Source organism: Lepidothrix coronata, unplaced genomic scaffold (assembly GCF_001604755.1).
Source record: "Lepidothrix coronata isolate B3197 unplaced genomic scaffold, Lepidothrix_coronata-1.0 Scaffold18, whole genome shotgun sequence".
In the NCBI taxonomy this organism is placed as follows: domain Eukaryota; kingdom Metazoa; phylum Chordata; class Aves; order Passeriformes; family Pipridae; genus Lepidothrix; species Lepidothrix coronata.
This window is the reverse complement of record NW_016690198.1, coordinates 5,962,161-6,106,339: the sequence shown is the minus strand read 5'-3', so window position 1 is coordinate 6,106,339 and position 144,179 is coordinate 5,962,161. Positions and strand designations below refer to the sequence as shown.

Sequence of the window (144,179 nt, the reverse complement as noted above, 5' to 3'; positions counted from 1 at the left end):
TGCTGTGGACTATTGCCCTCTGGAGTTCAGACCTAGGATGAGCGTTTTCTCAACGTGTCTTTCAGACAGAAGACTTTGCACTATTTGCCCCTTTTCCCTTCATTGAATGAGTTTACAGCTAAGAAGGAATTTTTCTGGCTTTAGCTCAACCTGGTCTACATGCATAGAGAGATCTGAAATATTTGCTCCTTGCAATTACATATTTTTCTTTAGGGCCAAGCCAGCAATTGTGCTAATCTTGGTTCATTACATCATTAATGCTTATCTTAACTTTTGAAAAATTTCAAAGTTTAGAAGTCTTTGACGTTTTTGGGCATGAGTGGTTTCTTGTTCCCACACATTGGTATTAATTATGGAAATTACTGTTCCAGCCCTAATAGCCAATCTCAGCTATCACAACAAGTGTGTGTGTGTGTGTGTGTGAAGATAAGAAACTCACTCATCCTCTTGAAGTATGTTTTTAAGAAATGGTATATGAAAATCAAATTGAAAAAAAAAAAGTAAGAACTCCTGTGGTGCTATTGTATTCTGTGGAAATTTGACTGTACGGAGCCAAACGTTTTTGTTTGTGCTCAGAACTGGACACATAACTTAACTAGCAAAAACTCTGGTTTAGAAATACAGATTCAAGAAAGAATGGAGGTTTAGTCACTTGGCTTTTCCTACACCTTATGGAATCATGCTCCACAAATATGTCAGGTTCATCTGTATAGTCCCTCATAACAGCATTTGAACACTTGATTACACAGTTATGGGAGATGCAGGGCAAGTGGTCTGAAAGACAGTTAAATACCTTAGGGTTTCATGAATACAGGTGTCAAGATAGGGCATAAAGACTATAAATAATCTGACAAAGGTGATGGATATGCCAGACACTTTCCTTCTTGAACTACTAATTAAATCAACCAGGAGGTACATACCCATAGGAAATCAGACTCCTGAAGTTCTGGTCATCCTGAAATTAGCTATTTTAAAATTAGGATTTGGTAGGAAAGTGCCACCCCTAGCCCAGGTTTAGAAATGCTTTCAGAATATTTAGAATATGCTTAACCAGACTTAGCTGCAGACTGCCCTCTAAGACCTGGAGACATGACCCCTCTCCTCAATTTCATTTTATCTAGCCGTCAGAAAGAACCTTTAATTTGCTTTGGTTTTGGTAGGGTTGTCTGGTGGTGAAATTAGGCAATGCACAGCCTCTGCCATCAGGTGTCTGTGGGAGTGTGGGCATAAGGCAGGCAAAATCTCTGATGGGATTTCCTTTGGAGCAACAATTGAGGCAGCAGCCCTGCTGCCATCACCACATACAAGCAGCTCCACTGAGTCAAATGAGACCACTCACAAACAGGCAAGTCAGCAGGACATAAATATCTAAATGGCATTGGAATATCCATTCCTTAAAATCACTGATAAGGAATACTTCACTCGAGAAGAGCAACATAATATAATCCTTGCTTTACTATGGCTTCTGAATAAAATTGCAGTTGGACAGTGTTGTTAGCATAGTTCCTAATGAAGATATACAGGGCTCTATTTTTGGAGAGTTTATAACAGGTCTTGTGACAGCCCATGGAGATTTATACTGCAGGATGTCTTCAGATATCTACTGGCTTCCCTCACACAAAGGTATTCCATGGTCCTACAGACTTCATTCTGATGCATCTCAGGAGAGAAGGCTGCTTATTAACTCGTCTAGTGTGAAATATTAACTGATGGCCTTGCACTATGTTTTGTCATGCATTAAGCTTTATACAGTCACTTAAAAAATCAAATCCATGCCCATGTATTCTGAATTCTTAATAGATATTTTAGCAATAGTAACAGGAACATTTCTTGGCTTAACACCAAAAAAATCAGATTTTAAAGAAGCTGAAATACTAATCAATGGTTCTTTAGTCTGGCTTGTTTTTGTACTACATTAAAAAAGTTCTGAAAATGCTTGAATCCCCCAAAGTCTGTTAAAAAAAATGAAATCTTCTTCTCCCAGACCACAGTTTGGTGAAATAAATTAGTATAATGATTTATGTTTACGGTTTTAGTCAATTCTGATAGAGATTATAGAGACAAAATGACAAACTGCCTTAGAGGTAAACTTAAATCATGTCAGCCAATCTTTAGTTTTTCCTTACTCTAATTGCTCCTCTTGTTCATTTATCTTCCTAGGCAATCTTTAGAAGAAATACTAGTTTAATCAGTGCATGTGCAAACCACCAGAGATAAAAAGTTTAGCCTAATTTGTCTCACTAAATTGTAATGCCTCTAGTAAACAAATGTTGGCTTGAAAGGAAACCAAGAAAATCTAAATAAACACCCTCCACAAAATGTTTCTTTACTCTTTGTTACACATAGCATTGCTGATTTTTTAAAAAACTTTTCCTTTTGATGCAAGCAAAAAAACCCATATGCATTATATGTTTTTGCTGGTTCCTAGGTAGCTCTTAAGCATAAGTAATTTCATATTATTACAGAAAAGTAATGCAAATAATTAAATGCAGAATAAAATATTATAACAATATGATCAAAAGAGATTAATTTTAATTTCTCTTTTTATGGTTTTGAGGCCAATATAATTTTTCTACTCACAGTATGCAGTATTTGTTAACTTGGTATAGCTTTATTGCTGTTAATCTTATCTTCCTCTCACTCAAGTGAACAGTTTTGCCACTCACTTTGGGAGAAGTAGGTTCCGTCCATTAAGCTCTGCTTCCACAAATGCATATCCTTTTTCAGTGGAAGTGCTTGGCATGGAAAAGCATGTAAATGTGTGAATCTTTGCAGAGTAGAGACATAAGACAATAAACAATCACTGGATCAAAAGTGTCCCTGGTATAAATTAATTCAGACCACTCATTTCATTTCTGCAAAGTTAAGATCCCTTAATGCAGACTAAACTTGCTTAAAAAATCCACAGCTCTAATTCCCCAACAATATGCAGTGGCTCAATTTTAGAGGACTATTTCAATGGCTACATTTTGGTTGTTTTTCTGAAGCAAAAGTCCTATCAATGGGAGAAATCTCATTAAAGGGAATTTTGCCCTTATAAGGCTTCCAGGATCCAGACTTTCTGGGCATCTCAGATTAGAATCTGATCTCAATAGCTAGGTTTTTTCAAAATACATGTGTGTGTCATTACTCATAAAACTAATCCCAGCAACTGAGACCATATATGTGAGAAAATGAGCATGTATTTTCAAATGGTTGCTGGGGCCCTAATAATTCTTTTATTTTTTCCTCCTAATCATCAGGATCCCATCAGATTTTATACCTAGAAATTTTTGTTATATATCACTGTATAAACCTTAATCCTGTTGCTCATGTTCTACAGGGAGGAGAGACACTTTTAAGCAAAAAAAGTATAGCAGCATCTATAATAAGGTTACTGGCTGAGATACCTTGTTATTAGACAGCATCCTTGCCAAATATTTATGCACTGGGTGGAAAATATGCTTTCTTCCTAATTAAGAAATTAGAAAGTAAAGATAAAAGTAGAGCATCTCCATTTCTGGACAACAGAGACATAACTCATGTCAGATGCTACAATTCTTATCACTTTCTCATTATGCACATTTATCATGGTCATTCATCTACTTATCAGGTCTGCATGATGCTACAAACATCAAAAAAGTACAAACAGCCAAAAGACCTCTAAAGGAGCATGACTTTGTGCCTGACCTTTGAAAATATATCAAAAACACAATGTTCTGTCTCACAGTCAGCAAATTATGTAAATTTTAAAGATTAAACACAAGCCTGCAGAATATATATGTGCGTGTGTGAATATATATATATATATATATATATATCAGACTGTATTATCAACATATTTTTAATGCTCCATGTCTCTTTTTTCATTGCTCTGTTTGGTGAGCCAGCCTCTGAAATGTTTTAAATTGCCATAGTTCCTTACTAAAGCAAGTTGCAGCTGTGCCAGTTTACACAAACTGAGGATCAAACCCACGCTCATTTCTGAGAAATAGTTGGTCTGGTCTGGTCTGGATTCTGTTGTTCCAGGGCTTGAAAAGGACCTAACTACACTCTGGGAACAGTACAACTACAACAGAGAGAAATTAGAAGCAGGTCCTCTCCACGTCGCCTCAATACTAGTAGAAGCAGAACAGCCCTTTTTTGTGTGTCTCGCAGAGTCTTTACACAGAGGCTCATAGCCTGGCTACATGGATGACCAGATAAAAGAAATGTTTCTCTCTGTTAACTTTGTCAAGTGATCAGCAGGTTCAATCAATCAGAACAATATTCTCTAAGAAAACCTAACTCCACTCCCAGAGCACATGGACAAGCTGATTTTTATAGCTCTTCTTTCTAAGGATGGCTGTCAGAAGAGCAATATATAGAGTATAATTAGGAAATACCAGTCTGAGACCTGTTGGTTGCTGTTACTGAAAACTGGTGGAAAGTGGAGAAAATGGCTCAGCTCCAGCAAGCTGGTGTCCTTTCATCCATCTCATACATCCTTTGATCAGCTCCTGGGGGAAAGAGAGGTGAGTAAGGGCATCCTGTCTCCTTACCTCGTAAGGCACAGGAAAGTAACACAGCATGGAAGAAATTACTGTAGCAGACAGCTGTCCATCCTCTCTGGATTACTCCTCACGTCTCCTCAGGATCTCATCTTGGTAGTTGTCTGCCAAGGGAGTATGCTAGGTATGGGTAGTTCAGGTGGGCACCGAGAAACTTTCTGACTGCTTCTGTGTACCTTTGTACAAGTTTATCTGAATGAGAAAGAAGAAACAAAATACAGTTCAAGCATTCCTCTTTCAATGAAATTTAACAAATATGAGCAAGACACTTGACATGCAGCTCATTTCTATTTTCAGGACAAAGTCAAACAGTGATTATGAGACCTCAGACATCATTTTAGCTTTCTAGGTGTGAATTACAGAGGATTGAACTGAGTGTTGAAAACAATCTGGCAAATGTAGCCTTTTTGTGAGATACTTAAGAATAGATCACAACTTTACAAAATAATAAATAATTTCAATTGTATGATGAATTGTTATTTTAGTTGATTTTTAAAAAAATGTGTCTGCCTGCTTACAGTTCTTGCTGTAAATGTCATATTACTTGACATGCTGTGTCACATCCTTGATGAATGGTTTCAGCATCATACTCATAGTGAGTACCTGAAAAATCATAAGGAGTTGAAGGATGATTAGACAAAAGCGAGTAAGATCTCTTTTCTTAAGCACTGCTTTAACTTCCAGGTAGCGTAGAAATACATGTACTCTGGTAGCTTAATGGTAAAGGATGTTGTGCTACAAGTTGTGCCACCTAGCTAAATGGACAGTGGTGTTTGTGGTCCTAAAAATCATAATTCCAGATGGGAATAATGTCACTGGGAGCTCCAGCTCAGACCCCTTTGATGTGGTCTCTTGAAGATGTGACACCAAACATGTAGATGTTCTCAGCAGTTCCCCAGTGAGGGTCATAAAATTATATGGGATGTCTGACCCACAATGGAGAGATGAGATTGAAACAATAAACATGAAGCAAGAAAGATGGTAAAGTGATGGTCTTGGAAATCACCAAAGAAGGGTAGAGAAATCCTTTCCTGTTGATCTGAGATTCACAGAATGTGACTTGTCAGCCTCTCCAGTTTAACAATGCTGCCCTGCAGGAACTGCCTTTATGAGAAAGGCTGTATTAACAATCTGTAGTTATTAAAATGCAGACTTTATTTTCCTGAGAGTGACACCAAAAGTCTAAATAATAGTGGTCATACTTTTGCTATAGGGATGTTTTACTGTTGCAATCAGGATGCAATTATAATGCCACATAAAACAGGCCACCAAAGACCTACTCTAGCAAAAGGCTGTCAGTGGCAAGAGAAAGCACACCACAAAAACTGTGTTTCTGTTACTGATCCCTTGAGATTGCACTGCCCATTGTTCCTGTTTTCAGTGAATTCTTGGTGGGGATCTGCAAGGATTTACAACTTTAGCACAGGATAATCAATTCAAATACTGAAGCACAGCTCTGAAACTATCCAATCAAAACCAAACTGACAGTGAAAAAGAGATAAAGCATGTGTTTGGAAGCTGCACACCACATTACAAGAACTAGACAGAACAGTGACATTGCAGCACCAGGCAGAGTCGGAATGTATGGGCAGAAGACAGACTACTAATGTGCACAGCAGAAACCGATTAAAACTGAAAGATGACAGGCTAAACACCACTGTTTTACAGAATAAAAGCTGAGCAGATGGTTAACAATGCTGATCCTTTTGCACATTTGCAAAGTGCAAATTTTGCCCATTTGCACTTTTGCACATTTCCCACATGTATATAATAAGCCTGAAGCCTAAGGAGAAAAAGGAAAACACTCCTACTTTGCTGAGATTGTAATATAACAATAAGTTTTCCACTTTGCCCATGTTTGCTAGGTTTTGATTATATTGCCAGAGCATATTACACACAATCTATTGCATTTTACAGGAAACACCGAACAGGTTAACCTAAAGGCCCAATAAATTATACACAGAATATTCTGAGGAGGTTTAATGAAGAAAAATATACTTTAAAGTTTAATTCACAGCAGATTGTTGCTGGTTTTTTGTTTGTTTGTTTGGGGTTTTTTTTGAGAGAGAGACTTACAGTCTCAAGTGCCTATAAACAGATTGTTCAAGCCCCAGTATGGAAAATGCCATGCAGTATAATTGCATAATCTGACTTCAGTGATGATATTAAGATGACCTACTGGTATTAAATATGAAATCTTTTGTGAATCTCAAACCTAATTTTGGAGAAGTCATTTACTGTTATTTTTGCACTGATATAAGATGTAGGCTGCATTTCTCAGTTTTCTACTCCTAAAATGTTTACCTTTCTGGAAGGTTAGCTCTCAGGATAAGCTAACCTGCAATTAAGGAGGTAGTCTCATAAGTAATAAATTTAAAAAGGAAGGGATTGAAAACTGTTGTCTAACAGACCTGCTTCACAGATAAGCAAAAAGGAACAATTTAAATAAACTAATAACTTCTGCAGCTTTGTACAACAATTAAACTAATAGAAGATGCACATACTGAGAGAACATTCACAATACCTCTAGCAGATCATTGACAACATTTAATCAATCAGAGCAGGATCTGTTTGAGTATGAAATTTTAAACACACGAAATTAACACCTAGAGATCACTATAGGAATATATAAAACACAGAGTTTAAAAATAAATGCTATCTTGGTCAGTGACAGAAACCCTCAGTTGTATTGCGAGCTGCAAAATGGTATAAGCAATATAGACAAAGCATGATGGGGCAATAGATCACAGTAATAACATTTGCAATAAACAATAACAGAACAAAGCAGACATCTATAAAAATCCCATGAGGAATTTGCCTTATCCATAATTTTTTTTACATTTGAGAAACTGTGTCAGGAATGGCCATTACAGCCAATGGCACCAATTAATTTCTGCAACTTTTAATGACATGTTTCTGGGTAAAAACCTCAGATAATACCCCAGGCTCATGATTGATAGAAGCCTGTGTTTGATTTGTACCAGACTGTTGATTTTTTAGCATTTTTAAAGAGTCCCAGTGCAGCCAATCAAGCAATCAACATGAAATACTCAGATCTTTGCTTGTAAAGTACAAGAAAACAGAAAGACAATGGGACTTTCTTCATGGTGTTGACAGAATATTGGTGATTTTATTTCAGTAGCTCTCCAAATGATGGATTACCCAAATTTTTATTCCAGAAGCAAATGATAACCAAAAAGAAATGTCTGATTCTCATGCCATTCTGGATATTATTTTACCTTTAGAAGGGCTGTTGAAATGCAGAGGAGATAAAAATAATTGATTTTGAGAGGTGAAACATCCAAATAAACTGATTTCATATTTGGTTTTCTGTCTTCAGCTAACCAATAGGTTCAAGGATATAAAAAAAATCCAGCCTGGGGTTCTCTCATAATAAATACATGGAGAATTTAGAAAATGCAAACACAATTCCCTATTATTTTCCAGAAGTCTTTACCAACATTTCTTTTATAGTTTGAGATCAATTGCAGAATTAAACTGCCTGAAAACAGAGGTAGATACATCTTTGCTCTCTAGTGAGCTTCTCACACCCATTGCAATAGACAGTGATGTCTCCATCTCTGTAACAGTAAGACAAATGTAACCATTGTGATATTCAAATAGATAAATAAAAGCTCTCAGTGTAAACATGGAAAATCATGTGTTTGTGGATTCGTTCTACAGGGCAGCTGTGCATGCAGGAAAAGTGTTCATACATGTAACTCTTTCTATGTGTGTGAGTGCTCGGGGGTGGTCCCTGGACACCACAGCTTTTAGCACGAACAAAAACAGCAGCAGAGAAAGTGATAGGGGCTGGTTTTCTCAGCTACCTGCTTAGCATACGAGTGCTGTAATCACCTCATGCTGGTCTCATGGATAGCCAGCCAGGCCTACAAGCAGCAAAAAGATATGGTAGACAGTCCTGTGAACTCTGGTTTATTGCACCGACGTAATCGTGTAAGCTGGCAAAGGGGCATGGGGAGAAGCAAGCCACGTAGCTACAAAACTCTTAGGCTTGTGAGAGTGTCTGTGGAAATCAGACTGCCAATGTCCAAGACTTCTGGTGGAGGCTTGGATGTGTGTCCTGCACAACTGCTCAGGCACTTTCCTGATTCTCTGTGGTGACCTGTCTGTATCTGTTGGTGCCTGCCTCCACATTCCTTCCTAATTGCTGTAAATGGGATATGTGTCCTCATGGAGCATACACCACAGGATGATTTCTCTGAGGCTTAGCTCTCAGGATAGTCTAACAAGAACTTTCCTAGTTATGATCACAAATTAATTTCTGAGATCTGGGGCTTTGACATTTGAAGACTGTTAACTGTATGTAAATATGCAGTGGGAGCAAGGATCTCATTCATTAAACAGCCTTGAAGGATTCTAATAACTCATATTTAATTGATTTATTTAAAATATTTTCTGAATACTAGAAAGGTTTGAAATACTGTGAATGAGAAGACATGTAGCATGGGCAACAAATAACAGATCTCAGTGCCACGTTGTACTTCTCACGGTAAGTACTGGTACTGGTACATCACTACTGAGCTAATAGTTACTTTATTCCCCTCTTACAGCCGATTAAGAACTCAAACTGCAGGTACAAATGGTAATAAACAGTCTAACCAAGCCCTCTCACCTGGACTGCCAGGAAAGACTGTACCAACTCATGGAAACGGGCTAATCTTACTCAATTTAGTGCATTAGTGGGGAGTTCAGAACTGTAAATTCTATGAAACAAATAGACCTCATTACTAACAAGATTTGTATGCACACTATTAGAATTACTCCTTTTTGAAAGACCCCTCTGTCACATTAAACTAATTTTATTCGCTACTCCCAAGCTCTTGAAAATGAAAATACCTCTCCCTAAAATACCTAATTTTCTTTTACTGTCCTGGTTCATATGAAAAAAAAATAAATTCTGGTCTTTCAGTCCCTCCCTACCTTAAAAGTTACAGTCCATCCACAAACAAGCAAAGACTCCCTTATTTCCTTTGGACAAAATAATTTTCCATTACAATTTTTTAATTAATGCTTCTTTCACTACAGGAAATCCTTGTTATATTATCCATTATAGGGGTCAGATGTGCTATCATTGCCTATAATATAGCTGTCCTATAACTATGAGTGCACTAGAGGTTAAAATTTGACTCTTATCATATGTATTCTGCAAGAATCTTCAAGTTCCTGTCCCAAGCATTGCCCCTCTCAATTCTTTTGAATTGATTAGTACTTTTTCTTTGAAGAATAATTATCTACCATAGAAAAATAGCGTTTGCTTTCATGTATATAAGGTATGACAAGTTCAAAGGCTACAAATATTAACAAACAATCATTTACTTTCATTGGCAGAGCTATGCAAAAGAATACCTCAATAACAGCAGTGCAGATATTAATTATTATGTAAAGATCAGGAAAGAGATTTTGGAAAAAATGCCACCAGATTTTGGAGGCAAGTACCGTGTTTTTCTTTCCTGTTGTCTTTGTGACAACTACTGGAAATACTCAAACTAAAAAGTGAAATATGTCACAGATGACTCAAGTAAACATGCGGTTTGTTTTGTAAAAAGACGGGTGTTTCATCCCAGAGCCTAATTCAGTAGATTTATCTGCTACAATTACTGTGCTTTGATCACTCCAGAATAGGTGGTGTAGTGTGGGGTGTAGCTGTCCTTTTCCAATTCACTCTCCTTATCAGGATACATGTCTGTTGATTTGTGGGAAGCTGGCTGTTTTTCGTTCCTGACAAACTCCAGTGATTAAAATGTAGTGGCTTGCTCTTGTTCCCCTGATAAAGGTGACAGCTGCAGAGTTTCCAGTGTTAGTGGATATGGTCCATGCAGATTGCTTTTTAATGAAAGCAATATATTATCTTACCTAGAGACCCTGCAGCCTTACCTTGTTAATGTATTCTAGCTTGGCACCACATTCATCTATAAATTAGTTGTATTAAACATGCTTCTTACTATTTATCCAGTCTCTAAAGAGTTGTGGTTGTTTTGGTTGGGTTTTTTTTGTTTCTTTTTTTTTTTTTTTTTTTTTTTTTTTTTTTTTTTTTTTTTTTTGTCTGCAACTTTGCTTCATACCTCCTCCAGCAACACTACGATACACACAATGAACAGTGGTGTAGAGTTTTCAGAAAAATATCTAGCATTAAATAATATAGTCACAGACACCTCTGTACTTGATGACTTGATAATCCTTCACATTTAGCCATTAAAATATGCAGTAAAGGATGAGAAATCAACTACACTTGATTATATAAGTCATAGCTGCAAAGATTTTTCCCTTTAATTTTAAAATCAAGATGACTGAAGTAATTTATAAAACAAAACAAAACACAAGTTTCATCTAAACAAATTTGTCCTTCAGTTTTGTAGTCATATCTCTTTCAAATTGTCTGAAACATAGCAGACTGAAAATTCCAGTTGCATTGTATCCTTTAAGAAAATTTTGCAGGTCTCTGGAACACTCAAATGCCAAATTCATTATCACCAAGAATAGTCTGTTCTTCAGATATAAGCACTGCATTCACTGTCAATAATTTATACTATTTCCAGCAACCTCCATCTTGAACTAAGTTTCATAAAAGGACTGGAATATCACTTAGGAACCAACTTCTTCTTCTATTAGAAGCATTTTTCTAACAAAAGATAAATATTTAAAATTAATTTGTCTCATAAAATACACATAAAATATAACAGTTGAATTACATTCCTGTTATTTATTCCTAAGTTATAATGAGAATTTAGTACACTGGTATAATATAATTAAAATGTGATCATTCCATTATCATTACAAATCTCTTGTATCTATCATAATAAAAAAATAAGAAGTGGTTCAATAATTCAGAAATATGTGAGCTGCTAACTACTGTGAGAATGTTTTACAAATCTTACAATTTAACTATGCCATGGTCAGTACAAAGACTTTTTCAGTGGTGGGTGCATTTTGTAATTGAAATATTGGAATTTAACTTCTTTAGAGTGCCTGTGTGTTTTTGCTCTGTTTGTATCTTTGCTAACAATGCATGTACAGTAAGAGAGATAAGTAAGGGATTAGTAAGGGCTTAAAGGAAAGCCTTTGGTTTATATACACTTTGAACACTGCCTTCACAGTTAATTTTTTGAATTTTTGCATTTTGTTGGAAAGATAACAAAATACTGTACCTGTTTATTTCCTCCATCTAAACCAGAACACTTATCTCCTCGTTTCCTTAAAATGCTCTTTGTCTTTCTAGATATTTTATAAAAATAAAGGTACTCTTGAATTTCTCTCAGCAGCAGCTTTGATGCTAAAGAATTATATTAATTCCTTTTCTGTCTTGCTTTTGTTTATGTTATAAATTTTAAAGTCAACCAGATCTGGTATGTTTTCTTGTTTCAAGTGAATAAATTGCCATCTTTTGGTTAAATACCTAGCATCCATTGAGGCTGTGAATGCAGAGATAAAGACAGAGAAAGAAAGCATGTAAACCTGTAATTCTGAGAAGGGCCATAAAGCCTTCTGGTCACTTAACCCGGAAATACCAGTTCGCAGCTGGGGTGGGAACTGCACTTTCTCATGCTCCCTTTTCTCTGGCAAGGTTGCTTTCTAAAAATAGTTTCACTTTTTCTCCATGACAAATATGTGAGATGTATTAAAGGTACAAGTACACCTCATGCAATATTGCAATCCTTTACGTTCCCTCCAAATCTCTTTAAAATCAACAAAAAGTCTCCAGATTCCTAAGTTACTTCAGACACATGTGTTTGCTCCTTGTCAATACAGATAATTTATTTTTTTCTTTATAAACATCTAAAGTCCTGATTATACTATGCTGACATCTGAATCATGGGTATACTAAATAACTGAGGTCATAGTCAGAGATTTAATGCTTTAACTGGTAAATTAATGTCATGGGTGAATTTGAGTCTCTAGAGAAGACAGTTTGATTTTTGCTATCATGAATTCATACAGATCCAAAACTGAACAGCACCAATTTAACACTGTTTATTACCTCTGTAGTGATCTAAAGAGCTGCTTGCATGTACTATACATCATCATTCAACTGCTTGGTACTCAAGTTGATTATCTGAAAGGGTGCCTGTCTTAGCAGAATTGGTTCTAATAAAACGGAAAACACTTTAGATAAAATTTTCTTTTAAGCACTGGTGATGCACTTGTAGATTGTTCTTTCTATTTGATGTGATAGTATTGGCATTGCTGTTACTCCATTGCCATATTTTGAGGAGAGGCCATATTTTATTTCATTTCAGCAAATTCTTGCATTTTGCTTCTCATAAATAAAGAATTCAATAAACTATCCGTGAAAGAGCTTGTAAAACTTTGTATTATGAACTGAAAAGTTTGATAATCATGTAGAAAGCAATTGAATGAACCACTGACAATCTCATCTCACTAGGAGATATTAAGGACCACAGTTAATGTATTTTTCTACATTTTGTCTTTGGCATGCATACATAGCCCCATGAACACACAGCCTTGCATGCTTAGGATATATTCCACCCCCTTTTTGTTCATCAGTTGTGACTCAAGGGCACACAGCCACCAAATCAGACAACAACATCTGTACCTCCCCATCCTTCAGCAGTAGCCTGCGTAGCTGGGAAAGGCAACAGCCAGGCCCTGTACCATTTCTGTGCCTGGTCCCAGAAACGGCTAGGAAGGGGGGGAGCAGATGTGATGCATCAAAGACAGAGAATATGACTCCACCATCAGGAAAGAAAAGGGAGAAGTACAAAGGCTCAAGAGTAAAAAAAGAGTTTTCATTTTGTCCCCATTAATCATTGAGACAACTGTACACGTCTACAAAACATACACAAGCAAACCCAGAGAGTGCTGATTGCAGCATTTGTTCTTTACATGTAGCCAACCATTGCTTTGCAAATTGGTTCCTCTGATATATTTTGCCATAAATAATCTGTTTAGAGCAAGCATTAGATACACTATATGGGTTGTTCTCCACTATCTTTTTTGTATATTGCTGTTGCACAAAGAGATTTTGATTGACAAAATAACACACTGGTATAAAACAAGCAGAAATGTCATGTCATAAATCACAACAGAAAGAAAAGAGATTATCAAACAACTAAATAATGCAACCCACAGCAAAACATACCAGTAAATCATATAAAGCAGGGTAAATTAGATAACACCGTCCATATACAATTACACTGGTTGGCTCCCACGACAGCCTTTAAATGTGACATGTTATTTGACATATATGCAATTAGGGCTTAAAATCAATTTTTTTATATTCCATTTAAAATAAAAAATGTACTATTTCGAAATCAAATACTACCTTTTTAGTCAAGACGGACAAGAAGTAGTATCAGGTAGCAGCAGCATCTCAGCAGCATAATGCAAGCTAGAAAAGGATGGTTTTCCTGAATACTGTGAAAGATCATATTTCAGATAATTATTCACGCACAGTTATTTATGCTTATTTATCGTTCCAAATTCGCCCCCCTCCGCACACAGGACTTATTGTAAAACCAGAATCCATTGAAAAGTAAAAACTCTAAAGCACAATTATATGGATGACACATTAACTATCAAAGAGGGGTTAGCTGTTTCTTGGTAGACAGAATAACAGAGTCACAACATCTCTAATGTTCAGTCCCATGGGAAAGTGACAAAAGGGACACCCTGGTACAACACTGAGCACAGAGCTGGGAGAAGGAACACGGCTATGGGATTTTTTTAAGGCTGTCAGACTCACATAACTACTCTGCCACTCTTCTTTCATCAGAATACTCAGAGCAGCAGTGCTTTGCTTCCTTACACAACTTAAGCATTAGAAAGATTGACTGGTTTCAGTGAAAGTTTGAGAATGAAAGTCATCAGGAACATGTTCAATGTTCAGCATCATTCGGTGATAGTTGCCAGTCAGAGTCCCAGCCTCCTTTGTGCTTTTTTGGCTATCCACTGGCACCTGGGTGTCAAATGCCTCCAAGGCTCTAGGCTGACAGATAGGTGACATGAAGTGGCCCAAAGGTCAGAGAGACATACCAGTGCAAGCAAACGATCTATGTTTCTGTCTTTTCCTTACTTTCACTTGTTCTCTCTCTCCAGCCCGAGGGAGAACCTTGCTATACCCAGGTTCACAGCCTGCTTACATGTCTCTTCCAAAAGGACTCCGTTCACTTCCCATTAGTTGCTCCCTCTTTCAGATCCCAGCATCTGTGGAGTTCATGTTGTAGGGCCACACATGTATATTCATGCTGTGGTGTGAGGTGTAGCCTACTCATGTGCCAGCTGATCCTAAGCTAGTTCACCTTGATGCTACCTTGTAATGCCCTCCCAGAGAGGGACTTGGTGCATAGCTCTGTAGAAGATAGGTAACTGATTTCAAATTCTTAATTTGTATTTTTCTTCATTTTTACCTGCCTACCAGTCGTCAAAAGCTAGTATCTTCCTGTGGCTTCTCACTGCTGATCCAAAGGAGATTGTGCTGAGCAAAGGACAGTTTTGATGGTTTGAGAACTCCATTTGAATCATTAGCACGAAGTCATCATTCTCTCTGTCCTCCCTGTGTTTTGGCAAAGAAAAGAAACCTTTCTGATCCCCCAAAGAGAAGATGACAAAATGAATCACATAAAAAAGTATTTTAAAAATATACGGGTATTTCCCTTCTACTTGGGAAGTTATATTCCATGAAGGTCAACTGCGCAGTAACTTTGACATTTCTTGTAAATTTTCGTGTAGAAAAAGAATACTTCAGAAATGCATGCTATACATAGCTTTTAAATGATCAGATGACTACTTCAAAAGTATGAAAAACTATATTAGCTCCTTTATATAAAACTGATACTAAAATAGGCTTATGTATACCCTGGTGCTTTTGTCTCTTTTTTCCCCTTGCAGTCTATTTGTTATACAGACAATTTTAAAAAAAGTAATAGGGAAGTACTTTACAATTTCCATAGAAATTATATTCCAGGTCATTATAAAAACTTTGAATCATTTAAGGAATCAAATATAATACACTGCACCTGAAGACAGCTCCTAAAAGTGAGGCAACTGCACTAGGTAGAAACCCAGAGAAAGGTTAAACAGCGCAAGTGAATGGGTTTTGTTGCCATTCATTGTTCCTCTCCTTTCTATTTCTGTCTTGTCTTGAATCATAAGGCTGTTGCATCAGGAATTGATTGTGCTTTATGCTAAGGTAAATAGTTCTTGCTTATTAAATACAAATGGAACAAGTATGAATGATACATAAAAACTCTTCACTCTTTTATTTCCAGAGAAACATGAAACCTTAGGAAATAGTAATTACTAAAGCAAACTGTTCTGCCATGATAGCTGTAATCATGGTTGTACTTTATGACAGGGTATTGAAATGAAGTTCTCTCTAATACTTCTGTGCACTGTCCTGTTGGCATTGATGCTGTGCTGTTGAATCAGACCCACAGATAAAATTAATTCTAGTGATGAGCGCTAAATCAATTTTTCATTACCTTTCCTTTGATTCTATGTGTGATTAAAAAATGGTGCCTTGTTGGTGAAAACGCATTCTGTATCTTTTTTAGCATTTTCATCCAATACACTTGATGAGCAAAGGGCAAATATTCTGGAGTGTCCTCATTCCAGACTCTTGGTTCATGATGATTGTAAAAGAGTGCTGTTCTAAATTACTTTCCTGGAAAAACAGACAGGATTGAGGGAATGACACCCTTTGAGGCTGGTTTTTCTGAATACAGAGAAAGCAATTAAATCTCACTGGATTTCTCTTCGAGACCTACCCATACTGAAAACATGCAAGATCAGACTGTTCCTTGATAAACGGAGCAAAAGCATCAGATGTGCTTGCACTAGTCACCAGAGAGTGATGGGGTAAAACATTTTCTCAAATTGCCTGCTGCCGGGAAGGAGGATTGAGGCGGGGAGCGGGAAAAGGACACAGCTGCCCCAGTAAGGCGTCCCCTGGGTTGCTAACTTTAATTTTAGTTTTGCAGAGGGCGCTCACGCGATCTCCCACGCCACAGGAAAGGTCCAGCACAGCCTTTAACTCAGGGACAGCACTTGGAGAATCTTATTTCGTTCCTCTGCTTCGCTCCCTCCCCACTGGGGGACAGCAAAAGCAGCCGGAGAGGGAGAAGAGTGCGGAGGCAGCGCATTCCGGCAGGCGGGCGGGCGGCTGGGTTTCCTGACCCCTCCTGCCTCTTAGAGGGCGCAGGACGCTTCCCATGAGATGGAGACATCCCCGCCCAGCCGCCTGTCCCTCTCTCACTCCGGCCCCTGAGTAGAAGGAGAGGACCGCGACGGCGCCTCCCCGCCTCTCACCGCGGGACGAGGGCCCCCTCTGCTGCCTTCCTCGAGGAAATGACCTTCCAGGGAAAACAGCGCTCCTGCACGCGACCGGCGGCGTTCTTTTGGGATGAACGCTAAAGCCTCGCGTCTCACCTGCTAGAGGGATGACGGAGGGTTTGGCATCTCTTCTTTCCCGCGTGGTGAGTGAGAAGAAAGAGGTGATTAGATCACAGAGTATTTTCTCCACCTGTGCCCTCGGCTACCTGGTCGTGCCCCAGTCTGGTGCTCTTTCGTATGAGATAAGCAGGCATTTTTCTCCCCCTTGCTGCTGCTACAAATGCCTGGATGGGAAAACATGGTAGGGCACTCTTTCTGGGTAGGCAATCCCTTATCTTAGCTATGAAAAAGTGAACAGATTTACCGTCCTTATTTATGATGTTATCCGTAAGCCAATATACCATGCAATCAATACACAATCAATTTTCGTAACTGGAGTCAGACAGAAGGGCAGAACTCAGCAGTCATCTTCCCAGCCCTACAGTGACAAATGACTGTGTGGCAGTTCTGCTTATGAAACACTCCTGGTGGATCACGTAAAAGATCAGGTCACCTACTTCATGAGCAAGAAGGGGCACTGATCTTACCACCGTAAGGTAATTCTGGGGCAGTCTGCCTCGACTGCTGTGATTGCAGCTGTATTTACTCAGCGAGTAACATAGCTTCTTATTGAAGCTCGTTACTTTGTTACTGCCCTTTGACAAGATTAACTTCTTCCAGTCTCTGCCTGGGAGTCTCATTGCTCATGGCTACAGTCAAGAAACCCAGAGAAAACCGTGTAAGAGTTTAGATAAGGTCTTACCAAGTATTGGAAATGCATCCATTTCTCACTTTTTCGTCTGTCAGCCTGATTGGCAGCTGCAGACAGCCTCTGATATAGGAAAGAGTTGATCTCAGAGACTGATGGGAATCATAAGTTCATTATTCCAAACAACAAAAGAGCAAAAGCAGAGTGAATCCAAACTTCGACAAAGTAAAAACCATCACATTACAGAATACCTTCACCTTTCTGTCTCCTAGGGTCTGCTTGAGGTGTTCTCAGGGTTTAACCAAGTGTTTAATTTAAGCTTGATGCATTCATAAAACTACAGCAAGTGTAACTGGAGTAACAGCCTCACCTGACTAAAGGTATGACAAACAAGCTTGTGAAGGCTTGCAGTCAGTGCACAAGCAGTAGCAGAGCTGAGGCCCTGTTGTGAGAGAAATTGTTACTACTCCTGTGTCTTTTTTAGGTAGCAGTGAAAGAGAAAATGTGTTTTAGACTAGATGAGCTGTAGTAAATGCTTGGGTTGTCATGTGCTAGTGTAAAAAACAGCCTTATGAATACCATGGTACTCCAAGCTGATTCCTCTGTAACAAGTGGTCATGAGCTGATTCTTCTGGCTGGCAGAAGAAATCAAACCAGGACACTGCCTTTTCCTCTACATGGTTAAAAAGGCTGCCATGCTGTCTGAGAGAGAAAAGGTCTTTTTCAAAATGTGGGGTTTTTCTTCTGTCATAGAAAAAGAAACAGCCTGCTCCTACTGAGATCCTCTGTAGCTGTCATTTTGTAACAGATTTGGTTCTATGTTTTAACGTGCTCTGATAAAGATCTGACACTTGGGTGTCATTAGTCTCTAAAAAAGACTGAAAACAGAAAAGCAAGAACATCTCCAGCAGAGGCCAGTGCATATTTCAAAATAAAACCTCCTGCCAAATGCTGTTTCAGAGATGTGTATAGGCATGTTTCTAGAAGTGCAAGTTTCTCAGCACTCACTTGCACCAGGCACAGGTATTCACATGTGGTATCACCCCTCGGTGACTTGTTCGTCATTTCACAGTCCTCTCTGCCAATTTCTTTCTTTTCCTGCAGTTCTGCTTCACACTTTCTTTTCTGACACCACGTTTTGTATTTGTCAGTGCATAAATAGAACCGGGATTGTAAAAATATTCTGTTTGGCAGCCAGGCTTGGCAGTTCCAATCAATTAGGACCATAAGTCATGATGGGATGGAGAAGGCAGCCCAGGCCCAGGGTGTATAAATGTTCTCATGGTCCAAAAATTCTCCTGGCGAACCCAGCCCCAAGCAATTCAGTCTGCTTAAATTACTGTGTTTTCCAGTGTGCCTGTGCTGTTCTAGTGTGGTTTGCTTCATACTTCTAAGGTGAGCGGTACTTCAGGAATTGTTTCTGTGATGCTGACAAAGCATCTTCTTATCTTGGGTCCTGAGGGTGAGCAGCAGGGGTAAGGGAGGTGGTTGACAGGCCTTCGGTGAACAGTCCCTGTGGATGTGTATGGGCAGCCTGAAGCACATGACAGGAGAGGAGCTGCACAAGTACCCAGCTTTCTGGACAACTTTTTGTGGTTGTGGTCAGTCTTCACAAATGTGATGAAGATGGCACTTCTAGCTCAGCTTCACCTGCAAACCTGTTCAGCTTCTAGAGTGAAGTATGGCCTATCCCAGACAAGCCATGGAGAAAAGATCAGTAAGATATACAGTAAAAGAAAGAAAATGTGGTGGCAGTCCACCCAACAGCTCACCCTTCCTCTCTGACTAATCACTGAACAATTCTTAGCACTTGATTTTAGGGGTATGTAGTGCAAGGTGTGGCAAATTAGTATTAGTTATTCCTCAGAATTGTGCTGACATCCACAACACAAGTGAATTACAATCAAGATAACTTAGCTACACGTTTACTTACGTACATGTACATATTCAGCTACAGGGATAAAAGGTGTTTCCAACAGCTACCTCTCTGTCCACAGCTGGGTACATGCATTGCAACACTGTGTTCTGTTAGTTCATCTCAGCTGTTGGGCAGAGCACTGGGAGAAGCCAGGACCAAAAATAACTCCATTACCACTGGAGCTATGGATTCGGTTGTTTCACTTGGCAGCATATGCACCTTGTGAAACATAGGTTCAACTTCTCCCATGTGGGCTGCCTGACCTAATACCAGCTCTAACTGGGTACAGCAGTGTAGTAGTGATTAAGGAAATGACAGAAGAACACAAATTCATCAGCTGGCTCAACACGGAGTTTAGTTTTGAATTTAATATGGTCTATAGTCAACAAGATAAACAAAGCATTCCTTGTCGCAACTCCACCTGTACTACAGTCAGGGGGTACCTGTGTACAGCACTGACTGTACACTGTACACACAGAGTTGTGTGTATTATATACTTGTGGTAATAGCTGCTTCTTTCTATCAGATCGTAAAATGCTAGTTTTGGAAAACCAGTCTGCTGGAAATGGTGCTCTGGTTTCAGAGCTGAATTGATGAATTGATAGTTCACACATTGTTCTTGTGGGCAGATTAGTCTCAAGTTACCAGAACAGCCAGACATGACTGCGTCCCAATCTTCTCTGCTCCCTTTCTCAATCCAGTAGTTTCAGGCAGCCATGCTCCAGTTGTCGATATATTTCCTAGAGTTTCCATGTCCAAACAAGCCCAAGATCAAAATTATAATCACAGGATCTAGGCAACAGATTCAGACAATCGCTCAGATTAACCTAAATGGAAGTTCAACCTCTTGGTTGCTAACTGCAGGCTACCTTATAACGATCTCTTGTTAAAATTCATAACAGACTTATTCACTGGACTGAGGTATTTCCCCAGTTTTGCTTCTTGCCCAAAAAAAGCACACTTGAAATGAACTTTTTTTTTCTGGCACCATAAGACCTATTAGACCTACTCTTACTTCTTTTTTCCTGTCAAGAAAGTCTACTTTGTGTCCACTCTGCTGTCCTCTACTTTTAGTCCCTGTACTGTGAGTATTTGTGTTCTCTGTTAGGCCTGGTTCAGGCTTCACTAATCCCTGGATTGCTTACTTGCTCAACAAATATACAGGTCTCATTTACCTTTTACAGTAACCCAAACTGAAATTATTGATTTTCTGTTTCCTTCAGGACATGGTGTTAAACTGCTTCACTTCCAAACTAGAGAAACTGCACACAGCAGAAAATCCCCCTGAAAATGTAAAAAGGTCAGTGGTGCATTTGATGACATGAGTGCTTATGAAGCCATATAATTCATCATTTGTTACTACAGAACTTGTTCCTAAGGGGATTAGCGTTTGCCAATAAATATACCATATGCTGGATTCTGTATGGAGATTTTTTAAGCTACCTTACTAAGTCATTAAGGATCTCCCATGACAACTATGACTAAAATGGGCCAAACCCACCAGGGTTCCCTAGACCAATGAAGCATGTAGGTTAAAGGATGAAGTCATGTCTCATTCGTGTACCAATTCTTCAGTGAGACGTTTACAATTAAATAGTTTGGTTGTGACTTGTCTTTTGGGGAGAACTATTACTCCTCTGTGAGGATGTGGACTTAACCCTTTCTTCTCTCCAGAAGAAAGGAAAAAGAACACAGATGAAAGTAAAGTAGAATTAGTGGCTAGTGAGGTTTAGATTCCAACAAGAACTGTGGATATTGAAGAAAGGTTATTAGTACTTTCCAATTAATATTACATTGTAACTTATTTTTTAAGTCAAAGGACCAAATAAAAGGAATAAAACTAGTTTTCAGAAGTTGGCCTTTCATAGGAAGGGCTTATGTGTTTCACCTTCATTTTCTCATGGTCCTTCCTTAGCAAAGTTGCATGAAACTGCAGAGAGAGAAAATGGGCTTTCCAGCAACTGCAGCAGGAAGCTCTATGAGACAGACACAAGCATGAGCTCACTCACGGTCTGTAGCTTCCTGTACCAACCAAATGAGAAAAATCTTTTTGCAGATGGTGAGAAAGGATCAAATTGCTTCTTTGGATCTCAACTATCTTCCTGACTCTTGTGCCAAAATAGTTAATATTTCCGTTGCCTCCAGTCATCCTCTCCCGTGTTACGCTCTGCCAGTAAATGAAACAATCGCTCTTTAAAACACACAACCTGCCTTTGTGCATGTTCAGACTTCAGCACTCACAAAAAAACGTGTTTGCTTTTGATATAAAAACATTATATATACACTCTCAACACTGCATGTGCTGAACTAAAACCTAAATCCCATCACTGGAGCCAAATTCTTTGAAGAACTAAGACTGACTGGGGGCAGATCCGCAGCATGTGAGAAACTCCGAGGATCTCTGGAGATGAAAGACATTACTTAATTGTAAACACTGGGAAAAATTCCCAGTATAGCTGAAAATTAATGACAAAATTCCCAAGAAACTTCATTAGAAGGAATATTTGTGACATAGAACAAATGGCTAAATTTATCATGATGGATACAGTGTAAATGATTAAATAAAGGAGGAAAAGACATGAAATAAAAACAAGAGTACTCTATATTTTCTCAAACGATCTTAAAATGGATGCTCAAAATCTACATAATGTTAGGATTTTATCTTCTTGAAAAATTTTTTGCCCTGTTTTAAGTTTCTGTTTGCATTAACAGGGAGATTTCCTGAAGCAAATCATGTTACACTAGCAGAGAAAGTTCCAGTTCACGTAATATTCAAGCGAATGCATGTCCTACCTATAGAAATATATACGGCTTATTTACTTTGCCCACTGTCTAGAATTCACATGAGAACCAACCAGCACAAATTTAGCAAATCTGAGAGGAAATAGAATAAGAGAAGAAAAGTATGTGTCTGCTTATCTGTTTAAACTTACTCTTAGATGTAAACAACTTTAAATAAAGCCAAACCCAAGCAATTAACAACCAGGTAATCCTGTTGACCTCACCAATCCAATAATCACTTTATTTCAGTGCTACAAAAGAAATGGTTCATACTGGCATATGGGACGCCTTTTCCACACTAAATTTAAAACAGCTGCAATAGCCAAAATGAACCAAGGCCAGAGCCATACACGAAGGTGCTATTTTGAACAGAACAAAATGAGCCACCTGATTAACAGAATTTTTATTTGCCTTGCCATGCTTTGGAAGTTGCTGTGTCTTTCTTTCTTCTCCAGTATACTTTAAATAATTGTTCATGTCACAGTGTTTAAACACATGAAAGCTGTATGTACCTGGTAAATTAAAATGAGTGCTGTGCAAGTGATCCATTCCTCCTGCAAGCATGAGTGGTACACAGAAGAAATGATAGATTTTCTGTGTATGTTTTGGAATACAGAGTACTTGAGAGTCCACATTATCCTGACCATTACAGAATGGTTCTGCTCCAAGACATGTCAGAGAAATGACACTGAATGGGCTTTCAGGGAAAAACTGTCTGACAGCCTGACTACTTGCAAATCATTAAGTTGCCAGTTTTTCCTTTCCTATCAATAAAATAAGATAGAAAGCAGAATGAAGTCGTTTAGCCAGATAGGCAAATACAAGTCCTTGAGAGCAGAGGATGTTGATTAGCTGTGGGACCTGTGAGAAGCCATCTCATCCAGGTAATTATGAGGCCTCTGAGACCTGCAGGTCTATTGCCTAGAGCAGTACCACGATTTTTGGCTCCTAGATTTTTTTTCCAGCAGTCATTGCTACAGCCACTGTAGACTCCTAAATCATTATTTTGGCTGATGAAACACTAAAGGCTTGAGTTCATCATCCATGGGCTGATCTCACTGCTCTGCAGGTGTCAGGCCCCGACATCCAGGTAGAGATGGTCTTTGCTGTCTTTTCAGCCATGTTTTAACACAGGTTAATTAAAAGCACTGTGGTTATAAAAGAGAATGTACTTTTCCTCCCAGTACTCTCACCACCAAAATTTATATCATTATTAAGAAGTTTTGAAACAATTAAATATCCTTGTAGACATAGCCTTTTAAGCAACAACAGGTTCTGTCAGGCTTGAGGATTGGGTCTCAAATACACTTTTAGTTCTCTCTCAAAAAGGCTGCACCCCAAAAAGCACACACGCATGTGCTTCTGTGTTGATTTGGTCAAACCATTTGTGTTTACATATTTCATTAATTTAAAAGAAATAATAATAAAAAAGATTTCTAGTGAGTCTGCCTTTATTTAGGAATAATACTCTGCTAGTATGAAGTTACTAATTTCTCTCCTGTCATGTGTATGTCCACCATAATGAAAACAGAGCAAAGCAGTGAAGTCTCATTATTAAGCATATCTGTCACCGTTTTGGAAAATTGCATAACCTTTACCCTGAGCCTTGCTTGCCACTTTCAGCGCTACCCTGAAATGTTACACGCTCTGTCTCCCTCTGGTGATCAACAAGGCCACATGGCAGTGAGCATCTCCATGATACCATGACTTGTCTGTCACTGCTTCTCTGTATGACTTGTGTTCTACATGCAGGGTACCCCTCAATTGCCACTCAAAATCCAAATGATTGTATGCAAACAATATTTGCATTCTCACCCCCATACCTTATATTTTAACAGCTTACACCCTGCAATACTGCAAACAGTTTGACGAAAAATGTTCCTGTAATACTTTAGTGACAGAAGCTAGAGACTACATTAAAGACCTGTGCTTTAAAACCTGGAGTACACTGCACTTAAAGTGGCACAAAAGAAACATCTGGAATACAGACAGTAATACTCTCAGTATAGTTGCTAATTGGATGATCATACTACTGATTTATGATTTTGCAGTTAGTGAGATTCAAATAGCATTTCAATGCACACGGTCTGAACTTATCTTCTAAAATATTTGTCTGTAAAATCCTTCCAAATTATGTTGCATTAAGTTCTAAATATGTCATTAGGAAAATTTTAGCTCCTGAAAAGGCTTTTATGTGAAATATTTCTTAAATAGCTCCCTACTGCCTTGCACATCGTACTTCCAGTGCTTTGAATAATGGTAGCTGCTGAGTTATATCTCATACCTGTTTGACATCTTAAATTCTATTGATATATATTTATACATTTACATATACATATAAAAGAATATCTGTCTATCCACATCCAAACACATATCTCAAGGACAAGGGTAGAAGTGAAAAATCAGTCTCCATTAGAAATGGTTTTCTCCTGTTTCTGGAACTCTCTACTCTCTTTACTTTCAGAATAAATTAAATCTGTTCCATACTTGACCTAAAAGTCCTAAAGATGGTGACTTCCAACAGCTTCAAAAGGTGCAGTTGCAGAAGCATGAAGTGGCCTCTTGACTGCCAAGTGCTTCTCTAAGAGACAGCAATGGAAATCTCCAGTGGCTTAGCTGTTTTGGTTTTATTTAACACCAAACTTTCTTCCCCTTACTCTCTGCTGGATATGGTCTGGTCCTTTTTTTAAAGGCTCCTCAGAACAGATAATAGAAATGTTAAACACACAGACTCTTTCTGTTGAGAAAGTCTGGAAAGGGAGGAATAAGAGCTCCCTATAGATGCCTACTTGTCATGTGGCAAATTTCTTTACTCAAAGAAACCAGAAATTCCAAAAGAGTGAGTTCACTACTTTTCCATGGACTTTCGTAAATAAAACCTCAAAATAAATTGGAACATCCAAATGCATTTAACATCCAGATGCAATAAGGTTATGTTATGTTTGTTGTAAAAGTGTAATAAAAAGCAAACTAGGAGAATGCCTGTTGTTTGGGTTTTTTTAATTGCTACAGCATAAAAAGGATTTCTCCTTGTTTCTTTTACTGCGCTTTCTGTTTCAGCATTTGTTTAGCTTGTTCCTATGAAGACAGCAAAAGCTTTCAGTGTGGAATGGGATTTCTTTATGAATAATCTTAGTTCATAATTTCTTTTAATGCTTTGAAGCATACTTTAAAGCATTTACCTTCAGGACCATCAGGTTTATGAAGACACAGCACAACTCTACTGAAAACAGTCAAAAATTATCTCCAGTCCTGACACTGGATGTCACTGAATGGCAATTTTCCACCACAGAATTAGAGTAGTTGTGGATATGGTTGACTTTTTTTCAACTACTATAGAGGGAAAACAGCTTCAGAAAAACAACTTAGGAGAGTAAGCCCAGGAACATATCAGGCAAACACATTTAAGACAGTGAGACATCCAAGTGACTTTTAGGTGAGAACAGTCAGCACTTTGCACACAGCAGTGCTTTTTTTTTTTTTTAAAGCAATGCATTTAAAATGATCTCTTGCAAATGCATTCCCAGGGGATCAAGAAATTATAGGCAACAGATTTTGAGGATATTTCTTTCTCCTGTTAGGATTTTATGAGGTCAAAGTATAATTTTGATCTGTAACATCATCTGTAAGGAGTGCTCAAAGGGTTTTCAAGTGTCTCAGAAATGCATGGTTTTGGGATGTAACTCTTCATGCCAAAGAACTCAGCCTTTATCACTGGAATGGCAAAGGTAACTTCTTCCTGTGCTGTTAGGAGAAGCCACATTTATCTTGTTGATATCTCTAAGATGCTTTTTTATGCCTGTCTCCAGCAAGGGAAAGACAGAATTCACATTTGAGCAACAAGAAAGGGAACTGAATGCTAAGTACAGCACAGGATCACTCCTAGGATTGCCACTGGGCAGTGGCAGCTTCTCTTCACCAAAATGGGCACCTTTAATTCCTTTTAATTAAAGCTGGACTGTTCAACTGTCCTTAGTGAGTAATCACAGAATTACAGAATCAGGCAATGTTTGTTTAAGGCTGGAAGGAATCACTGAAGGTCACCTAGTCCAACATCCCTGCTCAAGTAGGGATCCTTAGAGCACGTTACTGAGGATTGTGTCCAGGTGTGTTTTGAATATATCCATGGAGGAGACTCCACAGCCTCTCTGGGCAGTCTGTTCAGTGCTCAGTCACCGTCACAGTAGATATTCCACATCATTCCAATGGAACTTCCTGTGTTCCAGTTTCTACCTGTTGCCTCTTATCCTATTGCTTGGCACCACCGAGAAGAGCCTGGCTCCATCCTCCTGATACCCTTCCTTCAGATACTTATAGACATTGATAAGAATCCCTCTCAGTCATGTCACCAGCTCCCTCAGCCTCTCCTCATAAGAGGAGAGCTTCAGTTCCCCTTTGTAGCTCTCCACTAGACTTGTCCCAGGAGCTCCATGTCTCTTGTACAAAGGAGCCCAGAACTGGACACAGCACTCCAGGTGAGGCCTCACCAGAGTAGAGCAGTGGTAGGACCAACTCCTTCAACCTACTAGCAACGCTTCTCCTGATGCAGCCCAGGATGCCACTGGCCTCCTCAGCTACAAAGGCACTCACTCTGCTGGCTCTCTTCTCCTGTACTGCATGTATAGTGAAGCCTGAGGATCCTGTAAACAAACCTTTGCTTATAGCTCTGATACCTTGTGGCTACTGAAAAATAACATTGCACGGAGCAAAAAGATTTTATCTGGTTTCTTAAAAGACCAGAAGTATATTTTAGAAGCTGTCACAATTCGGGTAGACATTTTCAAGGAAGCCTGAAGTTAAGCCACCTATTTGATTCCTTAGCAAACCTGTACATGGATATTATTTGATCAGTGTTCTCAGCTAATAAATGCCATATCATGAACCTCTGGCAGAATTGTTGGTTGACTTGACAGTGCTATAAAAGCCACAATGTCTTAAGACCTCACAGTTTTCCCTCTTAAGCTGATTCTGTCACAACTGAGTCACAGATCCATTAAAAGAGAATTGCCTGAAAGGGATCTCAGGAGGTCATCCAAGTCCAACTGCCTGCTCCGTGGCATTTCTGATGGTTGCTGCTGGCATGTAATTTCTGACAGCTGTTTCGCCAACCTGTTCTTAAAATCCTCCAATTATGGCTCTCTCACATCTTCCCCCAGCTATTGTTTCCAGTGTTACCATTACTTGTGGAAAATTCTGCTAACACATAACCTCCATCCCCTTTGCTACAGCTCTATATTTACTGCCTCTTGTTCTATCCATAGTAGGCAATGTGCAGAGCAAAAAGGGGAGGCATTTATTCCTGTCCTCCTTTTTATCTGTGTACTGGAAGACAGTTGTCTTACCTTTAACATCTGCATGCATACACAGACACATAGGTATAGGACCAAGACACAGCTTTCTAAACTGCAAAACCCCTGAATTGGTCCTATACTGCAGTTTTCCTGGATTTTACACATATCTGTACACCATCTACATGCAAGTTTATGTTCATGTCTACACAGGAAAGAGGGCAAACTTCCAGACCCACATGATTTTTTCTCTTAGAGCAGTATTTCTAACTGGCAAAAGAGATAAGAAGCTAGCTCTCTGTTCTAACAGTGTCAGGATTTCTTATCAGTTTTCCAAATATACCCTGAATAATTATTTTCCTTCCTCCTGTACACTCTTTGCCAGTAAGCACACTGGCAAAACACCTAGCAGCTTGAGTAGGAAAGGAAGTGACTCTGCAGATGTCAAAAAGTAACATGTTCTTCAGGAAACAGATGGCTTGAGCTATTATTTATAGGTGACCATATATGTTAAAAAAAGCAGTCCATGTTAAAAAATCTGGAGTATCTGGAAAATTAGTGATGCATTATTAAATGTGTGCAAGAGGATGGGTGGATTATGCTGTGTATGTAGCCCCTTTATTTGGAAGAGGTTGTGTGGCACACTAATAAACTACCTGATTTGTCCTGGCTGAATTCTCTGATACTTGGGTCAAAGTTACATGTCGAGTGGTCAGTATAATGAAGAAAAGATGGGTACAAATAGTGTGTAGTATGTCTGGTGTATGCAAGAAGGTGACAGGGCAGTGACAATGTGGAAAGAGAGAGGATGAACTGCAGGTTATGCAGTGCTTGGACTTTTACATTTGGGCAACTTAAATTCGGCGTAGTTCAGTGTCTGAAAGACATTTTGGTTACAGGGCATGTGCTGGACTTCTCCTGCACAATGATGTACTTACTTGCAACCTCAATATGCATTTATAAACAGAGAAACAAGGTTATACGAGAAGCTAATTATGTAACAGGCTATACTTGGGTACAGCTGATGTACAGTTGGGAAGACATTTCTGAATAGGAAATGCAATATAATTTGAGAAATCATTCCTATTAGGTCATTGAAAACCATTTCATGACAGATAATTAAGCTTTGCAGTTTGATGCTACAAATACAGGGACTGTATTTTTCACAAATATTTCTGTTGATTTTTCACCAAGTGGGTTTTTAAAAGGCTAAGAAATATTTCAAGGGTGTGACGAGGTGAATCTTAGTCTACGTGCAGACAAAAGTTGTCTTATCAAGAAATCTGTTCACTAATCCTTTACTTCATACCTAGGATGTGATGTGCTGACATTTTTACTTTAAACTGTGTTGCGTGACCCTATTCTGACATTGCTTGTGATGGTAGGTGATGAAACATGCAATAAATCAGCTCTCAGAGAACGTGTTTCTGAGACAGTTACCATTTTGTTATAAATAAGTGGATGTTAGAGTGTTTTTTTACTGTTTTGATGTGAATCATATTTTGTTATGCCATTGATCTTATGTCAGCTTGATGTTACAAAAAGGTTTCTGAATGACAGTTACAATGAAATGAATATTAAATCTGTTTGTCTAACTTGTCTCTTTCCTCTCCTTCACACATCAACTACGCTGACTGTAGTTATTTTATTAATTAGTAACTTAGTAAATCGATGTATTCACTCTCTAATATGGAGACTGAAAGGCAAATAAATGAAATATTACTAAAATGCTGCTCTACTAATGCAGGACAAAGCATAGCCCACCATTTTGATGATGAAATAAAGCACCATTCTTGCAGTTTTGATGCTTGCTGCTTATCTCAAGTACCAGAAACAAATGAATTGGCGAGTCATGAAAAAAACCAAGGCTCTTAGCAAATTATTTTCATTCTTCAAAAAGGAGAGTCAGAGATTACCTGAACTTGGGAATTCACTACTGCTCTCTGGCATCATGTTTATTACAGAACTGCAGGACAAACACAGAAAAGTCTTATTCTGACATTTTTGTGCAGTAACAGAACATGAATGGTTATTCATTTTACCTGTGGTGTCCACAGATACAACTTTATTAGGACACACATTGGTTCACTAGTAAATCACTGCCTTCTTTGATCAAAAATTTTTAAGTGGACAGAGGAGGACCTTTTCTGCAAGAGCTGTAATAATAAGGGATTTGTGTTCCTGTTAAAAACTTTGGTTAACTGATATTTCTGAAGACATTTGCTGGAAATTCCCTGATCATCTCTCCTGCCTCTGGGAAATGCTTATGCTTTGCTGACAGAAGCCTGATTTAGCCTCATGCCAGTAGAGATATGCCTGGAGGATTACAAACTAAACAGAAAGAGTTACGGCACCTGGATTCTGTACCTACTAAGGACACAAATATGCAGAGCACACACGCATCTGCCAGCTGAAGATCACAGAATCAGCATTTCTCTAATAGGCATGACATCAGAATGTACCATGTGCAGGCTTTGGGGTAGGAAAGAAACTACAAATTAGGAATAATAAAATCAGCAGTTTATACAACATGAGCTCACCTTAAACCTTCCAGACACTACTTGTCATGCTTAGATCTAATTGGCCTCTCTTCTGCACTAGCTACCCAAAAATAGCTTTCTGTCACAATGTGTTCAGGAGCCACGGATATCTCTGACCACAGACTCCAAACATTCTCTGGTAATCCCAATCCTATCTTCTGCAGTAATCTCTATTGCCCTAGGATACTTGCATAATTTGATTTTTTATGTGTTGTACAAGAATATACTCTAGAAATTGCTACATTGCAGAAAGCAGGTAACTTTTAAATCCTCAGTCTCCAGAACAGGCCATTTTTTTCTTCCAGGACTTGACAATACTTACATCCTGATCTGCTTCAAATCTCTTCACTGAAATTCAGTTTTATCTCCTGCTTCAGATAGATACTATAGATAGCTGTGGCAGACTTTACACATCTCCGGTCTGTCAGGATCACTCAGCAGGATTGCTTCTTCTGCCATTCACATGACCACAGCCAACTCTCTTCACACTCTCAAAAATGCAAACTGCCTGTTTGTTTTAGGCCCATCTACCAGACACAGAATCTCTCCTTTTCAGCTCTCTTTCAGCACTCTGGCAATTGCAGCACACGTGTCTCTTCTCATTTTGCATTCAGGTTTTTCATATGCACAAAGACGACAGGAGGCCCAGTCAGAGGTATTGCTTTTCCTGGCTCACAGATATTTTTAGAGGTTTGGTTGTTTCTTTAAACAACACAGCGCAGGTCAGCTGGAGTGCTAGGTTTATCACTTTAGCTCAAAAAACAGAGTGTTGCCAAGTGATAGATAAGAACTGTGGAAAGAATTTCTGAACTTCATTTCTGTAAGTACATTAATTTTATTTCTATTTGTGTGGGTTGTTTTTGTTTTAGGTGGGTTTTTTGTTGAGTTTTTGTTTGGTTTTTTTTTGGTTGGTTGCTTGCTTTTTTTGGTGTGTGTAGGCATTTTTTAATTTTCTTTTTTGTTTTTCTGATGTCTCAACTGGCCCCATTTTATCCAGTAGTACTCTGCACTTATCCAAAGCCTATAACCAGGGTGCCTGGGGCATTCAGTCATCTTGGTCCATGGCAGCTGTATGGCCAAATGTGACATCACTCTGAAGACTGACACAAAGAAAGACATTTATCTCACTTAGCTAAAGGCATTCAAATACTATAACTCTTCCAAGAGCTTTACTATCTCACTTCCCTGTAGTAAGTAGGAAGGGACTAGCTGGTACTCCTGGTTAACAAGATATCTCTAATAGGTAGAATGAATCCCATTCAGGAAGTTTCTCTCTCCTCACTGACCAGAAACAAAGCCCAATGGTCAAGATAGACACAGCAAAAGAAGAGGCACGAGAAACTGCATAGAAAGCAATTCCATTGTATTTAATTAAAATCCTCACCTGTCCACATTTTTTAGTTACTCGTTCTGCAACTGCAGGAATTTAATTTTTATAATATCATAACTTTTTATGTCCCTGCCCACTGCAGGGATGTTGGAACTCAATGGTCTCTAAAGTTCCCTTCCAACCCAAACCACCACTTCATGATTCTATGACTGTCTTTTTGACAAATACAAAATTTCTTTGGCAAACTTCTTTTGACTTCCCTATGTTCTATTAGAACAGTTAGTAAAATAAATCCCCATGTATTTGGATCTTTCTCAGCAAACCGTAGCAGTCTTCAAATGGAAATAAATCAATATAATCAAAATAAAGCAAACATATATACACATATTTGATATAAATAAATGTGACAAGTAGAGATTGCCTAGTATAGTACTCTGCTTTGGATGCTGTGCCATATGACACATTTGAAGAATCTACTTATAGTTTACTAGAAACAAAATGAAATCATTCATTTTCTCTGAAAAGTTCAAAGAACAGTCAATAAAAGGATCATGACAGCTTTGAGAGAATGTGGACTAGAGTTTCATCCGATTATTCACTCATTTGAACAAAGCTGAGCACACTGCTGGTGTTTTGCAAGTAACAGTACTTGGTAACTTAAAACTGCATTTATACTTTCTTTTTATTTCGACACATTTTAAAGCTGATAAATGACCACTAAAGCAATTCTTGGCTCGATTGACTGAACTGAAATACAGGTACTGGACATTCTCTAATTATCAAATGAACACCAAAAAGAACAATAAAAAACCTAAAGCTCAAAAGAGGAAATGAAGTATGAGAGGTATCTGCACTCATTGTGTCCTATTAGCACCATCTTTATTTCCTTTTTACAAAAAAATAGAAATAACAACAGACAAATATACTCGGGAAAAAAAAATCAATGCTTTTGCCTTGGTCTCACTGAGGAGCTGCACAGGCAGAGTCCTGGCTGAAACTTTGACAGTATATGCCACTGACAAAGGGGAATAAAGGTATATGCAATATATCCATGCAAGACACAAAGTACAAAATGTGTTCTGTGGCCCAACAAACATTTTGGAGGTTGCCTGTGTCATAACAATTTTCAAAGTACTGTTGCTCACCCATGCCTTTACATAGCACAGCTTACAAACAAGTTACATATACACATATATCATAAAAAAGATTTGTTTATGATCTAACTGCTACAGATTAAGGCATCCTAACAGCTGCTGTTTTGCTGGTGAGGGGTATGTCTCACATTAGTGTTTTAAAAGGCTATATTTCAGGAATTTCAAATGAAGTAAGACATCATCACGTGGTTTAGAGGAAGAATTCCTGCAGCTCTGGCTCTTCAGTACTCTTTTGACTGACAGATTTCTGGCTGTTACAGTTTATGTCATCATGCCTGGAAAACAAAGAAAATTATTAATGGTAACACTAACAATATAGAGGTATTTGCACTGTGCTTATTTATCCTGTTTTATTCCATTTGCATGTACTGAAGTCTGAATTAATCTTTCTCTCTGAGCTTATTTTTCTAGACATGTACTACACAAAATACTTTTTAATACTGTGTATTTCTACTGAGTTGTAGCTTTCATTCTGAAATCAAACCTGGAAACCATTGGGATGATGAGGAGCTTTTTCAGTCATGGCATTAATTAGCCTGTTGTTGTAATGTCGTGGTAATAATGAACAGAACACCAAAAAATTTCTTGCCCTTTAGTGAAAAGTATCACAGTGACAAACAGATCCACTACAATAAACATTAGGCATATCCTATTGGTTTCTGACTCTGCCTGTAATGGAATCATCTTGTCCCCATTACTAATCATCAGAGAGAAATGAACACTTTCAGAAGATGATTCACGGTATTTATTCTATGTGTCTGCTTTAGGTAGAAGACGGAGGCAAACACCATAGCAAAAATGGAAAGCAGTAATTATCTTTCTGACATGGGCCTGTATCTGTTTTAGCATTGTAATTTCTGTAAAAACTCAATTCTAGTCATTAGGATTTTATTAGATGCACAGTTGAGGATAATTTCTCCATAGCGTGTTTTCATTTCCCCACTAGGTAAACTTAAATTAAAAAATAATTTAAAAATCTGTCTATCGTGTATGAGATTCGAATGATAGCTTGCCAATTAGGGTGAAAAAATTAATAACTACATATTTGTAACACTAGTTTTCTTCATTTCCTTTGATATGTCCTTGTTCTGAATTGCCAGCATCTACCCCCTCTCTTCAATTAACCTTCCAACTAATTAAAGTCCACAGCAACTTCCAAATCAGTTAAAAATCTCACTTTTAGTTATACTACTGAACAGCAAAGCAGCAAAACTCCTACAATACAATAATGACTACCTGGTTTGCTGCTGCAAAGGACAGATACTACAGTGAAGGCAAGAGTATATGTACAAAAAAGTTTGTCTTAAACTCACATATTTGTGAGGCTGATTCTTATAAACTGGAATCAATTTATTTCATTCTGCAATCATCACAAAGAACCAAATATCCCCAATAACCTTGTGGTTACTTCAGGATTTAACAGATGTTGACCTTCTCATGGATCACAGTTGTGGGTCTTAATAAGAGGTAAGAGGGCATCAGGGATCATTTTATTTTAAAATCTCCTTCATTCATCTAAATTACTATTGTCACATACCCAAAGCAAGAGCAAAAGGCACAAAACTGAGGCAGACTTTGTAGGAATGGGATTGAGGTAAAAGAGGATCATTTACCTTTTTGCTATATCTCCTTTTTGGCACTTAACATGCATTGCTGTTATCAACAATATGTTTAACGTTACTCACATAGCTTTATTAAAGGCTGCTTTCTGAGGCTAAGATAATGAACTACTGCATGAGCTTAGACTTGCAGTGCTGAAAGCCCCTGTTGGTGAATCCCCCATGTAGAGTCTCACTAGGCACTCTAAAGAGCCCAGTTTGTAGCTCTACAGTTGCAATGTGACCTCAAAGAGCATCATTTTTAGCTAATGCAGATGTCTCTAGGTGACAATACTGTGACCTGGAGAAAACGTATTACCGATTCTACTAATCAGTAACCAAATTCCTAATTAATTTTCTCACATCTTCTGGTGCCTGTATAGCCCCAGAAATACTAAAAATCCCCTCATGCAGCAAGCAGTGATGCATGATCATAGCAGTTCACAACAGAACAAATGTAAATTTTCTGAGGAGAGGTTTAAATTACTTTCATATTGATGTTATACTGTACTAGCTTGAATTGCTACTATTTCATGAGACATACAGATAAGCGTTCTTTTTCTGGAGTATATATTTGAAGTTTTAATTTATCTAGCACTAGGTCTGGCAGTGGGATTAGGTTAGATCCACTTAACCATTTTAGAAATATGCCCAGTTTACTATCTGACAGAAATCTGACAGTGGATTCTGCTGACTGCCCCAATGTATGAAGCAATTTTTGCTGTTGATAGTTGCAGCAAATACAGGAGTTTCTATTGATATGGTGAGTTAGTGCTTACTTTAATGTAATGCAGGTCTCAGATAATTTAAAGTATGGGAAAGAGCTGTTCATTGGCATACATGTAAGATGGAAAAAACCTACAGCTATTTGTTTGGAGTTGTAATTTGCCAAAAACTAGCTAATCCTTCCAAAAGGGGAAAAATCATCCCAAACCATCCTGTACATCTGAAATTTCCTTCAAGGCTTTCAGAAAAATAGGGTGTATCAAACTTAAAAAGGCCACTAAAAATTCTAGCATTCTAGCAATTCTAGTCCTCTGCTATTAAGCTGTGACCAATTTGAAAAAACAAACCACAGAGCCTTGATGTATTTGGGTATTTTGAATGAAAATTAAACAAACAAACAAACAAACAAAAAAGACCAAAAAAAAATTAAATAAAGAGAAGCTGAAGAAAAAGAAAACAGGAAACTGGTGGACAGGAATTTCATCTCTCTGAACGCAGATTTTGCATAATGACTTCATATTTCAGAAGATGATAATAAAATCCCTTATATAAGGCTCTAGAGTTAAAATGGGTTTGCAACTGTGTCCAGTAATGTAATTCCCCAATATAACAATCTTCAAAGGTTTAAAACACCAAAGATTATACTCTTTTCCAGAAAGTTGTTTTTTTCAAAATAGTTCTGAAACAGTATTACATAGTCTCCCCAGGCCACCCAAGGGAAATTCAGATAATGTCCAGGGGCTTGTAGTCCACATAATGGTGATGTTCTATTATTTAAATTTCACAGCTACTGGGCATCATGCAGTGGACCAACAACAGGCACCCATTTTTCCCATTCAAAAATCACAGGAGATACTAAAAGGCATCACAAGGCTGGTTTAGAAGCTCTGACAGCCTTTGGGTCTGTGTTCTCATTTCTGAAAAGCACAACAGAACTTCCATTCTTATGTGATTTTTGGAGATCTCATGCCACAGACTCTAGCACACAATTTGCCCATTTCTGTCCTAATTTGTGGGTACCATAACAGTCTCCTCAAACTGTGCCCCTCAGGCACTCTGCTCCTTGTTTCCTGCTCTCTGGTTCTACATGTGTCCACTGCCATGGGGGCAACTTCAGGACATGGTGCCTGGACCATTAGTGTCTGGAGGTGTAATCAGGAGCTCAGGCCCAGCCATCACCCTCCCAGCAGGGGACTTCACATCTCTGCAGTGGCAGCCAGACCTTCCCTATCTCTCACTGTTTCTGGGAAATACCATGTTGTAAGGGATTTCTCACACAAGAGCAGTTACACAAGGCAATGCCAAATTACAACAAATGGCTACATTTGGGAGACAGCTCCAACATAAGGATGAGCTTAATAGTTTTGTATTCCTCTATGGCCTGGACAGGCAGCTGGATGTTTTGACTGGAGGCTGACCACTGATGCTTCCTCAAACTACTGCTGTGAAGTTTTGTGCACAGGATTTTCCCCTCTTTGTTTTCTGGAGAGAATGAAACCTCTTGGAAATCTTACAGTTCTGTTTCTGGTTTCACATATGCTGTGCCAATGACTTCAGAACAAAACTCCCATTTCCATTACAGAAATTCAGTTTTCAAGTATGGGAAGGTCCTGGCACTAGCAAATTAGTGAACAAAAAACCAAATGTATTAGATATAGAAAATACTAATCTGAAAGTAATTTAGGCTCCTGAACTGCAGAATGACTAACGTCAGACTAACTTTACATCTGAGTTTAACAGACAAAGAAAAAGGAATTTGTGAGTGTTAAGAGTTGAGTAAAAATGGCAGGCAATTTTTAGAACGCATTTGCTTACAAAAAAAACATTGGTCATCGAGTCCAACTCCTGGCCCTGCACAGGACTATCCCCAAGAGTCACACCATGTGCCCGAGAGCACTGTCCAAATACTTTTTGAACTCTGTCAGCCTGTTCCAGTGCCCAACCACCCTCCAACCTAAACCTCCCCCGACACAACTTCAGGCCATTCCCTTGGGTGTTGTCACTGGTCACCACAGAGAAGAGATCAGTCCCTGCCCCTCCTCTTCCCCTCACAAGGAAGTTGTAGACTGCAGTGAGGTCTCCCTTCAATCTGCTCCAGGCTGAACAGACCTCAGCAGCTCCTCATACGGCTTCCCCTCAAGGCCCTTCATCCTTTTCACTGCCCTCATTTAGACACTCTCTAATGGCTTAAATGTTCTTTTCCCAACATGTCTTTATGGACACTGGGGGACTGATCTTTATCTGCCCCAAATTAAGGAGTTTGAACACAGTCATGGCTAATCAGATTTTTACAAAACAGATTTAAGTTCAAAACCTAAGGGAGAGTAAGAAAAATGCAAAAATAAAAGACCACTACTTGAAGCACTACTACTTAAAGTAGAGCACTCTGCCTCATGTTCTCTGTACTCTATTTAGAGATGAACTGTGGTCTTTTTTGCTGTCCTCATGAGAGGAAATTTAATTTCCATTCTCATCTGGTTCTTGACTTTCATTCAACGGAGGCAGAATACTCAGCCAAAGTCTTCTATACACCCTGGTGGATTTATGAGTATGAATACTTTCTGTACTTGCTTGGAACTGAATCCTGTAGCCAGTTCAATGGTGACATCAGCAGAAATCCATCATAAATTTCTGCTTTTCTAGGAATTTAGATGTTCATCTACTTCCCTTTTTGTGAGTCAATAGATTCCAGTGTTTCAGTTACAAATAACGTTAGCAAACACAATTTGAGAAAACAAAGCAACAGAGATGCTAAACATTAGCATGCATAAGCACATACCAAGCATAGTTACACAGAAGTTCTTCATTCAACGTGCTAGAGGAAAGACTGGTGTAGCTGAAGAAAGGATCCTAAGGAAGTACAACATCATATCAGTTAAAAGCATGCACTGTGCTCACCACATGCATAACATGGAAATCTACCAAAACATGCAGTCAGACAGCCACAGTAATGTTTCAACAGATTTCTTTTTATGCCTGAATCTGTTACCTCTTTGAGATGTGTGCTGTGGTCCTTTGGGTTGGTATGAAAATTTATTCTTTCCACAGTTTTGATGTTGACAAGAGTGACATGCAAACATGGCCTTTTCACAGACAATAAGTGTTTTACAGTGCAAGCATCAATCCTGTTAGAATTACCTCACACAATTCTTCAAATTTCTTAGGGAACTAGGAAAACTGCTCATGACCTTACAATCTATCAGAACATCTTTGAAGACAGACTGTCTTCATTTGTCACTATGAAATCTGAATCACTCACTTGAAAAAAGAAGCATTGTGTTATATAAATACTTCCATACTAAACTGGCTGTTCAAGTAGATGGTTCAGATCTTCAAAGACTCAGACCAGTAGTTCATATTGTGATTCTCAGTAAACTTTAAGAAATGCAGTCCCACTTCAATTTAGCCTGCTTCCTCTCCTTTGAATTTTTAATTTAATTTAATTTCATTTCATTTCATTTCATTTCATTTTACAGTATGCTATACACGACCGTTCTAGCAGCACCCACTAACATGGACTGCTCACTGTTTCCAAATTCTCTCTTTCCACTGTTTCTTTTCCATACCCATTTTGCCTCCTCTTTGCCTAAGATTTTCCTGTATTTTTCTCCCATTACCTTGTCATACTTTTAACAGTATATAATTCACCAATTCTTCTCCTCCTGCTATTGGCCCACTTTAAGTTTTTTTTTTCATCTCGAATTTATTTTTCCACCTCATGTCTTTCCATCCACCCCTTCCCTCCCAGTGTGACTTCCACAGAGAACAAAATCATCTACCATTCCCTCTCAATTGTATTTTATCTCCAGATGCTCACACTTCTCTCCACTCTACAAACACACTGCGCCCACAGTATTTCCTCCCTCTGTCTCTTTCATTCAATACCTCTTTCTCTTTAAAGATACATTTGTTCAAAGTATTTTCTCCTTCCTTTAAACAAGAGGGACACTCCTCTTTCTGTTGGGATCCCAGAAAGGACATTGTGTTGACTGCAAAGGGGGGATGATCTGGATCCAGTACATTTTGCTACAGACCAACCATATGTTCTGGTACAAGAAGACTCTGTTATGAGGAGAAGGTGGGCAAATAACACTATAACTCACACAGAAGCCAGAAGGACCATTTCTGAAATTTTTCCTGGTTGTATTTCTCATCAAGTCTTGGCTATAGGACAGGCCAGGGCGAATCCTTCAGTAATTTACTCCTCAGATATCCCATGGTTTCAAGAGTGACATTCTCATTGTAAGTTTTGTCACTCGGTGCAATATCAAACATCATTTCCGTGTGAATCACATTTCAGTAGAAAGCTTTAAACACAGAATATGTGAACCACATGCTCTAAGAGCACAGACTGTACAGTCTTGTACAGACAAGCAACACCTGCCACTCCTCAGAAAAGCCTTCCAAAATTAAAAGGGATTTATACAGGTCAAATACAATAAAGTATTTGTGTGCATCCTTTTGCTATAGAAAGGCAAGAGGAAGAAGCTGTCAAATTTATTCATTACTTAAAGAGACTAGAAAAAAAAAAGGCCCTTCCTTCTTTCAGTGCACTCACTGGCTTGTTTCTTCCTTTTGAGAGAACTGCTGGATTTCCCTTGCTGTCTGTTGTCTTCCTTCCTGATGAGGTAAAAGGCAGCGTCGATGAGGTTTTGACCTGGTTTGCTGTTTGACAGTTGTTATTGTTATTTTGGTTGCCACTCAGTGTCTCCATTATGGACCGAAAGGTTCCAAAAGGCCTTTTCAGCTGATCCCCTATATGCTCCCCAGAGCTGGGTGGAGCCCGCATGAGTCCTTTGCTCTGGTCTTTATCCTTTTCCTCATTTAGTTCTGACTCTGCTAGCTCCACCTGCACCACAGGCTCCTCAAAAGTTACACGAAGTTTCAAATTTTGAGACGTTCTGCGCTTTGAAGATGGAGACTTAAGAGCACTCTTAGGGCTTGTAGCAACCTTTTGAGCAGTGGCACTATCCGAGCTGGACGGAGAGTTGTCTCCACAAAACTGGTTCTGAGGTACCATACCAGACTGATATGGGGCTTCGTTATCGGGATCACTGCTCTCTGAAGTAGGGGAAGGACTGTGACCATCCACAGACTTAGAGACCCTGATACCAAAGGGGAAGCGGCGTCCTGCTGCAGAAGTGTGTTTCTTAAGCATCAGGTTCAAACTCTCTGTGCTCTCAACACTCTCCACTATAGGCTGAGGTCTTGGTTTGTCACTTCTTTTCACAGGAGTGTTCTTGTGGTCCTCAAAATTAGGTGAATCTGTATCAGACTCGCTGAGAGACCGCTGCATCAGTTGCCTCAGTCGTGCTAACTTCAACTCCCTTTTCTCTGGCAAAATCTTCTTCACGTTCTTGGAGGATGCATGAGCATCCTGAAATTCCAAAGTCAGCTTTTCCTGCATACAGACATTTTCAGATATTTCCTTCCCCAACAACTGACGCAAGATTTTATCTGAGTCCTCATCTTTTATCTTGGCTCGAGTGCGACTAGAAGTTCCCAAGCTGCCAAGAATCTGAATCCCATCTTGGGTGTTCAATTTACTTTTTGGTGGAGACAATTCATCTGCTTCAGATGGTTTCCACTGGGGTTTGCCAGAAGCAGGAGATGATGGCAAGCTTAAAGAAAAAAAGAAGAAACACCACAGTGAAATTAATGCATATTTAAAATATGAAATTGCCATTTCCCGTGTATTTGTCTGTCTCAGCTTCTTGTTACGTATCCTCTTCATTGCTACTCACATGGAATTTATTACTATGATGATACAGCAAAGATTACATAAAGAAGGATGTAACCCTGTTTCCACTCCTATTCAGGATCTGAGGACCTTCACTTTCTCTCACAAAGAAAACTCCTTATAATCAAAACTTGAAATTTAAATTTAAACACCAAATATGACTTTATGAGGAAAACTCTAGAGAAACTACTGTTTCCTATTTATGGGAATTGTTTCATATTTTGTCATGTTTTAAAAGGCAAAGAAACTTGCACAAGGTCAAATGCCTCCTATCCAAGTCACATCATAATACAAAAGTAGCTTATTCTAAGTACTGTGAAAGGACTAGCTCTCCACATTGCAATGATTTCATATATCTACACTTCATCTGGTACTAATAGCCGTATAAGACCTCATAAAAAGTCAGGGCCATTTGCACTCAAAACTTTTTCAGATATGAAATACTGAAAAGCAAGAGAAAGGTGACAAGAATGTATTTCAACACTATTAGAATAATAAATTAAATTTAGAACTCCAAATGTTTTATAGCAAGGAAACAGCAATTTGACATAAGCCCAGTTTGCAAAGAATGTAAATTACAGAGACCTTTTCTTTCCCTCTGATATATGCTAGAGCTCATAATACTTATATACATTCTTATTTTAAACCAATTTTCCACTGTGCAAGGACAAGATGACAAAATTAAAGTTAGTGTGAGGCAGGCAAGCAGCTTCTGCTCTGCTGAGTCCATATTCTCACAGTGTAAAAAATTCACGTGCCTGTACTACCCACTTCATTTTCAATTCCCTTTGTGCTTTTTTTCCTATGCTAACCAAAACAGACACTAAAGAATACGTATTTATCTATAGTAGACATTCCCAGCAAAAGGGATAGGTTCTTTTAGATCTGCTACTGACTCCTTGGATGATGATGATGATATCCACAAGTGAGTTCTACCCAGAAGGAAAAATAGTAGCCAACCATGAAATAAAATAAACAGAGTACAATTTTCAGACTTGCTCACTTAACTAAAATAATATTGAAACCTACCCTTTTACAGAAACAGTGAATGCTGAGAGGTCTGCTCTCACCTTATCTTACCTGACATTGAAAGTAAAACAGTCCTGGTGTTCAGCAGTACTCAGATGTGAGACCACCTGGAAAGACCAGCCAGCAAAAATCACAGAAACCAAATGAGCTGGAAGACAACATTTGGTCCCATTGTACCTACTAAGCTGGCAGACAGGGAAGACAAAAATTCCTAAAAAAAAGACAAAAAACCCCTCTTTCCAGTGTGGTTTTCTACTTCAGCAGGAGTTCGGAGTTTACAGTCCTTTCCTAGCTGAAGTTCCTTTACACAAATGCATCTGCAATCCCAATGTCTTCGTTATCTACTATTGTAACTATCTGCACTTGCCTGAAACTATGACACATGAAATCCAGGGACGTGGAGCATTTGTACAGAAAAATGTTTGAGATTCTGTGAGAATCAAAAGAAAGCAGTCACTCATCCTCTGAGTTCATACTTGATAACCCAAAGCCGTGATCATCAATGCCTGCAGAAGCTTTTATTCTGGCTACTTAAACACAGATGTAGCTTCCTAACAACTCCGAAACTCTGTATGGCTTCCAGAGAGGAAAATGTATTAGAAGGTAATGATAAACTGAGTTCTCTTTGCATGTGAGTTACTTCTTTTCAAAGTAATCTTCAGATTGCTGTGAGTGACAAGCTGGGCTTGCTTGACTTCCATGCATCACACTGTCAGAGATTCAGTCCTCAGTCTTCACCTTCCTCTTCTTTAATGTTTGAAACGTCATTTGAGTTTCTTTCTCCAACTTCTGACATGATACATAAGCAATACATAAAATTTCTAGAGTTTTCACTTTTTATTCAAGCTACTGCAGGTAAAAGATTTAATGAGTGTAAAGAGCCTTATTAATCTGAAAGCAGGATTTGTTGGTAACTGGCTTTATAACTTACTGCTAGCAGTAATGTACAGTGGATCAACACGAGGTCAAACTTTACAACTTTCCTACAGATTTCTAGGATCCTCTGCTGTTCATCTAATTCAAAATATAGTATATTTCACTGTAAAACTGGTTTTCACTCTGTTGGGAAACAGGGACTATTTAGTTCATACTCAAAAATTCCAATATTTATCAACATTACACACTGCTAAATTCCAGAAGCTCACCTTTGAGCCTACAAGGTAAAACCCCCACATTTTCTTTACAGAACACATTTACTAAGCCACATCACAGCTTCTCCTGATAACTGATATACCAGGAAAATGTGCAAATCCAGACTGCAGCACAATTCCCCCACCTCACCTTGGGGATGTGGGCAGTGACTTGCCCTCCAACCGCTGGGCTTCTAAAAGCTGCTGGAGTTGGTTCTGTAATGTCACACGTTCCACCGTCTGCCTGCAAGAAAATTTAAGACTGTTTACCTCAAATTGTAAACTGTCTGCATTAGTAATCTGCAGGGTAACAGATACTATCCTTTCAACTTTGTATTAAAGGAAGAAGTCCTCTTCATCTGTACTTTATGTAGTAAGTAAATAGAGAACTCATAAATAAGAAAATACAGAGTTTGTACTTTTTTCTGAATCTCTGTTGGCATTTCATAATCACTGCACAAGAACAGCTGAGAGAATCTCACTTGTCAGATTATTTATTATACTTCATATAAGAAAAAGTGTGTGATCATAAGCAGCAGAGAATTGGAACTGAGTGACTCACAGATACAAAGATCTGGCAGAGCAAACTTAGGGCCCTTTAGTTCTTACTTGTTTGTAGAAAGGAATAGAAAATGGACACATTTAACAGTCACTTCTGATGTTTGGTGGTTGACTTTTATTCAGCTAAGCAACAGCTGAGACAACTGTTCTCTCCTCTTCTATCTGCAAATGAACTCAGAGAGGAGCCTTTGCCCACTGGAAAGGACTGGTCCCATCTTCAGCTGCAGGATGGAGTTAGGTATGACCTCTGTGCCACATCTGCTTGCTGCCCAACCTTACTGAAGGTCTCTGCATCCATCTTATAGCACCCAGTAGTGCTATACCTAATGCCGTTTATCACTTTCAGTGTGGTATTGTGATTGTTTTGTAAATAGCTTTAGAAACCAACACTCAAAAATGGTAATAGTACCTAAAAATTGTTAGTAATATGAGAGTGATATCCATTCTAGAAACAACATTTAACATTTATCGTGTGCAATCACTATATCTCTTGTCCTGCAATATACTTATTTCCATAGGAAGGACTCAGTTGAACAATATAACCTACAAACCCTCAAGTAGCTTTACAAGAATGATAGAATAGAACAATTTGGCACAAAAAGGTCTTCTCCCAATTCAGACTTTCCATTCTAACATCAAAACACTCCTTCAGCTTGTTGACCACCACAGACAACATTCAATCTTGTTTAGCGACCTGTAATTTCCAGTGCTTCTAAACACTGCACAGACAGAATTACTGGGAACTACTGGAAAACAAGAGACTTAGAGCTTTTTATTACTGTACATATGCTATCAAACAGAATTGGTATATTGTGTTTTTTTCCCTGGTCCTGATGAAATGACCATGGGAAAATGACTTTTTATCTGCTTCTCCCAGGCTTTGCTTCTGTTGCTGTATAAGTAATATGTTTTTAGGACTTTTATTCTTGTTGGATCTGCAGAACTAAGACAGTTCTCAAACAGTGAGCTGGACACTTTCCTAGCTTGCATGCCATGAGCAGAAGATTTAGTGGAGTTCCAAATGAAGCCTTTATAACTGGCAATGTCAAAGCCAGAAAGAATCCAGATGACTTTTTAAACTAAAGGTTGTACTTGCAGGGCTGGCAGAAAACAAATGTTTTACTTTTAATATATCAAAGTGGATTTGAAAAGTGCTACAGAAATAAAGGTGTGACCTTGACATACTGCCTTGCCACCACATTTTACAACACAGCCATGCTTTATGCAAATCCTTTCTTCCTTTAATTTTCCATCTTCCTTCTTCTAGCCTACACACTTCCTTAGACTATTTTAAGATTACTCCTATTATCTGTCAACATTGGCTTATATTGCAGATCCCGAGATACTCTCTTTTAAGAACCAGGGAAATTTTCATTCGAAATTAGGTTGTGATGCAATTTCACTGGTTTTTTTTGTCTTTTATCCTTCTTTTAATTTCTTTTTTAAAATACCTAAATAATGCAGCTAACAGTTTTTAATGTGTTTAATGTTTTTAGCTTTAGTGGAAATTTCTGATATGTCTTCTTCTGAGATAATATTCTCATTCCACTTAAACATTTCAATTTTAAAAGAATTGAAGTCTCCTCCATTTTCACAGTTCTAGTTAGTGTATAACTCACATAAACTAACACATCTTGCCAGCACTATCCCTAAAGATATATAACATACACATATATACCTAAGATAATATTGGAAACAAGGCGTCACAGCTTCTTGGAATAGCAACACTGCAAAGTATTAAAACCAGACTGATTTAGGAGATAAGATCACGGTAGCTTCTGGGCTAAGAGAGTCTACTTACTTTATTATACTTAATGGACAAATTCTGGGTCTTACCTCAGACAATGTTCCCATTGAGTAATATGTAAGGACTCTTCTGTGTCTACTTAGACAGCTGTGGACCCCAACTACCTCCTAATGAAATCAGGGAGCTCAGTAACTCAGCAGGGAATAGGCTGAGGCACTGGGCGTTACTGAAGTGTCTTTCATAATATGTTTTCTTATTTATCCATTTTTTTCAAATAAAACAAGAATGGCCACTATACAAAGCAGAAAATAGAATTACTTAACTAAGTAAGAAAAAGATGAACATTGTAAAGTTTACATTGAGTTTCTTACCATGCGTCTATATAATACACAATACCACAAAAAACTCCCCATACCAACCAAAAACCCAGCAACTTGCACACATTTTACCATAGCACTACGTAAAAAAAAAAAAAAAAAAAAGCTATTTTTACAGCTATTCCTGTGAGGTTCCAGGAAAATCATGGATTTCTTTTACAGAACATAGAAAAGTGATAGCAACAGAAGATATTAAATTATTTTCTGTCCTAGTTAGGACAGCTGAGACCAGTTCATCATGGTATGGGTGTAACCCAAAACTGTGTATTCTATAGCCTTCCATGCCATTTCCCAGAAACTGTTGTCAATAGACTATTAGCACCTCTGCCCATAGAGCCTGACTCCTCAGGCTATAAACTAGGTGTTAAGAGGCCTGTGAGATAGGAGGATGCTCTTGTCCTCACACCCTTTGTGGAACTCCCCGCCCTGAGGGAAGCACTGAGCATTCCTGACTGAACTGGAGGATATATAATCTTGGAGTCTTGGAACATTTTCAACCACTCGTGGGATCCAGAGGAAGACTGCAGCTCATCGCTCTCAACCAGACTTAGACACCACCCTCAGCTGGACTGCAATCACCACTTCTGACCAGACTGCAACAGCTCTCCCACCAGCAGGTTTTTCCCCTCTCCCTTTACTTTGGACTCAAGTGGGGCCCAAGGAACACCACTTTGTTCATGCCCCGGGGTACTGGGTTATACATTTGGGTTTTGTGGGTTAAGACCAATTGTTTGTTTGTATGATTGTACTTACTGTATTATTTTAATAAATTGTTATTCTGACTTATAATCTCTCCTTTGAGTTGAGTTCATTTCCCCTGCTGGTTAACTCTTAAACCAGCACATTTTCTCAACTTCATTTTTTGACTCCTGGTTTGTTTTGATCTTTGCCTTGCCAGAGATTTTGTCTTGAAAGTGTATCAAAAGAATCTGTAAATGTCTCTGTTAAACAGAGACAGGTCCAGAGACACATTCAGGTCCATAACTGTGGGACAGTGAAACCATTTCAGAATGCAGGTCCATCAGCAAGTAGCATTGTAAAATAAGTCTATGGAAGCATTCATTTTATGTCATTAATTTTGACATGGTCTCTTCAGACCAGGAAAGCCCAAACAATAAAAGTCATACTGTAGGCAGGAATTTTCCACACTTGCAACTAAGGATTTTTTAGGTAGATAAAATCAGTGAAGGAGTAAGTAAGATTGTAAGACCTATGGAGAGCTCAGGAAGTAAAACAAAAGCAGACTGCATGCTGCATGCATGAGTAGAAGAAACCTGCTGCCTTGGAAGATACTCCTATTGTTCAGAGACTGGAAGGGATCTGTCCTTCTTTCCCTCCTGGACTTTTATTTGGAGGGGAGAAGAGATCTGATCATTGTAAATACTATATGTCATGGTAGAGATATTGTGATCGTGTGTATAATGTATTGTAGTATTTATTGTACAGTCATTGTAATATATTCCCTTTCCCCATTCTGAGTCTGGTGTGTTTTGTCTGGAAAAACCCATCTCACATTAGGTTGAGATGTGGGAGGGGGCTTAGACTAGGGGATTGGATTTTGGGGCTATCTCAAACCATGACACTTCAAATAGTGTGACGGATTGGAATAACTTGTCTCCAGAACTGCTCTGTGTTGCCTTCATGATTGGAAAAGCTCATAAAAAGAGAATGAAAGATGGTACATCCTTCTTTGGGTTAAGACCTTTGAAGATAGGTGCTTGTTTAAGTTTCTTTGCTGCCTTTCTTCTTGCACAATATCAACCATTCCAGTCTTCCTGTGGTTGGAGACATTGTGTTATCTGAGAGAGACTCTTATGCCTTATTAATGACCCACTCAGAATCATGAAATCACAGAATCACAGAATATACCATGTTGAAAGGGACCCACAAGGATCATCGAGTCCAATTCCTAGACCTGCACAGGACCATCCCCAAGAGTCACACCATGTGCCCAAGAGTATCATCTAAACGCTTTTTGAACTATGTCAGACTTGGTGCTGTGACCACTTCCCTGGGGAGCCTGTTCCAGTGCCCAACCATCCTCTGGGTGGGAAACCTCTTTTTAATATCCAACCCAAACCTATCCTGGTACAACTTTATGCAGTTCCCTCGGGTCCTGTCACTGGTCACCACAGAGAAGAGATCAGTGCCTGTCCCTCCTGTCCCCTCACAAGGAAGTGGTAAACTGCAATGGGGTCTCCCCTCAGTCTCCTCCAGGCTGAACAGACCAAGTGACCTCAGCAGCTCCTCCTACAGCTTCCCCTCAAGGTCCTTCAGCATCTTGCATGATCAGCTCATGTTTACAGCAGCCCAGGAAAGGCTAGAAAGCACATAAGGGCTTTCAGTGTTGATACTGATTGCTCAGGTAATCCATCATGATACAACCATACCTCTTTTGTCTCTAGAACAGTGTTCATTGACACTTGCAAAAGTATTGGAGAAAATACAAGAAAGCTAGTTCAGCTGCCCAAGTTGGAGCTATTCCTACATAATAGCCATTTGAACTGACTTAGACTGTAAACTGGACTTCTATCTGTTGCTATCTGATGTTTTCAGGATCTTCAGAGTGCTGCAGCCAGTGGATTCTCATGCTATGCTAAAGGTCCCTTTGAGAAGCTGCTGCAGACAGGTACTTCATACATCCTTGGATTTTTAAGAAGGATGAGCATTGCAAACAGGGCAAGAGCCTTTTTCCATCATCCTCTCTGCCTCCTGAGCATGAGCCTCTGAACATGGTCCATTGCTTCTATCAAAACCACTCACAGCCTGGGGCCTGCAGCCCAAATAGCCATGCAGAAGTTGCTCTTTCAAGCAGAAAACAGAATATTTCACTGCCTCAGTAAACTGCAACAGGGTTGCACAAGAGACTTACATCTCTCTGTAGAAGAGGAAGAAAAGGCTGCTGCTGCACTTACTGGAACTAATCTGAATCCTGAAAAATAGACTGATGAAGGGAAGCAGATTTAATTCCAGCTGAAACAAGCAACGAAACCCATCAGGGACCAGATAAGAATAATTTAAATTACTTCCTATGGATACAATCTATGAGATGACAGTGGGGAGACTTGGAAAAGCGTTAATACTTTTGTCATGAAAGTCACAACTAGACTATTTCTGTGGGGGTGAGCAGCCTGCTGACTGACATAAGAAGTCTCTCTCTTTTATAAGAGAAGTAACACTTACATCAAGTACTGGGTGAGGACTGAAGAGAACTGAAACATGGAGACTCTGTGGTTGCCATTTCTACCTCCTGGTGTGTGTTTCCTTTTTTTTTTTCTACTGAGCAATGGGGAAAATAAATTTCATTATATATTGTGTCAGATGCTAATGCAGCCTACTTAGGAAATGCCCTAGATTCTATTTTTTTTTCCTTTATGTCAGCTGATTTTATTTTTCAGCAAATGAACCAAGGGAACAGTGTCAGACTGTGAAATTACGAAAATTGAAAATTATAATAATTCTCAGTTTACTGTTTGTATTTTTGACAGTATCAATGTTAAAGAAGAATGAAGATATCACAGAGAGAAAACATCAATGTAAAGACAGGGAGATCATTTACCAGCTACTGTCATGGGCAAAAGAGACTTGACTTGGGAAATTTAACTTAATTCATTGTCAATTAGCATAAATATTTCATTATTGCTTCAGGTTTGCAGAAATAAAAAAGGACAGATGTTTAAAACATCTATCCTCCCCTTTTGCAAGCTCAAATTTATCTGCATTGCTAGATCCAACTCTCCCCAGTTCTCAGGCTTTACTCCAGACACCTCTCTTCCCCTCTTGTCACTGCTGCAGGTTACACCCAGTCTCTTCAGTGAGCCAACATGCAGCACAGGTCAGGTTTCATGTGTAGCAGTTTTTCACTGCTGCTCCCTTTTTCTCCACTTTCTCCCGTGCTCTAGTGTGGGTCCTTGACAGGCTGCAGTCCATTCAGGAAATCACCAGTGTGGACTTACCCGTGGGCTGTAGTCCTTTCGAGGTATGTCCCTGTTCTACCGTGGTACTCTATGGGCCACAGTCCCTTTGGGGATGTGCCTTCTCCAACATAGTGTGCCTCCAGCTCCTCTGACCTTGCTGTCCCCTCTGTTTGTCATTCTTCTGTTCTCTTCTCTTCTCTCTGGCATTTTCTGCCCTTTCTTAAATATATTTTCACAGAGGTGCTTCAAGATTGATCTACAGTCGTAGCTGTGTCCTGAAGTGGACCTGTTGCAGAAAGTTGTGTCCAGCAAAGAGTAGCCTCTCATCTGTTCTCACTGAGGCTGCTCTACAGCTTCCCTACTAGCAGAGTATTATAATTTATACCCAGTAAAATTAGCTACATGCTGCTTGCATAAAATGATATGGTCTTCTCTAAACATGGGATTATCAGAAGTCAGTTTCATGGACTGTGATAGCTGACAAGGTCTTGATCACATATTTAAATTGGAACAATGTTACATCAGTGTTGATGGTTTCTAAGAGTCTTATGAGCCTACTGACATGGTAAGTCACAGTAACTGCACCTACAACTAAAGAAAGCAATTGCAAAAATTTGTGTTTCGAAATAACAGGTTCTTTAAAGAATGTTTAATAAAAATCATACTAAAATATTAAAACCAGTTCATATGAAGGACAAACAGAACAGAAGATATTTCCCCAGTAGCCATTGTGGGCTTTGGTGACCTTCCAAGTCCGAAAAAACCCCTCCAACTACTATTTCTACTATTCCTCCCAACATCAACACCCAGCACTGTAAGTGGGAAGAACCACTCACTGTATACAAAAGCATGCTATGTGAACAGAAACCATGACCAGTAATGATGTGATCCCAAGGTATGCAAAGGGAAAGAAACTGGATTGCTTCATATATACCTTTTTCATTTCCTGCTCCTTTCACCTATGTTCATAGCAAACTGCCACAAAGAAAACAGCTGAAAAATTGAGCTGCTAAAGATGAAAGGGCAAATACTTGAGAGTAGGAAAGAGCAGAGAAATAAAGTAGAAATATGACTTGAAAATGTCATATATATGAAGCAGAAAACAGACACTGCAAATAAATTGAATATGAAGTAGGGTATTGTTTTAAGATCAATCACTCTGCTAACAATGAAACACTTACTCCTTCAGCTGCTTAGTTAGCTTGACAACCTGAGAGGCCAATGACATACACGTCTCCACAACTACTAAGTAGCGGGAACACATGGTATGCCCCTGTCGCTCAGCACTTTGTGAGGGTTTCTCTCCCACGTGGTTTTGCATGGTGACATTTGCTCCATATTCAACCAATGTCTGTAAAAACATAAAAGGGAACAGTGACATCTCTAAGTATAAGTCTCTGCTGTGACTTCTAATCATCACAAGAATGGTTGGATGTAAAACACTCCTGAATAAAATGCCTGAAAATGTTAGTCTGAGCCAGTAATTTTTAAAATTCAGTCACTGACAAGCCTGTATGCAGCTTGAACTCAAACCACATACCACTAAAATCTACCCCTTAGTGCAACAATAACATAGAAAAGTGAGCTGTGGTTCAGAAGAGCTATAAAAATATTATATTATTTCTTCCTCTCCCCTTGCACTTCTACTCAATTAATTTTTCTGCTCATTTGTTTACGCAGCATAGTACCACTTGAAGCATTCATAAAGTGAGTGAGATCATCAAATGAAAACAGAGGACTTTCATTAGGTCACCTATTAATTCTCTCCTGCACCACAGTAATAATGCATTACAGAAAATGGTGATAACTTTACACATAGCAGACCTAGAAAAGAAGACACAGGCAAGTGCAATTCAAAGGACATAAGTTCTAGATAACATCAGGGTCCAGAGCAGCGTGCCAGTCAGTTTATAGTGGATGGTGATGAGTGTAATGGCTTACCAGGTCTAGTAGCTGCTCTTGGGATCTCCACACCCTTAGAATCTTTTGGGAATGTCACTGCTACAGTATTTGCTGACTCCTTTTGTGGTTTACCTCTCAGTTTCTTACCACAGCAGAATCCCTACATTTAAAACACTCAGTAGAGCTGTCTCAGTGTCCTGGTTCCTTAGCTAAGTGATGTTTGGATATGAAAGACAAGGCACATACTTTAGGTCAGACAGGCACAAATTTCTTATTGCAGAAAAAGATCTGCACAATGATTTTATCAATCTGGTGGGAGTTTTGGTTTCTTAATGATGAAAGAAGTCTCACTGCTTTGCACTTGCTTGGCTAATCCCTATTTTCTCTTGAAGACATACTGAAATATGGGTCAGCTTTTAGTCCGTAAGAAAAATTATGCCTTATATTCTGATGTATATCCCCATGTTACTCACAGTACTATCAGAGAAGATTAGGTTGTTGCTGGAGAACCATCTGGGTTGTGAGCATGACATTTGAGTTACTTTGAGACTTGAATACAGAGCATTCTAAGAGCATAAGAAGTTCTGTCAGGCTGACTCAAGACACACAATAACTGAAGCAAGAATTGAGGCCAAGTCTTCACTCTTTATAATCTGTTTGTGATAATCAGTGTTACATAGTATTTGGATTACTGAAGAACACAGAATAGGACCTAAATGTTCTCAGCAATGCTCTGACACACATTGATCATAGAACTCAGGAAAATTTCTGAGCAACATCATAATACACCCAAAAACTACAGCTTATTAACATTATACATACACATGCAGAAGAGCTGAGCTCTTGCTTGAGTTATCTAAGCAGAGCTGGTAAGCCACTGATGATTAGAGTGACCTTCTGACCACAAACAGCAGGCACAGCGATCTGAGAAAGAAGAATGCTGGTCTGCCTGGTCTGCTAAAACCACACAGAAAGGAAAGTTATGAACACTCATGTATCTCATGGGTTTAATTTATCAAGAAAGAAAATAAGGGAGGGAGAGTTATGACCTTGCAGAAAGTAATCTTATAGTTAGGAACATGATAGCAGTGACATTTGCTCATAAACACGGTGAATGAGAGCTCCAGGGAATCACTGAAAGACTGTGACTCTCCATTTTTATGCTGCTGCTTATAATTTCCTTGTCTCCTCATTGACTTTTTTCTTCTTACTAGATTATTCACTGTACATTGTTTTAAATTAGAGTATAAGATTATTGAGCAGAGGGCTTATTTTGTTTCACAGCACAACAAAATATCAACTACACTTAAGACTGCGAGGTGTTAGTGAAGCGACATAACTAACATTGCGTATTTTTATCATCATTAATTTTTTCATGATTTATTTCTCATGGTTACAACACAAAGCACTTGCTGATTTGTATATTTATCTAAAATATAATAATCCTAAGAATTCTAAGGCATTTATTAAGGTTCATTCCTCACAGGAAAAAAAGGGTTAGTCCATTTTTGGTTTATTTTTATTCATGAGAACAGCCTGTAGATGTCACCACTCTGTTCAAAATCATCTACACTCACTTCTTTTTCAAATGCATTGTACATCTCAGTGAGGCACTGTTGAGATAGCAACCCTAAACACACATTGTATAGCAACCCTAAGTATACCCTCTACCACAATGGTGCTCCCTGATAGTAAATCATAAACATTTCTTCTATCCATTTTTTCCCATCTGACCATAGTCATTGTCTACAGTACAATAATAAAACCACTAGATGCAGAATGGATGTGATGATTTGTTTACGTTATTCTCATACAAGTTTCTACAATGTCTATTCCTCTAATCTTAAAAAAGAAAAAAAGACACACCCCCTTAATGAGAAAATGCAGAGATGGTCATGTCCTCCAAATCTATTTCATTGTCTTCTTTTCAAGTCTATTCATTCAGCTCAGCTATGACCTGTTTTTCTTTTTTATTATGTGAAACTCTCAAACTGGCTTTTATGGAGTTATGTCTTCTCTGTGTCTAGATCTATAAATAGATTGCTATATTAATAATAATAATAATAACAATCATAATCACAATCATAATCATAATCATAATCATAATCATAATCATAATCATAATCATAATCAGCAGCTCTGAAGCTTATTACAGACTAGCGGTATTTCTTTTAGGGTTGGACTAATACAAATCTTCTGTGCTTGCAGTGGCCTAAAAGGTTATGTGGATCAGTTCATATGTGGTAACAGGACTAGTATGTTTACTGATATATATGAGTCTTTTGACTCTGAGAATTACTGCTCCTTTTTAGACATGTCTTCCTCCCTAATGTGGGAGAGAACTTTAATTTTTATTTTTTGCCTTTCTGCCAAGTGGTTATTTACTGTTTTATCTGTTCTTCTCCAGTGAGTAATTTGTTTATCAAATACCTTTCTGCAATTTCCTGGAATAATTTTATTAATATTTCTTCTCCAAATAGTTTTCACTCAAAGTGGCCACAACACAAATATGGAAATGTACTCCTGTGACTAGTGGCTCTAGCAAATTTGATGGACAGGGAGTATGTCTGCAATTGAACACAAAGTTAAGTTGCTTCAGTTTCAACCATTTACCAGCAGTCCTGATCAGCAAGGGAGGTCCCTATGACTGGAAGTTGCCAAATGTGGCACCCATCTATAAGAAGGGTGGGAAACAGGATCCAGGGAACCATAGGCCTGTCAGCACAACCTCAGTGCCAAGGAAGTTCATGGAGTAGATTGTCTTGACTGTCACCATGCAACAAGTACGGGACAACCAGGGGATCTTGCCCAGTCAATATGAGTTTATGAAAGCAGGTCCTACTTGACAGACCTGATCTTCTGCGACAAAGGGATGAGTAAAAGGTTGTGCATGACATCTACCCAGACTTTAGTAAAACATTTGACACTGTTTTCCAGAGCATTCTCCTGGAGAAACTGGCTTCCCATGGTATGAGTGGGTGTACTGTTCATGGGGTGAAAAACTGGCTGGATGGCAGAGCCCTGAGCACGGTGGTGAATGGAGTTACCACCAGTTACCAGTTGGTGGCTGGTTACTAGTGGGGCTCCTCAGGGCTCAGTATTGGGGCCAGTCCTGTTTCATATAACTGACAACATGGACAAGGAGATCGAGTGCACCTTCAGTAAGGTCACAGATGACACCAGGTTGGGTGGGAGTGTTGATCTTCTTGAGGGCAGGAAGGCTCTGCAGAGGAATCTGGACAAGTTGGATTGAAGGGATGAGGCCAGTTGTATGAGATTCAACAAGGCCAAATATCAGGTCCTGCACTTGGGCCCCAACAACCCCATGCAGTGTGACAGGATTGGAGTGGAGTATCTGGAAAACTGCCTAGGGTGCTGGTTGACAGCCGTCTGAACATCAGCCAGCAGTGTGCCCAGGTGGCCAAGAAGGCCAATGGTATTCTGGCTTGTATGAGCAATACTGTGGCCAGCAGGACTGGGGAACTGGGGAACTGACGGTCCCTTTGTACTGGGCACTGGTGAGGCTGCACCTTAAATCCTGTGTTCAGTTTTGGGCTCTTCACTAAAAGAAAGACATTGAGGTGCTGGAGTGAGTCCAGAGAAGGGGAACAGAGCTGTGGAAGTCTCATGAGGAGCATCTGAGGGAGCTGAGATTGTTTAGCCTGGAGAAAAGGAGACTGAGGAGAGACCTATCACTCTTCACAACTACCTGAAAGGCGGCTGTTGTGAGATGGGGGTTGGCCTCTTCTCCCAGGTAACAAGTAACAGGACAAGAGGAAATTGCTGCAAGTTGCACCAGGGGAGGTTTAGATTAGATACTAGGGGGAAAAAATCACAAAAAGGGTTGTTAAGTATTGGAACAGACTGCCCAGGGAAGTGGCGAAGCCACCATCCCTAGAAGTGTTCCAAAACTGTGTGGATATGGCACTTGAACACATGGTTTAACGGTGAACATGGTGGTGGTGCCAGTTTGAAGGTTGGACTTGAGGATCTCAAAGGTCTTTTCCAATCTTAATGATTTTCTGGTTCTATGATTCTATGACCTAGCCATCCAGCTTAACCCTATGACTTTTTTTGGTATGTCTGCATTGAACATCGGTACTGGACAGAGGTATCCAAACTGGTTTATTCAGATCTGACTCCCAGAAGTATCGTAGATGTGTAAGCCTTTTCAGCCAGATAAACTACCATTTTAAGCACCTCTATAAAACAGAACTATATTGCTTTCAGTGGCCAAGATGATTCCCTGATAATTAGTTAGAAATTAGCATCACTTTACATTGTTTAGCATAGATTCATTCAAAGATGACAAATTTGAAAAGGATGGCTTACTCAAGGTGTAAATCCTTCAACAAACTTATCTGTTACACTTCTCCTAAGCTGGAGAGCTACAACTACTCAGTGAGAAAAGAAACAGAAGGAAAATATCAGAACAGTAAGAAGAGTATACATACCTGCATTCTCTGCCCTTTTGTAACACAAAAACATAACACACTAGATGCTTACGCATAAATAATATAATCATGCTTTCATCTTGCAATACAACATTTATTTTAGAGTTGCAACAGCATAATTGAGAATAGAATAAAAAACTTGGAGCATTTCAGTATTCCAGGCTGACTCCTACTGGTCTAAAATTCATCCTTCTAGTATATTTTAACATACCAATAATTATTCCCAGTTAGATCTCCCATAATAAGTTTTGGTTGCTGTCATTCAAGCTTGATGTTTAGAGGTGTCTGATATAACTATCACTCTACCTGTATGCATCCTAGATAGCCATGTTGAGCAGCTATGTGAACAGCAGTATTTCCATCCTGGTCAACTTCATCCAGTGAAATCCCTTGTTCTTGCATAAACTGAAGAAGCCACAGAAGGATTTTCTCCTAGGGGAAGGGGGAAAGAAATGTCACAAAAGATAAGAAATAACAGAAAGCTATATTATATACTAGAGGAATACTGGTATTGCCATCTGTTACTATTACTATCCATTAATTCCTTGTTTTCAGTGTCTCTTAACTTTGTAGGACTTAGCGCATCATGGGTCTCTAGTTTGGTTTTTTTTTGTTAGTGGGTTCTTTTCCCCAAAGGAAATAAGCTGAAATACTTTATTTTATAAAAAGATATAATAGGAAAAATATGAGTGCTGTAACACATTCTGAGAAATTGTACGCAAAGAGCATGCCTGCCTCTGTTTTGGTGATGAAATATGGGGCAGAACAACCCATATATCAATTTGAAAATCAGCTTGTGAAATTTGGTCAAAGTTCACAAGCCTCTTTGGAAAATTAAAACAGCAGTATGCTTAGATCACAGAGCTGAGCAGCTGGATTCTTCAAATCTCTAGCCGCTTCCCAGCTCTGAGTGGCTGTGCTAGAGGAGAAGCAACACAACTAAACACAGGAAATTTTGCTAGCCTAAGATCTCAGTGTATTGACTAATGGGTCATTTGTATGTCCTGCATGTTGGGAAGGATGGGGAGACTTGGACTCCAAAAATTTTCAAGTGAAAGTCTGGAAGTCAAAACTGAGGTACGAACTTAATTTTGTACAAACGTCATTTTTTCTGTGTGTGTATACAGTTGTAATACACATTTATCTGGATATCCTTTTCTAACAATGGATAGCTTATAAAAGTGCACGAAGTTTATTTCATATCTTATTTTCTCCAGCAAGTTTATTTGGAAAAAATTTCTTCTCTCTAGGAACTTTCCATGCCTCTCCAGATTAAATTTCGTTTTGCCTTATTGAATATGAATCATATTGAAAATCTAGAATAAATCTATAGATTACATAGAAAAGTGAGATCCATTAAAGGATAGCTGACTACAGCTTTATTCCCAGTTTTTGCCCCTGAATAGCTGAAAGAACAAATTACCTCTTAGCTTAAAATTCTTTTCTGTAAACATGTATTTTTTAGTATATTCCATTTATATCAATCATGTAATACTGACACAAGCTGTAGATCAAAAGGGCTGTGTGGATTCTAGTGTTGTTGAGGCAAGCGCAGACTTAACCTGCAGCACCTCAGTAGCTTCAGTGACGCAGAAGTACGTAACACCCACAGTTACGTAAAAGCAAAGGTCTCTAAAAGCAAAGTGTATCTAAATAAAACAGTATTGGAAGCATGTAGAGGACTCTGAGTAGGAAAGAGGTAAAAAAGAAAAAGAATAAAAATGAGGAAAGAATATTCTAGAAAGGCTGGGTATAAAACAATTTTTTTTGTATAAAACTACCACAGATATTTTAATCTCAATGAAAAGGGGAGGAATTGCCAGACTCTTCCAGGGCTATTCCAAATGATTCTGCCCATTCAAGCACCTGGATTTCTGCTTACTATTTTGGAGGGCTAGTCTGTCTGACAAGTATCTTCCTCATATCTTCATTTTAACAGCAATTTTGTTTTTATTACAGGGTGAAGGCATAGGTGTTTTTACTTCTCCTTGACTGAATGCCCAATACAGTTGACAGACAGCATGGAGAGATGACTTCAGATCACGTATCCCTTTAAAAATATTCTTGAGCAGTTTCTCAATATGCCGGTGATGTTGGCCAGAAATTAAGAAGGATTATACTACTCCTGTGAATTGCCTTTATGTTTTAATAATTAAAAGAAAAATATTTTAGCAAAACTCCTCTGCAGAACTGGAAGACAACTACAGCTTTGAAATCATATATTTCTTTGGAATGTAACAGGGACCAGAACGTCAAGCATGTTCTGTAATTTTACAATCACAATCAGCATGGAGAAAATGATGCTTTCTATTAATTTATCTTGTCAATGTGGAAATCAAGTGCCTGGAAGGCTATAATCAATCATCTGTACTTACGACTATCTGTGCACCAAGAGATCACAGGCACAAAGTCATAGTCCTACTCAAACTCTTTGTGTTTCTGTCAAATGAGTACATTTCTTAGCAAATTTATCCTTGACCAAAAAAACCCCAAGAAAACAAATATTTTTTTCACATACAACTAGGGAAAATGAAAACATCATACATCAAAATATACCACATATCACTATACTAACACTCAGGTTGCAAGAAAAGTGTTCCCCAGAGAAGGTTCACAGTCATCAATGCAATTTATTCAGACAAAATGAAGGATAATAAGAAAATTGTTGAGATGAAGACAATGGAAAATAATAACTTTTTTGTTATTTCACAACAGCAATTGACAAATACTAATAAATTATTCAATATACCTGGTATTTTTAATTCCTACTATGATCTTATGTTGTAGCAGTCACTAACATCCCTCTGGCATATTCTAGACCTACAATAATTCAAACATGCCTATAAAAAGATTCTGGGAAAATCTGGGACAGGTTGCAGACTTTGGTTTCATCAGCTGGCTTTTGGAGAAGAAAGTACAACTAACAAAGACCATTTAAATCATTACATGGTCAACAAAGGTAAGGATTAGCGTGGTGAAGAGAACTGACTCTACAGCTACCCTAGCTCCATCATTTGATATTAATTAAATAAGCTGTCCTTCCAGTATCCGTTCACAGCAGAAGAGTGGGAGTCAGTGAAAACAACATATTACCCTTGGAAAAATGACATCAGACAGGCAGGCAAACATCCTGAGATGCAAAATAAGGTATTTTTTTAGGCATTGGTGTATCTGAATGTCATATACTGCTTTCCACTGTGCTCTCCAGCATTGTATTAGCATCAACTTGTGCATCGGATCCCTTCTAGGTCCTCAATCATGCTTTAGGCTGTTTCCCCAATGTCCTCCTAGATTCTCTGGAGCTCAGAAACCACAAAACTCTGGCATTTCCCACCCTCCACCTCTTACCTTTGCAGTCCATACTACCACAACACCCCTGTTGGAAAGAAACTGGAGCCCTGTGAAACTCTTAATCAGAACTAGGACAATAGGTACCTAGGACTGCACCACCATCTTCCTGTGACATGGTGATTGTGCCAGGCACATCGTATGCTGTGTACCCATGACTTATGCCCAGCATGAAGAGGCCTGTCAACAAGCATGGTTTCTTCTTGCATAATCTCATGCTTAAAGAAACCCTTGCTAAGAGGTGTGCTGACTAGGCTACACGTCGACTTTAAGCGTTTGTGCTCTTCCGTCAGATTGACTTATGTAGTCCTTCTCTCACTGGAAAAATATAAGACTGCTGACATGTCTTTGGAGTCAGGCCATGACACCAAAACCATATGGTTTGATGACCTTTAACATAGGAGCTTTGCTATGAACTCCGCTTTGCTGCCCATTCTAAATCATAATTGTTGAAGAAAACATGGTGCTCCTAAAATGCCTGGGGAAACAATGGAGGGACTGACTCTTTTACAAAATGATTCAATAGCAGGTCTTCCTTGTAAAAATATTATTCTTGTAACTCTGCCAAGACCAGTGTTTACACGGATTATCTCCTGTGTAAGTAATGGTAAAATAAATTAAAGCTTCAAGGATAGTGCCAACTAAGCATTTAAATTTCTCAAAGTTTTTTTCTTCTTAACACAGTTGGGTAACATAGTCTGGCATTCCTTCAGCCCCAACATTCCCTCATGTTTGCAGATTGTTTATGGAATATGAAAAAAAGATAACTGACATTACATGTGAACTTTTTTTGGCATTCAGGTAACTAAAAATTTGGCAGCAATTTATGTATCACCTTTTCAAATTTCATTGGTGGCTGACTGTAGCTGGTGTTTCTCAACCAGCAGAGCTTCCGTTCTGCTTTGAAAGGAATCTAGATAAAGTGTGTCAGATCTGTTTCTGGCAGTAGACAGCATAGCTCACTGAAAAAACCCAAAGCTTCAATGGATTTAGTTTATATAAATATCTTTAGAGATGAAGATAAAATTAGGCTAATCAAGTGAAGATATGAATTTAAGTTCACATGCAACTTTCTCTCTCAAACTTTTTCTTCCCAGTAGCAAGCACGCCTTTCTTGAATCAGTTCTGATCTGGCTCACAGCTTCCCTATACTCAGTGCTGTGTTTACAGGCCAAACTTGGAAAGCAGGACACCATCAATCTGGATATCTGGCAGGGTCCTAACTTGCACCAGTAACATCTGCATAGTAGGCGAGTGGAGAAAAGGCAAAGGAAGTCTTTGCACAGCATGAAAACAAGGGAGTCTGTGTGCTTATGGAAACAGCAGGAGAAAGGGTAGACTTCCAGCTCCATAGCCTTACAAACCTGCTTCTTTCTTTCCCCTACAGTAAATTCGTGCTTGGAGAGTAGCAGTTAACAGCAGAAATAGCCGCAATAATTGTATGGCATTGAATGAGACACTTGCACAGGAAAGAATTATTTTCTTAGCAGTTATATTTTGCTTGTTCTCTCTCAATAAGATTAAAACGCATTAGCACAAAACCAGTGGGATTTGGTGTCCCTGCCCATGGCAGGAGTGTTGGAACCAGATGATTTTTAAGGTCCCCACCATTCCATGATTCTATGATTTATCTTTAATGTTTGTTGAAGAAAGTCTGGGACAAAGTTGTCCATCTGTCAAAGACATTAAAGAAGAATAATCAATCATTATTCCTTGCACAGTAGATCCTGGAGAAGGTCCTTCGAAGAGGGGTTATTGCATTGTCTACTTAGGAAAAAACAGACTTTGTGGGAAGAGAATGTAGTATAATTAAGTGGCATATATGTTCCTCCAGACATTAGCAAAGCACTAGAATGCTGTACTTCAGCAGTTTCTTTTTATTATATTTATAGATAAGTTAGGTGTGAAACAAGATTGATTTACAACATATTTATGTATGTAGTGCTCAATAAAAGTGGCTAGAGCCAGACAGATGATGTTCAAGTTTCACCACACTTCACTTCCAATATGCTGAATTCTTAAATTACCACAATTTGCAAATTTTTTTTGAGAACAGTCTCTCCAGAAAAGATAATATGAACTATCCCAATATATTTGTTGCTTAGCTAATCTTCCTAGATGTTCTTGGTTGGCCTAATATGCCAGTTAATCTTCTCCTAGCCATCAGTCAAAGTTAAAACAAACAAACAAAAAACTTAAGAGAGAAAACACTGAAAAAAATTACACAGATTAAGTAAGGAAAGATTTTGCTATATTTGATCTAATTCAGAACACCTGCAATTAAAAGCCACAGAATGATACACATGCTTTAAATTAAAATTATTATATGAGCATCTAAATAATCTCTTTGAAAAAGTAAATGAAAGTCATACCTGGCCATAGCAACCTGCATAATGAATAAGGCTTGGGTGGTCTTTTGAGCAACTGAGTTCTGCAATAGCTTCTGTTTCACTCACCATCCATCGAACACACTCCAGTTGACCATTCTAAACAAGTAAAAAAAAATTCAATTCCAGCTGTTTCCCCCCTAAACACATCTACTAAACAGGGAAAAGCTTATCAAAATTATTAAAAAGTTATGAATTTCCCGTTCGCTTAAAAACATGTTCTTTTGTCTGCTTTTACGTTACGCATTTTGATCTGGCTGTCCTGGACCAAGTACAGTTTGGAAATTGATTATAGTGAAAGGGGCAATGTGAAAGTGTCAGTCTAATAGGATTGTGGTACCACAATAGATACCACAATCTGGTACCTACTCTCAGATTGTTCAGAGAGAAACCATAGTTCTGTTTCCATCACTTGTACAGCAAGGTTCAGTGACAAAATGAGATTATTTGCTGGAGTAGAATGAAGAATCTACCTAGAAACCCAAGTTTTCATTGAACACCAATTAAATGCATGCCTCTTAAATTATTCTTACATATGTAGTAGCTGAATGCCTAAACCTCATGGATTAGGACCTCTGCCCAACAGGTACTCTACAAACACAAATTAAGGAGATGGTTCTTCACCTGAACACCTTTTACAGCCTTGTCTCAAGATTCTCAAGCTGCTATGCACACTCCTAGTAGTTTGCAAGTTACTATGAAGTAGGATGTAGATACTGTGGCCACATTAACATTTTCTTCACAGCATGCTCGCAGGCCAGTGTAAAGGCAAGAATTTTGTCAGCTCCTCTTCCTGCAGCCCCTTTTCAGCAATAGTATGTTGGTAAATGCAGTTTGGCATGACCTATGTTGTGGCCTGCTCTTACCGACGTTTTTCAACTCATACGTTCATAAAGGTTTATATTCTAAAGGACAGCTGGGACAAGAATTTCAGTTGCTCAGTCAAAACCTCACAAAGGTCAACATACATAATAGAAAAAAGTGGCTTGTGTGCATAAGATAGATAAAGCATTAAACAGAAAGAAATAAATATTCATTTCAAGTTTCAATTTTATTTTATAAAAGCACAGAAAAGAATGTAGCGCATGTTCACCTATATAAAATTATGGGAAAAATAAATGCTGAAATAAAATTAATTTTATATCTCTTATTCCTTCCATATGTAATGTATGCACACAAATACAAAAATACACACTATTTTACTTTACTTACTTTGTCTCAATTTCAGCAATGAAGTAAAACTATGAAGCTACTTGTATTCTTTTTATCACACTAGAAAAATCCTCCTCCTCATATCTGGGTTCAAATATTAGTAAGTATGAATAACTAATAATTTTTTTATTTTGTTTTCCTTTGTATAACAACTGAATAAAATATTTTTGTATTTTTAAAATTAAAGAATTAATAAAATTAAGTACCTGCTAAAGTAAGATAATTTTGCTAATGTGGAAAGGATTTCTCCAGAGATAGTTAAAATAAACTACCAGTATCAAACTTGACATCCGCAAGTCCACGGGCCCTGATGGGATGTACCCACAAGTGCTGAGAGAGCTAGCAGACACCATAGTGATAATCCAAAAACTGGGGAGATCAGGAGAGGTGCCCGAGGACTGTGAAACCAAATGTCATCCAGTCATCAAAAACAGCAAAAAGGAAGACCTAGGGTACTACAGTCCAGCTGGCCTCACCTCAATCCCTGGAAAGGTGATGGAATGACTCATACTGGAGGCCATCTCTAGGCATGTGAAAGACAAAAATTTGAACAGATGTAGTCCGTATGGATTCACTAAAGGCAAATCATTCTTGACCAACCTGATTGCCTTCTACAATGGGACAACTGGATGGACAGATGAAGGGAGGGCAGTGGATGTTGTCTACCTCAACTTCAGCAAGACTTTTGACACTGTCTCTCACAACATCCTCACAGGCAAACTCAGAAAGCACAGGCTGGATGAGTGGATGGTGAGGTGGATTAAGAACTGGCTCACAGTGGGTCTCAGAGGGTTCTGATGTAACTACCAGTGTTCCTATGGAGCCCAGTATTGTTTAACATATCCCTCAATGACCTGAAGGAGTGGCCGATACCCCAGAAGGCTGTGCAGCCCTTCAGGAGGACCTGGATAGGTTAGAGATGTGGGCAGTGCAGAACCTTCTGAAATGCAGTGAAGGCAAATGCAGTGAAGGTCCTGCACCTGGGGAAGAATAACCCCACCATGTAGGCTGGGAGCCGATCTCTAGGAAAGCAACTCTGTGGAGAAGTACCTGGGGGTCCTGGTGGACAACAAGCTGTCCATGAGCCAGCAGTGTGTCCTCATGGCCAAGAAGGCCAATACTATCCTGGGATGCAATAGGAAGGGCAATGCCAGCAGATGGAGGGAGGTGATCCTGCCCCTCTACTCAGTCCTAGTGAGGCCATGTCTGGAGTACTGTGTCCAGTTCTGGGCTCCTCAGTACAAGAGAGAATGGAGCTCCTGGAGTGGGTCCAGCAGAGAGCTATGATGATTATTAGGTGGTGATTAGGGGACTGGAGCCCCTCTCATAGGAGGAGAGGGTGAGGGAGCAGGGCCTGTTTAGCCAGAAGAAAAAAGAACTGAGAGGGGGCTTCATAAATGTCTCTAAGTATCTGCAGGGAGGGTGCCGACAGGATGAAGCCAGGCTCTTCTCAGTGGTGTCAAGCAATAGGATGAGAGGTAACGGGCAAAAACTGGAACACAGGAAGTTTCACCTGAAAAATGTGGAATATCTTTGCTGTGAGGGTGACTGAGCACTGGAAAAGGCTGCCCAGAGAGAGGTTATGGAGTCTCCTCTGTGGATATATTCAAAACACAGGAGCAGGGAAGTTGGATTACGTGATCTCCAGTGGTCCCTTGTAACCTTAAACATGCTCTGATACAGTGATTCTGTAATATAACAGTGTGATTGGCCACAACATTCCACTCCATTTTCTGTCTCTAGCTCATAGTTAGAGGTCAGAAAGAGGTCTTGAAGCAAAATAATTAGTTTTCATTAATTCATTCCTTATTGGGATATGTTATCATCAGTAAGTTGTTGAAATTCTCTTCCATGGAAGTTTATGTTTTCTTCCACTCTGATAGTCATCACTCCTGTGGAAAACCGGCGTACACCCCACATAGTATAACATTATGGGAGTTACAACGGCAAGAAGAATAAATCCCATTTTATCAGTGTTGAAAACCACTCTGCAAGAAAGGATCAAGAGCTATAAAGTTTAGTTATGCCAGATTACTTAAAGGCTCTTACAAAACTTTGTGATGACTCAGGACAAGCCCAGTCATGCAGGACACCATTAGAAATACTTGGGCCTGAGCAGTAGAAATACTTGGTTCCTCACTTAAGTGAAGAACTCCATCACATTTACACAATTTTCTGTGAATGTCAAAGTATGCTCAAGTATTATTGAAAGTAAAGGAACCAATTATTCAATAAGCCAACCTTTCTGGAGAAACAGACAAAAGGTTTTATTGGCTTATAAACACACTATATACCTACTATATGCCTAGCTTGAAAAAAAACAAGAAAGAAAACAATTTTCAGCTAAAAATTTGGACTTTAGATTGGCAGACTGTAACTATTCAGTTTGACATGGGCCAAGATATAACAGCATCTCATTAGCACAACTACACATCAGTTTAATTTTCTATTCATATGGCTTGATCCATAAAAATAAAAAAACCCAACCCTGAAACCTGCACCAGATCATTGAAATGCCACCTCAAATATGCAAAACTGCAGGTAGGAATCCACCAGTCCTTCCTCAGTTTCCAAATTTTTCCCAAGAAGCAAATAATAATAAAACCCCCAAAGAAACAGATACTCTTGTATTATATTTCACTCCTTTCCTGCTTTATTCTCAAGGCTACACGGAATGACATTCAACCATTCAGTCTCACTTACTAAAGAACCAGAAGTACTATGGTTAAATCATCAGTCGTCCTGTACACGACTGTGTTTTATTTTAGTATAGTAACAGCATGAATTTTCATATTTTTCTATATAACAGGTTTTCCTGTAAACTTTGACATCACTTTTTGCAGATTTTAACAGATCATTCTCTAACATGTACATTTTAACTTTGATGCAATTGTTCTAGACAGCCAAGAATTGTCATCTCCAAATGTTTTTATGCTTTGTAAACATGTTTTCACACTTGTTTTATAGGATTGTACCAGTATTTTTAAAAAATCAAGAAACTGCTATGCTCCCGAAAGAAACAACCGAATCTGAGTTAAATGAAAGCTGCTTAAAATGTGACAAATATTCTTTAAAGTCAGTTGACTTACTTAAATATTAATGTATATGCGTTGACAACAACATATAAATTTTCAATGTTAGACATTGGATATTGCATCCTGTATAGTAACCCATTTTAATTTGCTTATGCAGTACCAGTCAATGGCTTTTTTTGTTCTCACTTAAAATGCTTGAAAAATAACATCCTGCTGGATGCCTTTCCTACTGCCATCACAGGAGGAAACTAAATGACCTTTATGTCTCATTACAGTAGAGAAAGAGACTGTTACCTTTATTGCTAATCCAGCTGGAGTTAGCTGTTCAATGTTTCGCTCGTTCAAACAGTCTTCACCCATCAAAGAAGTGAGATGCTGCAGGCATTCTGCATGTCCCTTTGATGCTGCTACATGCAACAGATTGTTGTCACATTCATCATGGATCTTATCCAGATTATCTGCTGCTAAATGAGGCTGTTAAAAAAAGTAGTATGTTAGTTACAACTAAGGATAAAACGATACATTTAGCCTCACAGCCCTAGACAGAAGTAAAATACAAAGAGGTTTCCCTATAGGCAAGTTCTTTTTTAAGTCAAAATCCAGAGGTTTTCATTTCACTATAAAGAACTTGGCTACTATTAGCAACAGGAGAGAGGTGGGACTCTCACTGGCTTGACTGACTGTGTAGTTTCTCTCTTTCTCATGCAATTGTCATACAACGGTGTAAGATCTTAAATGGCTTTAAGTCTTTGCACTAGTTTGGTCAATGAGGTAGTTGAAAAAATACCCACATTTTCATAATTTCTGGGTTTTTTTTAATAGCACTATATTGATGAGTAATTAAACAGAAAACACCCATGATTTCTGAAAAAAGTAGTAGCTTGTGTTAAGGACAATGTAAAATGTAGTTAAAACGTGTGACAGAAGATTTTCATGTAATAGCTTCTTTCCATGAAAAAAAGAGTTGGAATATTTACTCGAAGTTCTACACAACCATGACGTAAGACATTATTTCAACTAATTTTAATTAGTTGAAAACATTTGGATTGAGAAACTCCAAAAGCAAAACAAAGGATGGAAGACATAGTTAAGGAGTAGCAATAACTAAGTTCCTAGAGTTGTGCAGACTTGCCAGAGTATTGTTCAATGAGTCTACTTCATTCAGAGGTTTTGACCTGTTCGGAAAAAATATATATTTTCTTTCCATCTACTTATTTAGGATAACCTCTTTTTTTTTCCCCCACCCTATTTCAGGGTGAATTTAACTTGCTTTTATTTCTTAATGAGCAATCTAATAGTCTCTTCTGCCTCCATCTAGTTTTGAATATCTTCCTTTGTTCTTGCTTCTTTGTTAAAAGCATGCCTTTCTGCTTGAGCTAGACTGGTAAACAGAGAAGCTAAACAAAAATCTAACAAAAACAGTTCTCACACATACACTGTTCCTCCACCAGCTGTTCTGTGTGGAGATCACATGCTCTGCACCATTGTGCTAGCTTGTAACTAGTTACTTTGGAAACCACCATTGACAGTGCCTGATCACAGCACTAGAATTTACTAAAAAAAATTCATATGGGTCAGAGGCCAACAAAGCTTTAGAGAAAGCTCCTGCGTGAGAATGCTGCTGCAACAAGACAGCGTAAACACTCCTGAATAATAATCAGTACAATAGAAGCCCCTCCGTTCCCATCATCAACCTCTAAATAACAACCAAGGTAAATCAGCAATAATTGAGCAAAGTGACCCACAAATGTTGTGAAGGCAAAACTCAAGTAGGATTTCAATTTGATATTTTAGTGATCTCACTAGTTAAAATGTCGGCCTTCTATATGATTTCAGTGTACTGCATAAAATAGCAATCTTGAGTATGTTTACATAAAATTAGTATTTTGGTTTTGCTATATATTTTATTTAAATATTAAGACTTTCCATTTGGAAGACTATATGCTCTATTTCGAAGGAGTGTACAAGATAAAAAGGGCAGTGGTTCAAAATATTCACTTCATCAGCTTAGCTGGCTTAATAAACCAGATCACAGATCCCTTTTATTCTACATTTTTTATGAAAAAGATGATACTTACCAGTAAAGATATTTGGCCTTCCTTTACAATGTTTAAGATGCTCTTAATTTTTTTCACTTCTTCGCTCCTCTCTTCTGGGGCCCCCGCATTGTTCCAGTTCATACTCAGTTCCTCCAGCTGCTTGCTTTCTGCCATTGCCGTCTGCAGGTGGAAAGTCCTCCGGTGGCAGTTTGGCATGGTCTTCTCAGTTTTGTGAGCATGAGGATCAACACATGTCCTGCTGAGGAAGCCCTTGCCTTGGCCTTCAGAGTCATGGACCGAGCTACACTTAACTAAAGGCTGGGAAAGCTCTAATTCTTCTGCTGAATGTTTGTGCTGATCAAGGGCAGTGGGCTGTGTTTTTCTCAGCTGAGAGCCTTTCACAGGAGACAGCACACAGAACTGCGTCCCGCCAGCAGGCGAGCTCTCTGTGTTCCCTGCAGAGCAAGTCTTGCCACTAAGACCATTCACTGTTGAACACACACCCAAAAGTTTTTTCTCGGGAGCTATTTTTGTAAAAGGAACATGTTGTTGGCTTGATTTAATATAAGGCACATCCAAAATTTCATCCATGTCCAGGTCATAGTGCTCCAGCTCTCCAAGCAGAACAGCAGGCTCAATGGTTTTGCTTTTAAGGCACTCTCCTTCTCCAGGACTCTGGTCATCATTTGGAGGTGCAGACTGAGAATCATTGCCTTTCTGGTATTCTCCCTTCTGGTTCTTCTGGTCATCACTTTCATTGTTCTCAGAGCTTTCTGGCTGGTGCTTTAATGGGGAAACTCTCTTCACAGGTCTGAATTTATTGCACACATCTGCAATTCCTGTTGGTTTCTGTGCATTTCCGAGAAGAGTTGACACTCCACAATTCCAGCTGCTGCTGGAAACTTTAGAAACAGAGGAATTTGATTTAGAAGTGACTGCTATCATGTGGCATGATATAAAGATACATGCATGCTGTGCACATATAAAGCTGTGCACGCTTTAAAGATATACCTGGCCAAACACTGGAAACAAGAATTATATGATAACATGCCACATTCATATCTAAGCAGACTTAATGGTATCTTTATCAAAATAGCTGAAGAATTTAACACTCCAGAAAAGAAACTTTCTTCAATACATTGTAATAATTACATACATTGTAATAATTACAAAAAAAGTAGTTCTTATCAAGTAATGGAGGACCACAATCACAAATTGTCCATGAGCCAGCAATGTGAGCCTGTGGCCAAAAGGGACAATGGTATCCCGGGGTGCAGTAGGAAAAGCATTGCCAGCAGGTCGACAGAGGTGATCCTGCCCCTCTACTCAGCCCTAGTGAGGCCATATCTGGAGTGCTGTGTCCAGTTCTGGGCTACTCTGTACAAGAGAGACATAGAGCTCCTGAAGCAGGTCCAGTGGAGGCTGACAAAGATTATTAAAGTACTGGAGCATCCCTCCTAGAAGGAAAGGCTGAGAGAGTTGGAACCGTTCAGCCTCAAGAAGAGATGACTGAGAGGGAACTTTATAAATGTATATAAGTATCTGAAGGGAGGGTGTCAGGAAGATGGAGTCAGGCTCTTCTCAGTGGTGTCAAGCAATAGGGCAAGAGACGGGCAGAAACTGATGCACAGGAAGTTCCACCTGAACATGAGGAAGAACTGCTTTACTGTGAGGGTGACTGAGCACTGGAACAGATTGCCCAGAGAGGTTGTGGAGTCTCTCTCACTGGAGTTATTCAAGAATCATCTGGACACAATTTTGCTCTAGGATGGCCCTGCTTGAGCCGGGAGGTTGGACCAGATGACTCACTGTGGTCCCTTCCAAATTTAACATATTCTGTGAATAATAGCCTAGCGGCATTTACAACAGTCCTGTCCAACTATGCTAGTTCTCATTGTACCCTGCATGAAGATGCATCATAAGAGTAGGATGATTTTTTGGGAGGGCAACAACAGAGTTAGTAAAAAAATTTTATTGGATTTGTTTTAAGAACAGTAACAACAATTCAATTTCTAAGGCCTGTTTTCTCTGGAAGATGTATTTTTCACATAAGAACTGGAAATTCATATGAACAGCAACTCTGAGCTGGGACTGTTCAGCTTGGGGAAGAAAAGGGTCAGGAGGAATGTCATCATTAAGAAGCATGAGCAAGGCCTTTCTCCATGGTGCCTACTGGTAGGACAAGAGGCAATATAAAACACATGAAAAGTAAAACACATGAAATTCTATCTGAACACAAGAAGACACTTTTTATTGTGAGGCTAGTCAAATGCTGGCACAGTTTCCCAGAGACTTTGTGAAGTCTACATCCTTGGAGATACTGAAAATTCAACTGGACACAATCCGGGGTTTCCTGGGTTTAACTTGCTCTAGCTGGCCCTGCTTAAGCATTGGACTAGATGATCTCAAGTGGACACTGCCAACCTAAACAATTTTGGGATTCTCTGATCTAAAAGTTAAGCCTACTTATTTATGATGTTTCCTTTTCCACTTCTCCTCTCTATGCTGGGCTTCTCTGTCAAACTTTCCATCCCTTATATGTACAACCTGTATACACACACATACCCCCCCATAGCTCTGGACCTTCCAGACAATTATTTCAGTGCACTGCAGGATATAGAGTTTGACCAGTGAATCTGACTTATGAGAAGGAAGGGAGCTCAAGTCAACTGAACTCTTAATCCTACTGAACTTGAACTGAATCCTACTGAATTTACACTCTTTCACACAGTCCCAGCTGGTGATATTTATGATCTTCATAATCAGTGGAACTCTGGCAAAGAGTTTTCTTTCTTTTTTTATTTTCAGTTGAGGGACAGCAGTAAAACCTCTAAAGCCTTTAGACAGTTATTATGACCCTTTCAATGTACACTAAGAGTTAATGCATTCTGAAAGTCAGGAATAGTGTTTAAACAAAGTAGATTTATAACATGTGCTAACTGCATATCAGTGGGATCTAATCTGTGGTCAAAACACACAATTTGCCATGAACACCTTCCTAAGGAAACAGATATATACACTTTCAGTGCAACATTAATATCTGAAGTGAAAGATTAGTATGTCTTAGTAGTTACGGATGTCTGAAAATTACATTAATACTTTTGGAAGTTCTTAAGAAAACATTTCCGAAGAAGAAATAAAAATAATAATAATCAAAAGGCATGTAACTTAGTGGGCCAATACAAAGAATGCACTGTACTGGCTTATTTATGTATTGTATAAGATTCTAGGTTCAAAGGCCTACACTTTTATGTTGGTTTTATTTACATGAGAAATTTTTTCCAAGTGATACAGGGAAATGGATACCATATGTTTCCCAGCTGTTTTGTTCTGACAGGAACTATTAAGCACTCAGTATGGAAATGAATTCTGTCTGAGTTTTATGAAAACACTGCTTTCAACACAGGGGTCTAGACAGAGGAAAAGGCATCAACATTTTGTTTGTCGTCACTTTATGTAAGCTTACATTTATTTTGTTGCTTCACTTTCTCCACTTTTTAACTTTAATAACTTGCATTTACATAAACCACTGATGACAAAATTGTAAAATCAGACACTGCAAAGAAGCAATGACCTTTGTTACAGATTTGTCTCGGCTCATTGTGAAGTCATGTATTTCTCTTTCATCAGCGTTAGAGTAGAGTAAGGTTCTTCCAGTTTTCATTGTTTTTCTTTCCAACATCTCTTTACAAACACTGTTTTTCCAGAAAACAAACTGGAACACCAAGAACAGTTAACAATACTTTTACTGTCTTAAAAACATACTCTTCACTTAACTAAGATGATGGATTTACACTGCTTTTAATAAAGGATTAGTATACAGCATTTAAACATAGAGCAGTAGGGAACAAAGAAAGCCAGACTGGTTGGCACAGTATTTCTCTGTGCTATTTACTACTTGGGCGCTGTAAAGGCTGCACCAGTCCTCAGGCAGTTACAGCACAGCTTCCCTCTACACCCCACGAGGTCAGAGTGGACCAGGGCATGGCTTGAATCTCTTTCATTCTGCTTTCAGATGACTGTTCCCTGAAGAAGCAAAAGCAAGCGTTGCCTATGGCCTCAGAAGCACCAGCACAGCAGGAATTTTGTGAACAGTCTTAAACAGCTGCTCCAGAGGAAAAACCTCTTGCTCATCTTTCCATACTTATGAACTCAGGTAGGGGCCATTAAAAGTCTGGGTCAAATAAATACTGTTTAATTCTTTTTTAAACAACAGTAAAAGATTGAGCTTAAGGCAGGAGAATGTGGAGCAGCTAGCTTGATTCCAGAATCTGATAAATATTTCTGGTATACTCCTAAAAGGTGACAACAACAATTTTTTTTCCCAACTATGTTGTCAAAATTATTTCCTTAACTTTTATTCATTAATATAAGAGATTTGGATAATCCCATTGTTGTGTTGCTGAAGCAGAAAGAGAGAGGAACACAAAAATTGCAGATTTCATTCGCATCAGTGAAAAAGTGTCGTGCTACCTGATAGACCTGAGGTGTCAAAGCACTGCCTTGGCACAAAAGAAAGCTCTATCTGATGAAAACCTGCAAAGGTCAAATTTGCAGTATTTCTTCATCATATATTGTGCTCTGTGTTCTTATTGAGTAGAGAAAATGCAAAATGTGAATCAAGAGGCCTGTAGGTTTATTTATAGTTTTATTTACTTATTTACTTACTTATAGATGTCCTAGAACTACTGGGGACAAGTAATCAGAAAAGGGGGCATGTATAGAACATGGGGAGGTGAGAGGGGGAGTTTTATCTGGTATACAAGCGTCTGCAGCATTACAGGGTAACTCTTTGGGTTTTCTCCAACTGTCACGACTACCTCATGCACAGATGAAACTTTACCCTGTTGTGTTACAGGCAGTTTCTGTGATACTTACAATCTAGTGCCAAACATGAGAATACCTTTAAATTGTCCTGAGTATAATGAAAATAACACTGGCAAGTTTTTCATTAAGAAAATATGGGAATAGCATTGACAACTGCCCACATTTTTTTAAATGCAGTATTTTAACATTTTGCTCATGTAATATTGGGAGGGGGCCTGCAACAAATCTATACAAAGTTTTGTGTTTGGAGTTTTACTGTCATCTGAAAGAAATGCCTGAGCTTCTTCCTTGTGATATGACTTCAGCAGAGACTCTTGAATCAATTAAGACTTGTATTAATTCCAGGTCCATTTAAAGCACTGTGATTCTGACTTTGAATACAGATGCTGAGGTGTTGACTATACTAGGGAAACTTTCAGAAAACTCCTCGTTGTTAACACAAATGTTTCTCTCACACTAGCAGCAGTACTTGGGCTCCAAGTGATAGAGGAAGAGATGTCCCAAGTCAATGGATAATCAAAAGCAGTTCTGAATATCTATTTACTGTTTTATTAATATAACTGAATTCATATTTAACAATTTTAACTGAAGGTGGCACTGTTTTATAGTTTTAATATATCAATAACTTGTACAAGAAGTTCTTTAGAGGTCTTTACTGTAAGCTGTACATCATGAGAACCTGAAATAAAGAACAATTCTGCACAGGTAAGAACAAAGAGGGTTTGTTTCCATTAAGTGGAATTTGAAGTCACTCTAAAGAAGAAAGAAAGAGTATACAGGGTAAATAATAATTAATGCTTTTAAATAACAATGTATCTTTTCCAGGTAATTCAAACACAGTTACGAGCCTCAGGGAATGAATAATTTTTCTTATCTTGGCTTAAAGAAGAACAGTACCAAAGCTGTCATTATAAAGTAGAGAATATAGGAGATGCAAAGAAAATTTTGAAATTAATAAATCGGATTTACCCTTGTTCAGATTGATCTATGGATGTAAAAGGAAGGTAGAAGAGGTCATTTTGGCACAAAACAGGAAGAGGGAGGATGTGAAAATGAGTTAGAAAAAGACTTTATATGCAGCTAGCACAAGTATTGCTTTATTGTAAGAGAAAATTCTTCTTTATTCTACCAAAGAATGATCCAAACAATATTGTATTGTTTCAGGTATATTTACCCGGGAGATATCTGGAGCACAACAGGCTGTCAAATTGATGCCATGTAACACTGCTTCCAAATTAAATTTCACTTTACTTTCTCATACAATTCAAAAACTATCAGGAGCTTGAGACATAAATTGTCTGCACTTTTATGTTCATTGATTTATTTCTTTTTCTCAAATAGAAAACTAATCTTTTGAATAATTTTGTGAATGGTAGTTACTCTGGGAATGAAGTATTGCAGAACAATACCTGCTGAACATGAAAGGTGAATTTGTTTTTATCATTCTGTGAATAAAGATCTAGAGTAGTATATTGCCTTCATTTGAAACATTCATTTAATGGCAACCAAAAGTCGTCATAGATGACAGAATTTACTTCAACAATGACATGGCTCAGTGAAGCTTGTTGAACACAGATGTCTTGAGCCATTTGCTCAAATGGCCTTAGAAAATTTGTCCAGAAAGAACGTAACCAATTCCATGCTTAATAAGAAAAGCATAAAGGACTGATTTCTGTTTCAGTTCATCATTCTACATTAAACAATGCTGGAAATCATTGGGCACACTGGTTAACACTTCATTTCAGAAAAAATGAGCTAACTAGATCCATTTTTAAACTACATTTTTCAATTTTATATCTTTGGAGATGAACAATCACAGAATATTCTGAATTAGAAGGGACCTCAAGAACCACTGAGTCCAACTTTTAAGGGAATGGCCTGTACAGGCCACAGTTATTAGCACTTTGCTCTAACCAAGGGAACTAATGTCCATCCTAGTGGTTATTATGCTAGCTACAAAGATCATTCTCTTGAAGCATGATGGCAGAGAAAACAATTACCCTTAATCGTGCTTTACTGCAGATAAACTGTGATTTGCCCTGCATTTTTTTGCCAATTTCATATATCTTTCACCGTGTAATCTGGGGGTACTGGCACACATATTTTGGCTCCAAGGATCCCTTGGAATTTTTCTGAGTCAGAATTCCCTAAATCCAAGAAGGACACTGAGGCGTCACAAATGACTTGGATGCAGGACTTGAAGGGATACTAAGTAAGTTTGCAGCTGATAGAAAATTCGGAGGAGTTGTTGACTCCCTTGAAGACAGACAGCCCTGGAGAGAGACCTTGACAAATTAGACGACTGGGAAATCACTAACTATAAGAAGTTCAACTAGGGGAAGTGCCAGATTCTTCACGTGGAACAGGGCAACACTGGTTGTGTGTATAGACAAGGGAAAAAGAGCTTGGAGAGCAGCGCCATGGAAAGTGACCTGGGGGTCCTGGTCGATGGCAAGTTGAATATGAGTCAGCAGTGCCCTGGCAGCCAGGAGGGGCAACTGTGTCCTGGGGGGCATCAGGCAAAGCATCACCAGCCAGTTGATGGAGGGGATTGTCCCGCTCTGCTCTGCACTGCGGCTGCCTCACCTTGAATATTGTGGCAATTTTGGGCACTGTAATATAGGAAAGACATTAACCTATTAGAGAGCATCCAAAGGAGGGCAATGAGGATGGTGAAGGGCTTTGAGGGGAAGCCATACGAGGAGTGGCTGAGGTCACTTGGTCTGTTCAGCCTGGAGAAGAGGAGACTGAGGGGAGACCTCATTGCAGTCTGCAACCTCCTCATGAGGGGAAGAGGAGGGAGAGACATTGATCTTTTTTCTCTGGTGACCAGTGACAGAACACAAGCGAATGGCAGGAAGCTCTGTTTGGAGAGGTTTAGGCTGGATATTAGGAAAAGGTTCTTCACCCAGAGGACTGCTGGGCAGTGAAACACGCTCCCCAGGGAAGTGGTCACAGCACCAATTCTGTCAGAATCCAAGAAGCATTTGGACAATATTCTCAGACGTGGTGTGATACTTGGGATTGTCCTGGGAAGGGCCAGAAGTTGGACTTTAAAGACCCTTGTGGGTATCTTCCAACTCAAAATATTCTGTGATTCTGAGTGAGGACTGAGACTGCTCTGACTGCATGGCTTCCATGCACATCTGGCAAAAGGGTGAAGAAGGAACCACAGGACTTTCTCACCATTACATGTCACTGGCCAGTGATGTCCAATAAGGGGAAGTGACGGTGGGAGTTCAAGGAGGAAAAACTACACAATGAGAAAACCTTTCTCAGACTTTCTAATACCTCCTTTTTCAAAAGAACAAGTAATTTTGAGAAAACGTTACAGACAGGCAGAAATAGTTAGAATAAAATCAGAAATCTATGTGAAATGCTTGATAAAGTACACTGAGTCATAAACACTGATATTTGTCTAGGATTAAAAGTATTTAGAGTAATTCAAAAACAATGTAATCAAACACTTTCATATGTTACTAACTTATTATTCAACGTTTACAAGAAATAGGGAAACAAAAAGGGATTAAGAGGCTATTCACCACATTTATCAACAAACAATGAATAATAAGACTTCCATATCATTAGCCATAAAAGTAAAAAATGTAATTTCACAGTGAGAAACTGTCTAGTTCAAATCTGTTCTAATCATCCTGCCGGTGAAAATGGCTGCCACAGATAAAGTTGAATCTTATTTTCTCTATAATTTTGTCTTAACTATCTTAGTGAACTAAATATTTTTCTGAGACAAAGCTGACATTGTTTTTTAGACCATGATAATCCTGCCATATCTAATCTGTGGTCAATTTATGCTTAACTTTAAATTCTTCTAAAAAAATAACTCTTGGACAGTTCTGCTTCCAAAGTCCTTTGTTTTAAAGAAGAAATGTAACCCCTAGCTAAGCAGAGTCAGTATGAGGTAGACAGCTGGAGCAGCTCTTTGTAAAACCTTGTGTTTTTCTAAGGTGTAACTACTTGAATTGACAATGGAGTACAGATACAAAATAGCATGAATGCCATACATACTAAATATTTATGATACAGTGTATCTTCATCAAAAATAGCAGGTACCAACAATAATTTGGCAATATTATTTTAATGGTCTACCATATGAGGAAGGCAAGAAACTGCATCAAAAGCAACTATGAAAAGTCAGCATATGAGGCCTTACACAATGTCGACTGATGTCAAGAGCAAGGCAGCTCTTGATGTTGACATTTCAAGATGCTTCAGATACTGAAGTCTGTATAGAAATGTAAAGTGATATCCTCCTTTCCAGAACTACATGATTACTCAGTAACCAAGCAAAGTAAAAACAAAAGGATTTTAGTACAATTTCGTATTCACCAAAGCTCATAACTGATAAGTGGAGAGAAAAAACAGAATTTAGTAGTTTCCACTTTGCCAATACTACTATCAGTGCTAAAGACCCCTTTTTTACTCAAGGCTTTTAACCAAGTTGTGAACTAACTTCCACTGGCAGACTACTGTAGTAGCAGCCAGAGCTATACTGTCTTCCAGCAATGACTCTATTTGCTTCTGTCAACCCTTTTTCAAGGAAATAGAAGAATGCAGATGTAATTAAAATCATAATTAAAAAATGTCCAACTGCAGAAGCAACCATAGAACAACAGAGCTACACAATAAGTGTCAGCATTCCCCAATCTAAAGGAAGGGCTCATAGCCCATACTTCATCTTTGCTATTGGTCCACATTTTACTTTGTGACTACTATCTGAATTTTAGAAAGAATATACTTTTCTTTCTGTGCCTAAGCAGTCCCCACTCACTGCAATTTGTCTTAGGGGCTATTCTTGCTCTCCTTCTCTGGTTCACCCTTCTCTTGGAGCAGCTGAGTGAATGAGTAGCTTTAATTCTCTTGTATGACAAGATTAGATAAAGCTCCTCTGCTACATGATCAGCTGCATATACTGATAGGCAGAGGAGGAGTGGGAATGTCAGTAGTGAGAAAGTAGAGAGGAGGGAGACATGGAAGAGATGAGGGAGATACTGGGTGGGGAATGAAGGGGGATAACAATGAGGGGCATTAAATAATGGGGAGGAGAACAGTGAGAAGAATTGGGTAAAGAAAGGTCTAGGAGAATGGTGGGAAGAATATTGGAAAATACTTGGGGGGATGACTGAAGGGAAAAACAGAGGAAAGACTAGTGGGGAAGAATGGTGGGAAAAACTGGGGGGGGAAGAATGTGGGGGAAGTAAAATTAAGATCTGGGGAAATGGGAGGAAGATAGCAGGGTGAACACTAGAAAGAAGGGGAGTGAAGAATGGTGGGGATGAACGATAAGGAGAACAGATGGGAAAACAGGGGGGAGAATGGTGGGGAGAATGGGGAAAGAAGAATGGGAGGAGGAATGAGGGGAGAATGGTGGGAGCAATGTAGGGAGGAATGAGGGGATGAATGCTAGGGAGAATGGCAGGGAAGAATGAGGAGCAGAAGAGGGAAGAGTGGGTGAGAAAGAAGATAGGAGGAGAAAAAGCAGGAGGAATGAGAGAAGAATGGAGGGAGAATAGTGTGGAGAAATTGTGTAAGAATAGGAGAATGGGAAGACAGTGGGGAAAATGGAGGTAAGAACGGGCAAGAAGAAGGGAAGGACAGGTGAAGAAGATGGAAGGAGAAGGGATAAAAGGGGACAGGAGGATGCAAGGGATGAAGAAGGGGGGAAGAACTAGTAAGAAGGCAGGAAGAAGAGAGAAAAAAAGAGATGGGGTGAGGCAGGGGAAGGAGAGAAAGGTGCAATGGCAGATGATGTGAAGAATGAGTGGAATATGGAGGGGAGGATGGAGGAGGATGCTGGGAGATTGGGGTAGAGTGAGATAGGGCAAATTGAGGGCGGTGAATAAGAGGTCTTCTCCCTTTACATTTCTTCCCTGCTTTTACTTGCAACAAGTAATGTGTGTGCAATCACTGCTGTGCCCTGTATGGGCAATAACATGGCAAGCAAGTGTGGTAAGGAGACCTTTGCTTTTCTTTATTGCCATGAACAGTGGCATGTGATGACCTGGCCTTTAATGACTCTGGCAGAAGAAGTAGCTATCAGAAAATTTTGACTTAGTTACATATATTAGAAATTTAAAACAGTCTGTAAGGAAATATATAAACAAAAGTTGTCCAAGTATAGCACAGTTCTGAAAGCCTTCTATCATCCCATGAATTCCAGGTCTCCCATTTCTTTTATAAAAGTACTTGATGAAACAACATTCACAAAGTTCAATTAAAATGCCAGAAAGCACAATAAACTTTTCATAGCTCAACAAAAATGCTCCTCTCACCAATTCATTTATCCTCCATCAGGAAGAGAAAAATAAAAGCGGATTAATCTGATTTACAGAGTGAAAAACAACACTGAATACACTTTTTGTCAGGGAGGCAGGGAGAAGGTCTCCAGCTGGTTCTCATCTATATGCCATGATTCTTCATTTAGTTTACACTATTAAACTAAAAAACTCAGCTTTAATCTTAACTGTTACAGTATGCCTCAGAGCAGATTCTATCATGTAGCATCCTTGATACAGTTTCAGACTCTGGCAAAACATCATCCCTCAAACTGGTCGTGACCATATGGGTAATAAATATATCCAACATTTTTTCATTGGCGCCTACATTATTACGTCTTGTCACCAATGGTTTCTCGGGTTTTCAAGTAAATTGTTGCATATACTGCGGTTTGGAGCTGCTGAGATGAAGCCCTACATTTATCTGTATACAGCCAATCCTTTTTTGGAACTTTTTTCCCTTCTAATGAACTAACATCTGTTGAAAAAAAAACAAAGAAAGTCATGTTTCCAGAAAGCCGTACAGAAATGAGAGAAAATAAAACAACAGGACACTGCCAAGAAGCTATTATTGCCAAGTTGTACATGACTAAAAAAAAAAAAAGGCCTAGGAAATGATGGGTGGACAGAAGCGGGCATCATACCTGATCTGTCTTCATTTTGTGAATCACACCTTCTACATAATTCTGGGATGGTCTTGAGAGAAGTTACAGAATACTGTAAAAAAGGAAAAAAAATGTATGGAAGTAATAATTTAAAAAGATAAAAAGTAGGACTTTCAAGAGGTCCAAATTTCATGGACACTAACTAAATCTACCAGCCAAGGGTACTTCTGGCAGTCTGATGGTCTTCTCACGAGAAAAGTAGATAGTACCTGCTTGCTTTTGTGATCCACCTTGAGGTATATGAAAAAGACATTCAAAGCAACAGCAAAGCATCTCCCTACCTCAGATTTCTCCTTCCTGCATATCACCATTATTTAAGTCAAAAACAGAATGCAACAAAATGCAAGATACATCAAAGGACAGAATACATCTGGGCTTCACAGTAAACATCAAGGGTCTCACTTTGCCCACCTGTGCATCTGTTATGGTGACTGCACTGCAACATATGTCATGCTTAAAAATTAGAATTCAAGCTTTCACAAACCAGTATGTAAAAGTGAATGTTTGCACTGTACAGATCTGATTTCAGAGATGGATATGTGTAACATATACATATGAGACGACAGGCTCATTTCTCTAACCTAGGCTTTATTAAAGTAAACTTGCATTATTATTTTGATGTGACAAATACATCTGATATTAATCAATAAGTTATTTTCTGAATTCAGCATTAGAAAAGGAAATATAACAGGGATGACGTACTTATTTTACTAAATACAATTTTTTTCCTTATAAACTTGTGGAATACCCTTGGAAAGACATATGATCCAGTATTATAAATCCATACATTCTGATATACAGTTACTTAATAGCAAGTCTTCCTTAATCAAATGCCTAAATGTTACAGGAATCTTCACTTAAACAAATGAAAATCATTATGTCTGTGAGAGAAAGATCAATGACTTTGCTTATACAAAAAAACCCAAACAATAAAAACCAGTATTTTCGAAACTAAAACAGAAAAAAGCATTTAGGATTAGCGCAACTGAAATTTTTTAAAGAATACATAAACACCATATGCTTTCAAAGAAACAGATATTTTAGCTGGTGTGCTGTTGACCAATGAAGCAAAACAACTCCACATAAAACCACATGAACTTTCTACACAAAAAAGAAACAGTCATACATTGTCTTGGTTTTTGCTGACAGTTTGTCATTCAATGTTTGACATGTTTCTAATGTACAGCTGGCAATCTACTTCAAAATAGTCTAAAGTCAAGCTCATAAGACCAAATGCAAGAGTAATTTGCTTTTCTGGTGCAAGTTTAAGACTGTTATTCAAACGACTGTAGTTACTTTATTAAGTCTTGAAAACCTCCCATGCTTTACTTTTTCTCTTGTTGACCTGATTCACGGACGTACTGAGAAACCTCAACCACAAGAAGAAGTTCTTACAAGTATTTCCAGGATCAAGACTGAACTTATCAATCAAAGTGTGTAGCAGTACTCCACAGAACTACCCAGTGATTCCAACCCCCATCAAACAAGGGGTTTTCTATAAGGCTGTGAGTGCTCCAGGATGTGACAGCCTAAAGCAACAAAGAACAGAAGAGAGACGGGGAAAAAGATGCTACTAAATACAAATTAAAACAAGTTAAACACTGACATGGACAAACACTATGTGCTGTGCTTCACTTTAGTTGTTGTTTAATAAAGCCTGAGTTGTTAAGCTATACATCTTGCTATTTCAGCACAAAGACTCAAAATGCGATGCTGAACTGGTCCAGTAAGATTATTAAGAGAATCCAAGGAACATGTCTCCAAGGAACATGGTAGCTTCACAAGACCAGCTGGTGCAGTTTAAACTATTACACAGTTTGTAATTGAATTAGAAAGAGGCCTTTGGTATTCCATTGCTTCCATTCCATTCCATTCCATTGTTTTTTCAGGCAACCTCAAAAACAGAAAGCCACCTTTTTTTTGTCTTTTTCCTGTTGTTTCCTGGAAAAACAGATATTTTTCTGTTTCTACATTGCACTGGAATGTATTCAGTTACCTCATCCTACCACCAAAAATCTATTCAATGTTATAAATTTGATTATACATTTTAATCATATTGGTTTGATTTCATTAACAGATTTCCTCCCACTCACCTCTGTCCTCAAAACAATTTCTGCACATTTACATTTCTGCCTTCTGTATTTTGTGGGTAAAATGTGAAGAATCAGCTTTTGATCCAGGAAGCTACTAAAGTTACACTCTAAAGTGGACTTTTCCCAATCATAAAAACAATCCATTCCCAGCTCTTCCCACCAGAACTACTTTTCCCTAATACTCTAGCTACAGTTTTAATCATCAGTAATGTTTTTTAGCTTTTCTTCAACTGTAAATTTCCATGTTGCACAGAGGGACAGCAAAAGACGTTGAGACTGCAACCCTTGCTTAGAACAGAATTTTAGACTTAATGCTTATTCAACATCATTTGAAATAAATTATTTCCAACTCTTTGATAATTTCAATTTTTTTGCATACAAAATTAAACACCACTTCTCACATTTCACCATTAGAGTGAGACAGATTTGAGGGCCATGCCCAAATGCATGACTGACAATATAAGAACTAAGCACATCACGTCACTTTGTTAATCACTGCTTAGTCTGATCTTTAGTATTTAACTAAAGTCTGTTGTTGTGAGGGTGAAATTCAGTAACAAAACTAAGGGCTTATTCCCAATATAATGCACATAATGGAATTTTTGATTACTGTTTTAAGTCTGAGTTCTTTTTCTGCATTTAGTCAAACCCTTAAGAACTCTATAAGATGGAAGAACAGTGTCAAGAGCAAACAAGAGATAAGAAGTAGCAAGTATTCCATATTCCCAACTTTCTCCAACAGACACTGCTAATTCAGGGGAAAATGGAACCTCCCTTATAATGCAAAACATTTATTCATTCTGCACTAGAGAATCTAAATTAATGCAAATGTTAACCTTTTAAATTTCATATGGTTCTCAGCTTTTAATGCACTGAATTCTAAACCCAACACATGAAAAAAAAACTTTAATATGGCTATTCTGTGTTTTGCCACTTGTCTACCACTTGCAGACTCACTTGCATCCAAGAAGTGTTAGAAAAAAGAAATAACTGATCTTGTGTAAAGCAGAGAAATGTATATATAAAAAATAGTAAAAAAAATGCAAATTAAGAAGCAAAAGTTACTTTGCAAATTCTGTTGTGGAGAATACTTTCAATATTTCCTAAATTGGAGTTAAAGTGCAAAGTTGGATGCACTGTGACTTTCAGACCATGTTATCATAACCACTACACCCTCAAAACATGAAGGACCGTGTCCAACTCCAACTGCAGTATCAAAACTCAAATAATTTACCTCCACTTGATCAAGACACCAGTGACTCTGTCCTGCTCTTAAATGCATAGCTCTTTGTTTCCATTTAGATACTGAAAACAGGAACCTTCCTTCATTACAGCTATTTTTTTCAGGTGTTATTATTACTGTAAACTATTTAACAGTCTACTTTCAGTTTATTTGCTACAGTGGAAAACTGTCTCATTAATATTAAAATTCCATTAAAATGAATAACTTTATAATATATTTTCTTAATCATTTATAACTGCGCAACACCACCCTTTTCCCTAGTCATTTATTTGGGAGTAGCAAGCTACACTGAGAAAAAGTAAATCAACAACACTTGGCCTGATGTTGCAGGAAGATTTTTCTCAACAGTAGTGTCAATTTAAGCAGCTTCAGAACAACAAAAAGGGGAGGAAAGAGATTAGGCTGGCACAGTGCTGGGTGATCCAGCTCTTCCTATGGCAAAGGAAGGGTGACAGCAGGCTCAGGAGGTGCCTTGTGTTGAATAAATGGGAGGCGAGTAGATTGGGCACACTACTGACTATACATATTCTACGTCTTCACTGCCAGGTGAGGATTCACATGAAGTTTTTCAAGTTGTTTCAAAATCCCTGACAATTCAACAGCTGTTTAATTATATTTGAATTTGATCACTGCACTTGCATTTCACAAACCTTTAAATTAGGCCCAGTCCCACACTGGCACCACTGAGCCATGGGTTTTATTAATTCAGAGCTATTTGAGTGATCAGATCAATAATCTAGACAGTCAATCCTTAAGTGTTTACAAATATCTTAGCATCAAGAGCTCTGGTTATGATGACGCTATCCCGTATTATTTCTGTAAACAAAGAAATAAAATAGTTTCAATTTGCACAATTTCCCAGTGCAATAGAAATCCTGCATTTCAATCAAAGGATTAGGAAACCTCCAGGTAGGCATACCAGCAGCATAAAACATACAAGCAGGAATAAATCAGGAGAAATGGGAAAAAAGCAGAAGCTTAAAACATACATTTCATAATGTATCTATGATTTAATGCAACTTAGAGATCCTTTTTTTTCTTACTTTCTGGGAATAGTTATTAATGACGAAATAAATGAAAATATTCAGGTAGGTTGCTTAATGTCACTGCAGACAGAATATTATTTTTGTTTATTGTAAACAAGAGCCCCAGAAACTTATTCTGCTGTCTAAACTACAGTCAAATATACTATACTATTTGGATCTGGAATGGAACCATCTTAGTTTGTAAAATAAGCATCATATATGGACTCCAGAGCTCTCACAGACTTGGTAGATGTAGCTGTTAAGCCACTCTCAATCCTATTTTAAAAGTCATAGCAGTCAGTCTCCGGTGACTGGATAAAAGTGAATAGCACATTAATTTTTAACACGGATAAAAAGAAGGGCCCTGGGAACTACAAACAGGTCAGTCATACCTCAGCACCCAGTAAGACCATGAAACAGATCCTCCTGGAAGTTGTGCTGAAATGTGTGGATGACAGAGGCAATCAGAGACAGCCAGCACAGTTTCAAAAAGGGCAAACTCTGTCTGACTAATATAGCGGCCTTCTAGAATGGAGTGACAAGAGCTACAGATGTCATCTACCCGAACCTGAACTGTAAGGTCTTTGGCACACTACCTCCAAACACAACATCCTTGCTGCTACTTTGGACAAAAAATGGGCCACATCCAACAAGTTACAATCAACGGCTCAATATCCAAGTGAAAATCAATAATGAGTGGTGTCCCCCAAGGATGCACACTGCAACCAATACCAGTTAATATCTTTATCAATGACATAGATGAAGGGATGGAGTGCATGCTTAGGAATTCTTCACAGGACACCAAGCTGAGTGGTGTGTTTGATTTGCTGGAGAGAAGGAAACCATACAGAGGGACCTTGGGAAGGCTTGAGGGTCCATGTGAACCTCATGAGGTTCAACAAGGTCAAGATCCTGCACGTGTGTCAAGGCAACCCCCAGCATCCATACAGACTTGGGTATTGACAGCAGTCCTACAGAGAAGGACCTGGATATATTGACGGATGAAAAATTTGACTTAAACTGGCAGTGTTCACTTGCAGACCAGAAAGCCAATCATATCCTGGGCTGCACAAAAAGTATGGCCAGCACAGTGAGAGAGGTAATCTTTCCCCTTGACTTCATTCTTGGCAGAGTCCATCTGAAGTACTGCCTCAGGTTCAGGGACCCCCGGGACAAAAAAGACATGGACCTCTTTGGTGGGTCAAGAAGGTGACCTTGAAAAGAGCCAGAGGCCTGGGACACCTCTGTTGTGAAGCAAAGCTGAGAGAGTTGGGGTTCTTCATCCTGGAGAACGGAAGGCTGCAGGGAGACCTTCTTATGGCCTTTCAATATATAAAGGAGCCTTATAAGAAAAATAGAGAAAGACTGTTTGCCAGGGCCTGTAGTGAGAGGACAAGGGGCAAATGAAAGAACATCAATTTAAATTGGATATATCAAAAGACACTTTTTACAATTAGGGTAGTGAGACACTGCAACAGGTTGCCCAGAGAAGTTGTAGATGCCCATTATTCATGATTGTGTTTGGTTTCTGTGGCAAACTAACAGGAGGACCTGCCCCCATGTAGGTCAGAAGCAACTGGCTCCATTATGGACTGGCTGCTGGCAAAGGCTGATCCCATCACAGATGTTGGTAGCTGCTCTGGGATAACAGATTTATGAAAGGGTGAAAAACACTGCAAAATAGCAGCTGGGAGAGAGGAGTAAGAAAATCTGAGAGAAACAGCTCTGCAGACACCAAGGTCAGTGAAGAAGAAGTGCTCCGGGTGCTGGAGCAGAGATTCTCCTACAGTCCAGAGAGAAGATTATGGTGGAGCAGATACTTAGTCTGCAGCACGTAGAGGACCTCACACTGAAGCAGGTGGATGTGCCCTGAAGAAACCTGCATCCTGTGGGGAGACAGTGCTGGAACAGGCTCCTGGCAGGAACTAAGGCCCGTGGAGAGGAGACCATAGAGGAGCAGGTTTTCTGGCAGGAACTGTGACTCTCTGTGAGACCCACACTGGAGCAATCTGTTCCTGAAGGCCTGTACCTCATAGAAAGGATGCGCATTGGTGCAGTTCGTAAAGAACTGTGGCCTCTGGGAAGGACTCACACTGGAGAAGTTCATAGAGGACTGTCTTCAGTGGGTAGGACTCCATGCTGCTGCAGGCAAAGGGCATGAGAAGGAAGGAATGGCAGAGACACTATGTGATGAATCAAATGCAAACCTCATCCCCCCTTATCCCCCTGCACTTGTTGAGGTGGCAACACAGAGCACTCAGGAGTGAAGCTGAGACTGCGAAGAAGGGAAGGGTGGGGAAAAGGTGTTTTTAGATTTACCGTTGTTTCTCATTATCCTATGCTATTTGATTAGCAATAAATTAAATTAATATCCCCAAGATGAGCCTTTTTTGCCCACAACGGTAATTGGTGAGTGATGTCCCCCTCCTTGAAGCACAGGGTTTTTGTCACATTTTTGTCCCCATCTTTTTAATGAAGGGGGGGTGATAGAGTGGCTTGGTGGGCCCCTGGTGACCAGTCAAGGTCAACCTATCACAATGAGGCTTTGAGCAACCTGATTTAGAGGAAGGTGCCCCTTCCTATTACAGGGGGAGTGGAAATGAATGACCTTTGAAGGTCCCTTCTAACCAAAACCATTTTATGATTCTGTGATCTTGGAAAAAAAGTAGTTTCCTTTTTTTTCATGTACAAAAGCAACATAAAAAACCCAAAACAAAGTAAATCAAACCAAACCAAACCAATCAACCAACCAACCAAACTCCAAATCAACTTATATATCTATTTGCCTTTTAAAACAAATTCCTGTCTTCCTATCTAATTTTTTTTGTCTATTTAATTTTGATCGTTTTTGATGAAATGGACTACAAAGGTCTGGACTATACACAGTAGCTTTCTAACTCAGGTACATTTGTAAGAGCATCATTTTAACAGACTTTTTGCTGCCATTATTTTTAGTCACTCCTCTGCACTGGATTAGAACCAGAGGGCTAACAGGAACAATATAATTGGCTAACACTGATGCTGTTCAGCTGCTCTCACCAGAACAGGCTAATGATAAAATGTGAGGGTTAGGCATCTCTAAGTAGTATACAGTAAGACGTGAGTAGAGCACTGCAATAACTATGAATGCTCTTCTTAATCTGGATTCTGAAAACAAATCCTTTGTCCTCTTAATTGCTAAAGCAGGGAGTAAAACTGCTACCTCAATAATTTGTGCTGGTTTTTTATTTAATGTTCAGCATCCAATGAAAGAACAGGCTATTAAAGCAGGCAGCCTGAGCTGTTCAGCAGAAAAGTGAGTAACCTAACCCACCAGTATGCAGCAACAGCCACAATGGGAGAGGCACGGAGAGGTTACATCTATTATGTTTTACAGTTTTACAAAACGGAGTATAGAAACAGATACCAGGACATAATCTAGCACATAACAGCAGTAAAAAGAATGTTGCCCATAATAAGGTATTCACTCAAGATTGGTTCATTGTCTTGTAATATTTTGGGCATTTGCCATATTCTGCTTTAATAAAAATTTAATAGTACAATAGGTACAAAAAAAAAAATCCTCTTCAAAAGGAATCTATCTGTGAATAAAGCATCTGGAATGTTTTAAAATGAATCAAGAGTCCCAAATGCTAAAGGGAAAACCAGGCCCTTTGTAAAAAAAAAAAATAAAAAATTAAACAATAAAACTATGAAACGTGGAAGGAGACAGTGGTACACTTTCCTCTGAAAATTGTATTAATAAACTTTCTTATAGGAGACTTGATTTATGTACTCAAGTCCACTGTTTATCAGACATTAAACATAGAACAATTCTATTGCACAAAAAGCAGAAACACTGGCAGTAGGAGTAGTGTTATGAGTAATAGACAACTATACTGTATCAGTGCTTCCTGCAAGAACACTAGCAATGTACATGAACAATACTTTTGCTTGCCACTATGCCTGCAGTTGTTTTAGTTGTGACTCTAAGGATGCGTGCTGCCTACAAATCCCTGGAAGTCTTTCTATGTCTTCCTGTACTCTACCAACTCCCAGGTAACTACAACACACCAACTGATAAAATCCTGATGTGTTTGGAGACAGCTACTGGTGGAAAGGGCAGAAGTGAGAGAAGCAGAAGTTTTTTGACAACTGAAATACATTTAATTAAAAAAGGTAAACTTACAATTTTCATGTCTAAGGCTAGCACTACAGCACACAAATCATTCAGGACAAAAATGGAGACAAGCAACCCAGAAATAAAACTAATTTATTAATATGATTTGCAAGTAGTTTTTACTACCTGAAGGAGAAGAATCAAGTTTTCCTTCCCAGCTTATCAGAGATTTCCTTTACAAAACATCTTATTTTATTCTAGATTCAACCTATTTAAACGTTCCTATATATGCAGTAAAAAGTGTGGCTTCTAACAAGTCTTGTTTGTTATACCAGGACTAAGACATCTAAGATTGTCTCAACATGAACAAATAAAATAGAATTTGTACTTACCGATATATCATCACTAAAATCTATTTCATCCAAGTCAAGGTATTCAGGAGCTTCCATTATTCTTCTATGGACATTTTGGGTGAGTCAGCACATAAGTAAAGACCTAATTAAGACAAAAGAAATTGATTGTCTTTAAATAAAGAGTCAAAACCACATAGAAATGGTTCATACAGTTGGTATACATAGCAGTATGCTATACTTGCTATCAGCAGATTACTGAAAACATTTAACTTGAATACTAAACTCTATCATAACTTAATCCTAAAAGCTAAACATGATTTGCCACATCTATTCCACATATCATGAAGCAGATATTTCAATCTTTAGGATGAATAGCTAAGCAGTACTTAAAATGGAAATCAAAAATGCTTGATTCAGCATCATTCAGTCCCTCCAGAAGCTCAATACAGGTGTAAAGATCTAAGCTGTTGAACACCCTCGTAACCTTGCAATCATTCCTGTGTTAAAGACGTACCTTCTCTTAAGGATGCAACTTCTGTTACTACAATTTTCCTCTCCCCAAGATGGCAGAAAAGAAGAGAGAATCGTGTTGCGCATAGAAAACAAAATCCTATCACACTTTTTCTCTGCTTACAAGCAGAGTAACACCTAGCCCAGCCAGTGCTTTACAGATGAATGGTGTACCACCACTCAGCCTGCGAGTGCATATATCACAAAACAGTAACGAAGGCAAAACCAGAACTATATCAGTGTGTACATATTATCAGGGGCCTTAACCAGTTTCTCACAGCAAGAGAAAAAGAAGAGCAAATTCTCTTGCAAAGCAAGAAATTTGGCTGCAAAAGTCATTATGTAGATTTGAATAAATTGTAGCTCAAACAATCAGAAGATCAAAAACAATAACCCCTCATTCTTAATTCTAACTAGAATGAAGGTGTGTGTTATCACTACACACAAGTGCAACAGAAGTAAAAGTAGAAAAGGAAGGTATTTTAAAGGAAGCTGAACCAGGAAAATGTAATGCATTTTTAAATACTATGAGCGTTAAGTATTATTAGGAAAGAAAATAAAACCCTTCTAGTACTTGTAGACAACAAAAGGAAATGCCTGAAGGAAAAATATAACACAAGCCCAGTTTATTCATATGACAACTGCCAAGAAATATGTCAATGAATAATGAAGTCAGCTGTGTAGGTCTAAAGAAAATCACTGTGTGAAACATTCATATGCATTTAAGAATTTCCTAAGATCAAGGGTCTGAAAAAAATGCTTTTTTGCAGGTGTCATTGGCAAACAAACCTGTCATCAATCTCCCTAATAACAGACTATCCAAGCACAAAGCTGGCCTTAAGACACCTGTTCTTGAGAAGTTATTAGAAAGCGAACCAAGAGGCATCTACAGCTTTAAGCTGAAATAGATGGAAAAGCAAATTTTTGTTTCTCACCAAGTTACTGAAGATAAAGCACTATCAGCATCATTTTCTCATTAAATGAATTTACTGGTTCTGGCTGGGATGCAGTTAATCTTCTTCACAGTAGCTAGTATGGGACTGGGTTTTGGATTTGTGCTGAAAACATTATTGATAATTCAGGGGTGCTTTCATTACTGCTGAGCAGGGCTTATGCAGAAACAAGGCCTTTTCTGCTCCTCACCCCACCCCACCCGTGAGCAGGCTCGATGTGCACAAGGAGTTGGGACAGCTGAGACAGGTGACTCCAACTGACCCAGTGGGATATTCCAGACCACATGGCATCGTGCTCACCACATAAAGCTGGAGGGAAGAAGGAGGAAGGGGGAGATGTTTGGAGTGATGGTGTTTGTCTTCCCAAGTCAGCATTAAGCATGATGGGGCCCAGCTCTCCTGGAGATGGCCATACACCTGCCTGCTGATGGGAATTGTGAATTAATTCCTTGTTTTGCTTTGCTTGCATGCACAGCTTTTGCTTTCCCTACTAAATTGTCTTGATCCAATCCATGAGTTTTCTCACTTTTACTCTTCCAAGGGTGAGTGAGCAAGTGGCTGTATGGTGCTTACTTGCTGGTTGGAGTCAAACCACAACTATGAGAAAGAATTAAAAGAAAAAAAAAAACAGATTTAGGAAGGGGAAAAAGTTACTGTGCAATAGCAGCCTGGAGAGAGGAGTGACAATACAGGAAGAGCAACAGCTCTGCAGAAACCAAGGTCAGTGAAGGAGTGGGAGGAGATGCTCTGCTCTGCTGGAGCAGAGACTCCCTTGCAGCCTGTGGTGAAGACCATGGTGAGGCAGGATGTTCCCCTGCAGACCATGGAGGTCCATGGTGGAGCAGAGATCCATCTGCAGCCCATGGAGGACCCTAAGTCAGAGCACTTGGATGCCCATAGGAGGCTACGGCCGTGTGGAAAGTTCATGTTGGAGTAGGCTCATGGCAGCACCTGTGAACTTGTGGAGAATGGAGCCTATGTAGGAGCAGTTTGCAGGCAGGGCTTGTGACGCCTCTCCACAGAGGTAGAGACTAGCTGTCAGTTTATCACTGTGACTACTGATACCAGCTCAAACCAAATTATTAAGTCAGTTTCACCAAGACAAATGTTGACTGTATATGTCAAATGTATTTTACAACACTGACTATATATGCCAACAATCAGAGGGTGGCTGGGCACTGGAACAGACTCCCCAGGGAGCCCGACTGAGTTCAAGAAGTATTTGGACAATGCCCTCAGGCACATGGTGATTTCACAGATTTCAGAGAATACTCTGAGTCAGAAGGGGCCCACAAGGATCATCAAGTCCAGCTCTTAAGTGAATGGCACATACAGGGACCAAACTCACGACCTTAGCGTTATTAGCACCATGCTCTAACCAACTGTCCTGTGCAGGGGCAGGACTTGGATTCGATGATCCTTGTAGGACCTTTCCAAATTAGAATATTCCATGATTTTATGACTCTATATGTACTGTCCTACACAAATTAAAAAATTCTATCATTAGGTAAAGTGATAAATGTATGAAGTAAGAATGAACATTAAAATATAAAAGTTTAAAGGTTAAAAACATCTATGGACCACATAAAATACAAATAGTCTGAAAACAAACTAACCCTTCAATAAGTTTCAGTTTTTCACTGGAATTAAATGGATTACAAAAACACCCATCCACTATATATAAAAATCAATGGAAGAGATAAATAAAGCTGCTCTAAACATGCCATGCAAGCAATAATCAAGAAGTGACACAGTACTTTTGTTTTTCAATTAAAACTGATTTATTCAGTTAATAAAAACTCCAGTAAAAAAAACTTCATAGCTTTAGTAAAAGGATTACTGTTCCCAATTACCACATATCTCAAGATTTTACAACAAAAAATTCTTAACCCTTCAAGAAGCTATTGAAGCAAAAAAAATTGCTGTATCCATGTACAGCTGACAAAAGGACTGCATTTTACCTAGTGATGTACACAACCCATGAAGTCAATCCACCGTCTTGTATAATTACTTCTCCAAAATGTTATGTTCTGTCTTTTTAAAAAGATAAAGACTATGAAACACACAAAGGCCGAAGAGAAAGTTGGTAACCAAAACAAACACATTTTCTCTACAGAAAACTTTCTGAAGATAGCGTTCAGTTATACGAAAAGAAAGGGCAAGAAATTAATGTATTCTGTTCGCTACAAGATTTAAATTTTTTTTGTGATAAGGTACAACAGGACAGCAGCTAAGTCACATACTACAACTAATAATATTTCCCATGACTATACTTGGAGTTTTAGTCAAAAGATGTACTTTTTTGATACAATTTAACGCAGTAGAACTACAATATGTATAATGCAAACCATATGGTAAGGATAGTCACAGAGTTGTGACTATTTTGAAAGCTTTGCAATGGCTGAATCCAGCACATTACCAGAAGCATAAACAATCTGAATAGCATTCACAAGATCATAAGCACAACTGGTCAAATTCAAGGTAAAAATAATTGCCACCAAAATTGCAACTGCCCGTAATGGAGGACATGAGATGAATAATGTCTTTCCAGTACCAACATCAAAGCAACACAGATGACTGTCTCTGGCCTGTCAGCGGAAATGTTTGACATTTAACCTAAAAATTTTCCTAACTGTGTTTTGGAAGCTAGTAATTTAATATTCCACAAAATTTTAACCCAAAAAAGGGCATTTCCTTTTCTGGCAATTTGACTTGCAGACAGACACATGCATACACATGTATGTTTTTTATATGTAAAAGAAATCTGGTCTGCTTTCAGAATTCACATCTAAAAGAAGAAAATCACACAAACATCACTCATATGTACTCAAGAAAAATTGGCTTTTTATAGTTTTGTGAAGCAGTTCACTGGGAGAAATCATCAAGCTAACAATTACCACACAAAAACATAGTAATAATAGTATCAGTACAGTAACACATTGCATATGTTGCATTGCAACAGATAATAAACAGAATCCAAAACCAAATTCATCCTTCTCCTTTTCCAACACAAGCAACACAGATTTCCTCTGCTGCTGTCCTTCTCAGCTAGAACCAGATATCTGAGTTCAAATCCTGTTGCTAACAAACATGCAACAAAATCAGGTCAATGAGGAAAAAAGGGACCAAAAAAACATTTCCAGTATAATACTAATATTATACATTTCCAGAATAATACTAATATTACTAATAGCAGCAGTGAAGTATTAGATGCAGGGAACCAAATCATCAAGCTCTGCAAACACTAACACTTCACTCTGGATTCATTACCTGCATATGAAACACTTAAAATTGTTCACAGATTTAATTTTTACGGTGGATCAAGCCTTGGATTTTTCTATCCACTGTGTCTCAAACAAACAGTTACACCATCAGCAATCCCTAGGGGCCGATGTGCCTTTTGAGGATGAAGAATGTGGGAACAGCAGGAATGTTTTAAAAGTCAGTTCAACTGCCATGAGCTAGCCCATACTAGCGCACATCAGGCAAGAACAAGGCCATTACAGGTGAGCATTTGCTGTCTGGCAATTAACTGAGTGAATGAAGACACCGATATGATGGGCAGGATATAAGCAAATATCATGTTCAGTTTCTTGTTCTGATTGCTAAATGCAAAACTGTGAAACAAAAAAGCATAACTGATCTTCAGTGACTCTTTTGCAGAAAGGCTGTAGTGAATTCAGTAGCCTCAAAAGGAAATTGATCCAGGACCTCAGACAAAAGCAGTCTCAGTGCAGCATGTGAAAGACTAAATCAAAGAGGGAGCACAGGGAAAATGTCCTTTATTGAGCCAAAACAAAACAAGTAATTGAGAAAGCATAACTTTAATTATTTACGGATACATAAATAACAAGAACAAGTAACAATAAAAGATCTGCTGTCAATTAAATGTTTATTTCAGTTGTAACTCAAAGAAATCCTGCTAAACGTCACATGGGATTTTATTTGCCACATCTCAGAATTACTATAACAATATATTTGGGGATTTACTTAAAGTTTTAATCAAATATAAAGTGAATCAGATGTAAAATACTTCTAAGTATTTGCAGAAAAAGGCTGTTTTCTTACAAACAGTTAATATTAAAGATTTAGGCTTTAAATGCCAGCATGCCAAGACTGTTGCTTTTTAATGAGGGGATAAAGTTACAATTTTCAATTATAGGTCTAAGACAACAAAATAAATACACGGCTCTTTCCTAAGCATCAGGAGCTATAGTAGCTCAAGATGAACAAGACTGTGGGCAGAAAGGAAAGACTTTACATCTTTAATTTAAGCACACAGTATGTGTTTCAACTAATGCTTGAAATCTGGTAAGCATTTGAATTTTATTCCCTAACATTATGAAATACCAAGATCATAAGCCCAAATTTCTTCACTTTCAAACAAATAGAAGAATCTAATGTTACATTATGTTAAATCTATCTAGCATGCAATGAAAAGCCCAGCACCCAACTAAAATCTACAGCCCAGGAAGGCACATCATCTTGTCAGCACTAGGAAATATCTAAAACTGAACTCAGTTCCTCCATCCTCAAATTCTGCTGTAACAGTGAAGTTCTACCAAAAGTTAATTTAGTCTTTCAACCTTATTTAATACACAGTCTGAGGAAAGCACTACAGTATGTTCAGGAGGTCTGCCATAATTTGGGGATGTGAGAATGGGACTGCTGAACGAAAGCAAGTAGGTTCCTAACAGAGTTAGTCTGGGCTAGCACTACCATCTCTGTAGCTATCATATCTCTTACTGCTTCTTATGCTTCCTGGTGCCTAGCTGTGTGTTGTCTCATACTAAAGACTACGTGTTCTTTTAGACAGGTATTGTGTGGTCACTCTACATTTGTCTGGCTTTTCATATAGCTGGTGTCCTTGTTTATTGACAGAGCTTTGTGGTGCAAGAGTGATTCAATTAAACAACAAACATGACACAAATACGCTGCAGTGGGCTCTGGAAGAGGTCACATTTGAAGCTTTGTAGCAGATCCCCAGGACAACTGAAAATCTTTATTTGCTAAATACAAATGGTGCCTTTGCAGGTGATAAATGCAGAAGTCAAGGAGAAAGCATCAAAAACATAGAAAGCATGCAGTTCCATTAGAACAGAACAGTTCAGTTGAAAGACACCTACAGTGGTCATCTAGTTATGAGTAATACATTAAATTTAACACTATACATACATGCACTCTTAGAAGACCCCAGCTTCTCATTAATATTTGTATTATTTTTATTATTTCTAAAGGGGATATAATCCATAAATTTTCGAGCACATGACTTTGAGACTACAAAGAGCAACAATGAAGTTCAAATGGAGGTTTATTTGCTTTTCAAGCCTAGCACTTTAACTTCACATGTTCAAATAAAATGGCAACATAACACGGTTAGACTATGTTGACATTTTTAAGGCATATATGGGTTTGTGATAAGATAATGCACTCTGAAGTGCATTGCGCAACCACCTTTTGTTACTTCTAGGGCTCCCAAAGTGTTTTTTTCTGGTTACATGATATAATTTTTTTCTTTACTTATCCTTAAAATTACCTACCCAGTCAAATTTCAAATATAAAAATAAAAAAGGAAGGCTCAATAGGAGCAGTAGGAGATATTAAAGAGTTAAGATGAATTTTAAATAACAATTTATTGTAAAAAAAAAGTTACAGTGAGGCTGAAAAATTAAGTGATTTATTTCAGTGAAGGAATGAATTCTGTGACCAAGATTACCTAATCCCTTATCGCACTTATTCAGCAATATTCCCAAGTTTAAAAGTTCACAACAGCAATTTATAATAGTATGATACCTCTAAAGAAAGTAAAAATAAAAGCACTGCTTTTATTCACCACTCAAGAACCATCAATGCACAAGCTACACTGACAGGACAAGAAGAGAGAATTCAGCAAAGCACAAGATAAGAACAAATGTATTTGCTCCTGGCCAAGCACAATCGACCTTCTCCTAGTCGTATACCTGGACTCCAAGAACACATATTCATCCATATCACTTGCATATAAAGGAGGTGATTGTCCCACTCTACTCTGCACTGGTGGAGCCTCGCCTCAAGTCCTCTGTACAGTTTTGGGTGCCACAGGATAAGAAGGATCTAAAGGTATTAGAGAGTGCCCAAAGGAGGGCAACGAAGATGATGAAGGACCTTGAGGGGAAGCCATATGAGAGTAGCTGAGGTCACTTGGTCTGTTCAGCCTTCAGAAGAGGAGACTGAGGGGAGATCTCATTGCAGTCTACAATTTTCTTGTGAGGGGAAGAGGAGGGGCAGGCACTGATCTCTTCTCTGTAGTGACCAGTGACAGGCCCCAAGGGAATTGCATAAAGCTGTGCCAGGGTAGGTTTAGGTTGGATACTAGAAAAAGATTCTTTTGGTGGTTGGGAATTGGAACAGGCTCCCCAGGGAAGTGGTCATGGCACCAAGCCTGGCAGAGCTACAGAAGCGCTTGGGCAACACTCTCAGACATGTGGTGTGATTCTTGGGGCTGTCCTGTGCAAGGCTACGAGTTGGACTTCAATGATTCTTGTGTTTCCCTTCCAACTCAGGATATTCTATGATTCTATGATTCCTACAGAGTCTTAGGGGAGATGCACAGATAATGTGTGCTCACAGCCCAGAAAGCCAGTCATATCCTGGGCTGCATCAAAAGCAGTGTGGTCAGCAGGGTGAGGGAAACAATTCTGCCCCTCTGCTCCCCTCTGATGAGGCCCCACCTGTACTACTGTGTCCAGCTCTGGAGTCCTCAGCACAGGAAGGACATGGACCTGTCAGAGTGGGTCTGCGGGAGGGTCACAAAAACAATCAGAGGGATGGAACACCTCTCTTGTAAGGAAAGGTTGAGTGAGTCAGAGATGTTCAGACTGCAGAAGAAAAGGGTCCAAGGAGACCTTATTGCAGCTTTTCAATACGTCAGAGGGGGCTTACAAGAAAGATGGGACAGACTTTCTAGTAGGTCCTGTAGTGGTAGAACAAGGGTTAGTAGTTATAAACTTAAAGAGCATAGTTTAGGCTAGATACAAGAATAAATTTTTTACAGTGTGGGTGGTAAAACACTGGAACAAGTTGATGAAGAGGTGGTAGATGCCCTATCCCTCGAAACATTCAAGATCAGGTTGGACCGCGCTCTGAGCAATCTGATCTAGTTGTTGTCCCTGCTCATTGCATGGGAGTTGAACTAGCTGACCTCTAAAGGTGCCTTCAAACACAAACCACTCTATGATTCTATGATTTCCAACAAGTCATATGGAAGCAGGTAACAGTATATGGTTCACCTACTCTATCTTCTACTTCCATGAATTTAATGGAAAATTCATCACAACAAAGACTGATACTATGTAAGTAAAATGTATGTCAGCAGGCACAGCGTGAAGATAGAGTGTGCTTATTAAGACAGTTCCTTGTAGTTAGGTTTGTTGTGGTTTTTTAGCACACATATCTTATGGCAAGTATTACCCTGAGGATGACATCTGTAACTAACGCACAAGCAACTTTGCCATTAATATCTGCGTGACTAAGATGTTAGCCACCTTAAGGCAAGGAGTGTCTATCTGGCAATTAGGAAGCATCTCCTTCTTGCTTTTCTAAATACTAGTCCATTTAGTTGTCACATGAATAACGATTACATTTTACATTAAAAGACAGTGATTCTACTCCTTCATTTCCAAAAGAACACAGCAACATAACAAAATGAAACTAATATTCAGGCTACTGAGTAGTCTGACTAACTGAAGAGTCGTTCTTACTGTTTTTACTGTTTTTACCGTAACACAACCTGAAAGACATCTCCTCACTGCAAACTACCTCAGATTTCTTATAATAAAACCATCATTTCCACCCTCTAGTTTTATATTTCCTTCAACATTCAACATTCACACATTAAAAAAAACTGGACTCCAAGCATTCAGCCAGAAATACAGACTTGAGCATTTTGGAATAAGGCCTAGAAAAATAAAGTTGTTTGTTTCAATTAGCCTTGAAGGAGAAACCTTTCGAGTTGGAAATTAATAGCTGTTATTTCAAAACTGAAACAGCACACATGATTCAAGCACTGTACAAAAGCTGATGCACTGCCTGCTTAACTTTAATGACAGGATCAAAACAAATAAGAGGTCAACTGATGTGCTGAAAAAATTTCTCTGGCTTTGATTAATCTATAATTTTATTCCCTTTGAACTACTACAAGGTTATTTGTTCTTAATATGAAATATCCACAGTCATGCAAAATTAATATGCTTACTTCACAGCAATCTAACTTATATGGCAACTGTTCCAGTTCTTTCATTACAGCTAAATCTTTCTGTATGCTTGAGGACTCCTCAACATGCAGATCAAAACCAGATCAAACAACCTCCCTTTGTAAATGACATACGTACATATATGTATAAAAGGAGGGGAAAACCAGGCAGAAACCTCACTAGAACACAGAGCAAGAATACGCACTGCTCCATTGTCATAACTTATTTCTATAATGCCACTGTCTGTAGTGATCTGTTGTCAACAGAGGCCAGACTAGGACAGCAGCCTTACTGGACACTCAGTCTGCATTTGGAGTAAACACAGAGCTGCTGCCTTGGATGCAATCCACAGACAAGCTGTAAGAAAAGCAGGTGGTGGGATTTACTAACATCTTAGCTTTCGCACGGAAGTGGAATCTTGTCTGGCTTTGCCACTTACCCAGTTGTCAACTCATGCTAGTAGGAAAAGCAGTGCTTTAACCACGCACAGAGGTACAGCTTCTCCTGAGTGCACTGCAGCACTCCTCTCCTCTTCACTTGAACATGCTGCTGTATGCGCACACAGGCTCCACAGAGTAACTATAACCATTAACGTCTATAAGCTCATTCCTTATTTAGTAATTTTATGTATAAAAAAAAGAGATTCTACCTGTGAGGGGAGATTAAATGAAACAATGCACTCTTCATTCTTAGCTATTTTTTGTTAAAGGCCATTAAACTAGTCAAGCACAGAAAATATTCTGTAGTTCTACTTATTTCCACTGCTGCTTTCATGCCACTTACCTAAACTGTAGTGTACTACTTCCTGCCAGCCACTGACCTTATTTGGGCATGAGGACTGCTCCTTCCACTTGTTTAAAAAGGGTCTTTAAATGGTAATGAACTTCTGCTTCTTCCTTTAAACTGCTCTATGAATATGTGTCTAATATCATGATTAAGCTTGGTTACCATTTGTCCCAAAATCAATTTTTTCAGTCTTCCCACTAAATACGTTTGTGACATCATGACTCTAAAATAACAAAGTGTTTCTCCTCAATGTAGAGAATATTAGTTCTCACATCTCTGTTAGAAGAAAAATAGTAATGTCCATTTGAAATTACCTTTTGTGAATTTAAAAACCAGCCACCTAGAGGCATAAGAAACAGTCACAAAATAAAGTAAGCTACTTAAAGTGTGAAGTTCTTATCATTCATGAATGAAATGGTCATTTCTCATAAAAAAGATCGCCATCATCCCCATGAAATATAATTTATTTTCTCAAATGAAATGTTCCAATGGTTTCAAAAAGGATACTTCAGGCAAACAGGGCACTTACAAGCAGAAATTTTAACAGCAAAGACTGAATTAAAAAAAATTATTTTCCATCAATGAAAATAAATTTTCAGAAAAGTAAAATCCATTTCCTCAATGGAAAAAGTGAGAAAGTGAGCAAAGATATTTTTAACAGCTTTCTACATACTTAGAAATAACTCATCAATTGATCAACATTATCCCCCAAAACAGCAGAGAGATGCTGAGGTTAAAGCCCAGAATGTCATAGGTTGGAAGGGTCCACCTCAGATCATTTAGTTCAAACCCTCTGCTCACACAGGGTCAGATAGTGCAGGTTAAATTCAGGACTGCTTCCAGCTGGTTTCTGCATATGTCCAAAATGTCTCTGGGCAACTGTGCCAGCGTTTGACTAGCCTCACAGCAAAAAAAGTGTTTTCTTGTGTTCACAGAATTTCATGTGTTTCGCTTTGTGCGCATTGCCTCTTGTTCTGTCAGCGGACTCCACAGAGAAGAGCTTCAGTCCCTCTTCATTCTTTCTCATCAGGTATTTATACACATTGATAAGATTCTCCTGAACCTTCTATTCTCCTGGCTCAACAGCCCCAGCTCTTTCAGCCTCTGTTTATATTAAAGAGACTCCTCTGCCTTAATCATCTTTGTGTATCTGTGCTGGACTTGCTCCAGTAGGTCCATATCTGTCTTGTACTGAGGAGCCCAGAACTGGACCCAGTGCTCCAAGTGTGGAGTCATCAGGGCCACCCCTCTTGATTTGCTGGCAACACTCCAGAAGGCTGTTGGTGTGGGAAAAGAAAGGGCTTAGGGATGACCTTATTGCAGCCTTCCAGTTCCCGAAGGGAGCCTACAAGAAAGATGGAGAGGGACTATTTACAATTTAGAGACCGGACAAGAAGCAATGAGTTCCAACTGCAAAAGAGTAGGTTTAGATTAGATATTAGGAAGAAATTCTTTACTGTGAGGTTGGTGAAGCACTGGAAAGGGTTAGACTAAGAAATGGTAGATGACCCAACCCTTGAATGTTCAAAGTCAGCTTGGATGGGACTCTGAGGAATCTGGTCTAGTGAAAGGCATCCCTGCCTATACCTAGATCATAGAATCGTCAATGTTGGAAGAGACCTTTAAGATCATCAAGTCCAACCATCAACCCAGCACTGTCACTGTAACCCCTGAAACACTAAACCACATCACCCAGCACCAGATCCAGACACCTCTTAAGCACCTCCAAGGATGGTGACTCCACCACCTCCCTCAGCAACCTATTCCAAAGCCTGACCACTCTAGCAGCACAAAACTTTTTCTAATATCTGACCTGAATCTCCTCTGTCTCAGCTTAGGGCCATTTCCCTTAGTCCTCTCACTGTAGGCACAGTAGAAGACACCGGCCCCCACCTCACCACAACCTCCTTTCAGGTCCTTGTAGAGAGCGCTGAGGTCTTCCCTGAGCCTCCTCTTCTCCAGGCTAAACAAATCCAGCTCTCTCAGCTGTTCCTCACAAGACAAGTTTTCTACACCTCTCGTGAGCCTTGCTGTCCTTTGCTGGACACACTCCAGCTCCTCAATGTTCTTTCTAAAGTGAGGGGTCCAGAACTGAATGCAAACTCCAGGTGTGGCCTCACCAGTGCCGAGTACAGGGTGGAGGATCACTGCCCTGGTCCTGCTGGCTACACTACTCTTCATACAGGCCAAGAGCCCAGTGGCCTTCTTGGCCACCTGGGCACACTGCTGATTCATATCCAGCTGGCTGTCAATCAGCACCCCCAAGGCCCTTTCTGATGAGCAGCTCTCAAGCCACTCCTCCCCAAGCCTGCAGTGCTGCATGGGGTTGCTGCGACCCAAGTGCAGGACCGAGCACTTCACCTCCTTGAACCTCATGCAGTTGGGCTTAGCCCATTGATCCGGTTCTCTCTGTAGAACCTTCCTGCCCTCAAGCAGATCAACACTCCCACCCAATTAGTGTCATCTGCAAATTTACTGAGGGTGCACTCAATCCCCACGTCCAGATCATCAATAAAGATGTTAAGCAGGACCGTCCCCAAAACTGAGCCCTGGGGAATGCTGCTAGTGACCGGCCACCAACTGGATTTAGCTCCATTCTCCACAACTCTCTGGACCCAGTCATTCAGTCAGTTTTTTACCCATCAAAGAGTCCACCCATCCAAGCCACGAGCAGCCAGTTTTTCTAGGATGCTGTGGGAGACGGTGTCAAATGCTTTACTGAAGTCTAGACAGGCTATATCCACAGCCTTTCCCTCACCTACTAAGTGTGTTACTTTGTCATAGAAGGAGATCAGGTTGGTTAAGCAGGACCTTCCTTTTGTAAATCCATGTTGGTTGGGCTTGATCCATGTTGGTTGGGCTTGATCCCCTGGTTGTCCTGCATGTACCATGTAATGGCACTCAGGATGATCTCTTCCATAACCTTGCCCAGAACCAAGGTCAGACTGACAAGCCTGTAGTTGCTCGGATCATCCTTCCAACTCTTCTTGTACATGGGCATTACATTTATTAATTCCCAGTAAACCAGGACTGCTGGTAGATAATTGAGAGTGGTTTGGCAAGTGTTTTTGCCAGTTCCCTCATTACTCTGGGGTGGATTCCATCAGGACCCATGATCCTTAAGGTCCCTTCCAACCCAAGCTATTATATAATCCTATGATCAATAAGTGTTTGCAGACTCTTCTTTCCAGGGCTGTAACACATGGTATTCTTTCAAGCAGACCTCTGAAAAGATTTATTGACTATTATTTATGGTGGCTATCACATTAACAATGAATTCTTCCTTTAAGCATTTATTATTTATTATTTTGCTAGTTTGTAAATGTGTGTGATAAGGGAAAATTTCAAACATATAATGTAAGATACCCAATTTTGAAAACTAAACCCAAGGTAGAGATGAAGACTAATTTTGCATTTTATATGAATTTTTTCAAAAGTTGGCATGGTTTCAATTCTTTTTCATTTTAGTATCCTTTTTATATATTGAAGAATTTAACACAGATAAGAAAAAAAAAAGAGAAAATCCTGTTTAAAGGCTTCTTAGGGTATGTAGAAACAGAAATACCTATCAAAATAATTGCATAATCATGACATAAACAAGCTGCGATTAGGCTGTACTTATCATTTCATTATGCTGCTCATTATGACCAAGATATCCTGTTTGTTCTGCCTGTTCAAACAGAAAAAAAACAACCCTCTTCATGAAAGCAATTCTTTAACAGTGTTTCAAAAGGAAGCTGGAGCTGGTAAACACATGTTCTTATGGGAAATTGCCATAATCCTGACTATATCCCAGTAGGCTTTGAAAAATATTTCTCACAAACTCTCTTATATAAAATCTAGAACATATGTATGACAGACGATGCTTCACATCCTTTTAAGGAACTTGCTAGATTAATGAAGAGGACTTTACTCTTGCTTTTCCTTTCAAATGTCTACCTTTTGCTACAGGTATTCTGCAGTATTTGTTTTCCCTCCTATTTTAATGATTTCTGCAGTTTCATGAATCTGCAAAAGAGACTATGGAAGTTTACATCTAGACCCCCTACTGACAGCATCTTACTGCAGGTTTCTAAAGAAGTACACCCAACACAGTCTACTGATAAATGCATTTCATTATGTTTGTACCACTATGCTCCTACCATTCTGCCAGGGCAATTATCAGAGAAATCAATACAGTTGTTATTTTTTATGTGGTTGCTAAGAGGATTTGAAACTGATCTGACTTTTTTTTTTTTTATTACTATCGACTGATATGCCAAAAAGAACACAAACAGATCAACACAGCTCCCTTACTCATTGTCATTCAGCTGAATATCTATAAGCCATTAGGGACATATAAAAGTCACAAATTTCTGGATGGGGAACACTAACATTGATGAAAATTTTAAAAAACTTCACCACTTGGAAAACATAGATTACTCTTTAGATTCTAAAATGGACAGTATGGTTTCCTCAGCTATGTTTGCTTCACTTCTTCTTAACTGAGTTTTTGCCTTCTTGCATCAAATAAGGCAATTCAGTTAAAGGAAACCAGACCATATCAGACATGGAAACATTCTGAATGCAGAGAAAAATCCAAGAAATATCTTGAACTTTTTATTCCAAATATAGTTCTTTGATACTCCAAATCAGAAACCTAGCAATTAGTCTTTCTGAAGAGCTCTGTGATCCAATACCACCTACTGTAATTATCTATTTTTACCAAAACCAGAATCAGTAGCAATCAGAACTCTGCCAGGACTACTGTGCATGCTGTCTCATGCATCATCTTCTTTCTCAATTGTTATTTTTTCCAGAATCGTTTTCCAGACAGATGAACAGCAATGCCTCATTGTCTTCTACTCATTGGAACAATCCTGACCTTTACGATTTGTGCAACTTGAAATTATGTATTTAAAAGACAGCATAGATTAGAAAAGACAACACTTCTGCCCTGTGTAATTTACTAAATTTTTAAAAAGTGGATTTAGAACTCCTCTATTCTGATTTACCAGCATTTTGCTCACACATATCCTGCATTTGTAGAAATAGGTGCAGAAAATACAGGAGAGAAAAAGAAAAAAATCAGACCTTTAGTGAATATACAGAAATTTATAACTGATGCCCTCCATGTTGAAATATCACAGATGGTAAGATTAATTTTTAAATGAGTGTTCCTTCTTTACCACATGCAAAAATATTGCAGTAGTATTTTTAACTTTTTGGATGTCAGTTGGCCACAATGACTTGCTACTACAGTTGGAAACCAGACCACAAATGTTCTACCACTAAAGTTTAAATCTATCTCTTGGTTTTGACTCCATGCTATAAATTACTAAAACAAACAGAAAAACTTTTCATTTGAATTTCTGTTACTTTCTATCCAGGAGTCTACTCTCCAGACAACTATTCAGACTTCCCTGCTCTGTTACATGTGACTCTCTTAAAGCCCAATATTTTCAGTGTTCTGCCTAGAGGATTCAAGCTACTTCTGTGGGTGTCATTGTTAATTAAGGACACATGGAAAGGAAATGAAGGAGCCAAAAAGCAGCCTTGTTGTCTGGAAAAACACCAGAATACATGGACATGGGTGACAACAGTAGTAAAAATCAGAGCTGGATAACAGGAAATGTTTGCAGCTGACAGAAACAGTTTAGTTAGTGCCTCTTTTTCAAGCATATGAAGAAGCTGAATGAAGAAAAAATCAGCCTCGAATGAAGGAAAAACTGGGGCAATGACCTCAAAACTTCAAATGTAACTAAAAAAACCACAGAAAAGATAACAAGGATGAGCCTATCCCAACAGATAAAACATATTTTATTTTCTTTTTATATATTCTACTCAAACTTCACTAAACATGTACTCATTCATAACTCTATCCAGATTATGTAGTTAGCAAGACAGAGAGAACCCTGGTGATAAATCAGTAGGTAACAAAAGAGATACACTTAGTTATTGACTAATTTCAAATTAAGCTTTTTACTCTGTTGTAGCTTCATTTTTGCTACACCAACTACATTTCTGTTTGTGATGACAGAAAAGCATGCCAAAAACAGATAATTCCAATCTCTGGTAACTATTAACTAACACCCAATTCTCATTTCTAGAAGCTACCCTTCACAAGTGAAATGATACAATCATATCACTTAGGATGACCACTGAGAAGGACTGTAATTTAAGATATATGAACTGCACGCCTGAGCCTCTTATCGTACAAAGAGAAGAACCTAACTCTCTCCACTGAGCTATCATCATCATTTCTAGACTCCCTAACTCCTCTACCTCTGTTGAGATAGTCTGAACTCCACACATAAACTCTTCTCTAGTGATGACTCTCGGGCCCATCAGGAACAGCTGTTACATTTAGTACAACATGTTGACAGGGATTTGAAAGAATGTATGGCCAAATGTATGACCACAGTCCCTTATTTTTTCACTAAAAATTATACCAACCAACATTTCTACTTCTAGTTCTGGAAGGGTATAAAAGAATAAAATTAGAAACTCAGAATAGACCTATTTACTGAAGGGGAAAAAATCAACAACAACTGAAGCTGAGAACATTTGGCAGACAGCAGCTTAGCATCACAAGCAAGTATGTAGTTGTCCACAACTGACAAGTAAGCAGAAACGGTGATTGGCTAGATTTGGTTTAAAATCTACACAAGCAATTTAGTATCAATGCTATAATGTTTAGTTTTTAAGTAAACAATATTGTCGTAGGAAAGCTTGTGCTTATGGATAGTAGCACTATAATTTGTAGTTTTATTAACATAATTTTCTGTATCTATAAAGCAAATCATCAGTCTTGGCATGTGACCAAGGTACAAGGGTAGTCACTTCACTGGGAATAAATGCAGTTGGCTAGGCAGTGTTGTAAGACTGTTATTCCATTTTTCCAACAAAGGAGTATTTCTTTTACTGCCTCTTTTTTACATACACTGAAACACGCAACAACACTCCAGTTAGGGTCTGTCCCAGTTTTAGGAAAAAAAGACAGCTTTAATCCTACTCAGAACAAATCAGCACCAGTTGCAACTGTTCAAGAGATTATTCCTTTTAAACCAGATCCAACCTTTTCCATTCACTTGTTACAAGGTAAAGGGGCAATACGTCTGCTGAGCAAGGAGGAACAAGGATTTCCTGGTTTGTATATCCCACTACACAGCAAAAAGCGTAGTCAATCTCAGAAGTTGAATTTTGGAATGCTGTCAAAATTGTGAACCTTATGTGGCTCAGGATGTTCATGTGGTATTTCAATTATAGATGATTCCCTGATATTTATCACAGCCATATAGCCTGAAAAAAAACTCTGGACTGCTATGTCAGTTCACCACTCAGCTGCTGCTGCATACAACCTTAAGTTGCTTGTTATCCAGCAAATCTGTCTTTCAAAAAGTATGTTCTTGCTACTCAAAAATCAGTTGTAACTCTCAAAAATGCTCTTAGGAGATGACATATGTCTTACAATTCCAAGGAGAACCCTGTCTGGGCAAAGAAAAGAGTGTACTGTCTGCAGCTGTCAGAGTTCTCTGTGAGCTGGTGATTGAGGCTCATGTAAAATATGAACGTCCCTTATGTCATCACCATCAGTTCTTTTTTGCGAATAGTTGGGATATCATACTAAAACCTTACATAAACTATAGTACAGATACTGTCCTGAATAGGCATTTATTCAGACACACAAATTTTGCAACTTAAACCCGATACTGAGTTTAGAGAAGGCAGAATAACTAAGGCAAGTGAACCCTGAATTTGTCTGAAATCCTGGATCCAACAGTCTCCAGCCCTCATAGCCAAGTTTTCAAAGATCTGACCAGTAATGAAGAATTTCAGCCACTTCAGCTTTTCAAACACTCACAGATGCAGCACCGGCACAAGCGCTGATGAGCTACTGAATTTTGTAGCAGTACTGTTCTTTGAGGATTTGCAGAAATACATGCAGAGCCATAAAGTGCTGGAGAGTCACACAAAGAAATTAAGCAGCTTATGGAAGAGCTTCTGACAAGAGATTAAGCATATCTGTAGAACTGTAAGTGGTAAAGACACTAATCTCTCCTTCAACTCACAGATTCAAAGAGCCCATCACCAAAATACTTACGAAGCCACATTCTTCCCTGCAAGATGACTCAGCTTCCCATTTGCCTTCAAGTTAGCTAATGCTTTTACAAATTCTATAAAAATCTAGCAGGACATTTTAAGTATGGAATGCTTAATCCTTTAATGCCAAGGAAAGTGGATCTTTCCTTAAGGAAAGTCAGATCTAAGGAAGATCTTTCAGAATCAGCTGGAAGTCTCAATAGGACAGAAAATACTGTTGCATGCTTGTATGTATACAGAAACCAGGACTGAACATAATAAGCAATTCTACAGAACATCCCACTCCACCCAATCTACAACAAAACCTTAAATTCAGATTTACACTGAACAGGATTTATTGCTAATGTAACTGAGATTCACCTACCCTTCTGAAATCCAGGGTTACTACTTCAGCTAGTCTCCCAAAGTGAACTCAGGTGAAGCTACTTTAACCCCGAGAAGTTGTGACATACGTGTACCTTTCAATTCAGATATCTGAAAAGCTTCCTTTAAGTCTAGAAAAGAGTAAATATTGATTATTGTCCCACTTTCACCCATGAATGTAATAGTACTCCACAGAGTTTAACTAAGGGATGCAACAAATTATTACTATCTCTTTTTTAATGTACACTAAATTTAGTTTCCAAAGCAAGAAAGCGAATGACTTCTTTCACTCTGCAGAATTATGTAAATACCAGCATTAGCGACTTTTTCACTTTCTTAATTTTATGGAAGCAATTTCCTTTAAAGCAGGTTATTTATTACATTGTCATCCTGAAGGCTCAAGTCTAGAAAAATTGTAATCTGCAAATATTTTAAAAAGATTTTCCAAGTGCTACAATTTTTCAAGCATCCTGATTGGTTTAAACCACTCCACTTATGGGAAAAGAATATTCGTTTCTCTTGGTCCTGGTGAAACTCGTATTTTTCGTGTTGCAGTTGGAAATCTAAAATACACTTATGGAACACTGCTACACTATATCTGTAGTTAAAACATGGTTTTCGCTTTCTCCCCCACCACAGCCATCAGTCTTAGCATGTTTCAAAAAATTAATAAAGAAAGAAAAAAAAAGTCTTTTTTTTTTTTTTTATTTGGATTCCGAACTGTTTCAAGAACCAAAATTACAGCACTGGATTCATACTGTAACATTTTCTTATGGAGATTCTAGTAAGACTGAATTTATAATTAATCATGCTGCACTATATCTATAATCAACACAATCTTGAAATTGCAACATTTCAGCGACATGTAAAAAGTGGTTCTGTTAAGAAGGTCTACGGAAGGGCTTTTTCCCTTGCTTACTGAATGGCGAAAAAACATAAAGGATATAATATCAATGAATGGACTAAACAAAAATAAAACCAACTGAACCAATGGGGAAAAAAATACATATCCTACCAAGATATGAATAACATTTAATTAGACCAGAAGCACAACCTGGAACAATCTGTAACAAAACAAAACATGCACAACAGTGGGAAACCTGCCATTGATATACTCTCTGAATGTACAAAGGCTCAACTTTAAACTGTGCAGCTAGTAACCAGCTCACTGTACTTCCTCTGAGCTTTAAAAATATTTTCTTAAGCAGAACTAGCCAAAGATGTCTTCAAATACATTTGTTTTGAGTACTGGTAATTCAATGCTAACACCAAACCCAGGTTAAAATAATACATTCACATATAGATCAGGAGATTGCATATGACATAATTTTCCATGGAAAGTTATGGTTGAGCAGAAACATCAGGAATTAACAATTCTGTTTTTCAATCATTTTAGAAGTGTGAAATCTAACCAGAAAAGCTTTCCTAACTATGCTTAAAAGATACTCATCTTTTTTCTCTAGTTCCTGCAAAATTTTAGGAAAAAAAGATGCTGCTACTCCCAAGTGTGACTCCCTGGAGAAAATGTACATACAATGTTTGCAATTACTAGGAAAAGTCCACTGCAAATTGAATTTATTACTTTACTAGTGAAAATACAGCAGCTGAACTAACAAAATCAGGTTGAGTGTTGATTTTTTTAATAACTACCTTTTATATCAGCAAATTCTATGGCAGAAATAGATTTTATTTCATGTTACCTATCTGTTCTACTTTTAATACCAATGGCAATGCAGGAAGTCCATAAATGTGAATCCTCAGGAGGCTTACACACATCACTGAGAACAGTAAAATGAATGGTTACACATCTGCAGTCTGAACTTTGAGATGAATACAAGTAGATTGCAAATGTGCATTTTTCAAATGATTGCACCCATTATTTTCCACTGACTCATGATTGTTGGCAGAAATGAATAATACATTTTAATATAGTATAGAGATTCAACAATCATAAATACAGAGAGTATGTATGAATATATCCATCTTCTCTGCATATATAATACTAAAGCTATAGGTTTTCATCTGTTTTTAATACTAAAACATCAAATAATTTACAATGCAGAACTGTAATGTATATATAGAACACTGTATCAATCATATACAAGTACAAGTGCCATTCAACATGTCTATAAATCCTCCATTAAACCTAGAGTTGAGACTGAACCAAAGACTTACATGGATCAAGTCATGGTCACTTGGAACACTGAGAGACATAAAATGCTGTATTATTTCATGTCAAGATTATTTGCAGCTCACTTCATTATTTCTAAGAATATCAGTGACTGAAATACAGTGCATTCTAAAACAAAACCAGTGCTTATTTCCTCTAATTCAGGAGGCAATTACTAAATGACGATTGCAAGATCAGCTGACCAGACTTCTGAGGTATTTTTCACAACCAGTACATTGCTAATGAAAGGAAAGAAAATAGAGCCTTGTGTAGCTATTCAGTAACACTGTCAGAGGAAAGAATTAACTATTGAATACCAAGAATACCTTGCTTTGGATTTCTACATCCCTCTTGTAACATACCATAAGTCATTTGTCAAGACAACAACCACTACTCATCCTGTACAGAAAATGCACAGAAAAAAGAAAATTCAACCGCTATATCCTAAATGGAGCCTAAAAGTGTTAAGCCCATGTGTCATCTGAACAGCACTCCAAAGTAACATAAAACTTTACCAACATAAAGAAACACTACAGGAAAAAGAGTGTGTAAGTGTACACGCTGCTCTTGTACTTACTTAAGCAAGACTTGGAGATGTGCTTTTTTAGGAGAATTAAGCAGAATGTGCAGGAAACCAATGATTGCACACAATTCATAATCAACCTGAGAAGAAAGTGATACATAAAAATATTCATGATAGTTTGATTTAACAACAGTTTACTCCAGGTATAATTTGAAAAGTACTGTGCCATAAAAGCATTCACAACTTCTCGTCTTTTGGCAAGGGTAATGAATATTGAACATCTGCAGGGCTGTTGTGAGTTCATGAACTACAGAAATAAAAAATTGCCTTCTTTTGGTAGCCTAGTTCTTATGTAAAAATCCAAAAATAATACACTCTAGTAACAGCATCCACAAGGAATCAGATACTTGGCCTCAAAGTAAGACAGAGCAGCACAGGGCTTATGGCAACTACCGCTGCTAATGTAGGCTCCAATGCTTATGTTAGGATGAAATCAAGCATAGCAAGCTCAGCCTTTCCAAATCATGCATTGGTTTGGGGGGAGAGGAGGAATTCTATGTCAATGTCTTTAATAAAGCAGATGTGACTCATTGCACTCTCATTTAAAATCATTAACTGAGGTTTCTCTTTTTCCTGCTGAATCAACAGCAGCAGCACTGGGGGTAGTACCACTGGGGCAGTGATCCTTCCTAACTTTCTGCTCTCAGTACAGTCACTTAAATAAAATCATATTATTTGATACAGCAGTTTTGTGACACAAAACCTGGCTTTGGTTTCTCCTTAACACCTTGCAACACTCTTATTCACCCTACTTCCACAGTGGCACTGATCATAGAAGAATATGGAATTAATTTAATCAGTATATCATCCCAATAAATCTTTCAAAAGTACTTTTTTATTAATTGAAGAACACATTTCATTTATATGTGTTATTTCAATAAACCAAGTAATCTAAAATATTTTTGCTTAACAAATTTTTAATGCTGAAAGCATCTGTTAGGTCATGTTGGGGTTTGAGGGGTCTTTTTAATTATTATTTTTAGAATGAGAAAAAGGCATTTTCCAAACACTTTCCTGTATCTTTCCTTTTCTCATTTAAATTACCTAACCCAAATTCAATATTGCCAAGTAGAATTTCAACACCTTGTAGTCCCATTGTGGCCAGTTCAATTATTTCTAGAAATATCCTGGAAAAGAACTAATGCCAAACAGTACTCTCAAGTTTGCAACATCCAAATGCTGTATTTGAAGTCAGAAATTTAGAACTTGCCTCATTTACATTTCTTTGCCAAAATATATATCCTGCATTCAGTCCCACGATGATTTCTTGCTTCATGTGAGCTTTAATTATAGATTCAAGGGAAAACTTCTATATAAGTAACATTTCCTGCAAGAGTCACAATATATCAAGTGTATCCACCATCTGTGTGAAGTCTATGCACCATCTTGCTCTCTGGTCCAAGGCCTGTTTCTCTGCAACAAGGATCAAACCACCTTCCTATTCTGTCTTCCAACTGCACCCTTTTTTATTCTCTCTCTCTTTTAATATATATGGGCGATCAATTCCACTGTCCCATCCTTTGTGCACTGAAATTCACTAGTATATCCAAAGGCTAAACTCTAACAAAATGTGATACTTCAAATTTCAAACTTATTCAAAGTACATTCTACTCACAGTCTGGATCTGAGGCACCAGTGTGTGACCAGTAATACACTTCAGTTTGATATGTGAGTCAGCCTTATGTACAGTACATCACAGATGAATGTATCTGTGCATATGGTGGCCATGGGCCAAAAAAACCGAAATGTTGAACTCAAAAACTCACTCACAAGAACTCACTCTCCTTGTCAGTCTGACCAACCCACTTTCGAGATTACTTGATGAATCACATCAATTTGATAAATACTGTATGAATATATTACAGGTATTTATTTTTCAAGTAAAGAAATATTGTTAAAAAAACTTTTAGTAAACTTTTAACTTTTACTGCAAACATGAACTTCCCTTAGAATCAGCAATGACCACTAACATCTATGAAAATATCTTCAGTTTGATAAAATTAAATGAACACAGGAGAGAAGTTTCACTGTTTTTCATACTTTATTCCCAGACACAGCCTGTGAAGTCGTTCGCAAAAATTCTTAAAAGTTAGCAGTGTAAACTACTGTAAATTTAAGCACTGTCAAAAAAGAATCTTTTCTTTCAGTTAAAGTTTGGTGGAAACTGGAAAATTCAGTGAAAAACAGCTAAATTATTCTTCAGAGATCAGAATACTGTCCTTCAGAAACTGTCATTATTTTTTCATTTGAGTAATGAGAAATAGACTGCAACTGTACTGCTGCAGCTATACAATGCTATTATACATAGAGTATTGCTATCCAATATTAGTTGCTTAAAATATTTAAATATTAAAATATTATGAAGATAAGACCAACACCAGTGCTCAGTTGTACAGCTATTAGTGCTCCAACAGCAGTGTGGGATGAGGTGGCAGAAGTTCCAACTTTAGAAGTAGTAATATTATTTTAAGCTGTAATTTTGTAGTGTCTTCTTTCAGAGATTCCTAAAACACTTTACCAAGGGAAAAAAAATTACATTTTTGAAACTATGTTAAGGAAATGAACCTCACTTGATACAGAGATTAACTGAAGGATTATACTTTTATGTTTTGCAAAAGGATACCTACTTTATGCAAAGCACAGCCAAACTACTCAGAAAAATCAGGTGGATATTTTAATTTCTTGTATTTCTCATCCAGCATTTAACTAGAATACATCTTACTAATTTTAGACTCTGTAAGCTCCACAGTGAGTGGGAGATCAGCTTTTTCAAGGATGCTCATCAGTACTGTCCAAGTGTTTCACAGACATTCCTTAATTCATTCACAGTCTCCATTACAGGATGAGAAAGTATTATTATCCCTACCTAGAAATTTGAAAGACAAAGGTGCTTACAGGAAGCCACAGAATAACAGCAAACAGGCCAGGATGAGAAACATGGGAGCACATGGGATTTCCTGTGTATTTGTCCACATCTCCAGACTGTACTGATCACTGTCAGAAGTGGGAGACAGCTCTCACTGCAGTTCATTTCATGTATGTGTCCAACACCACAAGGCTCAGTGTAGACAACCTAAATATGAAAGCATATGGCTTTCATGGCTATCAGCCATATAATGATTTGGGTTTCATGCTTAGCAACACACAAGGCTACCACCACAGAGGCAGAGACACAGGCTATTCACTGTTGCCTTGTCTCTTCTTTTCACAGTGTTTCATAGAATCACAAAACAGTTGAGACTGGAAAGGAGCTCTGGAGGTCATCCGGTCCAAACCCCTGCTCAAGCACCATCAGCTAGAGCCAGTTGCCCAGGACTGCATCTAGATGGCTTTCATGTATCCCCAAGGACGGAGACTCTACAACCACTCTGTGCAACCTGTGCCAGTGCTTGCTCACTCTGACAGTGAAAAAATGTTTCCTGATATTCAGAAGGGACCTCCTGTGTATCAGTTTGTCTGTCACCCCTTTTTCTCTCTCTGGACACAACTAGGAAGAGCTTGGCTCAGTTCTCCTTGTACCCTACCAGTGGGTATTTTTATATATTGACAAGATTTCTGCCTTGGGTTTCCTTCTCCAAGCTGAACAGTCCCAGACCGCTCACCTTTTCCTCACATGAAATGCTTCAATCGCTTATTCATTTTTATGGCCCTTTATTGGACTCTCTCCAGTCTCATGTCACTCATACTGGGAAGTCCAGCACTGGACACAGCACTGCATCTGTTGCCTCTCTTTTCACTCTGCTGAATAGAGGGGATGGCTCAGCTTCCTTGACCTGCTGGACATACCCTGTCCAGTGCTGACCAGAATACCATTCACCACCTTTGCCAAAAGGGCACACTGCCACTCATGTTCAACCTGTTCAACAAATATTGTTAAAAAAACTTTTAGCAATTTTACTGCAAACATTAACTTTACTGAAAGTTAGTACCAGGGTCTTTTCTGCCAAGCTGCTTATCAGCTGGGTGGCCTCCAACATATACTGGTGCATGGGGTTGTTCCTCCCCTGATGCAGGGCTTTGCTCTTCAGTGCAGTAACATGAGGTTACTGTCTGTCTGCTTCTCCAGCCCTTACAGGTCCCTCCAACTGGCAGCACAACACTCTGGCCTATGTGCCACTGCTGATGTGCTGAGGGTGCACTGTGCCCCAACATCCAGATCGTTAATGGTGATGTTAAAGAATATTTGACCCCTGGGATACATTGCTAACAAGCCTCTGGATTAGGCCGTACAGCCCATTTTCAAGCCACCTCACTGCCTGCTTTTCCAGTCTGTATACAGACAGCTTCTCTGTGAGGATCTTCTGTAAGACAGTGTCAAAGGCCTCACTAAAGTCTGGGTAGACACCATTCACCGCTCTTCCCTCATCTACCACGCTAGACATTTCATCATAAAAGTTTATTGAGTTGATCAAGCATAACTTCCTCACCATGCTGATGGCTGATGATTTTCTTGTTTTTCATGTGTCTGGAAATGGTTTCCAGCATTAGCTTCTCCAGCCTCTTCTCAGGGATTGAGGTGAGGCTGTCTGGCCTGTAGTTCACTGGGTCCTCCTTCCTGTGTTTCTTGAAGATAGAAATATATTTGCTTTCCTCCAGTCTTCAAGTACTTCTCCCAGTTACCATAATTTATCAAGGGCTATTGAAAGTGCCCTCACAATGACATCTGACAGCTCCCTCAGAACTCACGGATTCATCCCATCAGGGTCTGTGGATTTACTTATGACCAGTTTGCTGAAGTATTCCTTGTCGTGATCCTCTTCTACCAACGGTATATCTTCCTTGCTCCAACCTTTCTACCCTGAAGGCCAGGCTTGCTAGTAAAGACTGAGGCAAAAAATGCATTCAGTACTTCCACCATACCCGTGTTCTGTGTAACCAGGTCCTCCGTATTGTAGTTGCCAAGCCACCCTCCATGATATTTGAAAGTCATGGCAGTCAGCTGAAGTCCCAGGTGACTGGAAAAGGGAAACATTGTACCCATCTTTAAAATCGGTAGAAAGGAGGACCCTGGGAGCTACTGACCTGTCAGCGTCACCTCTGTGCCTGGGAAGATCATGGAACAGATCCCCCTAGAAGCTTTACTATGGTATGTGGAAGACATGGGGAAGTGATTCCAGATGGCCAGCACAGCTTCACCAAGGGCAAGTCCTGCCTGACCAACCGAGTGGCTTTTACGATGGAGTGATTCCATCAGTGGACAAGGAAAGAACTGAGGATGTAATTTATCTGGACCTCATGGTCCCCCACAACATCCTTTTCTCTAAACTGGAGAGATAGGGATGGACTGTCTGGTGAATTGGTCAGATAATCAAATCCAAAGAGTGGTGGTCAACGGCTTAGCGTCCGGATGGATGCCGGTGACAAGTGGTGCCCTCAGTGGTCTGTATTGGGACCAATGTTATTTAATATCTTCATTAATGACATACATAAAGGGATCTAGTATACCCTCAGCAAGGTTGCAGATGACACCAAGCTGACCGGTGCTTTTGACACACCTGAAAGTCGGGATGCCATCCAGAGGGACCTGGACAAGCTCAAGTGGGTCCATGGGACCTTCATGAGGTTCAAAGAGGCCAAGTGCAAGATGCTGCACCTGAGCTGGGGCAACCCCTGGTACCAACACAGGCTGAGGGATGGAGGGATTGCGAGCAGCACCAAGAAGAAGGACTTGGGATTGCTGGTGGATGAGACACTGGATGTGACCCTGCAGTGTGCACCCGATAGCCCAGAAAGCCAATTGCATCCTGGGCTGCATCAAAAGAAGAGTGGGCAGAAGGTCGAGGGACGTGATTCTGCCCCTCTATTCCAGCCTTGTGAGACCCCACCTGAGCTGCTGCATCCAGCTCTGGGGTCCTCAAAACAGAAAAGAAGACATGGACCTGTAGGATCAAATCCATAAGAAGGCTACAAAGACGACTGGAGGGATGGAGCATGTCTTGTAAAAAGAATTGGGATTGTTCAGTTTGCAGAGGAGAAGGCTCCAGGGAGACCTCACTGTGGCCTTCCAGTACCTGAAGGCCTACAAGAAAGCTGGAGAGGGATTTTAAAGAAGGGCTTATAGAGATAAAACAAGCAACAAGAGTTTTAAACTAAAGGACAGCAGGTTTAGATTGGATACTAGGAAGAATTCTTCCCTGTGAGGGTGGTGAGGCACTGAAACAGGTTGCCTAGTGCATTAGTGGATGTCCCATCCCTGGAAGTGTTCAAGGCCAGGTTGGATGGGGCTTTAAGCAACCTGGTCTAGTGGAAGGTGTCCCTGTCCATGGCAGAGGGGCTGGAACTAGATGGTATTTAAGGTTCCTTCCAACACTTACCACTTTATGATGATTGTTTCTTTACCCTGTTGTCTATGTGTATTCCAGCTCCATTAGTAAATGAGCCAAGGATGTCTACTAAACATTCTTGACCACCATGTAACTTGCCAAAAAGGGGAAGAGCAAGGACATCATGAAGCAGTTCTCACATTTTTTACCTTATAAGCACCTGACTTTGTAACCATTGCAAATCTGCTAACTATTCATGTAATTTCCAATTATGGTTTGGTTTTGGGTTTTTTTCCAAGGAGGTTTAACCAGAAGACACAGTTTTTTGCTTCCAGCACACAATGTGTGTAGAGAACAGTCCTGTGGGACTACATAATGCCCCCAGCATTCTGCAGGATTATGGAGGGGTCTGAGAAAGACTAAGTACACCATGGGAAATACACTGAGTCTCATAGTTTGCTGATGCTGGAGCTGTTCAACACGAACAATGAATCTTTCTCAAAACAAAAAACTGTTAGATCTCCATAGTACAAAAAGATGTTGCTATTGACAATTTGTGGTTCCCTATTATATTTTCTTCCAATTTTATAGGTGAAAAGACTTGTGCCATTTATTCAAGACATGTGGTGCTAGAACCAGGCTTAGCTTGCATTCTTGCACAGCATCCAGTGAACTAACACCATTCTTTTTCCTCAGAAAGGTGTCAAGGACAGGCCTAAGAAGTACTTCTTTTAAAGAAGTGTTTAATAAAAGATAAGAGAAGATTTTATTTATTTCAGTTTAAGCACTTATCTAGAAACAACATATTTTCTTGGCAGACAAGTAAGCAGCAGCATTCCACCAGGCTAAAAAGCTCAGCTTCATGCTACTCCTCTAAAGCATGCCTCATGTCACATAACACATGCTTTATTAGAGTCTATTTTGTATTCCACTCTGTTTGACAGTATTCACTCTTATGTGAAATATTTTTGTGCCATGAAAAAAATTTGCATGAATTAATCCTTTTATATCCTAACTTCACTTTTCAAACTATGTTTTCTCCCTTGTCTTTGTTAAATAGTATGAAAATTGTCCAGTAAAAGAACTGGATACTCAATGGGTATCTTCAGAATATATCCTTAGATATAGATCAATTTTGCAGTTCTCTGCAGGGTTTTTTTCGTTGGTTGGTTGGTTCTTAAGAAGGAAAGGAGAGTCTATTTCTGAATTAAAAAATACTAAAATCTGATACACAAGTATACTTGTCGTCAAACTTTACTCATACAACGTGCTACCTTAATTGGAAGCACACTTCATTGACAAGCATGTGGCGTAATTTAACAACTAATCTGACTGTCAAATCAAAAATAATGCTTACTACATAAATTAAAAAAGCAAAAACTGAAAATGCCCCACCAATGAAACAAACAAACCAATAAAAGAACCCCACAAACCAAAACAACAAGAAACTCTTGGTATTGCTGTGATTTTCTTTGAAATGTTCAAAACTCATACACATTACTTCTCTTAAAAGCACATTCAAAGCCTTTTTAACAGAGTTGGATTGTGTTTTATATATTATAGTGATCTTACTGTTATTGCTGACATTTTTCATATAATTTCACTTCTTTTTTTCCCTGTGGTCTAGATTCAGTGCTTTGATAAAGGACATTTTAAAATGCTCACTTTCTAACACTACTTCTTCAACCTGGTCTCTCATCTGGATTTTAACTCTTGCAAAAATGTGTGGCCTGGATCTGAAGGTTATTTAAGGTTGAGCTTAACAATCAAATTTAGAGTAAGGACTCTAAAATTAATTTTTGGAGAGCAAAATTGCCAGAAGTCTCTCCTACACTCCACTGCCCGTTCTATAATTCCTTACAGAGAGGAATTATATAGAGAAATAGCCAATTAAACTCAGTGGAAAAGAAATGAAGACTGTGTCAGTACAAAGAAAAAGAAACACAAGTCCAGATGCAGAGCATCCACTAACAAGGTTGAGGCAAAGCAGTGGGCATGCAGTTGTCAATTATGTCACCGTGTGTAGGAGTATCCACGATAGTGCAAATCGAGAGAGCACAGTTAAAAATAGCAGTGGAGACAGATGAAAGTAGACTTCAGCATGGTTTAACAATCTGTCCAGAAGGCTTGCAAAGCCCTCTCTTAAGTCTAGGCTGGCATGTCTTCATATCACATATAGATCAAAGCTATTACAGAGCTGTCTGCATGTCCTGCAATCACACTACTCGATTGCAGTGTAGACACATCCAAAAATAGAGCTACTGTAGATATGTTCATCTAAAAACTGCATTTGCAAAATGAAAAGTCTGAAAGTCTACTGTAAAGCGTATGAGACCTGATGAGGAACACATGCTAGAGAGAGTGTCCATTTTGTTAAATTCTATTAGCTGTGCTAATTCTGTCCTCTGCAGAACCTCCTTCCCTTGTACTCCTGGAGTACACTGTAACACATGTTGGTTGGCCTTTCCTGTGGGGATTTGCAAAGTCAGGACAGGTTGACCTGAACCTTCACATTCAGCAACTCACTGAGCTTTACCTCTGAGGAAGAGACACTATTACACTCTACAGGCAGATGGAGACAATCGCGTTACCTGTAAACAGCACTCATTCCTATTCATATATTACTAACGCTGGATTCTGAAGTCCTAACTGAAGCAGGCATATTAGTTACACAATCACAGAATATGCCTAGTTGGAAGGGACCCACAAGGATCATCAAGTCCAACTTCCGGCCCTGCACAGGACCATTCCCAAGAGTCACACCATGCGCCTGAGAGTATTGTCCAAATGCTTCTTGAAACTGCCAAGCTTGATGCTGTGACCACATCCCTGGGGAGCCTGTTCCAGCGTCCAACTACCCTCTGGGTGAAGAACCTTTTCCTAATATCCATCCTAAACCTCCCTTAACACAACTTCAGGCCATTCCATCAGGTTCTGTCACTGGTTACCACAGAGAAGAGATCCCTGCCTGCATGCTTCTTCCTCTCACAAGGAAGTTGTACACTGCAATGAGGTCTCCCCTCAGTTATCTACTGGTTCAAGGCCAGTGATTTCAGAAGAACACCAAGATACCAACAACACCTTTACCAGGGGCAGAACTTACTGTGAGGCAAAAAGCCAGGAGCTGATAAAGTCCTATGAATTCAGGACCTCCTCTCCCCAAACACTGGTTTGCTGCACAGCTGCACCACTACATCCTCTACTAGCTACAGACACTGCATTCTCTCAAGAATGGCTTACTACCATTTGTCCAGCAAGTGACCAAAGGGATCTACATATGTTCTTAAACTGACGGTGTAATAAATGATTCACTCTGGGGAGATTTTGTGTGCATTTTGCTAAATGACAACCAGAAGACAAGTTAGGAAGGAATGGAGTTATTCAGCACACTTAGCTGCCTCACCAGGAGAGTATAAAGACCCATAAGCTAGTGTTGACTCAGACAATTAAAGCTCTGGTAAGAATCCGATTGCAGCAGCAGGGATTACTCATGGGTTAATTTACCATGGGAAGAAGCAAGTTAGCAAAATACAGAAAGTTCTAGGTGCAGGGATAAAAATCCTTTGTTGCTGCCTGTCTCTCTGGAAACTGTAAGCACATGCAAAGTTGTGCTTCAGTTAGCTGTCTGGACTTGGGCACCTCAGCACTTAATCATAGCGAAATTTCCAGTCACCAAGCAGTGCTGTCCTGGCAATTTCCACCAAACTGGGAGAAGCTGCTGACTCCTTTGAAAGGACACCCCAACAAATTAGAGGGCTGGGCAATCACCAACCAGATGAAATTTAACAAGGGCAAGTGTCCGATTCTGCACCTGAGACAGGGCAACACCAGATGTAGGGACAGACTGGGGAACAAGTGGCTGGAGAAGGAATGAGAGGCACTGTGGAACAGGACCTGAGGGTTCTGCTTAATGGCAACTTCACTATGAGTCAGCAATGTGTCCTGGCAGTCAAAAAAGGATCAATTATATCCTGGGGTGCAACAAGCACAGGGAAGCATTCCTCTACCTTAAAAATGTCAATTTAATACCTACATGAGCACTACTCTCAGTTCTTACCATCGAAAGAACAATACCCAGTGTCCTGAGGTACATCAACTGCAGCATCGCCAGCCAGCCAAGGGTGGTGATTTTCCCACTCTGCTCTGTGCTGGTGAAGCCTCACCTTGAGTACTGTGCAGTTTTGGGCGCCACAAAAGCTATTAAAGGGTGTCCAAAGAAGGGCTAGAAAGCTGGTGAAGGGCCTCGAGGGGAAGCCGTAGGAGGAGCAGCTGAGGTCACTTGGTCTGTTCAGCCTGCAGAAGAGGAGACTGAGGGGAGATCTCATTGCAGTCTACAACTTCCTCACAAGGGGAAGAGGAGAGACAGGCACTGATCTCTTCTCTGTGGTGACCAGTGACAGGACCCAAGAGAACTGCATAGAGCTGTGTCAGGGAAGCTTTCTTTAGACTGGATATCAGAAAAAGGTTCTTCAACCAGAGGGTGAAGGTTCTTCAACCAGAGGGTGAAGGTTCTTCAACCAGAGGGTGAAGGTTCTTCACCCAGGAAGTGGTCACAGCACCAAGCCTGTCAGAATTTCAACGTTAATGAAAAGCAAGTAATTAACGACGTAAGTATAATTCCATTTCCTGGTAATTCCATTCTGCAACTCAAGGTAAGTTTTTGCCCATGTCCTAGCAACAAGCATAAATATAGTGCTTTATCCAGTATTCAACATATGAGTTTGCAAAGTGATAATATCTCAGAAATTAACATAATTCAAACAGATACCTTAAGACTCTTTGCATGTACAAAGAGGAAAAACGAGTACACTTAGACTTAGAACAACAGAAGTGTGGGTCAGGGAATGTGACACAGCTCATTTACCCTACTACCTCATTTACCCTACTCTTCTGCTTCTGTGTACACTATTTCCCAAATATATTCTGCTTCATTTTGTTTGGTGCTTTTTGTTTGCTTTTAAAAACATCTTGGAGATAGCTTTAACAAATATTCAATAAGTGTCTTCAATATTTAGAATCTTGAGCCAATTCAAAAGCAACTTGGGCTCTTCATATATTTACTGCTGGGACTCAACTGGAACTGACAATATAGCATATAAAAGGCAGGATATTTAGAGCTGTATTTTAGTAAACGAGAACACGAGGTAGGTACATGCACATATAAGCATGGCAACAGTTATATATTGTTAGTCTGGACAGTTAAAAGCATTTCCTAATTCTTAAAAAAAAAAAAAAAGCCAGTCAGTGTGGCCAGATCCTGCAAAAGAACTAAATGGATGGATAACCAGCAGAGCAGTGTAGCTTCAAATCACAATCATGTGCATGCCCCTGCTATGCGCATCACAGAATCACAGAATAGCTGAGGACCTTTGGAGATCATCAAATCCAATCCCCCTAATAAAGCAAGTTCACCCAGAGCAGATTGCACAGGATCATGTCCAGGCTGGTTTTGAATATTCCCAGGAAGGAGACTTCACAACCTCTTTGGGCAGCCTGTTCCAAGAAAGCTATGTAGCACAGCTTGATTTTTACTCAAAGATGTAAACAAGTTGGCTAAAATGGGGGGGGTTGAAGGGAAGTGCTAAGTTCCTGATTAGAATTACATTTTAAATGGAATGTTCCAGACTGATACAGTAACAATAAAGCAGAAGGGGAAAGGGAGGGAGGATTTATATATAAGGAGAGGTCATATAATACACTGTATTGAGTTTAAAAGATAAGTAAAACAATGCTTTTTTCTCTGGTATAAACAAAAATAATGCCAGCAGTTTGACTGCAAACAAGAACTGAGGAAGAAACAGAACTGAAAAGGAAATGCTTACAGCAAACCTTACAAACCTAATGCTATGCTTTAATGAGGAAAAACGCATTTTCAAGCATCGCTCAATAATTCTTTAAAAAGTGCAAATCAACCCCATTCACGTTCAAAGTAAGCTTTTGCAAACACCCCTTAACATACAACAAAATATACATAATGGAGGATTGCCCTGACTGCCAAACTATGGTGGCTCAATTGTACTTTGATAACACTAAGATCTTCAGACCCCTGAATCACTTAGAGCTTTATCTTAGAGGATGAAATCACAGTTCCACCTTAGACAGGGAAGTGGCAGATGACATTTCTACCAAAATAATTAATTATTTTCCCCACTCACTTTAAAGCTCTCTTAGGATCTTAAATCAATAAAGTATCTGATGCATATGTTCTATTTTCTTGTTTCCAATGGTTCCATAGTGCATATAAATCTATTGTAGAACCATATTTGCATTTAAAGAGAAATTCTCTTGTGTTTTCTCTGCACCTGCTCCATGTAAGCCTATCTTCTCTGCCTCCTTTGAGAAAAAGAGATCTGCCAGAAAAAGAGGGAGCACAGACACAATGCTACTCCAAGTCCTCTTGCCAATAATCCAAGCACTATTTCCTTTAGTTTAGTTTAGTTATGGCCCTATTCTGACAACAGTCGAGAAGAACTATTTGCCTCTCCAAAATCCAACACTTCTCAACTTTTTCTAACATATTTTTAATCTTGACAAGGAACATATATATTTCAACTCTACAAAATTACTGTATTTTCTAAGCAATGCACAGTAAAGCACTGGCAAGTGGATTCCTTACAAAGACTTTCACCTGAAAAATACAAACTTTTGTTTATTTTACTTGGCATTAACTATAATTATCATGGCTGCATAAGGAAGGATAAGCATATTCTTTTCCTGACATTTTACTTTCAACTGTAGCCTGAAAGAGATGTAGGTTTATCCTAATAAAACTGAAACAAAAAGGGTAATTGCTCCCTTCTTTGCTCATGATTCATGGGTTGCTTCTGGAGCTTCATGCAGGTAATCAGAGACAGGCAAGGCCAGAAATAAAGCTGTGCTGCACATCTCATCTAGTCCGCTGAAACATTTAAAAGCCAGATGAGGGAAATAACTTGCTGCATTCCACAAAGGCTGCTGGAACTACTGGTCTTTGTGCTCATGAGATGCGGCATCACCACTCCATGCATACATGACACCGAAGGACGTCACAACTACTGCCAATGTAAATTTTGTGCTGCTGGCCATGACAGCTGAATAACCCCCATCAGCCTGCCTCTGGCTGTGTGCTCCTCCTTTCTTGCTGGCATCTTGTCACACATGGAGGTAACGCTACATGCACGTCTCCACTTCAGAGCACAAACCTATAGTGGCCTCAGCAGGGCCGTCCCACTTGCCCCTTCCTGTTTCTAATCAGACAAGTGTCCAAGAACAGAGCTGCTGTGGGTGTAGATACAATAGGGGTCTGGGACATCCTGGAAGGAGACTCTGTGAGGAAGAGAGCTGCACCAGTGTGGGTGGTATCCCTTCTCATACGTGTGTGGGATGAAGACTTCTTGCACCTATGGAGTCTGCATGGGAACAAGTATTGGCTCCCAGGAATATTGAACAATTGGGAAGCAGAGGAGCACTTCCTAGTTTTTCAAGTTCTGCTGATGTCTGGACAAAAAGTGGTTATAAAATACATAATATTTGGGATCACAGTTTCTCATTCACGAAAAAAAAAATTACCTATCACTTATTCACAGTACTTCACGAAGGGACAGAATCTCCCAAAGTATTGCATAGTCACCTTTGTCCAAGAAGTCTACTTTTTTTTACATGCAGCACTTTTTAAACTCAGAAGCTGGCCCCAAAGAACTCATGTCATACTTACTTGCCATGTTGCTGTCACTAGAGAAAAAAACATTAAGAAGAGGAGCAGCTTCTATTTAATATGATTTACTATCTTCTATACAACTTTTACTATCTTCTATAGAACTTCTATAGAACCTGAAACACTGTCCATCTCCTTATCCCAAAATGCCACTTAAAGCATTTTGAGTAGCCCACACTGGACTGCTCACTTCAGAAAAAGGAGGGTTTTTTTAATAGGCTCCTCGGATTTGGAGTAACTCTTCACTGGGCCAGTCCTCCGATGTAATTCTGTTTTACCCATTTTTTCAACAAGCTACAAGCCACATATGCTTTCTGCAGCACGCTGAATCAATGACACAGACCAGAAACCACAAAGACCTGAAAAATCACTGAATTGCCAGTTTAAGACAGTGTCAGTGCCTGTGATAAGCGGAACAGTCAGCTTGCGTAAGCTGGTCTTGACACACGAAAACATGCAGAAATTAGACATACCACACCTTACAAAGGGAGCCTTTTCACACCAGGCATGGGCAGTGTATGTCTCTGTGCTAACTAATGGAACACCAAAAGGAAAAGTTACAATTTTCCAATTGTAACTATAGCGATGAGGCAAATGTCTTCTTGACAACTGCGCAGGTCAAATTCTAACTGTTTTATATACATGAAAAGTGCTTCTTACTGTTTAACATCTCACTGTGTCTTGAGCAACTCCCCAAGCCTGCTCTCGAAAACAGGTTTCCAGCTTACCTGCAAGATCTTCGAGCTATGGCTCCAGTATCACACCAGGCACACTTGCAGGCTTAGCAGTACAAAGAGAGAAGTGGCTTACCAAGTTCAACAGGCATGAGCTCACCCATGAGCTAGTTGCAGAGGATTTTAGGCTGAAGAAGCTCATGTTTATGGGTAGTAGTTAGGCAAAAGGTCATGCTTTTTATGGCTCATTGGAAGTACATGCAGTACATATAACTCCTAAATTCAGTAAGGGCAGGACACCATGAAAGTCTGCTACAGCATGCTGCACAAGGCTAAAATACACGCACATCATTCTACGTAACTTCTTGCTGCGGGACCAGTGATATTTGCACAAGACATAAAGTGATTTTGATTTTCCAATACTATGATTGTATAACTTTCTTCAGCCATTTAAATAACACAAAAGGGTCCAACAGTCAAGTGATTTGCTTAAGCATAATTTTTTAAAACTTCTTTTCAGTTACCTTTTGCTGTTGGATTGCTGAGCTGTAAAACGAGGCTATGCTTCCAATATTTTCCATGGAAGCACAGGCACTAGCAGTTCTTTGGTGGGTTTTCGGTTGGGGGGACTTTTTGAAAAGCAGTTGTGACTGATTAATATCTCTGTAAGAGTTGTGGCTTTAAGCCAATCATTGAAAGTGCCGTCAGGTGATGACACTGACAATGAAGACAGACTGTCTGGGAGCTGGTTTTTATCCAGTACCATCAGACCTGATCCTCGAGCTCTTCTTCAGATAAACTGAATTTGCTCACACAAAAATACGAGCATGAAAAAGGTTTGATCTCTGGTGCTGCAAAAAACACGATCTAGGGCTCACCCAAGAATAAGCCTTGGCACAGCTTTTCTACCCGACAACTTGGCATTTATTTCCCCCCAGTTACAAACATGCAACTCCTACTTGATTTTCTTCCAGATTTCGGCTTGCCCGGCGGGATAGGAGGGTGCTGACAGCCGGGTCCCCGCCCGGGCGCCCGGCTCCGAGCAGAGCAGCAGTGGATCTGGGTCGGCTCCGAGTGTCAGCGCCTTACACCGCGCTTCAAGGGCTTCGCGGCGGCACATCGCGGGGCTGACATCACGTATGCGCTCAGCCCCAGCAAAACCCCCCGCGTTCAGCCCTGATTTCATGCGGAAAGCACTTCCCCGGGGCGGGCTGGCAGGGGCCGGGGCTCGGCCCCCGCTCGCCGCTCCCGCCCCCCGGCCGCGTCCCCCGCCGCCCGGGCAGCGCCGCTCCCGCGACCCTGGGGGACGGAAATACCCGCACCCCGCGGGACAGCCCGGGCTCGGCTCCGCGCCCCCCTCCCGCCGCCCCGAGGGACAGCGCTGTCGGCGGCAACAAAGCCCCTCGTCCGAACGGCTCCGCTGCCCTCGCCTCACCTCAGCCCTGCGCTCCGCTCGGCCGCGGCCGCTCCACGGCAGCCGCGGGGTGATGGAGACAGGGAAGGACCCAGGTGACGCCTCTCGGCTGCCGCCCCACCGCCACTCTACGCCGGTGCAGGCAGCGCTCCGCCAGCGGCCCGGCTCCCCCGCCCCGCCCTCCGCCTCTGTCCTGCCACCGGCCAGCGGCCGGGAAAAGGAGGAGGAGGGAAGGAGGAGAAGAAGAAGAAGGAGGGAAGGGGGGGGGGCGGCCCCGCCCGGCCCCGCTGCGTCACAATGCGGGGGGCGCTGCCACGTGACCGGGGGGCGGGGGCTGTGCGGGACCCCCGCGCTCTCGGGGCGGCCCCGGCGGAGGTGCTGGGAAGTGGGAACAGCGTTCCCGTCCCGCCGGGAGCCGCTCCCGCCCGCCCCGCGGGTCCTGCGCGCGTGTGAAGCGATGCCCGCGGTATCCGAAATCGCTGCGCCGTCGTGACAAATCGTCCGCGCGTGGCACCGTGCTGCGCTCAAAAACCACGAAAATGCAGAGCTCGAACCTGAACATGCCGAGTTCATTCCGCTCACATCTGTTTGAAATAAAATTTAATGGGTTTGGGGGGGGCAGTTTTGTTGTTTGTTTGTTTGTTTTATTTTGATCTGCTGTAAAACCTGGAAAGTCTCTCTGCTTCCCTCTGGCTCGTGAGGATGGAGGCGGTGGCGCGCTCGAACACCTTTCCATCGAGCTAATCCCACCTTCCTTGGCGAGGAACCTGCGTTTTCTCCCACAGTGCTGAGAGCACCCGGAGCTGCCGAGGGTGCTCCTGCACCCAGCCGCTGCAGGTGCCCACTGAGCCGGGCAGAAACGCGCCGGCTGTCCCTCAGGCGCTGCAGGGACTGCACGAAGAAAGGAGGCCTCCAAACAGAGTAACACCCTGCCACATGGGCACCTGATGGCAGCAGGAGAAGAGCATAAAAATGAACCTTTGGCTGTTTTTCCTCTTTATGATTTAGTCTGTTTTGTTGAGGGTTTTTTCCCCCTTACTTTTCATAGGCATATTTTCCATCCTGTCTCTCAAGTGTATCCCTTTACATGCCTTTCCACTTCCCCTCACTTTTATGCACTTTTACCTTTCAAACAGTACATCCTATATTTCATTTTCTCTGATGAGAAAGCACTGAAAAAAGCCCGAGAGATGCATATAGGAAAAATAAGTGAATTTATGCTAGTTTGGCATTTTGGAAAATTATTGCCTGGAGAACACATAGAGCATACTCAGCAGTACCACAAGTACCACATTAGACAGCATGTAGCACTGCTCTGGACAAGTATCTCTGGAAATGGGGAAAACAGTTTAGGCTCCAACTCAGTGGGTCTCTGTTCTTCCTACAGAGATTTCTAGTTAAAGTGCTAATCAAAGTGTGGCTAATGGGCATAAAAAGAAATAACTTATTCTGCTTAATCCTGACACAGAGTCATCAAACACTACCAACCTTGAGACGCTTGTCATCTGAACCCTGTGACTTGGAGATGAAAGGAAACACAGTCCTCCATAATATGTTACTTGAGCTATCTCAGTGCTGCAGCGTCATGCATTTTCAAATAATTTGCAGCTTATTTAACACTCTTGCCCAGAAGTGGAAAGCTGTTATATTCCTTTCTTATTAAATTACACTTTTAAGACATGTAAAAAAGAAGCTTGAATATGAATTACAGTAATGGATTCTAATGTATATGTGCAACACCAGCTAAGTGAAGCAATACTATCTTAACCACCTTAAAAATGTCTGTGGGTATTGAAGGGGGGGGAAGGTATACTTCGGACAGGTCTTCTGCTTTTATGTCATTTGGTTTTATGAAAGAGCATATTTAGACACTGCATGTTTCACACTTCTACATATATGGAGATTAAGTAACCATTTGGGGTATTTGTAATGCATTTGATTAGGTGGTTTTATACAGGAATGTTGGTCAGCTGTGTGTGATTAAATGGTTTGAAAGGAATGCAGGTCAGCTCCAGAACACAATGTCATATAGGAGTATGGCCTACTTGACAAATAGCGTTGATGAAAAACCAAAACCAAAAAAATCTTATTTTAATTTAGAGTCTATAAATACCATTCATATGCAAATATAGTTTGTAAGATAAAAGCTTGCCAAGTGTCTTTGTATGTGTTATATATGATAGTATCTCAATTAGAACTGATAACCCTGTTTACGTATCTACTTCTGAACTTATTACTGGAAGTATTGTTTAAATAAGAAGTGCTGATTATGTTACATGACTGTAAAAAACCCCTAAATTATGATATACAACTTCAGTTCTTGCAAGAATTCCAGTATGGATTTTTACTGCCAGCTATATGGCCCATCATTATTTTTTGTCTAAAACAAAATCATAGAATTAGCTCTCTTCTTGCTGAGTGTGCAGATAGGAACGTTTGCTGAAGTATGAAAAAACATCTCATTGATAATCCTATTCCCAGTGGAATAAAGTAATTAAAAAATGTGTTGCCCACTGCTTTTCCTAGCACATCTCTCCAAGATCATTTAGTGGCTTGTTGAACCTCAGTATTCCTACTTGCTGAAGCTGAGGCTGGTATTCGTGTCAGAACTGCACAGTGTATGGTTGGATGCACATGAGACAAGACTGATCTGTGGCCTAGCAGTCCTTGGAAAACTGAATTCCATGGCCCACATCAAGTACCCATGGCAGTCAGTGGCAATCACGGCATTCATTCATCAGTGATCACATCTATTGATTTTAATGAACACGAGAGAAAACCCTCCATTACCTTTGAAATTCCTCTAAGAGATGAACTTGAGACAGATTTAAAAGTGTGGTGCTTGCTAGTACTGCTCATGAAGACATGACCACATTTTACTTACTGCTCAAAGCCCATGGAGACATGTCCAGCAGGAGATTTTCTATTCCTATGGAGGACCAACTCTGGTGCCCTTACACTTGTTCCCGGAAATGTGCAGCAGTCTTGTGATGGAAAAGGTAGACAGGAACAGAAAGGAGGCAGCAGAAGCCTAGAAGACATGAGTCCAGCAATATATAGTGTGTTGCCATTTTTTTCAGAGCATCAAGGTTGGGAATCAGTGTTGTTCAGGTAACTCAAACAGTTGGTAACACTGTAGGGATTTGAAGTAATTAACATATAAAAGAAGCCTGTGAACTTCCTGATGGTAACCTAGGACTGCTGACATATATCTCCACAAAGGGACATCACCAACAGTATCATATTAAGTAAAACCTAGCAATTGCAGTGTAAGTGTATCTCCTGAAATAACAGAGAACAAGCTTTAGCTCGGTCAAATGATGAACCGTGATGACTCATAGTCATTCAAGGCAGTCATCAGGGCACTTAGATGTTCTGTTTTAAAAAGAGTAAATTAAAAAGATTGAAAACATTTAGCTTTGAGGATCAGTAAGAACAACTACCATTTTTTGAGCATGACATAATTTATGTACTCATTTCAAAAGAGGGAGTCCAAACCAAGACAAACCTGTTCCTATCTTCACCTTCAGATTCTGAGATAAACAGGACACAGATCAAGTCAGTCTGGCATCTAACTTTCAAAAACCATTGTTCCTAATTTTTCCCACCTTCAGTTTGCCCTTCAATATATCAAATATTTTGCTCAAGTTGGAAAAACATTTTAACTCTTAAAAGCATGTATAAATGTAACAAATACTGTCATGGGCATAATTCTGTTAGGCTGAGAGAATGATGACAGCATTGCAGAGATTGTTAGAAGTAATGACTTACTGTTTTGCCTTGGTTACAACAAACGGTGCCACAGACATTCTGATGAGTCAGTCTATCTTAAATTCATGGAACTGCTACATCTGAAAGAGTCTTTAGAGTACATACCTGGGACTGCAGTAAAACAATTGTTTTTCTGCTCTGTTTTTGCGTTCTTTTCAGTGTTTGTAATGTTAGACCACAGTAGGCCAATCTGCCATCAATATAACTCAGAAAGCAAGAGGTTGCCTTGAAAAGAATGTAGATCAGGTCCTCATCCACAAAAAGAGAGGCAGTTACAAAAATCTGAATAATTAGTTCAAAATCATCTTTCAGTACATATAGCTTTGTTTCTGGGATTGGGCAGAATGGTATTTTCTGCAATCTTAAGAGGCCATTTACTTGGCAGCATCATGGGGGGAGAGGAAACTCAAGCCTGGGTTTTATTAAATGTTTATTTATTTGACCTATTCTGCTGGATAAATCACACAGAGAATTTCACAATGTGACATCCAAGGTCCTGCTCACATGTTCAGCACAGCTGTGCAGAAGGACAGAACATAGTATGTACCGTTGGAAAACTAGTACATGGCATTACTGCATCAAAAGGTCAGGGACAATTACCATAATCGGCTATTCTGACTTCTGGCATAAAGACCCACAATTCCTGGTTGAACTAGGGAATGTTTTTCAGAAAGTGATCTAATCCTGATCACTACCCTCCAAACAACACTGATGTAGTAGATAATTAGCTTCACTATTAAATTACCCGTGCTTGGTCCATCTTCTCATTCAGCTATTTGAAGTTTGAAATTCTGACCCTAGCTTTAGTTTTGCCTTTGCTTGCTGTAAATAAGACGCTGTCCATGCTTATGGATTTTCTTACCATCCCTGTATTTCCAGTATATTTTCAAGCCTCCTTTCAAAAGTTTTTTGGATAGATTATAAAAGATTTCTTTGAATTGCCTGGGATTTTGACAACAATACATCCCCACAACTTCGAATTTGTGAATATTTGACATCACAGATCTTCATTCTGAAAATTAATGTTGGCAAATTGGAAAGCTTCTAAGTGTGACCCTCAAAACAAATTACAGAGGGTATTAGATGGTTTGGGCTTTTTTTTCATATCTGTTATTCCTCTGCTTTATGTACAAATACCACCTTTGGACAGGTGGTGTATGAATATGGCAACATAAGCAAGTTGCCACAAGGTAAGACAGACTCTGAAGCAGTGGCTTACATTCTCTGCTCCATAACTATGCTGGTATAGCTCCTTCTGCCTCTCATGCTGAAGTCAGATCACTTGCTAAGGGAGTGCTCCTGTTTAGGGGCATGTGAACTTGCACTCTTCATAGGGTGACACCATGCACAGAAGCAGATCCCACTAGGCAGCTGAACCCAACCGGTTTTTGCATTATCTTACAGCACTAGAGCATGCTTTTGGGATTACTTGGCTACTGTTTTATACTGGGAATACACATGTAGTTGGCTGTCCAGAGTTACACTCCACTTTTCTCCCATCTTGTATATGTGACCTGCATTCTCTGATGTGATCTCATTAAACAAGAAGAACAAGGAAAAAATGTATTGTTGGGGTTTTTTTGTGTGATTGGAATATATATGCTGCCAATTCAGAGATAAGATAAAAAGACAAAAGGCTTGGAGTTTAAGTTCAATGTCGATTTACACATATCCTTTTCAATTCATTAGGAGTATGAATGAGTCATTAGAGGAAATCCTGACTGGGGAACACATTAAATTGGATTAAGACCAAATATTATATTTCACTTGAGCCTCAAGCAAAATCTGTACCACCATAAACTTACTGGAAGAGCTAGAAGTGAATTCTGATCACAGGAACCCTGTGAATTAATAAAAGACTTTACAGCTATAACCAGAACACCACTACTGATTTGACTGTTTTGAAGGTGCTCCAATTAATAACATTATTTTGAGAAAGTTTAAATCCCTGCTTACTGTCAATCCTTTGGCAGAAGACTCCATTTCCTGAATTAGGTCCAAGCAAGACATTTCAAACAATCTCTAAGTAATTGCTAAAATAATGATATAATAAAACCCCCAACAAACAGTCTAGAGCCTGTAAATGAGCTGACTTTGTAATAAAGGCCTAAAAGTAAAGCAAACTCCCATAAAAAAGTTAGAGCAGAAAAGCTTCAGCTTTGGGAGTTGACAAGCGTATTGGGGCCTGTTACTTCTCTGCTGAAATGAAGAGTTCTGCAATAATTCTCAGTGGAGGTAACTTGGGGAACACAGAGACAAGACAAGGTGTTTCTAAGCAGTTAAAGTGGTGGCTGTTTCCGGTTTTCTTGTCTTCCTGGATCTTAGACAACACATGCAGACCTGCAGCTGCACACAGACACAGACATCTATCTCCATATCTATCTATATGAAAAGAACTTGACCGAATGATGGCTAAAACTAGCTCTGAAATCATTCCTTGAAAGTAAACTCCAGCTCTTTATCCATCTTAATTCTCTGTGAATCACTTAAAAGACAGCATTCATTTGCAGGGTTAGCTCAGTGAATTGAAGTAAACTGAGCTTTCTTCTTATAAAAGTAAGGGTGCTAACGGTGACCACACTACAGCACGACATGATACCTTCTCGTATCATGATACCTTCTTGAACAACCTCTCAAAAGAATCCTGTCGTGATCAATGGCACTATTTTGGGTAAAAAAAATAACAGAGTTTCAATAAATAGAGTCAGATGATAGCAAAGAACATGGCATTTGCATAGAACTTGAGAACACGTAGGTTCTGGTGGAGCGTCAACAGGAGGCTACAGCCACATTCAGTAAAGCTGCTGCTATGTCCTGGAAAACAAGCCAGTTCGGGTGTAGCATCAGAGAAAAGGGAGTCTCATTTCTGTGATCAGATGTGGAGGGTTTTCACCTCCTCAGTGACTGGCAAGATGCTTCTGAACATTAATGTTCACATTAAGAAAAAAAATTCCCATTCATGTGACTCCTTATTTAGCAAATCCATGTTTACCATACCTTACTAAAACCACCTGCCTGCCTGAACATCCATGTGTAAAATCAGAAATAGTGCTGTGAACAAAGAAAAGCACAGGAGAATTGTGCTTTCTTTTACCATAATAAACATTTAAAGATTTTTACCTGTTATTATACATTCCTAGTGGGAAAAGAGAATTGTTTTGTGAATCTTCAAATTGACTTAGCCTGACTGCTTTCAGGTTAAGAAATCAGGTTTCAGACTGATTTCTATTGAATCATACAATCATACAATGGCCTGGGTTGGAAGGGACCTTGAAGATCATTTAGTTCCTCCACTGGTATGGACACCTTCCACTATACCAGATTCAGGGCCCTGTCCAGACTGGCCTTGAATACTTCCTGGGATGGGGCACCCACAGCTTCTCCGGGAACCTATTCTAGTGCCTCACCACCCTCACAGTAAAGAATTTCTTCGTAATATCTAATCTGAACCTATTATCTTTCAGTCTGAAGCCATTCACCCTTGTCTTGTCACTACATGCACTTGTAAAAAGTCCCCCTCCATCTCTCTTGTAGGCTCCCTTAAGGTAAGGGAAGGATATAATTAGATCACCCTGAAGCGGTCTCTTTTCAGGCTGTACAAACACAATTCTCTCAGCCTTTCCTCATAGGAGAGGTGCTGCATCCCTTGTCCCTCCTCTGGTCTTGCTCCAGCAGGTCCGTGTCCTTCCTGTGTTGGAGACCCTGGAGCTGGATGCAGCACTCCAGGTGAGGTCTCACCAGAGTGGAGCAGAGGGGCAGAATCACTGGAAAGCCTGCTTTTCTTACCCTTGTATAGATGCACTTACAAACAAGCTTATTTCAGACAGCCTTTCCTGTGGCTCTGCTATGTTGTATTTCACTGTTGTTTTCTTTCACTGTTGTGATCTATCTCTTTCTCATCTCTGATGTCTAGCACACAGCTGTTTGAAGTACTGTGAACTAAAAAACAATTTATGTTCTTTTTTTGTACTACTCTGCTGTTGCTTCTAAGCAATACATACTCCTATTTGTTTGCAATAAATAATGTATAAAGGCATTGCAATTATAAAGGCGTATTAGACTGTGTAAATATCCTTGACAAGAAGATACCGACTGTGGGTAAAATAGACTGAAACTAAATTAAGAAACAACATGTTGTTCTCCATGAGGAAGAAGGCATATTTTCAAAGCAAAAGCTGAACTGAAATCTAAACTAACTCCCTCTGAACTCAGAATACTCTCTGAACTCGGAATACCAGTTCTCTAGACTTGGTCAATGACACAGAATCAAATTTTCCCTCTCCCAACACTCACATGTGCAATTATGAACCAGCAATAACACAATTTCATAATTATCATTTGAAGTCATCATCTAGTTGCTCTGATACCAAATAGGGTTTCTGCCAAACAAAACTGTTAGTTATTTAAATAGCATTGTATTAAGCATTCAAAAGACTTTGAAAACTCGAAACAGCAGTCATGTCCCATGGGATTCACAGCTCATATTGTCAGTCCACCCTCTGTCCCGTGATCACAGCTATGATTTACAAAAGTAAGACCAGAAAAAAAACAAACCTAAAAAACAATATGAGTCAAATAAGAGCTGTTCTAAATTGTATAACTTTTCCAATCAAAGATGAATGATGTTGATTTACAACCATGGAGATTCTAACTCTGATCTTTTATTTTATTCCTTCCAATATGTCAATAAGGAGGATAATAGTAGCCAATGATAACACATCTTACGCAGTATTCCTATTTTCTTTGTATTTGTCCTCTTATTATTGTGTACTACACCAGAATTATTCTTCTCTTTTCTCCAGATGCTTCTGTTTCTCCTCCTCTTTCTTTTGTGTCTTTTCCTTTGATACATTATTCTTATTTGAAATGGCAAAGAAACAGGTTCCAATTTTTTTTTCTCCAGAAGAAAATAGATTTATTTGAATCTCTCTTGGCAGCATGTTCCCCACTCATGGGCCACCACAGAAGTACCAGCCTCTGCACTTAGTGACAACTCCAGTGTTCTAGATATTTGTTGTTATTGTCGTGTGCCTGCATAATAAGAAAAACTGCAGTACACTTAGTTGAGATCTTAAAAAATGAAGATGTGAAATTATATCTTCTCTTCTCTTTCTAGTCTCTTAACCATATGAGAAGTTTACCAAGGGGCTTGAAACTTTCCACCTACCAGAACAGAATTTCTTAATTTCCAAGTAAGCCTCATATTAGCATCTAGCTATTCATTATATACAATTTGTCTTCCCAGTGCAAGAAGTGGAAGCTGCATAATCCAGGCATGACTGCACTGGGGTATGCAAACCTGGCAGATGGTTCCTCTGGAGCTGCTAGCAGCTGGTATACTTTAGAAATGGTATACTGTTGAAATGGTTTGGAGCTGGCATTGGATCCACATGAAGACCAAACTATTCAGTCCTCCTCCCCCCTCCCCTCCCTTTGTATGATTGCCAAACCCAAATTGAATGTCTCAGAGCATCTGCATCAAGAATTTAGAATTTAACCCAGGATCCTACTTGGTCAGATGCTATACCTGTACTATAACAATTTGTACAGCAATAGGCTGTCACATCCTCTACCCTCTGGGAAGTTCTTTTGGGCCAGGTATGGTACATTGCCTGAAGGCTCACAGGCTTATGGGCCATCCTGGCCAGATCTCCATCAGCCAAAACAGTCTGTATCCTGGCCAGCCCCAAAACCCAAGGTGTTTTTTACCAGCTATTGCTTTTTAGATATCTAGTAATGGTGAAGCATGAAAAGGACAAGTTTAGAACCTAGCCTAAGAGTCTGAGGTTAGTTCTTTCACTTAAGGATCATATCAGCAAAAGTAAAATGTAAGTGAAAGTTCAAGCATTGGAGATCATGGAGGTAACTGTGACTTAGTTAAGAAGGATTTGTGAATTTCATGGATAAAATAGACAAAACAGGAGTAATTGTGATCTGACACTGATGGATAACAGAATCCCACATCTCCCTTTGAAACCGCCCAGTTTAAGAAAAGCTGTAGAATTTGCATTCTCAGCACCTGTCAAGATTGCAGACTGACTTCACAAATTTTTTCCCAACATGAGTTAAAAGATTGAAGTGGACACAATCCTGAAAGCAGGAAAAGGAAGGCACAATTAGAAAAAGAGCAAACATTCAAGAAAAGGATTTTACTGTGATTACAGTGTGAGTAGCTGAGAATTTGATTATTGCATATAAGAAGGTTGGGAGTACAGTCAACAGATTCAGAGGGAAATTAGGTCAGAGTGTGTTAACTGCAACAGACGTACCTTCAAGGAATTTCAGACCATATGGAATAATTATAAAATGTATTCATAGAATCATAAAATATCTCAAGTTGAAAGGAATCCATAAGGTCCATTGACCTCAACTCCTGGCCCTGCACAGAATAACACCAAGAATCACACCATGGGTCTGAAAGCATTGCCCAAGCGCATCTTGAGCTCAGACAGGGTTGATGCTGTGACCACTTTCCTGGGACGCCAGTTCTAATTCCCAAACATGCTCTGGGTGCAAAACCTTTCCCTGATATCCAACCTAAACCTCCCCTGACTCATCTTCATGCTGTTTTCTTGAGTCCAGTCACCGATCACCACAGAGAAGAGATCAGCACCTGCCCTTCCACTTCCCCTCATGAGGAAGTTGTAGACTGCAATTAGGTCTCCCCTCAGTCTCCTCTTCTCCAGGCTGAATAAGCCAAGTGATCTCAGCTGCTTCTCATATGCCTTCCCCTCAAGGCCCTTGATCATCTTTGCAGCCTCTAAAAGGTTTAGATCTCTCTTACATTGTGGAACCCAAAATTGGACACAATATTTAAGGTGAGGCCGCACCAGTGCAGAGCAGACAATCACCTTTGTATCACTGTGGGACAATCACCTCCCTCGATCATCCAGCAATGCTGTGCCTGATGCACCCCGGGACACAGGGTGTAGGTCTTTGGTTGGCAATGACTGGGAGTAGTACCCCTGCAGGTGCCCAACTTATATTTATAAGGCAGAAGAATTCTTTCACGTGTTTTTTTGTTTGTTCTCTACCTGAAAATCCAAAACTGTTGCCAAATGTCAGATCATTGTTAATCATCTTCTCTGTCACTACAAAGAAATAGCACATGTCCCTGCACTGCTGGATGGCTTTTCAATGCCTTACTGACTTAAAGGAAATAGTAAAACATTTCATGCAGTTGAATATGAAGTAATCATAACCCAGCAGTGAAATGCATATCTCTGGCATTGTTCTTCCCCTTGCCAAATGTTGTCTCAGCCAGCTGCTATTTTAAATTCAATATCCTTGACTTGATGTATCCCTTCTGTTTGCTCTATTTTCTTTTTTTTTCTTTTTTTTTCCCCTCTTTTTTTTTTTTTTTTTTTTTTTTCTTTCTGTTTCCTTCTCCCTGCTTCCCCCAGGTCATTCTGCTGTATATAATAAAAAAAACCCAAACTTCGAAAAGAGTATTATCAGGAAAATGCAGAATAACCTCATCTGATCCAAAATCCTGAACACAACTACACAGGTAGTTGTCCAAAAGAAATGAAAATTTACCTGCCACACCTAATTTCCCAAGGGTAGATATGACTTTTTAATCACTCATCTTGTATATCCTCCTCCTACTTTAGCTCCTTGCATTTTGATATATAATTTGTGGAATCCTGTATTTCACTCCATATTTATCCTATATTTTTCCTCATGGTCAGATCACAACACTATGGCAAGAAATGATAATATACACAAACCACTTAGAGCTGAATCTCTAATCTCTACTTCATTCTGATTGCAGTCTGACTTAGGCTAAACAAGTTAGGGAAGCATAGAGTGTTTTTTGAGCATCCTGCTCAAAATTTAATTTCTAACTTACTTCAATTACACCATCAGCTATTGCATCAACAACAGACAAGGCAAATTCATCGTATGGATGTTGATACTCATTCCATTGGAAAGCACTGTCCGTATCACATTTCTCTCTGAGTCAGCGTCAAAATAGATTTCCAACATAAGTAGTCAGGAATACAGAAGGTAGCACATACATTTTGAAATTATGATACACTGAAAAACTATCCCATTAGGTTGGTGAATGAACGTTTAAGGTCAAACTAATGATTGGCTACAGAGACCTTGCTATTTTTAGGATTTCAAGAAAAAAATAAGTATACAAAGATAATAGAAAGTTTCTTTATGTTCTGTTCATCTACATCTGCAGTTCATGAACTTCAGTTCACCATTTTGGAAGATTTTCATGCTTTAAGATAATGGAAGACTTTTTGTATGTGTGCGTGTGTGTATGAAATATACAGTAGCACAGCTCCAACCTCAATAATGTATGGGACCAATTCAACCTCTCAAGGTAATTTGGTGTTGCTAATGGTTATTTTGCTCTTCAGAGTAAACTTCACACTGTCACTAAACCCATGATGAAGAAAAGTGGATCAACTTAGCTAAAACAATCATTTTCAGTACACTTCTCTCATTGTTATTTTTTTAAGGATTATTTTACAGGATTCAAAGTAGTTTGTTGAAGTGTTGTAAGATCCCATGCATAGTGTAATTCTGACCCTAGTAAAAAGAAAAAGACAAAATTTCCACTATCTTCACTGGTGTTGGAATTTTACTTGAAAGACATCGTGTTTCCATATTGCAAAAGTCAACTCATTTGCCGCTTTACCTATGTTTGCTTTCTATATATCCTGTGAGACAGAAACATGAAATTTAGGAGAGATAAAAGAATAGGTGGCTGCTGTTCAAAGAGACGAATGTTGGAGAAATGATGACCGATTTTTAGCTGCAGAAGTGTTAGAGAACCCTGCCAAGGTAATACTATAAGCTGTGCAAAGAGAGTCTATAATAGGATCAAGCTGGATAAACCTTTCTCCTTATGCATGAAAGAACACCTTTAGAAGTCAGTGTTTTTCTCAGTTATAATCCTTGAAGTCTAATTCATGAAAAGTTTATCATGTAAGATTTTCTCTCAAGGAGACTAGCAGTCTGAAAAGTAGGGCACGAGCTAGATCTATCAGCTCATTTTTGAACATGCAAGCTCATTCGTTTGCTTTAAAAAGAAAGTTTTGTGGTAAATAAAGGACAGAATTTAAGATTAATCTTTTACTGCAATGATTTTTGCTTTTAGATATGAAGAGCAAATACAAGTACTTTTACTCTACGATAAGCTGAAATATTTGAAGACCCTAATGGTTCCGTGCATTGCACATGTTGTTACTGGAGGTGACTAGAAGTGGCAAAAGGAACACATTTACTTCTTCCCCCAGCTCCTCTCCTGAAACATTGATATGCCTGAGTGTATTAAGAGGTTGCAAGCACAAAAGGATTTTCATACTTTCTGGTCAACTGTAGCAACTACAGCAAACTGGTATGCCTCTGGAAAACAAAAACACCATGCAAATAGCATGGAAAGTTCACCTATCCTTCACATTCACCTTTTCTGAAAGTGTAAATATCCAGTAACATTAGCCAAAAAGTCACTCATTTTATCTTTCACTCTGTTCTTGGTGAAATTTGATTCAAAGTGAGATCCATGTGGTCACAAATAGGCTATTATAGACTAGAGAAGAAGGGTTCTCTGTGCACAGGATGGAAGAGGAAACTAAAGGGATAACCAGCTGAAGTAAGCAGGCCACAGGCAAAATGGATAGCAAAATGAAGGAAAAGATATCATATAAGAAATGCATTATAGAAGAACTCAAACCAAGGTTGGACAGTATGGAGATAAAAATATCCACTTTGCTGTTTGTATAGTACCCTCTGGCACGAGGAATAAGTCCAGATCAAGGCAAGGTTTATTCTCTTTTCCTGTCACCCAGCTATGCTTCATGCTGTATCCGGAACAAATAAAGCTCTTCCATATTTCAGAACCTAAAGCTTTTTTCTTCTTGGAGTCTTTGACAACACCGTTTCTTTGTAAGTTAAATCTCTTGTGTTACTTCCCCATTTATGACTGCAAATTTAATGTGATATTTTTTTCCTGTAAAGACTGTCATGCTACCTCCTTTATATCCATGAGGAAAAGATGATTAAGTTTGTCTTCTGCTGATGCTGGATACTCTCCATTTATACCAAGTACCATCAAATGTAGCTCCTTTTTTTGGTAACTGTTAATTTCCCTTTAAGAACCCTATATGGAAAAATCTGTGATGGAATTAGCTGCAATTTCTTAAAGATACCAAATAATTAGGCAGGACTAAATTTCTGAATTTGACTCCGAGAGCATGCCTGTATGAGAAGCTGCAAGGAGATGGTGGAAGCTACAGTGTCTTAGCATTGGAGTATGCAATGCACCCAGGCCATTAGGGTCTTCAAGTATTTCAGCTTATCATAGAGTACAAATACTTGTGTTTGCTCTTCTACTGTAAAAGCGAAAATCATTGCCATAAAACAAAAATCTTTGCCTTTCAGCAAAATTCTTAGCAGACCCAAGCGAATTATTTACAGCACTTGACTGTCACTACTAAAATCAATTCCATATTGGAATAGGCCCATCACTGTCTGTCTGTGTTGGGGTACAGGCAGTGGGGGTTTGCACCTGCATAAGAAGACACAGTTCTAGATTTCTTTCTAGTAAGCGTTAAGAGCATCTTCCATTTCCAGATGCTACTTTTAACGTACCACATTATGACTCTGTAACCTTAGAGTAAACACTAATTAAAACAGATCATGCAATTTAACTACTATGTTCTCTGTCATAATAGTTGGTAAAGACAAATGTGCACATTTAAAGAAAAATTATTTTGAAGGAGTCAGAGTTTCATAATTTGATTAATTATGAGGACCATGATGAAGGAAGTGGTGGAAAAGCATAAGAGCAACAAATCCACCTCTTTCCATAATGTCAATCCTTAAATCATCTCTTTCATTATTTAGAATTGACATTAAGAATTCTAATTTAACTCTCATTCTTTCCTGATTAGTCTCTGCCAAAGTCTTTTCACATGGCACAGGATAAGCAATCAGTGTCTGGAATTTGTCTGCAAAGGTGGCAAGGCTTTCTGCAAGGCTTGCACAGCAAGGTAGTGTCTATAAACTATTCCCGATCATTGTAAAGTTTCCTTGTTGACCTCTTGCTTTATCTGCAGAGAGCATTTATAAAGTGGACAACCCCTGTCAGTAAGAGTATCATATAAAAAACAACTGACGAACATCAGCTTGGGTTGGACAGAGCCAGGGATGCTTTGGTACTGTGGGTCCTGAAGGAAAGGAAACATTCAGATCCAGACTGCATCCAGAAATAACACTCTTTGTTTGAGTTCCTGGGGGAAGGGGAGATGGGGGGAAATTATGACCTCCTGATTTGCCTGGTTTTGTACAACCTAAATTCAATCTATAAGAAGGAATGAAACAGTCAGCATTTCAGAAGCTTACCAAATAAATTACTAATGCCGTGTCTATTTGTAATTATAGATCAGCTCTTAATACTGCTGTAAACCACACATTCCAAGGCTTTGCAAGCACTTAAGATCATATTTTAATCTCTTTGGATAAAAGAAGCTGCCACTGGCAACAATAAAAGAAATGCAGACTAAGTCCCTTAGCTCTTACTACAGAATTCCACTTTTCACTACTTTAAACAACTGCCCCAGCATATAAGCTGCATGCACTCACATACCACCCATGCTAAGCTATTTCTTGTGACAGCTTCAGCTACATTATGGAAAAATTTAGTGATATACTGTATCACACCACCACACTGACAGTGCTGTCATGATACTATGTCTGGAGAGTATGATAATAATATCAGAGGCAATGACTCATAAAAGGCCTCACTCACTGCTCCACAGACATATCAGATTCAAATGTATCAGATCAAAAGAAGCTGCAGGCACCATACAGTGTCAATGGCAGAGGTTTAGCTTCCTATGGATGTAATTGATCTTTTTGGATTTGGGGAGTTGTACAAAGGCAATAAGAGTTGGATTTCTTTACTGTATGTGTTATGTTCAAAAGTACATCAATTATCATGTGTATCAGATGGAGGATATGGGAAGCATGCAACAACAGCAACAAATTCCTGGTGGTGCAGTGAGACTTTCCTTTGCCTTGAGATCTCTTACCTCCTAAAGCAGGTACAGGAGTCCTCAAGGAGGACTTTTTCTGGCTTGACTGTCTCTGTCAGATGCAGCTGTGGGGAGGGAAGGGTGGAAGGTGCTTATCGTGCCCACCAGCTTAATAAGGGCTCAGGATCCTCAGTGCAGCTCTTTCTGACACTCTGGCTGCTCCCTTGCCCAGAAGGTCTGTGCTGTGCTCTTCTGTGTGTCACCCACGCCTTTAGCTGCCCCATTAATCACAGTGTAAGACAACCTCCCAGATGGGCATGGATGGCAGGCAGGGCTTAATCAAGACTCTAAATGGTTTCATTTATGTTGAAAGGAGGAAGCACTGAGCTGATGTTCTGGCTCTTATGTTAGAACTTACTAAAGCCCTGAACTCAGGAAATGAAGGAAAAGATGGATCTTGAGATTTTAAACATCCATTTTATCTATTCAGTGCATATTTAATGATATAAAAATAAAAAGGGAAAATCATGGTTTTTCAACTATGTCTGAGGTCATGCAAAATCAGAAGGAAAATCAAAAAAACAAAAAGCAAAGTATTTTTCTATCCTTTGTTCGCTCCCCATTTTCAAGGTTTCTTGTGCCTTTCCAGAGTCCTGCTGATGTTATTGACTAGTAGGCCAAATTGTGGAGATTTTGTCAGTGGTTACAGCATCACAATTTAAATGGTGTGGCAGTGATAGTACTATCCTTTTTCCTCAAGTATGATATAGCTCTTCCTGAAATGATCAACAAGTTCAGCTTGACACTATTCAGGCAGCAAATAGATTTGAATTTGGTGCTGCTTCAGAAAGGATTAGACAAATAAGAAAGTTCCTCTGCTCCTAAGAGAGATCATTCATGTGGTATGAAATGCTTCCTTTGCAAAGGGGGATGCAGATGCTCTTTGCATTGATGAATACCTTTGACATTCTCTTGAGAGGAAGAATTTTTGTCTTCCGACACGTATTTTCTGCTTTATACAAAGTGGAAGATTTTAAAATAAAACTGTTCACAAACCCATTTTCAGCCTTCCCAGGTATTGGATTGCACGGTGGCTGGAATACACTAATGGGAACTGTTTTCATCCCCACAAGCAGATGATGTGAGTGAATATGGAGCTGCCAAGCCTTGGTGTCTTTTCTGATAATTGTACTGCCATGGAAAAGGGATGCTATCAGCCAGCCCAGCCTGTCATATCTTTTCCTGTTTTATTATTTTTTAGAAATACTCTAAAATGAAAGTACATTGTTTCTGAAAAATGTGGGGTTTGGTTTGGTTTGGTTTTAACCACAAAACACATTGGGGTATGAAGGGGTTTTTTTCCAAGAAAACTCAAACTCTGTTTGTCTTTGTTTTTTTTTGTTTGTTTGTTTTGGTTTTTTTTGGTGTATTAATTTTAGGCCCATTCAGGCTGTAAGAATATGAAGTCTGGACTATTGTTCTGTACAACTAGAGTTTGGGCTTATAGTAATAAGCTATAGCAGCTATAGAGCTGTTTTGTTTCAGTACTTTGACACAAAGAAGCTGTAGAACAGGTTTTACTTTCTTAAATAGTAAGTCTTACCTGTTCACGCAAAATTCCAATGTCACTCCATGTGGTGGGGGGAAACAGTTTTCCCCCTGAAGTTATAAAATGGTAAAACCCCAGGGGGTGGTGACCCTTGAGGTTTTACCCAATGAGCGCTTCTGCAAAATATAAACATATCACAAGCAGAACTGAAGAGAAGGTAGTTGTAGTTGTTGTAGAAGAGGTGGCCATGTTGTAAAGCCATGAGGAGAAGCAGCAGCAGCCCCACTGGGGGCTGGGCCCAGGTATTGGGGGGGCTGCAGGGACTTGGAACAGTGTTAGACTGAGCTAAGTGCCTGTAGCTAGAAAGCTGAAGGAGTTTTCTCCACCGTGAGTGGGCAAATGGAGCAGCGGCAGAGGCAGCAGCGGACAGAGAGCAGTGGCAAAGAGCCAACAGATAAGAACTGAAGAAGCAGCAAACAGCATGCAGCCAAGGAAGACACAGAATTGTCTGAGAAGCCGAGAGAGAGAGCCGGCAGCAGAGAGAGAACTGAGTTCTACAGAGAAAGTTTGGGTAAGAACTGAAACTAAAACCCCAAACTCCTTGGAGACCTCCGAGAAAGGAGGATGATGATGGACTCTTACTTGAAAGAGTCTTAAAGTGCTACAGCACTGCAGAAAGGAGCTAAAAAGCTCCGAGAAGGAATGTGGAGGGGGTGACCTTGCCCCCTCTGCTGCTGCTTG

The 144,179-nt window shown here is 39.3% G+C and overlaps 1 protein-coding gene across 3 annotated transcripts; it reads right to left on the bottom strand.

Annotated features, from left to right (window-relative positions):
* Nucleotides 1–32,308: 32,308 nt before the first annotated feature.
* On the bottom strand, nt 32,309–126,253 carry SNCAIP (synuclein alpha interacting protein). 3 transcript variants are annotated; one of them, XM_017807386.1, is made up of 12 exons: nt 126,144–126,253; nt 88,440–88,542; nt 79,567–79,639; nt 67,842–68,704; nt 66,058–66,237; nt 61,502–61,615; nt 56,088–56,213; nt 50,607–50,776; nt 42,975–43,067; nt 39,483–40,545; nt 37,704–37,774; nt 32,309–32,875 (listed from the first exon to the last, which is right to left on the bottom strand). In XM_017807386.1, exons 2-12 carry the CDS (start codon nt 88,494–88,496, stop codon nt 32,791–32,793), a joined length of 2,895 nt encoding a protein of 964 aa, XP_017662875.1. In that variant the 5' UTR covers nt 88,497–88,542; nt 126,144–126,253; the 3' UTR covers nt 32,309–32,790. The 3 variants fall into 3 exon arrangements, with proteins under 3 accessions (XP_017662875.1, XP_017662876.1, XP_017662878.1); XM_017807387.1 differs by lacking the exon at nt 56,088–56,213; XM_017807389.1 differs by lacking the exon at nt 37,704–37,774 and having other exon boundaries at nt 32,772–32,875.
* Between the last annotated feature and the right edge of the window lie 17,926 nt (nt 126,254–144,179).

Coding starts and splice junctions, on each gene's coding strand:
- SNCAIP (XM_017807386.1), bottom strand. CDS start 88,496: ATGGAAGCTCCTGAATACCTTGACTTGGATGAAATAGATTTTAGTGAT. Junction 61,616..66,057: donor CAGCTGGATTAGCAATAAAG/GTAACAGTCTCT, acceptor TTACTTGTTTAG/AATGGTCAACTGGAGTGTGT. Junction 50,777..56,087: donor GCTATCTAGGATGCATACAG/GTAGAGTGATAG, acceptor ATGTTTTTACAG/ACATTGGTTGAATATGGAGC.